Here is a 144179-nt window from a genome sequence, read left to right as displayed (position 1 = left end):
GAGAAACAAGAAAAAAGCGGAGGAGGTAGAAGAACACAAACTCCTTACTCAAGTAAAAGTGCAAAAACTCATCTAAAAATATACTCTGGTAAAAGCTGAAGTACCATTTCAAATCATTTACTCAAGTCAAAGTACAAAAGTACACGGTCTTAAATTTATTTAAAGTCAGGGGCCCCACAAAATACTAGAATACAACTTAAATAAACATATTTCTCATCAGTTTAAAAGAAACAGACACACTACAAAGAACCCCTCTTTTTGTTACAATAAAAATGTTTTAACCTTATTTTGCTTTGCCACTGCACCATTTTCTGCGAGATGCAAAGAACTTAGCAAGTGGTGGAAAAATAGAAGGTATGTAAGACATTAGATACGAAATACAGGATAAGATAAATTAAAAAAAAAGATTAAAGAGATAATACTGTAAAGTGTATAAGAGGAGAGAATAAATTATAAAAAAAAAAGGGTGAATGTTGGGATTCAGGGGGTCCCATGTTTGCCTTTGCCCAGGGCCCCCAAATCTCTAAGTCCGCCCCTGCTTAAAGTATAAAAGTAAAAGTCGTGGTCTATAAAAGCCATTTCTAATGTTCTAAGATGAGAAAGAGTCCCCACCACCTCATATCACTAACGGTAATTCTCTACTCTTTTGTTGCTTCCCTCTTCTTCCTGTTGCTTCTCTCTCTCTCTCCCTTTCCCTCCTTTCTGGTGTCGCTTTGGTGAACAAGCAGCCAATCACATCTGACTCTGGATCAGCTGCTTCCGAGACAGAAGCTGTCTGAAACGAGTCTGTGTTGGAAAATGCAGTGAGTAGAAAGTAAAAAAGTCTTAAGTGAAAGAAAAACTTGATACTGTACTTGAAAATCTTACTGAAGTACCGTTACTTTGTTACTTCCCACCTCTGGTAACAAGTAATATTTTAGCAATGACAATCTAGTAAAGAATAAGGTGCCATTTACTCCAGAGCCAACATGGCCGCCAGTGAAAACTGCAGTATCCATTATTACTTTATTCACTGAACACTGAGTAAAACCTGGGCATTTACTGCTGTCTCCATGATGCAATGGAACAAAACATGTCCTGTATTAAACCCCGCACACACACACACACACACACACACACACACACACACACACACACACACTCACACACACTTCACCCATGTTGTGAAGCATAGTGAATTTAGGACGATGAGAATAAAGAACATCACTCTATAACTCTGTATATCTGTCCAGGGAAGCTGTCAATCAACCCAAACTGTCTTTGTTGAGGGCCTTCAGTGTGTGTGTGTGTGTGTGTGTGTGTGTGTGTGTGTGTGTGTGTGTGTGTGTGTGTGAGAGAGAGAGAGAGACAGAGAGAGAGAGGAGGGGTGTTGCAGTGTTAAATTGGAGGACTGGTTACAGTTGGCAACATAGTAATGCGAGATTCACATACTTATAATAGAGAGAGTGAGAGAGAGAGAGAGTGAGTGTGTGTGTGTGTGTGTGTGTGTGTGTGTGTGTGTGTGTGTGTGTGTGTGTGTGTGTGTACGTGCTTATGAAGGCCAAGGGAATGTTAACATTGGTGGAACTCCAGCGCCTCTACATAACAATCTGTGACTAGGATAAAAACTCACTCACACTCACACACACACACACACACACACACACACACACACACACACACACACACACACCTGTTGACCTGTCCTCCTGCCAGCTGTGAATCAGCCCACCAGTTCCTGCTTATCTGTTGACCTGGGTGGAGGACGAACGAGCTAATAATAAACATGCAAAAACCCCAGAGAGAAAGAGGGAGGGAGGGAGAGAGAGAGAGAGAGAGACAGAGAGAGAGAGAGAGAGAGAGAGGAGAGAGAGGAGATAGAGAGAGTAGAGAGTGAGAGGCAGAGAGAAAGAAGAGAGAGAGAGGAGAGAGAGGGAGAGAGAGAGAGAGAAGAGGGAGGGGGAGAGAGAGAGGAGAGAGAGGAGATAGAGAGAGTAGATAGAGTAGAGAGTGAGAGGCAGAGAGAAAGAAGAGAGGAGAGAGAGAGAAGAGGGAGGGGGAGAGAGAGAGAGGAGAGAGGGAGAGAGAGAGAGAGAAGAGGGAGGGGGAGAGAGAGAGGAGAGAGGGAGAGAGAGAGGGAGGGAGAGAGAGAGAGGAGATAGAGGGCGAGAGAGAGAGAGAGACTAGTTGAATTGCCCAACATCTGGTCCAACATCTCCACTTCTAAACAGTCTCTCTCTGCGTTTCGTCCCGCCTCATCATCTTATTTCACCTGAAAAAAACGTTGAATTACGGAAGCGAGACGCCGTCGAAACGCTGATCCCTCGTGACCTTTGACCCCTTTGCACCCCGATTTCCCCTGAAAGCTCTGTGTAGCTCTGGTAGAGTCTTGGGTTGTGTCTCTTCCTCCATGATAAAACCCCCAAATCAGTGATTCTGTGATCTGTTGCTCCGGTAGAGGAGACTGGAGAATTGTGGGGGGGTTTTTCTCTCTCCATTCACTGCCATTGTCTGGAGGAACAGTCTGACAATCACTTCTAGCACATAAAGGAACGCTGACAAAGCAGATTCTGATGATATATAAAAAACTAGTCAAGCTGCTGAACTGTGTTTAAGTGAATCTCTTTCTTTATGTGTATTAAACCTTTCAGTTTGAACAGGTGGAACACTGAAATCTGGTGGGAGGAAAAAATGAAGAAAATAATATGTTTACCAATAATTGTAAATAGGTGAAAAAAAAGTGGGAGACAGGACTTTGACAAAGCAGATTCTGCCAATATATAAAAAAAACAAGTCTCTCACTTTTTACTATTTACAATTGGTAAACATATTATTTTCTTTGTTCCATTGGTTTCAGTTTGCTCTGACTGGATTTCGGTGTTGCAAATATTCAAACCGAACATGCCGCTCCATCACATCAAATGGAAAAACTCTAGATGGCCTCCTTGGAAATCTTGTGATCTTGACTAGAATTTAAAATAAAGTTCTGTGGGTCACGCTTCTGTAACGATGATCCCACCTGTGGGACCAGCAGGCTGGGAAACGTTAACGAGCTCAGTAGCAGGACAAGTCCCGTCCTGTTATATAAAAAATCCTGTCTATCTGTAGTTGCACAACACAGATAGAAACACACACACACACACACACACACACACACACACACACACACACACACAGTGATCCAAGGGTGATGATGGGTGAGATCACAGTTCAGTCAGCAGAGCCTGGCGCCACAGGATCCTGGGAAAGAGATGTGGACTCGAGTCATTGTGACTTGGACCCGAGTCGACTCGAGTCACTGTTTTGATGACTTGCAACTTGACTTGACAGAAAATAAATGACTTGAGACTCGACTTGGACTTGTTAAGTTAAAGACTCGTGACTTGACTTGACTTGAGACATGATGACTCGAATGACTTGTTTGTGTTCATTTTATGTTTTCAGTTTAAATATTAATTATAAAAAATTTAAAAATGTTCAGCGTTGTCAATGTTCACATTACACAATCTTTTAAATCAGGGCTTAAAACGTTTCTTCTGTTCGCCAGGGCTTTTTAAGAAATCTAGGGAAACACTCATCTGCACTGTAATATTTATTTATTTATGTATTTATTTATTTATTTATTTATATCTTTTTTATTTTCTTTTAAATGTGATTTTAATGCACTTTTCACTTTTCTAATCCAAGCACTTGCAAACCTATCTGACATTCAGGTACTAGCCCTGACCGAAACCTGGATCCGTCCAGAGAACACAGCCACACCTGCTGCGCTTTCAGCTGACTCCACTTTCTCCCACGCACCTCGCTCCGTTGGGTGTGGAGGTGGCACAGGGGCCCTCATTTCCAAAAACTGGAAATTCACTAAGCTTTCTCCTCTAAGCAATAACTCCTCCTTTGAATACCATGCAATCATGGTGACCGCTCCTGTCAAACTATTTGTGGTTATCATATATCTACTGGGGAACTTTGTTGTTGAACTGGACATGCTACTCTCAGCCATTCCTGAAGATGGCACCCCACTGATTGTCATGGGGGACATGAATATCTATCTTGACAAACCCCAAGCGGCTGACTTCCTTTCACTACTGTCCTCATTTGACCTCCAACTGGTCTCCACCGCTCCCACACACAAAGCGGGTAATACACTTGATCTGATTGTGACTCGAAACTGGTCCACGGCAAATCTGACTGTCACCCCCTTACATCTGTCAGACCACTTCTTTGTTCAATTCATGGTTTCCTTGCCGGAACATCCTCACGTTCCGCCGCAAATGGTCTCCTTCAGACGGAACCTCCGGTCCCTCACACCGGCTCGGCTCTCCAATGAGGTCTCGGCTACCATGCCCCCTCATAAAGAGTTCTCCTCACTCCCTGTCAATGAGACTACAGACACACTCTGCTCCTCACTAGCCGTCTCTCTAGACAATCTCTGCCCACTCTCATCCAAACCTGCTCGTAAAACCCCCACTAGCCCATGGCTCACCGGTGTCATCAGAGAGCAACGGGCGGGGCTCAGAGCAGCTGAGAGAAAATGGCGCAAATCCAGTGATCCCACTGACCTCACTGACTATCAAACTCTCTTATCGGCATTCTCCTCCCATCTAAAAAATGCCAAGACCACTTACTATCAGGAGAAAATCAGCAGCGCCAAGGACGCTCGCAAATTATTTTCAGCTTTTAATTCACTCCTCAAACCTCCACCACCTTCACCCTCAAGTTTGCTCACGGCTGACCTCTTCGCATCCTTCTTTACTGATAAGGTTTCTACCACCAGTAATCAGTTCTCTGAGCCTGACCAACTCAGTATGCTGCCACCAGCTAACAGGACCTCACTCCTGTCCTTTTCCCATCTCACTGAGGAGCAAGTCTCCAAACCTCTGCTTGACTCTCGTCCCACTACCTGTCCGTTGGACCCCATACCCTCCAACCTCCTGCAGGCCATCTCGCCCACACTTATCCCTGCAGTCATGCACATCATCAACTCCTCACTTACAACACCAAATCCTCCTCTTCACACTCGCTGAGCTTGGCTTCTCAGGATCTACCCTCTGCTGGTTTGAGTCCTACCTCTCAGGGAGATCCTTTAGAGTGTCTTGGAGAGGGGAAGTGTCTAAATCCCACTACTTGTCCACAGGGGTACCTCAAGGGTCAGTGCTTGGACCCCTTCTCTTTTCAATATACACCACCTCACTGGGTGCAGCGATCCGCTCACATGGCTTCTCATACCATTCATATGCTGACGATACCCAGCTCCTCCTATCGTTCCCGCCAGATGACCCCACAGTCTCGGCACGGATATCGGCATGCCTCGCCGATATCTCGGCTTGGATGAAGGAACGCCACCTTCAGCTTAACTTGTCAAAGACTGAGCTCCTTGTCATCCCAGCCAGTCCCTCTGTACAACAACAGATCAGTATCCAGCTCGAATCAACTCAGCTCATGCTCACAAAGTCTGCCAGAAACTTTGGTGTCATGATTGATGACCAACTAACCTTCAAGGAGCATGTGGCTTCTGTTGCTCGGTCATGCCGATTTGCTCTGTACAATATCAGGAAGATCAGACCCTACCTGTCTGAGCATGCAGCACAGCTCCTAGTACAGGCTCTTATAATATCACGCCTTGACTACTGCAACTCCTTACTGGCAGGGCTCCCAGCAGGTACGCTCAAACCTCTGCAGATGATCCAGAACGCGGCGGTGCGTCTGGTCTTCAACCAGCCCAAAAGAGCACTTGTCACTCCGCTATTCATCTCCCTCCACTGGCTCCCAGTTGCTGCCCGCATCAAGTTCAAGTCCTTGATGCTCGCCTACAAAACAATAACCAAAACGGCTCCGCCCTACCTGAACTCCCTCATTCAGGCTCCCTCCCGCTCACTACGCTCTGCCAAGGAGCGGCGCCTGATGCTGCCACCACAACAAGGCCCTAAGTCTCTAGCCAGACTCTTCTCTTCTGTGGTTCCTCGGTGGTGGAACGAGTTACCAAACTCCATTCGATCCGCAGAGTCCCTCTCAATCCTTAAGAAAAGGCTAAAGACCCAGGTCTTTAGCGAATACCTTCTCACCTAATGGCCCGGGTAACCAAACCAAAAAATAAATAAATAAATAAATAAATTTGCCTCTATGCACTCTATGCATTGCCTCATAGCACTGCCTTGTAGCACTGCCTCGTAGCACCTATGTCCTGTTGGACCAGAGCTTAGCTTTATAGCACTTACTCTCGTTGTTCTCTCCTAACTAGAACCTTGCTTGTGTTGTATGAAAATCTCATGTGTAAGTCGCTTTGGATAAAAGCGTCTGCCAAATGTGAAATTGTAAATTGTAAATTGTAAATTGTAATCCTCTTGCACTGTCTTTTCTTTTATCTTTCTATTTCACTTGATTTGAACTGCACTAGTTTACTCTTTAAGTCTTTTATCTTGTGGATCTCTTGTCTGTACTTTTGCACTTTTTAATTGTACATTTTTTACCTTTACTGTATTTTTTATTACTCTGTAAAGCACTTTGAATTGCCTCAATGCATTAAATGTGCTATACAAATAAAGCTGCCTTGCCTTGCCTCTTCACAATAAGCCGATTATGGTTCATTTCATCTCTATGATGTTGATGCTAGTGTTTAAATATGCCGTTCTCTTCCTCTCTAAAAGCAGATATGCACCGGAAGCGTTGGAGGAGAATGTTTTCATGTGTGGTCATGATGTGTCGGCTCCAAACTCGGTTCCGTTTTGGACCAGAATGCCGTTTTGACCATCGGCCTATTTTGAGGCAAAAGGACATCAGGAATTTTTTTTAATCAAGTTGTTCTTGTTGAGAATCACAGGAAGCCAAACATGGATGAGGAAAAAGCTAATTAACAAAATTCAAAAATACAAAATAATATATGACTGCAAACTATGTCGGTCATTTGGATAGAAACTTAGGAAACGTAGGAAGATGCAGCGAAGAAAATAATACATTTACAAATAAGTGTCAGGCAAAAAAAAGTGAGGGACTTGTTTTTTATATATATTAGCAGAATCTGCTTTGTCAAAGTCCTGTCTCCCACTTTTTTTTTCCACCTATTTACAATTATTGGTAAACGTTTTATTTTCTTCAATTTTTTCCTCCCACCAGGTTTCGGTGTTCCAGTTGTTCAAACTGAAAGGTTTAATAAACATAAAGAAAGAGATCCAGTCTCCTCTACCGGAGCAACAGATCACAGAATCACTGATTTGGGGGTTTTATGATGGAGGAAGAGACACAACCCAAGACACTACCAGAGCTACACAGAGCTTTCAGGGGAAATCAGGGTGCAAAGGGGTCAAAGGTCACGAGGGATCAGCGTTTCGACGGCGTCTCGCTTCCGTAATTCAACTTTTTTTTCAGGTGAAATAAGATGCTGAGACGGGACGAAACGCAGAGAGAGACTGTTTAGAAGTGGAGATGTTGGACCAGATGTTGGGCAATTCAACTAGTCTCTCTCTCTCGCTCTCTATCTCCTCTCTCTCTCTCCCTCCCTCTCTCTCCCCTTTCTCTCCCTCTCTTCTCTCTCTCTCCCTCTTCTCTCTCTCTCTCTCAGGTCAGCTAGGTCAGCATCACTTTACAGTAAGAGCTTGGCATCTGTAGCACCATCAGCTGTGTAAAGACTTGGCTGCTCTGGTGGATTGTGGGTAAAGGCGCGGGCTGCACTGTGTGCTGGTGAGGTTGCGGGTTCAAATCCAAGGTTCAGCGCTCTTCTGCTGATCTGACCGGGTCACACATCGACCCGCTGTCCCGCCATCTGCTGTGCTCAATAAAGCAGAAATTGCACATGAGTTTGTTTATGTGTTGCAATGTTAAATTGGCAATGAGTTCTCGTAACAGCAGTTGGCAACATAGTTTCAAAGTTAGTAGTAACTACTTACATAGTTTGTACTTCTTTCACCTTTTGTTTGTTTGTACTTTCTTTCACTTCCTTTCACTTCACTTACTTGTTTGTACACTTCACGTACTTGTTTGTACTTTCATAGTTTGGTAGAGAGAGAGAGAGAGAGAGTAGAGGTAGGGAGGGAGAGAGAGAGAGAGAGAGAGTAGAGGGAGGGGGAGTGTGAGAGAGAGAGAGAGTGTAGGGGGAGAGAGAGAGGAGAGAGTAGAGGGAGGGAGAGAGCGAGAGTAGAGGGAGGGAGAGAGAGAGTAGGGGGAGGGAGAGTGTGAGAGAGAGAGAGTGTAGGGGGAGAGAGAGAGAGTAGAGGGAGGGAGAGAGTATGAGAGAGAGAGAGAGTGTAGGGGGAGAGAGAGAGTAGAGAGAGAGTAGAGGGAGGGGGACAGAGAGTAGAGGGAGGGAGAGAGCGAGAGAGAAAGAGAGAGAGAAAGAACAGTGAGTGACCAATACACTTTTTATTTTATTTTATTTTATTCATTTATTCATTAAATTTTTCTTTTTTTTATTAACATAACCTTAATCTGTCAATATCTTGAAAGCCCACATATTTGATTGATGATTTGATTTTTCTCTCTGAATGTTATTGTGTACTGTGTATAAAATGTGTAAAAACTCTGCGGTGGAGGCTCTGGGTTCAGGAGCTGAACACACACACACATACACACACACACACACAGGCACACACACACACACACACACACACACGCACACACACACACACACACGCACACCTGCACTGATATTCATCTTGATGCTTTGGCAATATTGTCTGTGAACTTTCACACCAATAAAGCAGATTGAATTGAATTGAAAATAGGGAGAGAGAGAGGGAGTTGTTAAGGACAAGGCAATCTTAACATTGGTGCAACTCCAGAAACTCAACATAGGGGTCCTTGTGGGGGTTCCAGGGGCTCCCTACCAAATCAATTAATTATATAATTATATTATATAATTACAGAATGTAGAAGAATGACTGTTCTGATCAGTGTCTCTGTTATCTCTCTACCTACAATACAGATAGTCATGGGATTCTGGACAAAATCATATCCAACAATAAAAATATTTTCAGATTTGGGTCAAATGGGGGTCTGTGGCTAGATAGATAGATAGATAGATAGACAGATAGATAGATAGATAGATAGATAGATAGATGCAGCGCTTGCCTGAGTTTCAACTGTCCTGTCTTCCCTTCTTTTTTTCACTTTCTCCTCTCTGTCTCTCCCTAAATAATAAAGCAAAAAATGGCAGCAAAATAATCTACTATCTCTTGCTTGATTAATGCTGCAGTGTTTTGATCTGTAACTACTAAACTATGTTTCCACTTGGCTTTCAGTTCACAGTTTTTGTATTTCATCCAGCAGAGTGAACCTTTTTGTTTCCATCTGACATCAGTGGTTGTTTGTATTGATGTTTGTCCAGGTTTCAGATAAGACAAAGGTCACTGACACACAGAGACAGGCTGTTCTCATCCAGGCCTCCTGAAGCACGATGATGATAACGACATCACAAGTACAGACTGAACTAGAAGGGCACTCGGAGAGCGCAGACCTCCGCCAAGGTTTGTGCTATTATTGCTTGTTCCAAAATGTAATGGGTTCTTCCTTGGCCCATGCTATACCCTTCCACCAAGTTTCATGAAAATCGGGCCAGGAGTTTTTCCATAATCCTGCTAACAGACAAACAAACAGACAAACGGCACCGAAAACATAACCTACTTGGCGGATGTTTTTTTTTTTTTTTTGTCTCTGCTGTCTTTGTTTAGTACCAAGGTGAATAAACTGGTCATGAAAATATAAAATGAAACGATAAAGGTAAAATCTGAAATGTAGATTCTATCTGAGACTATGTGATGCAGGAGTGTTGAGTATTTGACAGCTGAACTTGAGCTTTGCAAGAATTTAGAATGGAAAAAGCAGCGACTTATTGACTTGTTATAGAAACTTTTTACTCTGGATGTCCATTATTAATTCCAAATCAACAAGTCCAACAACAAGCCCATACGACCCCACAGGTTTGTTCCTCCCCTCTAATTCAACCCACAGGAGCATTTCCAACACAAAAATACGTGAAATGAACACAAATTTAAAAACGTTCCTCCGCCACAAATTGAATTACGTCCCAAAGGTTGGTTAATGGTTAAATTTAGGTAATTAAAAACACTTTGGTTAAATTTAGGCAAGTAAAACAAGTTTGGTTAAGGTTAAGGTTATGGTAAAGTTTAGGCAAATAAAACAACTTGGGTTGTGGTTATGGTTAGGCAACTAAAACAACTTGGTTAAGGTTAGGAAAATGGTTTGGTCATGGTTAAATAACCCATGTGACTCACGGTGGTTACGGTGGTAACTATAGGTCGTAATAAGCTGCTTGTACAAACGACCTATGGGGTCGTTTTTGGGGGAGGACAGTCTCTTCCAAATTGTATATTTATAACCTAAGAACATTTTCCCCTTTTTCAATTAGGGTTCAGTTCCAATTTTTTTTTAATGCTTTTCTTTTTTTTTTCTATTTCTGTTTTTGCATCGTAAGTTTGCCAATGTGAAAATATTTTTTCTTTACTTTTTTTTATTCAGATAAAAGGTTTTCATCCAACAGCAGAGATTTCCATCCATCCATCCATTTTCCATACCTGCCTATTCCCATTCAGGGTCACAAGGTCTGAAATTAAACTACTGCTCATTTTTCTGGCGACCCCCTGGAATTCTCTCAAGGACCCCTAAGGATCCCCGGACCTCACTTTGGGAACCACTGCATTGGGCGGAAGGCAGGGAAACGCCCCGGACAGGTCGCCCCGTCCGTCACTGGGCGAACACACACACACACACACACACACACACACACACACACACACACACACACACACAGACAAACAGAGACAGGCTGTTCTCATCAGGACTGCAGGCCTCTAACTGATTTACGAGAACAACAAAGTTTCCTAGAAACAAATTTTAACACCAGCGCTGACGGGTTATATGTGTTTTTAGGTCTTTGATGTCCTAGATTTGTACCAAAGAAGAAGAAAGTGGGTCAGCATCGTGACTCGCTCTGTGGCGCCCCCTGTCTAAACAGGCACCCGCACTGGCGCATTTGTTTACAAATGATTTATTGTGTTGAAGATATTTCGCATTTCACTGTAAAATTGCATATTTTCTCAGGCTTCGAAACAAGGACAGAATGTGGCAGCTAAACGTGAATCGAACACTTATGTTGCGGTGGTAAAAGGTTTGTCTACTTTGTAAAATGTATGTAAAACAGGACTATATATTGAGTTACACTGAGATAAAAAGTTCTGAAAAGCATATTTCACAAGTCATACAATAGAGCAGCACTGCTGCGCTGTGGCTGGTTTTGTTTGTTTCTAAACCTGCAATAAGTGATTTCAGACCTTATAAGTTATAAGGTCTGAGGATTGGTTTATAAGTTATAACCAATCCTGAAACTAATGTGTGCCATGTGGAGATTTCATTCAGACATAAGGATATAAACCAATATCCACACAGCAGCAGCCGTGTTGCTGTTTTCACCTCTTTTCTAAAATTGTTGTCAAAATCCAGACCGACTCGAAGCTCCTCCCGACCCGTTCAGCAGCTTTTCATTTTGTTTAAACTAACTCCTCCCTCGCTGTTTAAAAGCGGCGCTCTCCCCTTCCTGTCCCTGAAAGACATTCTCGTAATGGAGGAATCAATGAAGTGAGCGAGTAAACTAGTAAACTTGTTAAACTGGTAAACTCACTACCTGTCTCTTCACTTGTCACTGTGGCACATGTGACCTTCAGCGAGATAAAGACTCTGACAAAGTGAGAGCTTAGCCTTTATAGTCCTTTCCTAGGTTTGTCCTTTGGGGCCTCTGTAGTCCAGCAGCTTTGCTGTGCTTTATTTACAAATGTGTTGCAGTTTCTGTCACCCTCTGGTGAAAATCACTTATTGCAGCTTTAACAGGCATCAAAAGGTGCAAAAAAGTAGAATCTTGAATGATTACAGTTTTATGTTACAATATACCTATTCAGTTCTGTCTGCAACAATTGAGAAAGATTAGGCTGCAGTGGCTGTTGCTACTGGAAGACAGTTGAAGATAGACGCAAGTTGGGGGATTTTGTCGGCTCTACCTGTTTGAATCAGAGGTGACTTCAGTGTCAAAAGCTCAAGTCCTTTCACTTCTCTCTCTCCTGTTTCCTGTCTGTCTTCTGCCTGAGCCTCAGTAAGCGATCTCTAACCTTTTCTAAAACGGGAATCATTCAAAATGTTTTCAAAATGTCCCCAAGTTGGAATATTTCCTGAGCGTTACACGATTCCTGCTCATGTGAAAACCTTCTCCCCGACTCTTTATCCCACTTTGAAAACTTTAAAAGTGTTTTGCTGCTGCCTCATTTGTGTCAGAGTTGTGTGTGTGTGTGTGTGTGTGTGTGTGTGTGTGTATACTCGTCGTAATTTGTGGTTCAGAAATTTTGATCAGCTGAGAGTTGCCATTTCAAAATTCTTCTTCTGTGTTTTCCTCCTTTTAATATAGGTGACCTTTAGTGGAAGTCTGGCTTGTCGCTGTGTTCTCAGCTGATAGCAGGAATGATAAACACTGATAAACAGCATGTCTGTGAGGAACATGGTGTCTGAACACACAAACACAGAGTCTCTGTGTGTCTGCACTCTCCTCTGTTTGATCTGCTGCTGGTTGGCTGGCACACACACACACATACACACACACACACACGACTGATCCTGTGAAGTGACACCAGTTTAGCAGAAGCCTATATACAGCTCTCTCCTGTCTAACAGTATTATTAGTAACAATATGTAATTTATTTCATATCCTCCAGCCTCTGATCTTTTGGTTGGCAGAGAGACAGAGAGAGAGAGCTATTGAGAGTTTTTGTTTATTCATTATCGTTCCTACTTTTATTACTGCTAGCAATTATTATTATGGTTCCTGTTTGATGTTGTCGTGGAAATCTGTCAAAAGCACTGGACTCATACACAAAGTAAAGACACAAGCCACTTACTGATTTTGAAGATTAATGAGATTATTATTGAGTCAATAATAAGGAGACATAAGATCACACCCAAAGCTTACATCAGTATGTCTCAACTAAAAAACAGAATACTTGATCTTATATAGTTTTCTAAGAGACAAAGAAATGATCTGTGGTTGGTCAATACATATTTTCTTAAATACTTTCAACCAATTGGCACAAAGCCATGAGAGAGGGCATCCCCTGATCATGCGTCTACCACATGTGTTTATCATACATGCAGTCATGTTATAGGACACCTTCAAAACAGAGCCTCAACATCTGGTTTCACTTAAATGTCTCTACTAGGGTCTCTTTGTCCATAATATAGGTGAAAGGTAAATCAGAACATAATGAATAAATGATAAAACTAGATATTTGACTTAGTTTACCTTGACATTCCCCCCTTTTTATCATTTATCAACATGACCCCAACACATCAACCTTCACATATGCACAAGCCAGAGACATGAGCAAAACATCCATTATGAACAACCAAATCATTCTATCATTGTTACACATAGAGGTCATCAACCCCTGTGCTTTGTATATCCGGATCCAGGTAGAATTTCAGCTGTTGAAAGTTGTTTTTATCATCAATGTCTCAACATTTATCATCATATTGTATTGCTACAGCAGTTAGTGAGATAGTGTTGAACTTATGAATCATAGCTTTAGCACAACTCAGAAAACACATAGCTATCAAAAGTAACAACAGTATGGTTCCTATAACAGGCAAAATTGTCTCCAGTATACCTGAACCAAAAATATTTGTCAACCAGCTATAGAAAGGATCAGCAGAACTGGGCTGGAAACTAGACCGAAAACGGTTCAAAACAAAAATAACATCCGTCAAATTATCTGTAGAGTACAGGAATCACCAGTAGAATTGAATGTTGCACATAGACCTCCAGTCTTAGCTAATAAAAATCCAAGACTTGCTGGTGTCTTAACAAAGTCAATCTATGGGACTTCAAAGTCTCCTTAATGAATGAAAAACCTTTCACAGTTGCATTTGCAAAACCATACATAGTATAAGACAGGTTATCTAGCTGTAAAGCTAAACGAGATACTCTTATCTGTGGATAGAAAAAATGTACCACCTTCTCATACCAGGGGATATCACGGTCAAAAGTTGTTGTAGCTACAAGATCTATAATAAGAGGTCTAAGCTTCCTAACACGAATGTCATTCAAGCCACTTGTTTCAGTTGAAGAAGTATTTTGCCACTGATTTGTTGTTCAAATTAAATGTACTGGTACTGTTAGATGAGCATAACAACATCCTAACTAATACCTGGGTAAATAATAGTAATTTGATTCATTTTATTTCTTACATTAATTCCTCCCTTTTGTCACAGAGTGACAACTAAGATGAAAATAAAATGAAAGCTAGATACATCCTACCCTATGTATACTTCACTTAAACAGTGAGGAAAACATTACTTCTGAGAATTACAAGCAAGCTTCAAATTAAATTAGGGTAAAAAACAACAACACAATAAAGCATGTTATCTTCAACCCATGAGCTTTACACTCAGTAGAAGGCCACCACACTGGAGAGGTTACTAGCACATCCGATGCAGAGTGGTTTCGTCTTGTTCTTCAAAAGCTGCTTCGTCGTTGTCACTATCAACCTAGAAGACAGATGCATTTTGCAAAGTGGAAGAAACGGGAAAAACGTAGCAGCTTTAGCTACAGCATCAGCAACAGCAGTTCCCAATGAAACTGGATCAACACCACCTGTGTAAGCCTGTCATTTAAAAACAGCATGAAAATGATAACACAAATTGAAAGCATATAGATAGTCTATGTAGAGGATGAGGTCTTTACCAGCACCTAGAATAAAAGCACGAGTTAAGGCAAAGAATTCTGCTGCTTGCGCAGAAAAATGTCCTGGAAGCTTAGCACTTCCAACAACATCATATGCAGTGCAAACAGCATAAGCAACACAAGGAACACCATCTACAAAGAAAACACAGTCAGGGTTAATCAGTGATATATCAAACAAGGCATCACAAGGTTTGGCAGCAATATCAACAACCTGTAAGCAGCAGTGGGGTTCACCATCTTCCACTGTAGGGAGAAGTGTGGAAGGGTTAAAACAATACAGCACTTCAGAATAACACGAGACATAGGCCCTCATTTACGACATGAACGTACGACAGAAAACTGGGCGTACAGTCATTTCCACGCAAAACTCAGCATTTATCAATTTGGACGTAAGCAGAGGCTGCGATCAAATCTCACGTCAAGTCTCAACTCGTGTAGCAAGTTTTCGAGTCAACGTGGACTTGCAGTGCAGCATAGTAAATCTAGCTGAGTCGGAAAATTGTTATTAGACCATATAGTATTCTGACTGGCATCTAAGCATATGCAGCCACATATCCATCACTTAAAATATGTAACCTATGGCAAAATATTCTATTTTGTAAATGCCTACATCGACTATGTATCATATCCCTAACATGAATAAGTATTTTCAAATTGTTAACAGGGTTAACAGTTTTCTGGTGTAAGATTCATTTCTCTTTCATTTTGAGATAGCCTACTTGTTTGAGGTCTGACCATTTTTTCTTCACCTAAATGTAAAGAATTGCGATACAAGCTTTATATTAGGCTATTATTATATATGGTACACATATCACGGATGTATAAATTAAATATTCAAACGTCAGCTGAAGTTCAATTGTCCACGGCAACGCAGTTGATCGCAGCAGTAATTTCTTTCCATACTGCATTTTTCCGACTTCCTTTGATAACTTTTCAGGCTGCAAAATAGAACTAATTGATTCAATTGGACTTTGCGACGTTAGAGTTTCTATATGGAGATCGGAGAAGTTTCTCTTCTTAGACGTATTACACATCTCCATCTCGTAAACTCTAGGGACAAGGCCCCTAAACCAAGAATATCTAAGGGTGTGATATTTAAATGAAGATTGTTTTCAGTCGCGGCATTTATCAATGCCCGATCATTCTTACACTGTAATTGGCGAGTTACGAACGTTTCATGAATCACGCGTGAACCCTGTCGTAAGATAATTTCTGTTCGCCAATCTGCGCTGGTTTCTACGCTAGATTGATAAATGAGGGCCTAGTAAGTAGAACATTCCACCAATGCAGCATCTTTGTAGGAGTTAGGTGAGCAGCCTTAGCCTGAAGAATGAAAAATGGACAGCATGTGAAACATGAACGGTTAAAGAACACATAACAACATTGTCAGCAGTTATAAAGACAGCTTCAGTAGCTGCAGCAACAGACCTAAAGCATAGGACCGTTGCTCTCTCAGTCGTAGACAGGTGTTTAGAGCACTGTTTGTCACCATGAGACATGAGAGTCAAAACAGCTGACATAAACCCATCTTGTTCAGAGACGAACAGATTGAAGGGTTTATTATAGTCAAGGAGTCCTAAATAGGAAGAACTAGAAAGAGCCTATTTCAAGTCAGTAAATACTTTGTCAGTCTCAATAGTCCAAGTCAGGGGGTCAGTCATGGCCAAATGTTTACCACTGTGCGTGATGTCATACAGTGGTAGAGATATCTCTGCATAGTCACGTATCCATGGGCGGCCGTAGCCTACAAGACCCAAAAACGACATCATTTGCTTGCAGGTTTTGGCACCTCCAAAATTGCTATTCCGCGTTCGGGATCGAGTTTACAACCGTCAGGTGTGACGATATGTCCTAGATAGCGTACGGACTGTAAAACCAGCTGGATTTTATCTTTTGAGACCTTGTATCCATTCTCTGCTAAGTAACAGAGAAGGGAGACAATGTCTATTTTGCAGGCCTGCTCAGAAGGGGAACACAACAAAAGATCATCCACATAATGTACTACCACAAGGGGACTCCCAACCTGAGAGGTTCTCAGCTACAGCCAGAACAAACAAAGTAGGGCTGCTTGAGAAACCCTGAGGCATACAAGTCCACATGTAGCGCTTACCATTTAAGGTAAAGGCAAACCAGAACTGGGAATCAGGATGCACAGAAATGCTGAAAAAAGCATTTGCCAGGTCAATCACAGTAAACCAACAAAAATCAGATGAGACCTAAGACATTAGAGTTACCACATTTGGTACTGTGGACGCTGGATGTTGCACAGTGTCATTTACAGCTCTCTAATCCTGAACAGGTCTTCAACCACCGTTTGGCTTTCTAATAGGCAGAAGAGGGGTATTGCAAGGAGAATGTGGGCATTCCACGATGGCACCTTTTTTTTTTCCAGTGACTCAATAACAGGAGCAATTCCCCCTACAGCCTCTAGGCTGAGGGGATATTGTCTCTTACATGGTCTGAAAAAAGATTTTGGTTCTACCACTATAGGTGTTGCTGTTTTCAAACAGCCAAAATCAAATTTGCTAGTAGCCCATAACAGTTGCTAAAGGCATGTGAAAAGAATAGAGAGTGGTGTCTTACTCTTGGTGAGAAAAACAAAACAAAACATCCTCATCTACATACTCTGTGAGATCCCAAAAATAACCATTATGTATTGTCATAATAAAAATACCTAGTGTTTTAGAGGAGAAAATAATACCATCCGGACTGCAGTACATATTTATTCCCGAAGCACACATAAGATCATGTCCCAACAAATTATCTGGACAAAAATCTGTCAACAAAAAAGGATGATTTCCTTTGTAATCACCTTAAGTGACAGAAAGTGGTTCAGAAATCGGTTTTAACACCAGGACTCCTGATGAGCCAATTGTTTTTAAAAAAAATGTTTTGTTGATTGGGTGCATTTGGGAGCAACTTGGACTGCACAACGGAAACATCTACACCAGAATCAACCAAAAAGAACACCACTTCATTTCCTACTCTCAAACTTAATTTAGCTACTTTCTGTCTCTATGGGTAGTGTTTTAATATATTGACCATAAGTTATAAGTTCAGTGTCTTTCTGTTCATCTGAGCTATACTGTTCACCTCTCTGACCTGTTCCCTCTGTCTCCTATGGGTTATCTGACTGGAATCCTGGAGCATTCACAGACAGTCCTAAGAATTGCATGTGGCCAGGATCCATCAGGTGCATTCTCACGTTTTCGTAGGCCAGACCTGTGATTTGATGAACAGTCATGAGCCATATGGCCATACCCTTTACAGTTGCAGCACTCCAAGCATTGCTGGTTAGGAGGCTGTGTGGATGGTTGTCTTCCATAGCCTCTACCTCCACGTCCTCGTCCTCGGTGTACTTCATTGCCTCGATTTCCAGTCTGTTGATGAAACATTAACTATGCAGATTGGAGTTTCTTACTGTGTTTCTACTCAATGTCACTCTGGTTCCTTTCAGTGTGAAGGACATAAGCCCAGACTTCACTTAGGGGTTTTGTTTCCCAGACGATGCACGTAGCCACAGTTTGGCTCTTCAGAGTTGAATGGAGACCTTGTATCAACGCATTCTTCAGCAGGTTGTCGTAGGCATCATCATCCTGGTCAACACCAGAATGGGCAGCAAACACAGATTCCATTCTAGCACGATAATCAATGGCAGACTCACCATCATTCTACTTGGTCCTGTAGATTTCAGGCCAACTGGTACGCAGCAAAGTAGAGCTTATCCATCTAGTCTCTGTATTCCTGGTAATCTGGATCATAGTTTGTGTGCTGGCTGGCTTGATGTTCGGCCATCTTAACAGAAAACACCTACGGTATACTGCTTCTACCTCTGCCAATGTAAGGTGACATATTGTCAACAACTGTTTCATTGCAACCTCCCACTTCTCATCTCCAGTTTTATGGGGGTCTGGCAATTCTTTGGCAACTTCCTTCAGTTCATCAGGTTGTCATGGCCTGTAGACCAATACATGCGGCTGCCAGAAGCCTTGACTTCCATCTGCAGGTTCTGGTTACTAATTCAGAAACATCATCATAGGTATCTGGGTCACCGTGTCTGTTTCCTGCTTAGCTGACATGCTGCGAATCTGTGGGCAGTGAAAAACAAAAGGGAAGGAGGTGGAGTCTGCATAGAAAGGAGGTGGTGAAAGCCCTGATGAGTCTTCCTCCTTCTTGAGATCAGACCCTCCCATTCTCTGTAGAAATGGATAGAATCCAATGGTTGATGGAGGTGGAACCTGAGATGTAGGAGGGACTGAGGCTACTGCCTGCAGGGCCACATCATCATCGTCATCAGTCACATCACACCCATTTCCTGAGGATGGAGCTGTATAGGATAGAGCATACGCAGAAACAGGTCCCTATCTCTGTCCCTATTTTTCTTTTCTTCCTTTTGAAAACATCACAATAGCTTTGCTGCTTTAACCTCTACTTCTCGCTCCCACTTTTGGAACAATTCACTCAATTCACTTTCTTTTTCCATTTTTCTTCTCCTGCTCTTCTCTTTCCTCTAACCATCTTACATCGAACTAAACAGTTTACACTCAAAATACCTTTTATGGGGAAAATACCTTCAGTTACGTAGTGCCAAAGTGGAACATCCTCAACCACACTTTTACCCCATTTATCTGCCATTACTTTTACAGGACCCGCAAGTGGGTCAGAAATTTGGTCTAATTTTCCTAATGTGTTTACCATCTCGCTCTCAGTTGTGGTTGCCCTTTTATTTATTTATTTATTTATTTTTTACCACACTTGATGAGTGGACTATACAATAATATCTCCTATAACAAATTACTATATCAAAGTCTTTTACACTTCATATCACAATAAGTGTATAAATGACGTCTCTTCTATACACTCTATTATAATCATCTATTATTATTATACACACTATAGATTCTGGTACCTTAACAACTACTTCACTCACTCCATTACTCCTCTCACAACCACATATCAGAAGGCACTATAGTTTTAGTCACTCCTCTCATTCGGGAAATGGGAGGTATAGCTCCGCCCACCAAAGTACACTCACTGTTCAAGTCCAGCAAGGTCAGTCCCACTCAAGACATGGAAAGAAACACATCACAAGCAGAATAGTCCCACAGACTATCTTAAAGGAGTAATCACTCTTTTCACAACTGCATTCACACAAAGCCAATGGAATGTACCATGATATCAGCCAGGTAGTTTGTACGACACTTTCGTTCAGAGCAACGTACCCTTTGTGTGGATAAATACCCACAGGACACTGATATCACAGTGGCATCCCCATTCACTCACAGAAGTGGCATCCCCATTCACTCACAGAATATCACAAACAATTTTTCTTTTTTTTTTTTTCTTTTTTCTTGTTACAAGTTTTCTTTTCTTCTCTTAAGGCCTTTCTCTTAGGACCCCCCTGTCCTTTTCTAATAGGTCTGTTCGCTCTTCAAACTCAGTACACACACACACACACACAGAAAAAAAAGGCCTTGATTTGAGTGAGTCTCTCTCACCCAGCGCTTTTATCGGTCACACCGAACGGATCCGGAGGCAAGAAACCATTTCTCCCTCATTGTGCACTTTATCGGTCTCACCGAACGGATCCGGAGGCAAGAAACCATTTCTCCCTCATTTGTGCACTTTAAGGCGAGAGCCAACCGAAGTTCCTCTCCCTTTTTCAGGCAAATTCTCCCTAGGAGAAAATTCCTCCCAGTAGAATTCCCTGTTCTAAGCTTAGAATTAACAATCAAAAATCTTCAAACCCAATCAGTGCGTGTATATAAACAATATTTATACAAATTTAGAATACGAAAAGTGACCAGTTACAATTTCCACAAAAATTAGCATGCCAATCAAGACTCTAAAATCCTCCAAGAATCAAAACCACTTACTGTGTCCCGAATCTATGGAAGAGAGGGATTGCAGGCATCTCTGAAAACAACCCAGTATAATTGGGGTCGAGGTTTCCTCAGTCTGTCTAACAAACCGCCTAGCTAAGGGCAATCCGTCCTCCCACAGACACAGCCAACAGGTTTCAGGATCTCGGTGGAACCTCCAAAATGTCGTGGAAATCTGTCAAAAGCACTGGACTCATACACAAAGTAAAGACACAAACCACTTACTGATTTTGAAGATTAATGAGATTATTATTGAGTCAATAATAAGGAGACATAAGATCACACCCAAAGCTTACATCAGTATGTCTCAACTAAAAAACAAAATACTTGATCTTATATAGTTTTCTAAGAGACAAAGAAATGATCTGTGGTTGGTCAATACATATTTTCTTAAATACTTTCAACCAATTGGCACAAAGCCATGAGAGAGGGCATCCCCTGATCATGCGTCTACCACATGTGTTTGTCAGACATGAAGTCATGTCACAGGACACCTTCAAAACAGAACCTCAACATCTGGTTTCACTTAAATGTCTCTACTAGGGTCTCTTTGTCCATAATATAGGTGAAAGGTAAATCAGAACATAATGAATAAATGATAAAACTAGATAGTTGACTTAGTTTACCTTGACAGTGCATGCATATATGGCTGTGTGCGAGAGAGAAAGAGAATGTGAGAAAGAGTGTGTGTGTAGACAGAGAATCCTTTTGCTAATATTTGTGGTGAGAGAGTGCCTGTCATGCCACAGCAGACAAGAGTTTGATAAGGCAATCATGGGAGTCGGCCCAGCTGACTGCAGATTTAAGACCTGAACCCACCGCGGTAAAAGGAAATTCACAGTCATCCTGCCACAGAACAGCTGCCCCGCAACTGAGTGGACTCTAGGCTCAATATTGCAGTTACATAATATCACTCACAATATAGCTCATTTTGCCGCATCATGTCTCAGCGTACCTACAGTAAAAATAGCATTAACACCTTGTCTAACCAGTCCAGCACAACAATCCTCCCCACTGTGCATTTTATTGGACTGCAACTGCGTATCATTCCTTCCTACTCGAGTTTCATAAGGTAACGCTGATATTAATAAGTGTTTCATAGCTAATAACAGCCCATCAACTCAAAACACTGGAAATCTACTCTGCGCAGACCTCGAGGAGAGATTAGTCCACTTTCCAACGCCATTATCTCATTGGCATGAGCAACACGACTTGAAATCACATCAAAGCCACGCATTTCCATTTCAAAAGGCTGATTGAGCAGACTTCTCTTAGCATGACAGAGGGAGCGTTTGACATCATGCAGGGCAGCTTGTGTGTTACTACGTGTTTGTGAAATTACTATTATAAGTGTGCTTGTCCGGACAAAACCAACAGGCCCACTGCTGCAAGTCCACATGAATAATTAGGGCAATTACCAACCACCTCTACAACCTCATTAATTCTAGTCAGTAATTCTGATCTCTCTCTCTCTCTCGCTCTCTCTCCCTCTCTCATAATGTCTAGCAAGAGCCACTTATCCGTGAGCAAACAGGAGCCGGGGCTGTTCCTGTGAATCACCACTAATTCAGCTGCTTTTCTGCGATTCTCCGGCAGCAGGAGGCGTCTTTGTGAAGAGACAAAGGCGCTCTTTGGTAAGGAAAGCTGGTAGTGGTGGATGGATAGGATGGATCCCCTGTGGGTCAGCACAGCTCTGCCATACAGAAGGCAAATGGGGAGGAGGGGGGATGCTGAGAGCTCATCTTACCCCTCCTGGGTATCACACAAACACACACACACACACACACACACATATGTACGCACACAGGCATAAGCTCACATAAACACAGGCATGCACGCATACACGTACACACAAAGCAGCACACAGGCACAAAGCTTGCAAACACACACCCGCAAAAGCATCCATCCAGGCATGAATGTGCATTCACATAAACAGTACACACACACACATACACACACCCGCAGGCATACACACACACACACTGCCCTAAATGACCTTGCCTCACACTCACCAGTCCACCATGAGTCTTCACCACAGTTTGCCCTTTACTACATGTTCATCTCATCACACCTCATCACACTGAAACAAGGACACAGGTAGCATGAATAAGTCTAAACTCATTTTTATGGACTTGTTTTTTCTTGTTTTTTTGTTTTTTGACCTCCCTTTAATGATTCCTGCCTTGTTTTTATGTTTGTTACATTGTTTTTATTGCTTTTTCTGCTTTTTTTTTAATCCTTTGTAAAGCGCTTTGTAACTGTGATTTAAAAAGTGCTAAGCCTATATAAAATGATGATGATGATTATTATTAGTAGTAGTAGTAGTAGTAGTCAGGCTCTAGAAAGGCTCTAACCCGCTGTCCCTAAATTCTCCCCTTCTTAAACTTCCAGCCCAGCCCTCTCCTCCCTGGGATAAGAGTCCTCTCTTTTGTAACTGTGAGTTATGTAACAAACCAAATCCTCTCCATTCATTCAGATGCATTACGCACGCTAAAAGGGCAGCAGCGGTAGTGCGTAACAGGAAGGAACCCTGCAGTGGAACATACACACATGCGTGTCTGTGCACATACACACACACACACACACACACTCACACACACACACACACACACACCACTCCCCATGGGAAATTTTCCAACTCACAGCTGAGCTCTAAAATGGTCCTGAGGAAAAACACCCAAAAACCAAAATAACTCCTGAACTTGATCTTGATGAATGATTTGAGAAAAAAACTCTTTGAATTTGGAGAAACGATTTCAGTGGGGACTTGGAAAGGAAAATGAATATTAGCTGATAATACATCTGTGATGAAAGAGACGTATTATCAGCTCATGTTCATTTCCCCAAATTGGCATTCAGGCAAGTACAAAGCAATCAGTATAGTCCATAACTCTGTACACAAATTGAAATGGGCCTGTAGTCTTTATCCTGTAATATCTGCAACTTCAACATGACTGCAATATCTATTGATGAATAACACTGAGTCATAAAAAGGGCAACATGCAAGTGGCGATTTGAGGATGAAAAAAATTGATCCCACAAATTATGACATTCATGTCCCTTGATAACTACAGATTATTGGGAAAAAGCAATGGAGATGGCCAGTGTAACGGCCTGGGATCCCCCGTGTTGAATGTGGACAACACATGACCCAGCAGCAAACAGCACACCAGTGACACACTGAGAGAGACATTAAGCCTTCATGGTATGCATGACAGGTTGAAAATATAACATCACAGACCAACCTACATACTCAATAAGGCCCTCGAACAAGATTATTATAATCAAGCCTTTTTTAGAACCTGTGCACAGTGATTTTGTCAGACTGAGAGTCAGCGTGTCTCCAAATATTGTCATCTATGTCTGACATGCAGTACATACAGTGGCCTACTTTAAACTGTCAGCCAGCAGGGTGTGACAGTGTGGCCTGTCATCTACTGTCTCTGAGTATTAGGGCATTACAGGACAAGGTATTGTCACACTGGTACAGCAGCTATCGACCCATGTGGGTTTTTGAAGGCCAATATCGATACTGATACTGTTGCATGAAGCTGCCAATAGCTGATATTTTGTGCTGATATTCAATATCTTCAAATTGGACTATTGCCAAAACATGCCAAAAAAACTCACCAAATTCAACATCAACGAGCACAACATTTTCACAACATATTATGGCTGTTTTGAACTGATATCAGAACGATATTTATGTCCCGATTTCACAAAACGATGCAGTAGCAGCTATGAACGACTACGGATATCGTCTCAACTTTAATTCTAGTGCCATATTTACATGCATTTTCAGTGTTATCAGTGTTATTCAACGTCAAAATGTTTTCTGCAAAGTTTAAGACCCATCACTGCATTTACAACTGAACAATGTGCGTTACTACGTCTATTCATCTGCACAGCAATGACGTCTCTTGCGTTCATTTCTTTCATTTCTTCCACAGTCATTACCACGGATGCCTCTCAGCATCATCTGACTGTCTCACAGTAAGCATGGCTGTCTGGCTGCTGTCCTCATCGCTCTGTCTCTGTGTCAGAGAGCTCTGCTCTGTTGTCCATGCCTATTACATGCTTCCACCCAGCCTTCCTCACAGGCATGATGACCAATGGCTGAAACAGGCAAGATTGCGCACTCAGATACAAGCTGATATAAATAACTCATATGCATGCCGCATGGTGATGGGAGGCAACATGGAGGAAGAGATTCGACTGTTATGCTCTGCTGCCCTCTTCATTTGAACGTTTTAATACACAAAAGCACAGAGAAAAACTGATACCATACACCTACAGGTACAACATTCACACAGACTGGTTTATTTTTATTACATAAACCATAGAGCTACTGTATTTTCTACACAATGAGTCACAGACTGGATGGTGAATACTATTTATCTACTATTTAGTTTAGGTTAGCAAAATCAGCATCATCTTTTAAATCATCTCTTGAACATTATTCTTATAGACTTGTTTATATGTAATGACTTGTATCCTATTATGTTTAATCTATTCTTAACCTTCCTTCATGAAGCATGATGCTTGCTTTTAATTGATTGTTAAAGCACTTCGAAAACTATAAAATGCACAAAATGTACAAATAATGTTTATTATTATTAGTAGTAGTAGTAGTAGTAGCAGCAGCAGTAGTAGTATTAACGGTCAGCACACTAGATATAAAAGCTGTACAAGGATACATGTGAAGAGTTTCATTCTAAAATGAGATAACCATTTGAAAAATTAAATACTCTGTAAAGTAAAACTCACTATTAAATATTACTGAAGTTATGACAGCAGCTTCCTTGAGCCCTTTACTTACAAAATAGAACATGGTAGAGGATATAATCATATATATTTTAAAAACAGAGCAATGAACATCAAATAAAATGTTCTTACGTGGCGAACATCAAGTAAAATGGATACATAGATAGATACATGTTTTGGAATAAAACCCTTCACATGCAGACAAATCATGTGTCTTAAACAGTTTCAGATGAATGGCTTACTTTCATTACAGGCAGCAGCAGTTTCAAAACACTAGAGTTCCCCCTGGCTAACATTGTCAATGACACCCGTAGCTGGTGAGAATTATGTTTATTACTGGTGCGTATGGAGCATGTAAGGTCACAGTGCTAAATCTCCTGAAGTGATGCCTTGTTATGACCTTCGTCCATACAGAGCCTGTCTAATGTGTTAATCCAGTTTATTAACTGCGAAGGTCAGTGATCAGTCTAACCTCATATTCAAGGGGAGTGCCTTGTGCAGCAGGTTAAAGCTTTATTTAAAATAGGATCAGTATTATGAAGCGTGAGTATACTTTCACTATAGCTAATAAACAATTTCCCTATACCGTGTCACTGACAAGCACCTATATGACAGCTTAAATTCCAATAAGTGTATCTCAAAAGAGAGTCCTACCTCTTTGGCACTCTTGATCTTATCCAGGAAAGTGCGTAGCTCCCTGGTTTCTGTATATAGAGCCCGACACACTGCCTGGTAGTGACTGGGGGCATCCGACTGGCTTGGTAGATGAGATGTACAGAGCTGCAAAGGAGAGAGTGAAGTAGAGAGAGAAAGATGCATTCAGTACACAGTTTACAGGATTGCATTTACTATAAACATCACAGAAATCACAGAGAAATACTCACTATGTTGAATGTAATTTACTCACACCCTTGGCCCTGAATACACATGTTTTCACATACTCTAGAGGGCTTACAGGTGACATAACGCTCCCTCTGGCGGCCATATTGGAGGTCCAAAGCTCTTGGCCAACAGTGGTTGTGAACAGCTGGTTGTTTCTGAATGTATGACTTGGTCGTCTCAACAGAATTGAATAGACATGGTTAATTTCTATGCTGTTTTTGACGGGGAACTGATTTCGTTACTGATCAATTTTGTGTTTAGATAAGATCAGCTTGTTAGCTAACCATATGGTCAGCAAACCATCACTGTCTTGTTGTAAACACATCTGATTTGCACACTAGCTAACATATAGTAGAAGCTAGCATTAGTATGGCTATATTTTAACAACATTTACAGTGGTTGTTTTGCTAAATTAGCCTGCTGGCTGGTTAGCCAGCTAACAAAGCTAAAAACTAAATGTTTGTTCAGGTTCACTGAGCTGACTCTTCTCAAGTTAGTTTTGAAGTGTTTTGCAGTAGAGACTGGGGCTTAAAGCAAAGACAGTTTACTGTGTCACAGTAACCTACATTTGGAAACAAATCTGAATGATCTGTTCACTTTTACTTTAATGAAGTGACCTACACCAACATCACAACAATACCTTCCAGGTCTTTATCTTGCCCAACTGTTTTCTATTTAGTCATTAGCCTATTTGTGCCCAGCCAATTCTCCTCTGACGTCATCATCTCCATGATGGCGCCAACTGTGGTTGCTGGGAGACTTAACTGCAAAGCCTTTATAAGAAGCATTGCTTAAAAGTATAACAACCCATTAACATGCACAGACATTTGTAAACAACTGTTATTGACTGTGAAACACAATCCACAGTACAAGGATGCCTGAGGACGGTGACCTGGGGAGCCCAACTGCTGTACACACACACACACACACGCACACACACACATACACACACACACACACACACACACACACACACACCAGCAGTGATGACAGAATATGTCCTTGTGTCTCTCAGATGAACAGAAGGTGCCCCGGGCCACTGCTTGGCATGGTCTTGGCATCCATTTGTCCAGACTATCTGCATTCCAGTTGGAACAAATTTCAGCAAACACAGAAAATAGCAGACCACCCTCTCTCAATAAAGCTTCATCTTGCCCACATCTTACCAATTCCAGGAATAAGGGCATGATTACGTACCAAAATATCATGTGTCAAGGATGAAAGACAAGTCTGTGAGGACTCTGGATATTTTTACACACACAAAATGCATCAGCTACTTTAATTGAATAATACTGACACAAAATTCCTAACAGCAAATCAAATAGAAATGAATTCAGAGCAACAAGAATGGATGAGAGAGAAGGGAGCAGAGAGAAAGGCTAAAGAAGAATAAAGTACAGTGTAATCTATGTCAGCTAGAGATACTACAGTAGGATGAGAGGGAAATCGAGGGAATATGGAGAGTGAATGGATGGAAGGGACGGAGGGAGGAAAAGATACAGAAGGCAATCTGAACAGACAGCTAGCTAGCCATCGGCCGGCTAGACTGCCACGCTGCTCAGATGTGTCTCTTTGGAGAGCTGACTCTGAGCTCCAAGCCTCAACTGTGTATGTGTGTGTGTGTGTGTGTGCGTGTGTGTGTGTGTGTGTGTAAATGGGTATGTGGGCATTATGTAAACAGTACCAGGCCATCTGAGCACTGACATAGTGGCTCTCTGCTCCATTGGACGACAGAGATACACAGCTCCCAGGGAGGATGAGCCCGGCCTGCCAGCCTGTACTGTGGTAGGAATCTGTGCCATATTTCACATTGTGGAATCCTTGGGTACCAATGCATTCAGCCTCATATGGACTGTTGTTAGTGATAAGGCATTTTTTGTTTTTTTGTCAGACGTAATTATTTTATGAAAAGTGACTTTCTGGAGAAGAGAGTATGATGCTCTAGACTAGTATTCACTGCGGATACACAGAGCAGCCACAGTTGGTGGTTGATTGTTCATAACTCAAGGTGATATGGGTGCTAGAAAATTAAAATGTCAAAAGTCTAAATCATGATATTAGCTACTTGTTGTTTACATTCTAGCAAGTCAATGCCATTGCTAGTCAGATTTGTTGTCGTTGAATTTATATTTATTACATCGTATCGTGGTTGTATTGAATCATGAACCCCATATCGTGTATCGAATTGTATCGTGAGATAAGCATATTGTCCAGTCCCTATTACAAAGATATCATTTATTATCTGGTTTATATGGTTCATCATTGATTCAATGTGATAGGATACAGTATTATACCAGATAATGCTTAAGTAGTAATTAGAGTGTGGAAGTATAGGATACAGTATTATACCAGAGAATGCTTAAAATGCTTAGTAAATAGAGTGTGGAAGTATGAAAGTGAAAAAAAAACAACAGAAAACTGAATCTCACTGATTACCACTTTAAATGTCAAATCCCTTGGTGTAACACACCAAGAAACACACCGAAACACACCCAATGTTTCCATCATGAGCCAGACCACACAGTCGCTCCCTCGGCTGCCTACCTGGAGTATGTCCCTGTAGCCGTGAACGCTGCAGAGGTTCGCCGGGTCGTCCTCGGCCTCCTCCTCCTCCTCCTCCTCTTCCTCGGTGGCCTCGTAGCCTTCATCGGGGCAGGCGTCCCTCTCTGCCTCGGCCATGTTGGTCATGAGGTCGATGAGCTGCTCCAGAGGCGGGCTGAGCTCCCTCTCCTCGTTCTCCTTCAGCCCGTAGTCCAGAGCCTTGTAGATCATGATGCCCAGGGACTCAATCACCTGCAGAGAAAATATAGACTGTGAAACTAGAAAAATATAGACTGTGAAACGAGAAAAATATATCCTGATCTGAATGCGTATAAATGTATTATTGTTATTTAATTCATCATCAATAACATTAATAGTGTGTTAAGGATTTTAAGGATGATCCTCCAAAGACATTTTCTGTGTTAAGATTATACATGTAGTTTTTCTTAAATTAAGAAATCTATAAGTCTTAAGTCACTTAACTCAAGAAATGCTTGGGACTATCATGAAAAAAATGATAAATGCCATTGACTTTTCCCTAAAAAGCATTTTCCAATAACAAGGTTATTGGATTTGTGAAGAGTCGACCTTCAATCAATAACTGATGTCTGAGGATGGAAACATCCATAATAGATCATTCATAAAAACAATACATGTATGCTTTGTGGAAGATTTCTAGATCATCTGTCTTGCTTTCTATATTGTTCAAATGTTAATCTGCTGGTCAATAAAAACAAATATGGATTTATCTTATGTCTTTATTATGTAATATGACCCACTTTCATGTATGAAGCCTGGGCTGAACAGCTGTAATACGGCGATCACATGACACAACCATTGAGAAATACACACACACACACACACACACACAATTGGTCTTTGACAGACAAAGCAGCCTGACCCTAGGAGCAGATTACTGTGGGTAGATCATGTGAGTAGCTGACGAAAGAAAAAGCCATCATCATCATCATCATCATCATCATCATAAGATATCATACATATCCTAGTGCAGGTGACGCCCATTGTTTGAGGATGAAAGAATCTAGAATATTCAGAAGCAGGAAGTAACGGAGGCAACACAATGAATCTGCCATTTGTTCACTGTTCAGCTATATTCTGATGCTCTCTGAAAGCATAAGTGCTGGAACTGTGTCAGTCAGGTACCTAATCATCTTAATCATTAGTGCATTTAACCCATCTTTTGAAGATAAAAGAAAGGAAAACTATTCATTTGCTGGCATGCTGCAACTGTATAAATAATGCATGTAATATATGTATACATATATACATAGTAATCAATATTTTGCTCAGTTGTATCTACCTTCTGGTTTTGTATCTATATAACTACAATTACCATAACACAATTATAACGAACCCTAACCAATTAACACAATTCAACCAATTATCATAACATAATGACATATTAATAAAGATTCAGCACAACTTTTGAAGATGAAAGAAGTAGTCAATTTGTTAAGAAGTCAACTCTACAGCGATGCTTTCTGAAAGCCAATCTGCTGTGACTGAGACTATCAGTACGACTTCTAATCCTCATAATATAATGATGCACGCATTAATGCGGATTCAGCCCATCTTTTGAAGATGCAAAAGCCAAAAGATCTTCAATAGCAGAATATAACTCTATACTTTATACAATTCGTGGGAATTTTGTTTGCTGTACAGTGTAACTATCTGAGTGTAACTGCCATAAACAGGTCAGAAAGATATCTATCCTTGAACCATAATAATGAGTTATGATGACCCACAGTCATACACAGTGCAGATTCAGTCCAGCTTTTGAAGATATAAAGTTATTCAGTGGCTGTACAAAACAATTTATGTGTAATTTGCTTAATGGTAAACTGTAAAGGGAAGCTTTCTGAAAGCTTAAATGCTCTAAATGTGTCTGGAAGATTAATATCTGTAATACTGGTTTCTACTGTAGTACAGAGGTTGATGCTTGCAGGTCAGGGGATTCTGCACTTGGTTATAGCGCTCAAACTGCCCTGGAAATGGAGAGTCACGCTGTATAAAGCCGGCAATGCTGAGGCCAAGACAAAAAACAAGACTGGGAAATCACACGGGGGATTATTCTGCAGCCCTGAACACCAAGAAAAGAGAGAGTGGGGGTGCGAGAGAGCATGAAAAACAAACTGAGGCAAAAGAAACTGTGAGAGAGAGAGAGGACGACTGAATGATGAGGATGAGAAACAAAGAAAGAAATGGATCAGAGAGAGAAATGTATCGGCAGAGAGAGGGCAAAAGAGATGCCATGAATGAGAAGGGAGAGTCATTAAATGGAAGAGAGGTCAAGGAGCGCGGAGCAGGGTGAGAGATGAAGAGAAAGAGAGTGATTAAAGGAGAGGAGGGGGGTTCTTGGAGACATGAAGATCAAGAGCAGATCAATAGGCGTCCATGGAGGGAGGAGTCATATGAGAGATCTGTCCTCCTCTCTTTCCTCCGGGGGGGAAATCGCTGCGGCCGGGCTGAATGAGACCTCTTTGTCTGAGCTCCACCCAGATCCACACCCACTGATATACAACACCATGCAGGCAGCCAGGCACACACACACACACACACACACACACACACACACACACACAAAAAAGCGCCTGTACATGCAAACACACTCCCCCTGGGACCTGCTATAACCTCAGGCTAAGACGGAGCAATACTCTTCTAGTGGCAGCCGACCACAGCACACTGTAGAGAATATGAGGACATCATGAAAGATACTGTATTATCACCCCACCCAGTACATAATGGTTTTACATGGTGAAGTATGTGGATTTTCAGGCTTCTGTTTCCATATCTGATTGCCAGCTTTACTGCTGGTCACGCCTTTCAAAATTTACTCAAGGGCTTAAACAGCAAAGGAGATAAATCTGTCAAAGGAGATAAAGTCAAATAGAAAGGGAGGCTCCAGCAGATAGCTATAATCTATGTAATAACCAGTTTGTTACATTTCAAGTGATGATGATGGATGGGACATTTTCCCTCACCCTTCTTTTAAACTCTGTCATTGAAAACATGGAAGCATTCAATAATTTTCATAATCTCCCTTCATCACATACTTCAATTTACCCCCTAGTTATAACAAATGTTATAATGGAAACCATATATAACTATATATGTTGTAATGGAAATTATACAGTATATTTTAGTTTTTTGTATAAGAATTAACATGTTTCCAGTCTATTCCCACACCACCAAAACATACATGAAACAGAATCCTTTCTATGTTACTGTTGTCATTCCAGTCTAGCCTAAGCATAACTAAAAGAGCTTAATAGAGTCATTTTTGACACATGTAACTACAAACTACGACTGATCTTAGGCAATAAGAGTCCCCGTGACTCCATGAAGGCTCTGAAGTCTGACACTCGCAAACATGAAGGCTGCCTAACGCAAACATGTCTCCATTCCAGTTCAAAATCCCAATCCCCCCGAACTGGTTCCCAGGCTTCCAGGCAACAGTGCAGAATGATGGGGATGGAGGGGAGAGAAGGGATGGGGATGAAAGGAGAAGAAGAAGAAAACGAGAGGGGAGGAGGAGGAGGAAGATGTCAGCTAAGGGAGTTTTGCCTGTGCAGCGAAGTGCAGCAGCGGCCATCATCACAGACTAGAGCAACATCAAACAGCCTGGCTAGGATTTCAGCATTCCTATCACGGAGAGGGAGGCAGCTGACCACAGAATACAAAAAAAAAAAATCACTCTGACGCACAGAAAAGCGTTCTTCACTTCTGTGTAAAAATCAAAGATGTAAACGCCTTTCTTAGCGTATGACACTTTCTTGAGGTGTGACATTTTTTATGACAGTGAATACGGAGGTCAAGCTTCATATTTTCACTGTCTGCACTTCCTTCACATTAAATTTTCACATAATTTTCACATAATGAAATTTTCACATAATGAAATTTTCACATAATCACATAATAATCATTAAAAAAAATATGGCTATGGCTTCATCAAAAACAACCATGTTTTGTAGACAGACTGGGTTCAGAATCATATATTGTTAAAAAAAAAACACATCAGCATGTACAAATTTGACCTTTATTTCTCATGCCAACATATAGGATTCTTATTGCCTATATGCAGTCAGTAAACACTGGGAATGTGACAGCAGCAGATAGAAATGCCATGATGCTGCTGCCTCCTTTGTGCTTTCACAAACGCAGTTCTAATTTTCCTCGGTTATACGCCTGCTGGCAGTGACTTCTCATTCAATTACACACAAAGACAGCACTATAGCTGCATTCACAGGGCCTCTCTCTCCTGTAGGCAAAATCCCATCCCTTCGTTTTGTTTACCATCAACACCTACTTACAGTACATATCTACTATCCACCTACTGTCTACTATCATTTCAATGTTGATTTTTACATATCCAATTCAAATTAGGGCTCACCTTATTTATAAAGGGACACTTGAATGTTATGTCAAGGTGTCAGTTTCTGAAGCATTTAAGGTTTGATTTCACTACTGCTGTCAACTGTAATTGTAGTACATGACCTCAGGTAAAAGGACAGGACACGGCAGGATATGATATAACAGAGCCACAGGTTGACAAGAGTACATGTAACATCTAGCCTATATTCCAGTACAGTACATTACAACATGATGTAATGAGGCCCTCTAGGTTAAATGGCCAGGTGCTACCACACATTCACAGCTTATAAGTTACTGTTTGCCATAGTGTGAAACTTTCCAGACATTTGGAAACTGCCATTGTGTATTCCTAATTTACCATACTATTTACCATACTAATTTTTCATACTACAAGCAGAGCTCCCCAGAAATAGGCTTGTTTAAAGCTGCACTTTAAACACGTTAGCAGCTCCAAATGGCAGCAAGAGGAAACTGCTTGAAAACTTCAATACCCACAAATCATGGAATGTGATTATGTGACATCATTAAACCGCACACAGCACGCTCTTTACCAACCTGTCCAGTCTGTGATGCTTTATACCAAAGGATACCAAAGGGATGAGAGAGGCAAAAGTTCTAATGTCCAGCTTTCTCTGGGTGCAGCTCTTTTTCTCTCTTTTGTTCTCAAGTTTCCATTCGTCACTTCCCATGGGTGGAGAAGTGTCCATAGACTCCATACCCAACACCAGAATTTCATTTGGGCCAATAGGGTGAATCTACAGGGTCTCAATTAGGGGGGATGGAATGTTCTTTTCTACTGCATCTCCACCTTGTGATTTAGGCTGATGACGCGGGTGTATTTTTCCATAACGGTCTTGCCTGTGTAGCTTTAAGTCAGTAGCGAACCCCCCTGTATGAATCACATGGCAGGCCGTCTGGATCTCACAGGACATGAGAGAAAAAACAGGCTTCTGACGGTCTTGTACTCAGCTTGGCCTCGCTCCACTGCTCTTCCAGAGAAGACTGAGGGAGGCCAGTGAGGATCTCACATGGCTCAGAGGCTCAGGGGGTAAAGAGGACTATGGATTTGGCCGTTAAATTTTATGACCGTCCACACTCGGACAGTTGTTAAAGATGGAGAATCCCGCTGGTTTTAGTTTGGGTTGTGTCTGAGTCATTAATGAGTAGATGGGATGCTAACTGAAATCTATAAGAGCTAGGCTACTGTATGCAAGCCCTCCATCCATCAGTATTTGCCAACACCTTGGAAACGAATTAGCAAAATCAGCACAAACTGGCTAGAATTAAAGGATTGCAGGAAATAATGTGGGGATTTTAACCATACTTCCTTATTAGTTCACAGGAATTAGGTCATGGCAGTGCAAGTAAACAGGAATTCACCTAAATGCAATTTTACAAGAAGGAAAAGGACAACAAATGGATTACCTCTGTATATTAGGATCCTTTTAACTGTTCTATCATTGTATCCAATAGGCATCCTGGGCTTGTATTTGTCACTCCTCTCTGACTAGAAGAGTCTAGGATTCTGCCAGGCCATTTGGCCCCATATCATTTTCATTCTTTATGACAAATCCAGTGTTTCTAAACTTCTTCAGCCTAGGACTCTGAGTAATCTAGCCTCTCGTAGTCTTAGTCTCTCATTCATAAAGCCAATGTTGTCATGCATGACCCATTTTGAATCATCCAGCCCCATAGATTTAGAAACCTTACAACAAAAAAATCTAAAAGGGGAAACTGATCCTAGGTCATTGCATTCATGGTCTATTGTTTAAAGGAATAAAAGTCACATCAAATGCAGGAATTAATAATAAATAAATAGATAAATGAATCAGAACTGACTCAACAAAGACTCCTGTTGTGAACTGCTGCCTTAACTGGATTCGGACTTGTCTTCTGTGTGGATTGCATAATCTAGTCAGCCCCCCTCTCATCTCACGTACATACTGTACATCTCTGAAGGGGATGCAGATGGCTTGTATGGGTGATATATACAGTACAGCACAGGCTAGTACATCATAATCATTATGAGTATGTTGTGAGCAATGAGCATCTTGGAAATTCTGTCCTTTTCTGCACAAATTTAATAGCTTTCTAATGCTATAGTAGGTAGTTAATGTAATGAGAATTTCTGTCTTTTTTCACATCATTTATTAAATCACTTGCACTGTCTGAAAGATTTGAGCTCTGTAAAATCATCATCACTCTAAGTGTCACATCTCATCATAGCAAGATTGCACTGATATGGCGGGACTAATGACTATTTCTTTCAAAGACACCTAACAGTTAAAGCAAGTGTTTATAGGGGGCTTTTTAATTATCTAGGTCTGGGAAATGAAGCCAAAGGCATATTTTATGTTTGGGTTAAACAAGAACATACTCTATTATACCTGTCCAAATATCTGGAAGGGCCATCTTTGACTTTGACCAAATTAGAAGATTCACAGTCCACAATCCACATCTAACTATCATCAATGCCATCGTCTCAGAAGGTTGACATTGAAGCGAGATTGTAGAGAATCGATCTATTCAATTCATAATTGATGACTTCAGTGCTAAGTGGTAGACAGGGACTGACTGACGGCTTTCGAAGACAGACAGTATTCTCACCGAACCCGTTTAGAACATTCCAATGACGATAAGGTATAGGTGTCATAACCTGACCATTTCATGATGCATAAACAAGTGTCGGTTATTTCCTCTCAGGCACAAGCACATGTTGTAAGAGAGCAGATTCCGCTTAGAAATTCTTACGCCTGACTATGCTCTGACCTCTGACTGTCATATGACTGAGCGAGGCTGCTTTGGTTCACTGTTCAGTAGACATGCAACTCACATAACTTCACTGAAAACACAGAGAGAGAGAGAAGAAAAATGCACATACACATCGCCCTTTCGTTCTCCCTTTGTAGTTTGCTTTTATCTCTCTTCCTTTCCATCCCTCCCTCTTTTGTATACTCTCTCTCTCTTTCGCTCACTCTTTCATGCACACACACACATTTACAGCCAAATATACACGTATAAAAGCAAACAATCATCAAATCATCCAAGAAAAACGGCAGATATTCCTATGGAATAGTACAAAATACCTGACATAACTCCTACTTGAATTTTCTGTTTACATTAAACAACGAATGTGATCATTAAACTCTGATCCCTTTCCAGACTTCAAAAGCTCAGAGAGTATACATTAACAGAGCGCTTAAACTTTGACATGGAGGAATGTGATGAAGCATAATCCAGAATCTCTGAAGTTACACCGCATCACGGGACCTGGAGGGTCTAACATGGCTGCAGGGGTCGCCAGCAAAGACCTCAGCGGACCATGAGGAACTAGGTGACGAAGACAGAAACGTGAGAGAATATTCAAGACCTTTTAATAAAGTTAGAAAGGGATAGAGGGGAAGTAGAATAGAGTGTCAGTTATACATCAAAAACTAAATGTACCTATAGTCATTACTGTACAAAGAGCCCTATTCTGCAGCATGCTGTGATCCAGCCAGCAGCTGAGCTCATTGGCTATGAAGAAGAGCGCATCATCTGACATTCACAACTGCATTTGGCAGAGTTCACGCTGTCTGAAGCCATGTGTGGATAATGTGTGTGTCAGCGTGTACACGCGTTTGCTGGGCTAATTCCACATGCTACAGTAAGTTATGATGTGCAGAACGTCTCTGCGCTGTAGGATTTTACACTGTCAAGCATCAAGCACCTTGAACGACTTGCCTGTAGTTTTGTCAGCCAGTCTCTAACACACTGTATTGTAAGAACTCATTTCTGGTGCAAAGCTGCTTAGCAGGGATTTGTCTATACAGTTTCACATTCTCCACTTCTGCAGTGAGCAGTGTGTGTGTGTGTGTGTGAGCTATTCACTGTCCATCTGTTATCGCAGCCCTATTACCAGGCAATCCAACAATCCACGTCCAGAACTCCCACACAATTACACTGTCTCCAGCAAACTGGGAATCAATGTGCAACGACAAACCAAACACAAAATACTTGCACATCAATTTCTCACCTTTAAATACATCATACACTCTGAGACCATCTGCTCACTGGAGTGACATCAATGAGATCCCTGCAGGCTAAAATTATTATGCATAGAACATCCAGCGAAATGTTGCTGAAAAGTAAAAATAAGTAGAAAAGCTCCTCCCATACTGTAAGACCTTTTCTTTTACAGCTGTGATCACAACCATTAACCGGCAGCTGACGTTAGCACAGAGAGAGTCAGCGGAGGTGGTGGGCGGGTGAGACGATTTTACTCTGCCCTTTAATTAGATCTTAAACGTCACCCAGAACTAGCTTCAAAGAGGAGGCCTTGCTGGGTGACATTTCCACCCAGTCAGTCAGGGAGACCAGCTGGGAGCTCTGGGGCTGAAGGAGTCAACGTCTGGGCAAAAGATACAGGCTGAGGGGGACACAGATGGGACACATGCAATGAAATGGTAGACGCTATGAAATGCCAGAGACAAGGGCAGTAAAAGGCAGTAAAAACGCTAGGAAACAAGGAAAAGCAGTCAACAAAAACTATTAACAGACACCCTGACTGCGCTGCATACAGGCGGTTCAGTTGTTAAATTATCTCCTACTGTGGCAATCCCTAACATCCTGGGTTTACGGTACTCCCTTGTGGCCAGTGCCTCAGTCTCGCTACAGCTGAGAAAACCAGGTATGAGGACTGTTGATAGAGGGAGATGAAGGCCAATGACAATGATATTGATGATGATGATGATGATGATTTCTCTTACGCTGCATGCTTGAAACTGCATCGAACCCAACTGAATGTCTGTTTCTTTGTTCTGCCTGTTAGTCTCATGTTTTTTATGTTTTTTTATTATGTAAACTTGCTGCAAAACCAACTCCCCACAGGAGACAAAGTTGAAACTTAAACTTGAGCTGTTTCATTTTTGTGTGATTGTTGGCAGCACTGCAGTTGCATGACAGGCATGTCATCTATCAGGATTAACACATCACAACACACCCTTGGCTACTGATAGTTTTCAGAGAAGTGACGTTTCGGAGACGGACAACAGATGTGCGTGCCACCACCTTTCTTGTTTACTGATAGTTTCAACCACAGTGCTATCTGTCACCGGTTGCACTTGAAATAATCCCTCAAATATTAATGTTTTCCTACCCACATTATATGTGGTAAATGAGGTAATCATCGAAAACATTGCTAACGATGTTACAATACTAGTTACACCCAACATAATCCCTCTGTGTGACCATCCTCGTCTTTTAAAATGTCTTTGTTGTTTTCTCTCTCCCACCCAGCAGCTACAAGTAGGTAGCATTTTTTTTTTTTAACATTTGAACTTTATTGTAGGATAAACCCCTTGAGATGAATCTTCTCGTTTTCAAGGGGGTCCTTGAAACACAAATACATCTACAATACATACAGTATATCAATAACATGAGGTAAATACTGTCCAAAGTACTGTAAGCAAAATGGTGATAAAAAGTAGTATGTATTGTACCAATCATATAAAGTGTACTGTGAGCAAGATGGTGATAAAACGCTGGTTGTTCCTGATATAATGTTTCCAAGTGACATTTTCCTCCTGCAGTGAATCACAATCTGTTATTACTCCCTCACTCCCAGCCATTACTTTGGTAGTGTACTGCTCAGGAGTAAATAATGTCTCAGCTATATAGTCCAAACCTCTGTAGGCGTGTGATGATGAAATACAGTACAACAGTATTACAGTAGAGTTACTCACCTCTGTTGATGTGCACGGGCTGTATTTATCTGCAGGGAGACAAGGAAGCAATGTTATGATAAACAGCTGAGTGTAAAGCAGCTTACATACAGATATGCTTGGCTACATACAGTACATTGCTCGGTTACAGTACATAAATATGTGATTGAAAGAGCTTAAGCGCACATGATGATGTTCAAAGCTATTAATGTCAAAGGTCATGCATGTCCTTTGCTTCAACTAACAATGTCTTTGTGTTTATGAAATCAATGAGGTGTACATTGTCTCAGGTTCCATGGCAATCACTGTAGCGGTAGCTGCAGGTGCAGAAGCCACTCTACCTGTCATCTCAAAAGGTCAAAAGGCACCCATAGAAACATTTAAGACACACTCACATGGAGAACAAACTAAGCAGAAAGTGCCTATCAGACGTACTTTCATTCATCATTTCCTTTTAAAGCTGCACTAAGCAAGATTTTTAAGTAAAAAATCACAAATTGGGGCTGCAACAGATAAGAATGTCCCATGCCATCTATTCGCTCTATTAGCCTAAATTAATTTCAGGTGTGATGATCATTGGCGGGAAATCTGCTCAGAGCACAAGAAGCGACAAATCGAAACTTAAGAGCGAGGCACAAACTGGAAACTAGAGCGCAAACTCAAAAGAAGAAATGTTATTGAAGATACTGTGCACTCCTCACTGTGTGTTACATGGTTTCTGTGTGATGAAGTCCTTCAACCTTTCATCTGTCATTTATCTCTCGATGACACTTTGGGCCGCCCAAGTGCAGCTTTAAAGAAAATATGGCATTGTAGGATCAGTATGATCTTTTCCTGCAGTTTGCTCTGATTTGGACACAGGTCTTTTATCACACACAGGCAGGGAAGCCTTTAGTCTAGCATCCCTTGCAGCTTACTTATCAGTGATTACATTTTCCCTTCTTCTTTCCTTATCTTACACCCGGGGTCTGAAATTAACTTCAAGGAAAGTGTTCCGTCCTCTAGATGCCGTCATGCAAACTAGGCCAGTGTTAATAAAAGCTCCACTTCATTTTTACCACTTGATTAGTTAGGATAGCATGTGACCAGTAATGACAAAACTCTGCCTGCGTCTGCCAGCAGGGAATCCGTGATGCATGAATGTGCTTCATTCAAATCTAAAATCCATTTCAATGTTTCCCAAGACCACATCATCGTCATAAACAGCTTTTACTTCAGTATGAGGAACAAACAGCCTGCAAACAGATGACCCTCTCAACAAACGGCTGCATTGTATTGTAACAGACAGTAATGCAATATCGCAACAAGTCCGCCATTACCTTGTGACCCTAACTTGCATAAGCAAATTTTTATGTGATGTTGCAGAATGAGGAGCAACAAGTAACAGTGTTATGGACACATCTGGTAATCTGCACACAGGCCTTGTGTGTTTAAACACCAAACAGGATGTATGAATAACCAAATGTGGCTTCTTATAGATACTAAAACACTTCAGGGTTTCAGAAGCATGAAATTATATCTATTCATCAATGTCTAGCCATGATACCAAAACATTCACAATCGCCTGCCAGGTTGTTAAAATCATCCTGCTTTCCTATGATGGATTCTCACATAAAGCAATGTCACAGATGACCCAGATACACTGCTGAATAAATAATAATGGGAGGACATGTGGGTTTGAGTGATGGACCCTGAAAACTAGCCAGGCCTTGGGTGTGACTTGAAAAGTCAAGTCAGCAGAACCTAAATCCTAAATCCTTTACACTTCTGCCTCATATTTATCTCACTATTTATTTGGTTGGGTTTGCCTGCCTAAGCTTGTGCCTCAGGGAGAGAGAGCCTCTGCTGAGCAGCACAGATAAGTGGAAATTAGACCAGTAAATTACCCAGAAAACTGAAACAGTTTGTGTGTATACACTGATCAAAACGCATTCCCAAACCTACTTAGGGCAGCCTTAAGATATACTGTACACGGAATGTACAAAATATTAGGAACACTTTACTGATATTGAGTTGCAGCCCCTTTTGCACAATCCACATCTCCATTGTCTCAAAGCTTAAAAATCATTATCTAACTCATCTGCTTCTCTCTATCCTTTGTGACTGATATAGATTTAATAAGGGAAATCAATAAGGGATAATGGATTTTACCTGGATTCACCTCATCAGTGTGCTTTATGAAAAGAGGAAGTGTCCCTAATATTTTGTACATTCAGTGTAGGATGCAAAATAAACAGCATGACACTGACAGTATGTTCACCTGTGAAATAAAGATGTGATTACTGTAGCAATACTAACAAAATGAAACTATGACATTCTGGAGGCAAATAGCTAACGACACCAAAGATCTTGGTGAGCTACAGCAACTGAACAAAATACTGTAACTTTTTCATTATGTGACCATTACATGAGCAACAGAGGAATAAGAGCTGCCAAAACAGCAGCAGCGTACCACAGGAGCTTGCTGTGCTCCAAGCAGCACTGCACACAAAGTCCCCCCTTCCTTATGGTCGCTTCCATGCTACTAAAAATAGCCCATTCATTCTCAGCATATAGACATACAGGCCACAAACGGCATCATCGTCATAGCTTTGCTTTTCATATTCGCTTTCAAAAGTTGATTAGACAAAGCATGCAGTGCATTATTGAATCAAAAGGCATAACATGGACATAACATTGACTCAGCAGTGTATACTGTAGCTGAGTAAAGAGCATATCCCCGAGGCCCTTATAGGCCATTACAGAATGAAACAGAGAGACGTGTTTATCAGTCATCCAGTCAGTCTGCTCTGTGTTCAGCGTGTGAGGAAATGTGATTACAGCACACAAGATGCAGACCATGACAAGACACCTTAACGTGTTCGGTGTCAATGTACACTCTCCATCACAGACACACCCAGCTATCAACACACAGGATAGCTGAGTGGACTGGTGTGCTTGGCTTGGAGCTGCACTGGTTTGAATCCTGGCTGATCCCTTATGGAGAAAAACTACAGTAATCCTATGATAAATTTCAAATTTCAGAAGGATACTAGACAAATACCACAGAGATTCTATAAATCCCCATAATAATATTATAGAAATGTTATAGTGGTACCATAGGACACACAAAAGACAATAAAGAAAATTAATGTTACTATAAACTCACAATTGAGTACCACAGACACACTATAGGTCCTTAAAGGAATATTCCAGGAGTATTGCAGTGATTTTTCATTCGGCATGCTTTCCTGTCACACTGCCTCCTCTCACTTTTCTCTCTATTTGTGGCAACTGAAAAACTGTCAAAACAGAAGGATTCCAAATGTTCATTTGGCACTTCATTAATAATAGAATTAATAGTGCCTATCATACCACAGGAGGGGGGGCATGAACCCTTGTTCCACACACATACACCTCTCTCTCTGCCGCACACACACACACACACACACACACACACACACACACACACACACAGCAATCCAGACCTTGATCTGATCTGTGTCCACATTTCAGCATCTAATCACATGCTTTAATCAGATTAAGCCGAGTGCGCGCACTGATCTGATATGAAGTGGGCAACGAGCTGCGAGGCTCTCAATAAAAGATGACTATTTAGAAGACTAAGCCTTCAGTTTACGGTGCAAACACTGTGAGCATCACTGGTCCCCGTGAGTGTGAGACCAGCGTGGGGTCTGTGGCATTCCTTTGTTTATCAGCCACGGGAGCTGAGGGACGGTCAACGCATGTCTATGGAGCCTTAAACATCACAGCTGATGCCCTGCTGCAGATTATGGAGTAATCCTTTAAGAATTAGCCTATTTACCCATGTTTTAAAAACAAGATGAAATGTGTGCTGACATCTTCCCCGTCAAATATCTTAAATAAACACCTCACCCTAACGAAAAATCACTGTAATGTTCCTATAATGGTCACTTGTGTGTATGTGGTGCTCAATAGTGAGTTTGTACTGACCTTATTATACTTTATGGTATTATTTATCTCTTATGTTATCACAACAATGTTCCTATAGAGGCTTATGGTGTTGCTGTGATATTTGTACTGCATCCTTCTGGAATTAATTATAGGATTATTATAGGCTCGGAAGGACCATCCCAAAATCTCAATAGGCTACCATTATTTTTAAATTCAAGAGAAGGCCTGGCCTACATCCCAGTAGCAATAGGCACAGTTAGTCTTAATAGTTTTACCTGCATAGCCCTGGTGTTGCACCCTAACAGACCCGTCTTTCTGGATCCTCACATCCCCCGCTCCGTCTATCCTTCTCGGATCCGCCGCTGCCGATGCTCCGGCGGCGGTGGTGGAGCTCCTCCTGCTCCGGTGTCCCTTAGCCAGCGTCCTGCAGCACTGGTAACACACCGCCCATGCCTGCTCCTCGTTGATGGGCTGGTTGTAAAGCCTCAGTATCTGCTCCAAAGACAGATCCTCCGGTCCGGCTCCTTCCCCCGTTAAATCCATGGTCGCGTGATGCCGCTCATCCCGGTGCGCCGCCGCAGCATCCATCAGCTCTCCGTGGTCCGCGCATCGCTGCTCGGCCATCCTTTCATTATCTCAACAGAGGAGGCCCGATGTCGAGGAAAGGTCCAGGCCGATATGTGAGAGGCGACCTGGAGACATTGATGCGCTCTCCTCCTGCTCTTCCTCCTCCTCCTCCTCTTCTTCTTCCTCCTCCTCCTCTGGCAGCAGCCGGCAGCAGTGATGGCTGTTTCCCCGCCCGACGCCTTGCGCTGTTGTCGTCTAGGTACCAGCGGTCATAAGACGGTGTGTTTGCATCCCGACTCAGTCAGCCAGGCTCACTCCCACATCACATGATCTCTCTCTCTCTCTCTCTCTCTCTCTCTCTCTCTCTCTCTCTCTCTCTCTCTCTCTCTCTCTCTCTCTCTCTCTCTCTCTCTCTCTCTCTCTCTCTCTCTGTCTCTCTCTCGCTCTCTCCCGCTCTCTCCCTCTCTCCAGTAGGCCTACTTTAATGGAAATGTTAGTCTCTTTCCTGGCCTTGCCCTTTGCTTTTGATCATAGAAAGACTTTCTTTCTTTCTTTCTTTCTTTCTTTCTCTTACAGGATGGGGTGTGACAGATTATTACAGTAACAGGAACATGTATCCACCTTTATCCATTTTCCTTTTTGCCTATCTCTTTATTGACATTTCTGTTTTTCCTATTTCCATCTCCTTATTTTCTCTGTATTTATTAGTATACTGGTATCTCTTTCCTGACAGAGTTACAGAGACCCCCCAGCAGGAATTTTCCTATTACTTTACTGAGATAGACATGAAAAGGTTTGGGAACCCCTCTTTTGGATCTCAAGTTAGATGTTTTTGTGTGTTAATTCAATTCTCCATTCAGGTAACAGAGGATGCAATTTTCTAGAGTTTTCCAAACTTTTAAGAATGTTGGGTAGTCTGGCCAGGAGATCATATGGAGGATCTTTACTGAAGTTAAGACAGGGTCAAAAAGAGCAAAGGCTCTCATCATTCCTTTGAATCTACATTTCAACATTTCCCCCTACAAACCCAGCACTTGTGATCAGAAAGGATGCACCAACCATTTGCAGTAGTGTGCATTAATGTAAATTTACTATAGGTCCAGTCTCCTTGCACTTGAATGTCCAGGCAGCTGGTTGTTTGGTGCCCCCTGCTGCTGTATCTTCAGTATGTTGAAATTCAAGTATTTTCCTGGCAGCATTGTGGATTCCAAATGATTTCTGCTTAAACAGGAACTTTCCTTGAAATTGCCCGTGGCTCTGCAGATGACCATGACTCATCACGGGGCTTCACTGTGGATCTGTCTCTTTCTCTCGTTATTACGCACACACACACACACACACACACAGAAACACACAGACGCACACACACGCACACTGTCCACCACCCCATCTTCATTCCTCTCTCATGCACATCACCATATCACATACACACATGAAGCTAACACTTTAATACTGAGACATTTTGTCCAAGCTAAATCAAAATAAACTTGAAGTTACAGTTATATTCATATTTATTCATGTCCATCAATCAATGGCTTACACAATATTCATACATATAGATCTCTTTTGACATCAAATATACACAACATGAGACAACAAAACACACACACACACACTGCATCTTTATTACAGGATGTCTGCTAAGGTGAACCACTATCTGAGAAACACCTACCAGATCTCGTCGGCGTGGGTACGACGATGAAACCGCCCACATGTAAATATAAATCTCTGAACACCAAAATGGAAGATGTAGCTATCAATATGCACAAACACACATGTGGAATGACTGTAAATATACAACTCTTCAGCTTTAAATAAATCCAATCCATAAAGATTTCATTGTTCATTTCATGTCATGATAGAAATTATTACATTGAATGTGTGTTGCTTAGAAAAAAAACAACTGTAAACAAAAACAAATACTTCAAAGTCATTTTTGTCGCTTGGTTGTCAAAGTGGCAGAAGCTTGTTCATGAGCCTTTAAACCACAAGGAATGAGCATGCAGTTTTGTTAGCCAATCAAGTGAGGAGTAGTGGTGGTGGGGGGGGGGGGGGGGGGCACAGTGAGCAGACAGACAGCAGGGATAGGGGAAGGAGGGGATGTTTTACCAGGAAAAACATAATTTAATCAACACTCAACATAATGACAAACTGGGGAAAGTGTTACACTTTGAAGTCCAGCAAGTTGCAGTCGATCTTGTAGTAGACGTAAGGATAATACTCCTGCTGACTCAGGTTTAAGCCTGGGATGTCCATCGCCGACTGGAACAGAGAGACAAGATAAACCACAATGCAGTCCATTAGTGTACATAAGTACTATTTTAAGACTGGGATAATAGTTTAAACTTTGAAATGTGATGATGATTACTTTTTTTTATCTGACCAAAACTGCATTTAACTATCATTTTCTCATTTTTTTCCAGCATTACTGCTGCACAGTCTTGCAGTATTATATGTAAAGATATTTGGACAGAAACAACACTGTTTTAATGTTATGGCTGTGTAATAAGAATACTGAACTGATACACATCATTATGTGTGCACTCACGTCGATGATGGCTGCTGCACTGCTGTCCAGATGTTTGTACAGATCGTTGAGCACCTCCCTCAGCTTCTTCATGGTCTTCTTGTTGGGCTGCAGGAGCATCGCCTGGAAGTTCACTGGCAGGCCATATCTGGAGGAACACCACATGACATGAATACACTCACCACAACTGTAGGGGCAGCACACAGCTTCAACACATAGCAACATCAAGACAGACTATAACTGTTGTAAATGAATGCAAGCAAGCGGTGTCAAATAATGACCCTTCTTTTTTCTTTTTGCTATACGCATTGTATGATGACAGTACCTTAAAACAGATTCCACAAAGACCCTCAGTGCTTTGATGTGGATCCATGCTATGAAGGCTTCACTGAAGTTCACTTTCAGCCATCGGACAAGCGGGCCCTACAGATGGGAAATACATCTTAGAAAGGCTATTCCTTAATCCTGCCCATCTGGTTTGGATGTAACAGTGCTATAATAGTTATAAAAGAGCGAAGAAATAATACATTTGCATTAGATATTAAATTACAGAACAGAACAGAAGAGGATGGTGTTGTTTTCCCAACTTTGTCCCCAACCAGTCTTCCACTCCTCCATTGTTGGCTTTTTTTTTTTTTTTTTTTACAAAACTGGTTGTTTGATTTTTTGCTGAGGCAATGGTTTGTGTGAGGTTGGCATTTTCTTCTACTGCTGGCTGTGTGGTGCCAATATTTTCTACTGCTTCAGGCTCTGTAATTGTTTGTTTTTTGATTAAAAAAAAACGACAATTTTTTTCTTGCCCAGAGCGCACTGGAAAGAATTCTCCAGTCATACATTTTCATGAATCACCTATGGTAGCCCACGGGGGTCAGTAGTTGTATTCACGCATGAATATTTAACAACTCAACAACAACAATAAAAAGTCAACCGGGTGAAATGCAAAAACATAATACTCCTAATTATGAGGGGCTTTTGTGCCCCATTTTTTATTTCATGGGCATTTTATGAACAATCAAGGTCATTATTGTCCACGTTAATTTCTGACCCTGGTTCTTATGACCTGGGAATGACTATACAAAAGACAGACATTAACACTGCAGCCCTCACACTCCTCTACTCTATCCCATCACTTACAAACTGCTTCTTCTTATCAGTGGAGAGGCGAGTCATCTCCTCTTTGTCTGCCTTCATCTCCTCTTCATTGTACTGGAAGTCTCTCACTGTGAACCTAGAAATAAGATGGAGGGGGCAGAAATCAGTTAGTCAGTTAGTAGACTGGCTTCTTTTGAAATTAAGCAGATCTCCTCTCATAGAAACTGCTCTGATATCTTTTTTTTCTGTGATCAGTGTGTGATATAAGTGTGTCATTAGCTACATAATGCCTCTTACTTGTTCTCTCTGGCCTTGTGTCTGAAGTCATCAATGGCCTTCCTGAACAAGGTGACGCTGAACAGTCCACTATCATTGTCTTCAAACAGCAGACTGGAAGAAAAGAAAGGTACTTTGTCATATTGTTGTAATGCCATTGGTAAAACATGCAGCACATTAACTCCTGAGCATAGTGGGCATACAAACATTTAACACAAAAAATTACTTTCAAGTAAACGTAAAATCAAAATGATCTGAGAAAAACAGCCCACTAGAAAATGTAAACAATTCATAATAAGTACAATACTAAATCTTCCATGAAAACATTCTTACTGCCAATTTTATCATTTTGTTTACCTGCTGCATATATGAAGAAAACAAATGTTGATGTAGGAAATGGTGTCAGACAGATTGCAGTGTTTATTTCATCTATCATTTTTTAATACGGCAGTCTTAATGACACAACTTACTTTGTGGATCGAGGCACCACCATCTCAGCCAGCGTTTCATATGTTTTCTGCCAGTCAGCGTATGCTGTCCTGAAAAGACAAAGGAGAAGCAGATACCAAGTTAGGATCCATCTCATTTATTTTTATTCTAAATTATGCTATATTCTCTCTTCTGAAATGGTTTGCATCTAGGGAAACCTTGTCATTGACAGGACAGTAATACTCACTTTGGCACAACTACCAGCATAGTGATGAGGTACTCTGAGTCAAGTACGAAGTCTTCCTTCTTGACAATGTCTGCCAGGCTCCTGGTCAGCAGGCTCCCCCTGATGGCACACAACGGCGTTGCAATAACACAACCCTAACATCTCCACAGTGGCCAGTGTCGACAAAGCATTTCAGCCTAACTTTTCAGACCATGATGACACGGTCATGGCAACCTAGTGATCCTTGACCCTTGGTGTGCTAGATAAACACAGACCATGGAGAAACAAAATCGCACACACTCTTAATGCACTGCAAATTTCTTCCCAGCTGAGGTGCACATATAAACCTAGAAAATATGGACTTAAAAACTGACACTGCAAGAAGTCACATTTATTAACCCTTACTTAACCAAGCAAGTTGACTATGCACACAGTCTTTTTTACAGCAAAAGTCTGAGAGACTAGCTTCAGGGGAAGGGAGTTTTGCACATACACACACATGTTGGAGCTGCCCGATACAACCAGAGTGCTGTGCTGCTGGCCATTTGGAGAGATTAAGGGTTATATACCTTGATAATAGACGCTTTGATGGTAGTTGTTGAGCGTGGGGAGGATGCATTTTATTCACTTTGATAACTACAAAAATGTAGACTGTACAATGTAGTTTACTCACGCATTCTTCCTTTCAAGGTTCTGCAGGTTTCCCTTCAGGTTGTTGTAAGCTGATGCTCTGGCCTTCAGGTCATTGTCAATCTGGGTTACTTGCTGTAAACAATGAAAAGAGATTTTATGACAGTGATACAGAAAATACAGTATAAATGCCATTTAGTTGACACTTTACAGTACCATGAGTACATATATGCTTAGCATGGGTGGCCTCAATGGGAATTGAAACCTTGCTCTGGTGATGTTGGTGCCACACTACCATTAAGCTATACAAGACCACAATACAGAGAATATTATCTATATATCTATATAAATATCTACACATGTTAACGCTGATTTGAAAATTAACTATATTTTTCCTATCAGTTGAGAGACATACCTTTGAGATGATTTCAGATATGTTTTTAAGCGATTGTTTGATGGGATATTTTGCCATGTCCCATTGAAACCTTGTGATGTAGGTGACAAGATCAACTGAAAAAGGAAACAAAAGGCACATCATGCTGTTGTTATCAGCTTCAGGTAAAGCTAATAGTTTGGTAAAGCTAACCTTTCATTACAGTGTTCTCAGGCACAATTAAAACATTATTATATGCCACTGATCCATCAATTAAATTGTTAGCTGGCTTTTTCAGTCAGTATTGACAGAATAATATTTAGCATCACATTAATGAAATTAGTGTGTGCAAATATTGTTTAAATAATGGTCTACACATTCTCAAATTTATAATTTTACCTGCACAAACTTGCATTTCACCAGGATTATTATCATAAGTATTACATAAATATTATTATTGCCCAATAAAACTTGCTTTGGACCATCCTATTTTTTTGTACCAAATAAAGTACAGGCATTGTGTGGCAACAGTCATTGTACCTCCGTTGGCCAGCAGGTTCTCCTGTACTTTGTCTCGGCTGTCCTCCAGCACGTCGGCCATGTACTGAGCCACCTTCTTCACCACACTGTGAACAGCCAGGAGATATCAAAACACACCGTGCCAACACAAACTGTGTCCACACACACACACGTGTAAACAGACACACACACACACACTGAACAGCCAGGGAGGCAGGCAGTTATAGCTGGCCAGGGCCAGTACTGAACAGCCAGAGACACAGTCATTCATAGCCGGTGCCAACCACACACACACATCCTACGCGCGCATGCATGGACGCGACATGCATGCCTCACATGAACCCCCTCCCCTCCCCTCCCCTCCACTCATCACACACATTCACATCAAAAGGATTCACACATTACTGTTAAAGCAATTTATGATATAGCATACTTTCATAGTTCCACACTTTCACCACACTGTTCAGCACATCAAAGCAGAACTGTGTCTACAGTAGCCAAGCAAAGGAGAGACTGAGAGCCATATTTGATGTTTTGTCCAAGCCACATTTCATGCCAAAAGAGGTTAGTTCTTAAAGAGCCATATCTGCCGCTTGTACTACAAAAGTGCAGCTTATATATTAGCTTATATATTATCTTATATTATATAGTTTACTTTATATCTAAAAGATCTCTTCAGTGGTCACAGAATGGACAACAAGCTAAACCAATTAAAAAGCATTACTCAAAATAATCAATACAGATATTAGTGGATCCAATTTTCAAGCATTCAGTGATTTAGAGTATTCTCCTTATTCAGATATTTTGGACAGAAGGTTTCAAAAAGGAACTTGACTGAAGACGAGCTGTGGTCTAACAAGTGAAACCATGTTGTAATGTTGGCCTTTCTCACAGTCTCTGAAATGTCCACAGAGGAAGCGAAGCGGGGCTCAATCAGTCAATGACTGTGTGCGAGTTTTGGATGTCTTTTCCAAAAGACTATAAATAACTTTGTCAAACACTAGCAGCACATAAGTCATCAGGCGTAAATATGACTAAAGAAAGAGCTGCTTCTGTGTCACCCAACTGCAAATTGCTAACTTTAGTCTGCGAGCCAGCTAGCCTCAAGCCTGTGTGAAATTCCTCATTGTAACAAGGTAATGGGGAAGGGATTAGGGAATGGTCAACTCTCTACATCAGGGAATCAAGAGGACTGTACAGGTTAGAGGAGATACAGCATCTTTTATAGTTGCCCTTTAAAACATTTAACATAGGCTGCATTCAACACTAACACTATGGGATAGGAAAGAGACTACATACAATGATTATGGAAGCCCTTTAAAATGACAATTCAATCACCCGAACAATAATCCTTCAGGCAGGAGGCCTAATAGTGTGGTAATAACAATGGTCAGTCCTAGTTTGAATACTGCAGGGTAGCATACCTTTCAACAAAGGAGTCTAGTTTGGCCAGTTCATCAGACAGTCCCACCAAGACATCTAGTGTCCCCACCTGTTTATGGACACAAAAGCAAAACGAGACATCAGCACATCATCACTTTTGAGTCATAAATCCTGAGATTTGGGTCTTTTTGAACTCAGTGTGGTTGTGTTTACACAGCGACATCTGGGGTTCAATCAGCCTTCAGTGACATCCAGGGGCCCTATGTGCTTAGGATGGCGCCTCTTTTGTCCAGAGCCCTTCATGCATTGCTAACAGTTCCAGGAGAGCATGACAGCCCCACGTGGCAACAAGGTCAGTGGGGTTGCTTCACCTTGCAGCACAGAGAGATACCGAACCAGCCTGGCTGTGCTACTCTATGGATGAAAGCTTCACCAAACCTACATATCACCATGCAGGCAACGGATTTGTTTAGAGACTGCTTCCCATTCACACAATCAGCTTATTCTTGACAGTGGATAAATCAAGGTGAGTCTTCTTGGTCATGATCTGATTTTGTTTTTTAAAATTAGATGGAAAAATAATTGCTCATTGCACAGGCTGTAGAAAATCATTAGAGTGCAATGTCCATGTTCAGAATCCCAAAGTAACGTCTGAATACCTTGTCACAGGAGAGAAAGAATGGAAACATGACAAGCTGAGAACCCCATAAATTCATGCTAACCTTGAGGTCTGGGACGTTGAACTTGTGGTTGGTGGAGAGGTTGTTGGTACGCGTGGTGGCCACCATCATTTTGTCCCATGTTTGCTGGCAAGTCTTCTCTCCGGGCGCAGAGATCAACCAAAACTCTGTCATGGTTACAGCAGGCCTCTGACAACTGGTTTAACTGGAGAAAACTGAGAGGAGAACAGTGTGCACCGTTTTGTTATTCTTCTGAATGTTAGGATATCAAGAATTAAAAAGACAAATAAGGTTCTGTTAATGTTATCCCATCTTCCCATTAAGTCGGTCCCTTCATCAGTAATACTGCTATGGCTAAAATAAATGAGATGAAAGTGCACTGTTTTTACCTGTGGTGTGACTTCAAAATAGTGTAGCTAAAAGTAATGCTGCCAATACTGCTGCCATGAAGAGTCCTGCCTCCTGACACTGTGTGTTAATCATGAAGCAAGCTCACTGATGAGATGATGCTAGCAACAGTAGCAGTAACAGTAGCTCATTTAGTGCTAAAGTCCATTACGTGGCTCGTGTTTTGTGGACTAATGTTTTGTCAGTATCGTTACTGTGGGAAATCCATAGATGAAGATTAAACGACACTGTATGCAAATTGAACCTGGAAAAAAACAGATGGTTAACGTAAAGTGGCTAACAACCAGCAGGGATTAGCGGACGTTAGCTTTGCTAACAACAACAACATAGGGTGGTTTTTGTGGTTATTTGACAATTTTACTCACCTGAGTAGGAAAAATGTGACTGTTACCCGCAAAATGATATTGTATAGCGTTTCTACGGCTTGATAATTCTCATAGTTGCCATTCAGTTCAGTTCGTGAGGTCTCCTGACAGCAGCATCAGAGTCAGCTGACCTGCTGGGGGAACCGGAAGGCCTCACACTCCGCTCACTGACAAAACTCTTCAGCGGCCACAGCTGGTGGGCCGGGGGTACTGCAGAGAAAATAACCTGTACAATACTGAGAATGGGATTCTGTATTGATCCCCATAGGACAATTCCGTTAACTTATTCGAGAGGGAGGTCAGAGTGCAGGGTCAGCTACAGAACAACAGGAATTCAGACTCAATTAGACTTTAGCAGGGCAACTGCTTGCCAACATGGAGACATGAAATTGGGTCCTTCGGTTGAAGGAGGGAGCAACACTAGCTGGTTACATGGCAAAACACGTGTATTAGGCTACTACATAGCTTAGTGATTGTCATGAAGAATAGGGACTTCATTTTCAGCATTAGGCAGGTCCAGTGTACAATCCATTTCTGGGAAAACATTTTTCCATTCTTGATATGGACTTTCAGTTCACTTCCTGAATTAAGAGATATGATAAGACCTCCACCCTGGACCTGAGTGTCAGTCTGTTGTTTTATGAACAGCCCAAATGCATTATTGCCTCATTAATGAAGGAGACAAACAATCTTGGATGCCCAGTCAGCAGCATTTGAGGCATTTGAGTTGCTAAATTTGGAAAAGCCGGGTCGAGGTTTCCTGACTCTGGGTGTCTCCTGCACAGAATTCTAGGAAAACGCCCCCAAAGGGATATGTTTATAGTTCAGTGGGTCTGGGGTTCATTGTTTGGGACACAATGCTTGGTCTGCCTGGAGCCAACCCTAGACATCAAACGGCAGGGTGAGTTTGCCCATTGCTGGCCATGGGCCAGTCTGCCGGGACGTTATCAGGACACGCGCACAGTCCATAATCAGTCACTTTGCAGGGCGCAGACTACTGCTGAGGGTCTACTTTGTTTAAATTCAAAAGGACAGCAAATTGTTGTTTTCACTCATATTTTCAGTAGAATAGAGCAATAAATAGCGAGCAGCGGAATTTAATATTGTGTGTACGGATGCCATCCCCTCTCATCCACCCCATTCAAAACTACCCCACTGGACTCCCTTATAGCACTCTGGAAGCAGGCTTTTAGACTCCCTTGCAAAAATGACAGCTTCACAATGTACATGTCCAGATTTCAAGAGTTGATGGTTACTGCCTGAAATTGTTGAAGTATAAAAGTAGAAAGTAGAAAACCTCGTAGCTCATAAATCTGTAGGAACGGGCATGCTGCAGTCACCTTTCCTCTTCCTCTGTTTCTTTAGAAAACTGTGACTGCACCCTCTCCTTCACATACCAAACAATGAAGCACTCAGTTTGTTGTTAAATCCCTCATGTGCATTCCAAGGATCGAGGTCTCTCAAAACACTTTGTATACACTGTCTCGCCGCACATATCGCATGTTTGAACTTTAAACTAGCACTGCTTAGTTCACCAGGGTTCAGGTGACCTACTGGCTCCAAATATGCAAGCACGCACACGTGCACACACATATACATAGCCTATATACATGTATGTGCACACACTAGTGCATGTCTGAATACACTCACACTCAAGGTGTTGTTTGGCACAATTTACTCTTAGAATGGCTTGCACAAAATGCAGTATTCATTTAATTTAATTTATGTGATCGTCCAGATGGTCAGATTCTCTAACAATGTGTTCTTATAGCCCATTTATAATGAACTCAGCTACTGACCTAGAGTAATGTTATCAGCCTATCATCATTAATTTCACTGTAATCAGTCTTGACAGAAAGGAAATGAAAGGCTAAAGGTGGAACATTTTTGAGATTGTGTTATTGTTTGAGTCTCATATTGGATCTCGCTGTATCTCTTGACCACTTTGATACTATTGTTACCATGACATATCCTGGGAAAGCCCAGAGAGAAAGATCATTCATTTTAGGTGGCATATTTTAGAGCCAAAGTGGAGCCATTTCATCTACTTGAATTAATTCTGAATTGTGTTGAGGAAGATTATATATATTTTTGATAACTTGGTATGTAACAAATGATTGGAAAAGAAATTCAGCAGTGCTTTTGAAAAGTCATTTTCACACCACCTGCAGTGTGGGTCTTTTAAAGAGTTTGCTTTTGCGTATTTGTTGTACTCCTGGAGCCAATTGCTTTATTTGAGCCTGCTTAACATTCAGCTCAGCCTGAGGAAAAGTTTGTTTGGAGATCCTTTTACTTAGCAACATTCTTTGGCAAATGCAAAAGAGCTGAAACACCAGGGCACAACTACTCAGCGCATTAACAACAAGTACAACAAGAACTAAGACCCATTGCATAATACAGAGTCTAATTCATGGTGGGCCTCTAGTCACACCTCTCCATACCAACACAACTGAAGTGACATCAAATACGGGTCAATGACTCATGATAGACCTATGGATGTTCTCTTACGGGTTGTGTGTGTGTTTGTATGCATGTATTTATATGTGCATAAACACACATATATTTTGTGTGTGTATGAATTTATAAAGAGAAGGTGAGGGTGATCCTAGATGTTGTTTGAGGTGTAAAGAGTTGTAATGTTTTTCTGTTTTTATTGTTTTACCTTTTCATTGTTGCGGTGTGCTGGTTGATCCCTCTTGACTGGAGACTTTTGGTCGGTCAGGGTTTATCACACCACATCTCAAGGCCTTACTGAGGCTGTGTGTTGATGTAATCTGTTTGCAATGTTTGCAAATGAGAATTCCTGCTGCACAATGCGGCCACTGGAGTATTTGCCCTCACAGTGGGCGGTACACACGTCTGGCCGTCGCATACCCAGTGGCTGTGGTGGCTTATGATCCGAACAATGGAAATCAAACATTGTGCTTTACTGGAAGCCTCTTTAGATGCTATGTGTGATTAGACTCACATATACATACTCTCATTTTACAGTAGGAGAGCACAGGCACAAAACTCGGAACAGCTTTTGTGTTGCGGTCCAGGGGAAAGACGTTGCCTCTGCAGCCTTTACAATGGGCCATAAGAAATGGCTTTATGAGTAAAACAAACGTCTCTATTGTGTATTTCTTCCCTTACGAGAGCCATAGCTCATCTAATATTGTGAGAGATTTTACAGTTATCTTCATGCACAGTCTCATATAAACAGTCTCATACTATTATGCAGTTATGGACTGTGCACTATTATGCACAGGTAACATTTTCAGACAATCTTCTTGGTTCTCCTCAAGACCATTTGGCAGATGATCACTATGGCAAACACTGAGCCTCTGGATGTTCTTGATGTTATAAAAATGTTGTGCAAAAACAATGTTCAGAATCCTACAGATCTTCTCATTATGCATGGCATTTGGCACATCTTTACCACTGAATTACCTAAAGAACTTGACTGATTTCTTATAACTTCTTTTTAATAACATTTTATAAATGTACAAACATTTTAGTTTCACAAATACAAAGAAATGAATGAACCCATCAGAAATAGTTGTGGAGGTTACTGTGTAAGGTGGTAGTGGTATGTGTGGAGGCACTGTAAGGAGTAATCATACAAATTTTGGAGAATTGATCGCCACAGATTTTGAATCATTGGAATGTGTGGACTTACTCTCAACCATGTCTCTGATTTTTTATTTTTTTAATCTTTTAATAACAGACTGTGTGTTCCTATCTCTTAGCTCTAGCTCTATCACCTTAGGAACAATTGCTTGAAAACACTTTTTCCTCTGAACAGTGGGAACATCCAGTACAGACACTGCTGACAATGGACTTTGACCCCAAGCAGCTTGAACAGCTGATAAGTGCTTCTGTGGACAAAATAGAGTGGATAATTAAAATGAAAGCAAACCAGAACATTTTAATAGACATTTTCCAATATTTGTAAAAATGCAAGCACACAGAAATGTATGTTTTAACCAGTGACACTGATAGAAAAAAACCTGTAATGGTGTGCAATCAGGTATGGGGGCTTTTTTGGGCTCACCATTGAGGCCAGATGATGTCACTACTGATATGGAGTCAAAACAAGCCTAAAGAAAACACTTCCCCTCTGTAGCTGTAGCTAACAGAAGCTGAGCTTTCCTTGGCGCCCTCCTCCTCCAGTGTCTAGGAGGGAGACATGCAAATTTATCTCAGTAAAAAACTCTTCCCCAGACCCTGCGTCTTCAGAGGCAGACACAACTTCACAAACTCACAACAACAAGGGCAAAGGACAGGACAATCCAGTTTGAGCTTGAACTTGAGGACAGATACATGCAATCCACTCTCTTCTGAAGGGATTGATGCTTTGCTGTAGAAGAAAAGAGCAAATTCTGTGAACGTTATTGGACAATATTTTGTCCTTATTACAGAGCCATGGGAAATGCAATGAAGACATAACCCAGGTAATTAATTTAAAATTGTATACTGGCCTATTGAATACATGTACAGGTTATTTTAGATACAATTTTAATTAACCAAGGTGTGATTCTGTTATTCAGCCTGGAATATAACTTGCAGTGGTTCTGGAACATACAGTTGTGAAAATTTGTGGGACAGAAATATTTTTAAAGAATATGATAACATACTCAGATAGCCGTTCCTTCACAACTAATTACATGTGTAGCCTATAATTTATACAGAAATTGTTGAAAATTACTATTATTATTATTATTAGTAGTAGTAGTAGCAGTAGTAGTAGTAGTAGTAGCAGTACTAGTAGTACTAGTAGCATTATTATGATTTATTTGTTTGTTTAATTATTTATTATTATTGTTATTTATTATATTTTGTCTGTAATTTTATTAGTATAATTTTAACATTTTATTATCGTGCAAGAGCCCCTTAATAGTTGAATAAATACTGAACATTGTCAGAAGGGCGGATAATCCCCACAGAGCCAAACCGAGCTCGCTGTTTGGCTTTGACAGCTCTAAACCCCGCCCACCTCAACTGTGTCAAGATCGCCACATACCGACAGAGTAACACCGGAAGTTAGGTGGATAAATATTCGCAATGCTAAATTCATATTTGCTGGGGAAAAAACAACAATTGATTATTTAATTTACTGTATATTATTCTCTCAATATATTTAGATTATTTTCACTTTTATACTTTGCATTACTCAGAAACGTTTCAATATGTTCGTTAATCAAGGTTTTGTTTTCATATTTTAACCGGAAACTTACTGTTAATTTTGGCGAGCTTGACACTAGGTCCATCTGTCTGTCCGTCTTTTCCTCACCGCGCTCGACCTCCACAGTTTGTTCGGCCGTATGAAATGCAGTATAGCCCGTACCGACAAAAACTCCAGCAATAAATCGACCGAATCCACCACGTCCATGGCAGATATTCTTTCCTCTTTTAGTAACCCCACTACTCTTTAAAAATTCCGCCCAAAAAGAAAAAACGATCTATCCCCACCTTTGGGCTTCCAGCACACGTAAGTAACGACGTTGTTAGCATGTTGCTAAATTAACCGGCTAGTTTGCGGACAAGTCTAAATGATAGCTATAAGAAATATAGTCGCATCATTATTGATTTGCCAAATGACTAACGACATTGTTGAATATCTATCTTGTACGTAGTTACTACGTTTTGCTTACGTTACAAATGTAAGCATCGCTACCTAATAACATGGCAAGCTAGGTTAGCCTAACGTTAGCCAGAACTGTTAACGTTATGTTTTGAAATGGCGAGTCAGCTGGGTATTTTAGCAAGCCTCACTCTGATTGGCAACACTTTGAAAGTATTGATTGCTGACTAAATGTTCGCGTTGTTAGCTTTGTCTTCATGTTTGAACAGGTGTGAATTGACATTTTAAATCAATTCACCCATTACCACATTAAAATGCTTGTCATCAGTGTATCCTTTTTCTATGCTAGTGTGTAACCTGTCGCAGTTTCCCTCCCTTGCCCTATGATAACACCCTCAGTCATTTATCTACTTCTCTAATTGCGCTTGCCACACATGGCAAAGGAAGAGTTGATGTGTGAATTTGGAAAACATTGGTCCCCCTCATCAGAGTGTTTTCTCTGTCAGTGTCTGATTTCTGTGTGTCCTGTTCCCATCTGTGTCTCTACAGGTGTACAACAACTATCCAGAGGGGCTAGGGGCGGCTCTCTACCGAGAGCCGTTTGACTTCAACGCCGAGCCACCTTGGGATCCTAGCTGATAGTGGAGGAGTTCCATCCCAGGACTCGTCCATGTGAGTAGCTGAGATGAGGGGTGAAATGAAGATTGAATGTGTCCTCTTTCATTTCAGGACTCTGGGTATGCCAAAAGAAGAAAAATGTACAAGCAGAACCCTGTTTTCTCTTGCATTTGTGTATGTGAGTGTGTTTGCATGTGTAAGTCTGCTCGTTTGTATATGCTTTGTGACAAATAGTTTCACAGAAATAGGTGACAGGATGAATACATGGGTGGATTAATAAGCAGCATGTCCCAGATAAATCACAGTCAGTCTGTAGTTATTTCAGATCTAGCATTGCAGATCTATTTTCAGCACTTCTATTTCAATAACAGGACGTGGTGTTCTGGGCTACTTCTATCTGAAATATTTTGTCACTTGCTCTGATTTTGTTGCAGTAACAGAAGGCACAATTCTGTTAGAGGTATTTATCCTGCTAATGTGTGAAATATGAAGTACATTTCCACCCTAGTTCTTGTTGTAGTGTTATGTTTTGTGGATATCATTTATTAATTACAGGTATATCCCCCCAAAGTCATTGCCCCTTTCAAGAATGCAAGCAGCATAGTTAAGCATTTTCTAGGTTGCATAAAGTCTTGGTTGATTATAAAAGAGATGGCAGGGTTTGAACCTTGTCCTGGTGTTTGAAAAACCCATGTTTTGTCAGTGTACTTAATGTAAGCTTGCAGATTTCAGTATCACTGCTGATGGTAATTTGGAGTTGGTTGTACTTGTGGCCCAGAGTTGTTTCTGGACCTTGATTAACCCGCAATTTGACTGCTAAAAACTGAGCCCTTGTACACATGACTGTCAATGACTCCACCCCTTTTAGGCAAGGCAAGGCAAACTTAATTTATATAGCACATTTCATACACAAGGCAAATACAATGTGCTTCACATAAAACAGAAAAAATACATAAAATCACATTAAAAACGAAAGAAAGAAAGATATTGAGCAGTCACTCTCACACTGGTGACACCTCTGGTCAGCCAGTATAAATTTTTTTTCCAGCAGTAACCCCTGCCATGTCACAGTAGTCTACCACGCAACAGGCTTTCTAGGCAGTCTGTCTACGCACATTGTTAGTCTCCCCATTGAGCCTCCCAAAACTACAGAGTCATTTCACATCTGGTCCGGGCCAGACCACTGTGCCCCTCTGACGCATTGTGTAACATTATCAAAAGTGGAGTTGTGACACCGATGCCGCCAGTATTGTACCCTGGTTAATGCCATCAAAAGGACCCTTTACGGGTCACCACCTCAGGGATTTATGGTGATTGTTGGGAGTAATTGATGGTAAAGTAAACGAACCCTGTGCCCCAGAGTCAGTGTTTTCACAGCGGCTGTTCAGATGAATAGGCCTCTTCCACGAAGCTACCCCGTAACGTGGCATCCATTCTGTGCTGTGATTGGCTGCTCGCCGAAAATGGTTTGTTTCACTGGGGATCTGATCAGAAAGGTTCAACATTTAGGTTACAGCTAATGAATAATCTAGAAAAGAGTTGGAGAAAGACAGTAAATATGCATCATCCTAATTGGGTTGAATTGTTTTGCCTCTTGAACTTCATGTCTGATGTTGACTTTTCTCTTGTTCTTGTACAGTTTGTTGCATAAGCCTAGGACCCCAGGGGCTCGAGAGGTGCGAGCAGGACCACTTCGGACTAGCCATATTCTTTATGCCTGTCGGATTAGCAGAAAACGGTTGAGAGGATGAAGGGAATTGCTGATGAACCACAGTATTCCATTGGCCTGCTGGAGGGAGGCACGGCCCTCAGCGACGTGATTGACAATCACATTTATGAACAAACCCTGGTAATGAACCTCACTGTAAAAACATGTACATTTAGCACTTGTAAATCTGGATTTCTTGCTGTCTTAGAATTGTCTCAAACATGCAGTTGTAGCGTGTGATACAAGTCATTGCATGTGGTAACTTTTGTGTGATGTTTTAAGTGAAACCACAGTAACTTTTTTCATGCCCATGTCTCTAAAACACAGGCCCTGGCTCAAACACACTTCTGCTAAAGTTTGTCATGTAATGACTGTATATATAGCATTTATGTTGTTTTTGCTCTAAGTGAATTTTCTCTAACTCGCCTGTATACCATGTATGTTTTCTTCTTCCTCAGGCTGAGAAGAATGCATTCTTTGTGGCAGACCTGGGAGTGATAATGAGGCAGCATGTTCGCTGGCGAACCCACATGGGCCAGATTCGGCCCTACTACGCTGTCAGATGCAACAGCAGCCCGGCTGTTATCGAAGTTCTTGCTGCCCTTGGCACTGGATTCATATGTACCAACAAGGTACTGCACTGCAAGGCTTCCCCCCACCAAGACCACCTTGTGTGATCACTGTTCTAACTTCAGGCTTCTCCACAGTTTAAGCAAGCCATATGTCTCATGAAAATGGAATTAGACATACAATTCTGATTTTGACTCTAGTAATTAAGCTTATTTGGTGTGTTTGGTGTTATAGTGTACTAGTAATGTATACTGTAGCACTGTTACACTGCTCTGAATACTAGGGCTTGTACAGTAACTGTTGATAACATTATTAGGTTAGGAGCACTTCTATAAGAGCTGAGCTCTATGTGTTTATTGATTGGTTCATTTGTTCTTTCAGTTTTTGAAATGTGCAGTGCATAGGGGAATTATAGTATGCACTGCTTAGTTCAGAGGCCAAAGAGCCCTGCATAAGGGAAATGCAGTGTGCACTCATACACAAGGGCAGTACAGTAGAAGTCGCGCAAGTATGAGCCAGCTCTAGTTTGGTGCACCGTACATCCACATACCAGGAAGTAGCTCAGTGATTTTCTAACTGTAGTGGCTAAGTCAACAGTTCTCTTAGTTACAATAACACTGTGCTACCACATCACTTTGGTGTTAACGGGTGAAGTTTTTACAGCCAACGTAGTTTCATTCACTCCAATCATGTATACCCCCCACCTCACCCCTCCACCTGAGCACCTAGAAAGCGCTAGGGCACTTGTTTGGATTAGTATTACAAAAACTCTTTGGCCACAACCTCTAGAATAGGTTTAGTAGCACCACCTAGTGGTCAGTATACCTCAGCATCAATACCTGCCTCTTTAATCATATACTGTATATTTTGTCCATAGGGAACCATGTGTGATGGACATGGTATGATGAAATGCCTGTTCACTACTCCCTCATACCTTAATTGCGTATTGCTCTGTCTTTGTCTCTTTTTGTTTCAGTCTGAACTAGAGCTGGTGCAGAGCCATGGTATTCCATCTGAAGACATCATCTACAGCGGTGTTTGCAAACAGCTCTCCCAGATTAAGTATGCTGCTAAAAATGGCATTGACCTCCTGGTGTGTGATAACGAAGCAGAGCTACGCAAGATTGCTCGCTGCCACCCCACTGCCAAGTAGGTGCTCCTTAAAGTCACAACGAAATGAAAAATAACTTCTTTACCTTTTTAGCTCATTCTAACTATGTAACTACCATACACCTATTTGACAATTTATGCCAAAAATTTATTTTACTGTATTTTTATATCAAAATCTCATTACTTTGATTTCCTTGAAAATCTGTAGTGATGACTTCATAGTGTACCAGGAGGAGTACATAAAAGCTCCAACCAATAAAACCATCACAGATTTTTGAACAAACCCCTCTAAACCCCAGACACATTAAGTAAAACTGCCTTGCTCTCCCTAACTGACATCCCATTGGTTTACACTCTTGAATGATTCATCCCCGTGTTATGTCCTGCCCCAATATCCTGTTTCAACAGGAAATACATCACATTAAGGAAGCAAGATTCTCTCAAAATGCTGATTCGTTTTGACTTAAAAGTTGGAAAAAGTCTTAGTCCCAGTGATCATGTAACTTTTAAGTTACCAGTTTAGCTTTAAGTAATTAGCTATGCAAATATAGCCACTTGTTATTATTATTATTATTATCAGTTAGTCATTAGTTACTATCTCTCTATTATAGCATCTCACCTCTAAAATATCATGTCCCACCCTTTGTCACAATAGAACAAGAATAAAAGGCAAATTAAATCTGTGATTTAATGTGCTGGTGTTTCTTAGAGCTACATTCTAATTTGATCATGTAACTTTTAAGTTACCAGTTTAGCTTTAAGTAATTAGCTATGCAAATATAGCCACTTGTTATTATTATTATTATTATCAGTTAGTCATTAGTTACTATCTCTCTATTATAGCATCTCACCTCTAAAATATCATGTCCCACCCTTTGTCACAATAGAACAAGAATAAAAGGCAAATTAAATCTGTGATTTAATGTGCTGGTGTTTCTTAGAGCTACATTCTAATTTTGTATCCTTCAATTTCACCTTTAACTCATCTGGTTTCATTCTTCTCAACAGACCAGTAACCAGAGTCCTTTCCCTCCTATCTATTGATCCAGGCTGCTGATACAGGTGTCGACAGAAGCGTCCAGCCAGGAAGAGATGAGCATGACGTTCGGCTGTTCCCTCAAGGACTGCAGGCATCTGCTGGAGAATGCTAAGGAGTTGGGTGTACAGGTGGTGGGGGTCAGGTGAGGAACTAAAGAAATGCACCATGGCTGGTTATAAAAAGATTTGAGGTAGAGCAAGTACAGATTGTGTACAGTCCCACGGTGAAGACCTGATTAATTAGAAGAAGTTTAACTGTTATTGTGCCTCTGTTTTTCCCCCACAGGTTCCACATCTCCAGCTCCTGTGAGGATGACCAGGCTTACATTCATGCCGTCTCTGATGCCCGTTGTGTCTTTGATATGGGAGTGAGTAATGTTAATGAAATGTTATGTATGTAGTTATACAGTTCACTGAACACCATTTGTCTTTACTCATGTCATGCCCTAGTGTTTTAGACACTGGTGACAGGTCCAGAAACATTAACCACTCAGGTAATCACTCCTATTTGGGTTACACATTTACAAACTTTTTTCTACCTCAGGAGGATATTGGCTTCAATATGCAAATACTGGACATTGGAGGCGGGTTTAGCGGGTCTGAGACTCAGCTGGAACAGGTTAGTGTGTTTCCATCTGCTCTTTACATAATACTCTGTCAGGACCCACCTTGACCAGTGGTGTGTAGCGGGTGAGAGGTCACAGCTAAACCCCCCTGCTCAGCTTGACAATGTGATTAAACTAAGTAATGTATTAGGGGTGAGTGTGAAAGGCATAGATATTTTGGATCCTACTTATTACCACCATTATCTCTGTGGCAGATTAACAGTGCGGTCATGTCTGTGGTGGACCTATACTTCCCTCCTTCTACTGGGGTCTCCATCATTGCTGAGCCTGGCTGCTACTTTGTGTCCTCTGCTTTCACTCTGGCGGTCAACATCATCTCCAAGGAAGTGGTGGCACGGGATCGCCAGGACCAGGCACACGGTCAGTGGCATGATATTCATTTTCAAAGATATTAAGCCATATTTACTGACAATATACAGCGAGGAATATTATGTCTGAGAATTTCTAGTCCCAGAAGCAATCAAACTCTATCAGTCGAGCCAAAGAGAACCACACTGATGTGTCAGAAATGAAAATATGACTTCATAAAACGATGTTTCTAAATCAATTTCTTCCTCTCATACCTGTCTGCCATCTCTGTGCACAGATGAGCCATCTCCCAATGATGAGCCAGAGTTCCAGTACTACATGAACGAGGGTGTGTACGGATCATTTGCCAGCAAACTCACTGAAACACTGATTCCTGCACCATCTGTGCACAAGGTGAGTTGGTCTCACATCTTCTCTATGGGTCAAGGTGTAACCATGGTGCAACCATATTTATAGCATCTTTGGTAACCAAACCCCAAATCCTAATCAAGTCAGTGGCTACATTTATGTGCTCCAGCTATTGGCCATACTCGTGTCAAGTTCTTAAGCTGTTTATGACAGATGATACCCTGTGATCCAGTATCCCAGTTGTCATGAATACACCAATTAACAGAATATTACTGTCACCCGCCAGCTACCCGCTCCCTCTTTGAGTGAACAGTAGTAGGTTACTTCTAATACATTGAAAAGCAATGATGATCACGAACTCCTGCTAAACATAGACACAACAGTATTACTTCCAATCAAAAAATGGGAAAAAGACCTATCGATCCGTCCCAATGCCGAGTTCTGGACACAAATATGTCATAACACTTTCAGAATGACCTAAAATATTAACATACAACTGATACAATACAAGGTAATCCATAGAGCTCACCTCACCCAACACAAAATATACAAAATGGGACTCATAGACTCAGACACATGTTCATTTTGCATACTCAATACAGCAGACAACTACTTCCATGCCATGTGGCTTTGCCCACCTATACATAGCTTCTGGGAAAGGGTCACCAACAAAATGTCCAACCTCTTGGGATGCAGCCTTCCATTATACCCCTCCCTCTGTTTACTTGGGGACCTGTCAGTAATTAATCCAGCACTCAACAATACCGGACCCATACTTATTGCTTTAGCCACTGCCAAGAAGACCATACTTATGAACTGGAAAACTAGACATAAACTCAACACAACACATTGGCTAAACCTGCTTACAGAACACATCTCAATGGAAAAGCTCTCAGCCTCTCTCCAAGACCAAATTCCACTCTTTGAAGCAACCTGGGCCCCTCTTCTTCTTAAAGCATTAAACTTACAAACAGCTTTGCCTGTGAACTAGTGCCCTCAACTCTACTCAACTAACCAATTTACCAACACATACTTTAAAAATACTCATACTTATTTTTATTTTTATTGTATGCATTTATTTATTTTATTTATTTTTGTATTATTACTCTTTGCTTTATTATTGGGTTTTTTTTGTTTTGTTTTTTGTTTTCTTTCCCTTGCTTTAAATTATATCTGCCTAATATTTGATGTTTGATCTTCATTACTTACTTACTGACTGGCCAGTGCTTATTGTAATCATTAATTTTGTATTGTCATTTTCCCTTTGCCAACCCAGACCACCTAGCTGACGAACATCTGAATCTCAAGCACATGAACCAATGCACAGCTGCCATCACACTCATTAATAATCTTACCTGACATCTTACACACAGACACATACAAACACTACCCCCCCCCCCCTTTTTTTAATGTATATATATATTTTATAGTTCTTTTTTCCTTCCCCTCATTATTTATTTATTTATTTATTCATTCACTCATTTACTTATTTCGTTACAACTAGCTAGTATTATTTAGCTATTACTTTCCTTTTTTTTATTTATTTTTTTTTATTTATTTTGTTTTTATTACTTATTTTCTCTCGCCTCTTTCCCCTCCTTCACGGCCAGGGATGCTGGCGGGGGCTCACTGGGTGTGGGGTACGGTGGACATCTCTGGCCCGGTCCCCGCCCTGCATGGAGGGGGGGCACGGAGTATGAGTGTTGTAAGATGATACGAGGGGAACTGGGGTCTCTCTGGGAAATATCCCCACATCATAGAAAAGGGGAAAATAAATAAATGTGTAAAATAATAACGACGATGACGATAATAATAATTATAATAATAAATAAATACAAAATATATACAAAAACAAAAATACAGAAGGAAAAAAATAAATAAATACAAACGTATTTTTTATTTAGTCTTTTACAAAAGACTTATTTGTACAGTTAACTGTTTGCACAATAAAAAAAAAAGAAAAGCAATGATGATCCCAGGTCATCTTTTTGATCTTCTTGATACTCCTGACACATAACCTGATGTTACTTGTCACTATAAAGAATCACGGACATCAAGAACACCAGGCTATAGTTGCTGCTGGAAATGTATGCGTCAGGACTTGTGGAAGTGGGTAGTTATGCTTGAGTTTACAGTTGTAGAATGGAATGAAACACAGGAATCATTTGTCAAGTCACTATCCCCCTGTGTGCACCTATAGTACATGCAATGAGTCAAACTTGTCTTGTCTGTTGTGTTGCATAAGTAAGGGTGATGTGTGACTATGATTTTCAGACAGTGAAAACCAAGAATGAAAGGAGGATGATGTTTAAATGCCACAGTAGCCTATTTAATATTGGAATAAGCTGGGGATGTTAACTGGGTTTCTCATAATTCGAGTATGAGTTTACTCGGGTTATTTTAAACCAGTTGTGACATTTATATGTGTCGACCAGGCTTGTTGAGTAACGGTGTTAAGAAGGGAATTCTCTGTGCATGTAAATGTAGCCACTATGTCCAGGCAGTTGTCAAATCATTTCTGAAGAGGATTATTGATTTGCTTGTATACATGAGTATTTTCTGTTTGGTGTGCTAACAGAACGCAGCCCTGGACGATCCAGTGTTCAGCAGCAGCTTGTGGGGTCCGTCTGGGGACGACATGGACCAGGTAGTGGAGCACTGTCTGTTGCCCGAGCTCAGCATTGGAGACTGGCTCATGTTTACCCAGGCTGGGGCCTACAGTCTGGGTCAGCCCATCTCCACCTCCACTGACACACCCACACCACCCGTCTACTACGTCATCTCCTCTGGAGACTGGTGAGGAAATCAGTAACTGGGAGGGTAAAATCTGTTTGTGAGTGAATAGTATGACAGCTTGCTAGATTACTGATATAATGGACCACTTTATTTGTGTTTTAGAGTGCACAATTTCAAAGAAACTTGTGAAGGAAAGGCAAAACTTTTCAGTCCACGAAGCCACAGCATTCAGTCCTTGCCTCATATTGTTTATTTCCCTCCAACAGGTTTGAGATGCAAGACACTGGTGTCACCCAGGAGATCACCCTGAAGAACTTCTCATTGGTCCCTTATTTCTTCAATTCCTGCCAATCAGAGGCTGCCCTCTCTGTCCCAGCTTAGCTATAGTCAGACCAGAAAGGCTTTTAACTTCCCCTTCTGGTTTCTGCTGCCAGCCTCCTCTGGTCTACATTCCACTGGGATGAACTGGACAGACAGTGCAGATAGTGCTTGAAATTGCTGGGACCAGATTGAATTGATCTAGCAAACCCCAATGTACAGTATAGTATGTGGCTGGACCTGAATAAGCAGAGTAGATGTTAAGTAATTAGTATGCAACAAAATGGACGACTCAAAAGAGAAAGATGGAATCTTCCCTTCGCTTTGGGCATCCCATGGCATTACAGTTTACACACACATTTACAGTAGGCATAATTGATTTTAATTGATTATATTTGAAACTTGTATTATCTATATCTCCATTGCTGTTTGCCAGTCTTGTAAAGTGAGATGTCTATCCCTGAGTGAAGCAGCGTATTTAAACAGAAACCCGGTTTTGAGACGTTTTTGGAGGCTTCGCTACAAGAAAAACTATTTATGTATATTTATGATTTTATTTGGTTGTATAGTTTTTGTTGTGTGATAAAAGCTTGATTCCGTTATTGCATCTATAATCAATTAGCCTACTCAGTATTTTGAAATGGAGGCTTGCAGCACTACTCTGCTGCACAGATGAAGGTGCATTTACTCATCCACTTGATGCAGTAAATGGAGCGAAAGTGATTAATGGGCAGTATCACCATGAAAATCCCTCCTAAGGGAATTCATTACTATACTGCTGTCTGGTCTGGTCTAGTTGGGAAGCAGTGGAAAGCTCATGGTTCAGTGTTCACCAGTTTACTGGTGTTTCAGTGTGTTTTCTCTCCTAAGTGCTGAGTGCTGCCTTAGCTAGCTCCCAGACTAGAGGCAGGTAAGGACCGGCAGGTAATTGTTATTCCTCGGCATAGCAAAACAGATTTATTGGACAGAATGTGCTGGAGATGGCACAAGGGAAGTGTTAAGGGATAAGGAAGCAACCGATGAGGAAGGGACGCTTTTTGAAAAGCATCCTTCATATTGCTAGAACCCTTACTTTTTGCCATGTCGATTGATATTTATATTGTACTTTGTTTAAAAATGTTTGATTTTTCAAAATTTATGATTGTGTTGGAAGAATGTTATTCCTGACTGTACAAGTATACCTGGAAAGTGTGTACCACATCTGTGAATTTGTCTCCCAACCTTTGTCCAAGGCATGACTAGAAACGGGCAGTGGCTTGTTATTAACTTGTAGCTGTGTTTGTCAAAGTTATGAGCAGTAATAAACACCTCATTGACTGGATTGTGAATTACTATGTGTTGGTGTTTTATTATTCTAGATATTTATGGTATTCCTGTGATGTCACATGCTTTTCCTACCAAGATGGCCATGTGGTGATGTAACAGAATACTATGAATACCATAAATGTGGTTCTAAGTCCTGCTGCTATTGCACAGACATACCAAAATAATTGATACCCCTCTTTTTCATTATCTCCCTCTCTGACAAACGGTTTCATAACATGGTGACTTTATCCCGTTCTCATCCTGGATAATGTGATCATAGAGGCTAAAGGGGATTTGGTTCAGGGAACTAAATCTCTCACAGGGTGGTCAAGATCCATGTACGCACCATTGAACAAAGTGAGTTGATGTTGAAGTCAATAATTGCATGTAAAAAAAACAGGAGGTGAATGCAGAGTTCTCTGTCACAGTCCTATGGAATAAAGTAGTCTACCACACCATGAACTGGCTGAGCTGCAGCAAAAACAAGCAGTGATCCCTGAGGTGGCCTTTCCCTGACTTTCAATAAAGGAGGATTGGACAAATGTGCCTGAATGTAGACCTTCATGCTGCTGTGTTTACTTCTGCAGGCAGATTTAATTTATTGCATGAAACACAAAAGTTGGCTAGGTCAAGGAGTGTCTATACCAACTATTAACCTTCCACTCTGTCTCAGCATAACCTTCAAGTCAGACAATCATACTAATGATAACTGATTATACAGCTGACTACTGACCAAGAGATAAGAAATCAATACAATGCTTTTATGTTTCATAAAGAATTCTATTTTCCCTGGAAGAAAACAGCTTTGTGCAAAATTGTTTCATTACAAAAAGAATCTGTGATATGGCACAAAAACAAATTTTTTCAACATTCTTTGGTCAAATATCACTAAAACGTAAACAAACAGTTAATGAGCACATTTGGCAAGTAGCATGTAAAAAATGACATCACAGAATGCTATCTACAGTTGTTCAACGTAACTGCCCTACCTTTCACAATCATATTTTCATGGTAATTGCTTAGTTGACTCCAGCTTTCTGAAGTTTAAGGTGATACAGTAGTTTGAGGTACAAATGTAAACATTAGCCATAGTCTCAAAGCCCCATTCATGTTCAACTAGAACAACTAATCAAGTAGGGAACATTAGGAAACAGTGAATCAACAAAAGCTGAACATGTAGCTTGATTTCAGCAGTGCTCTGCAATTGCAATCAACTGGATGGTAACATGTAAAAAAAGTTCTGAAGTTTCAAACAGCCCATCACAACAGCGCTGTGCGAGGCCCGACCAAACAAAGCCACACTCACACTCATCCAAGGTGCGATTTCACAGTTTCACAATTTTTCCACTGGTCTCTGTTTTAAGATCCCTCAGGTCAGAGAGAGCTCGAGCCTCGAGGACAAAGTGAGTGCTGCGGAGGCGGTGGGGCCAGCAGAGTGGGTGACCCCCAGCGTCCAGCAGGGCGTCCTCTTGGCCGCCAGGTGTCGCCGGGCGTGCTTGGCCAGGTGGTCGCTACGCATGAAGCGGCTGAGGCACATGGGACAGGCGAACCTTTTCTCTCCTGTGTGGGTGCGGCGGTGGCGAGACAGCTCGTCAGAGCGAGCGAACCGCCTCTCGCAGCCCTCCCACTTGCATTTGAAGGGTTTCTCACCTGTTGGGACAGTCGTGGGTGAGATAGGGGTGGATAGAGTGGGAATAAATGCAGCAGGAATTTATGGGGTATCATCTCTTTTCATGATTTGCTTTCATATGATGTCTTTTATCCTATTATTTTTACTGTTACATTGTTTTTACTCTTATTTTCTGTGTATGATGTTGACTTTTAAAGCGCTTTGTCTGTTTTTAAGAAGTGCTATACAAATAAAGTTTATTATGAGGTGAACAATTGCACTTGGAGCACAACAGGATTTCAAACCAGCTTAACAGGTGCTCATGGGTTTGTGTGGAACTGAGTAAAAATAAAATATATATCTTAACCCTCCAAATAAAGTTGTTTTATATTTAACTCACAGTTGGACCTAGACTTATATACGTTTACTTATGTAACCTTTATTGTAATTAGTAGTAGCAGTACTAATAGTAGTAGTGCTAGGAGTAGTAGTATGAGTCATTGAAGATGAATATTCATTGACAAGCGCATTAGTCAAATCCTCCCTCCCTCTCTCACCTGTGTGTGTCCTCATGTGGGCCTTGAGGTGGGAGCTCTTGAAGTAGGTCTTGCTGCAGTCTTCGTGGGGACAAACGTGACTGCGAACACGCGACGCCTCCGGCTGCGGGGGGATGATTCTCTGAACCGGAGGGGTAAAACCGGGCGCGGGGGCGATGGCCGGCAGCTTGGTGCCACCAGGGGTCACCAGTGCCGACTGAATGTAGAGAGTGGGGACAGCCGGCTGAGGGACCAGGAGCATTACAGACCCCTTGGCCACCTGACCCCCCAGGAGGAAGACCTGAGGAGGAGAAGCTGTCGGGGTTGGTGGTAGTGGTGGCGGTGCCTGTTGTTGTTTGTCCACAGTGACTGCCGAAAGAACAGGTAGCAACTGTTGCTGCAGTTGCTGACAGGCAGCAGTGGCTGTACCAGGTGTGTGTACAACAGCAGTGGGGACCATTGTGCTGGTAGAAGTAGGAGAAACAGGAAGAATCTGGCAGTAGACAGGCACAGGAGAGACCCCGGCAGCGCCAGCTGGGACAGAGGAGACAGGCTGAGGTGCGTTTGATTTATCACCCAGGCCCGAGAGCCTCAACTGGGTCTGGCTGGCTTCAGCTGAGGTTGGCAGAGTTACAGTAGCAGGTCTTTGTGGCGTGGCAGCTGGAGAGACGGACCGCATTATAATATTCTCCTCAGAGTCTCTACGATTCAGCCCATCTCGGGAGTTCAAGGTCTTATTTGAGTCTGTTGCGTGAAGCCGGGGGTGGCGGTGTTCTCTGGAGATGGGGTAGATGTGACAGGAGCAGCGCTGGCCGTCTGCAGTGTGGCGGATCACGCTGGTGGACTGGGACCTCCGCTGTGGCTGCAGAAGACTCTCCTCTGCTGGCAGCGAGCTCCGCTGGCATGTGTTTGTAGCTGGAGCGGGTTGATGCTGTGATGCTCCTGAGGTTGGGTGGGCAGCCTCAAAGTTGGGCGGGCTGTATGGCGGTGTCATACACTGAAACGACAAGAGGGTTATCAATACTTTATGTAATAAAGGTGGTCAAAACTACTACAAAATATGGTCAAATCTATTTAAGATTTGATCATTTACACAGATTCTACCACTGACTTTAGACTGAATGCCTACAGTTGCATGCATTATTCAGACAAAATTTGAAGACAATATATGGGTCGCTCAAAACCCTAGTGATGCTGTGCTAAATGACACAGTGTATTATTTGGAGATGACTAATGAGACTAGTCTAAACCCAAGCAGGGTTCACCATAGACAATTAACAATCCACAAAATCTGGCCCCTAATGCCATATTCTAGGCCAAGCAGTTATGCCAAAACCTTGATCGCTCAGCCTCGGACTAAAAGAGCAAAACAACTCTCAGCCTGTATGGGTGATTTACCAGGAGAGAGTCCTGTGGCCCTGCAGCGCCAGGGGAGGGAGAGTCGTCCTCTGAGAGGTCTGAGGAGGGGGTCAGGGGTCTGAAGTGGCCGAGCCTGAAGCTCCGGCTCTTCCAGTGGTTGGTCATGGACATCAGAGCCTCCACAGCCTCCATATCTCCCGTACCCAGAGGGCCAGACTGGAATTCAGCCTGGATGCTCGAGTGTAGCTCCTCAACTTCCATGGTACAACTCTGTTAGAAGAGGGACGATGAGCATGAGACAAACATAAACCTATACAGGTCATCTTTTCCATTTTCTAATCACTTTCATTTTATTTTGCTTATTCTTACATTGGGACTGTCAATACATCTCTCATTATAGTCTTGTAATAACCTTTTCTGTGCTGGACTTCATCTCTTACCAGATTTACAAAATGTTAAATAACAACAGAACTTACATTGTGTACATTATATAAGCGGACATAGACACAGTTCTCTCCACATGCCACAGCCTGTTCAATCAATGTTTAAAAACATATTGATTTTACCAATCATCAACCCATACAGAACATGTAATATGGCATGTGAACTAAGCATGATCAGCTGCTGCTCTTGAGCTCTGGGCCCTTTCACCTACTTCCCCTGGGGCCAAAAGCAACAACTGTGCTGCTTACACAAACAACCCCTCCCTACTGGCCCACCACACAGTCCCTCAATATCAACTCACAATTTACAGCCATCCCACTCCTCAATCACCCATCACCAGTGATGGTGGTGCTGGATCAAAAGGTTTGTAATCTATAGTATGACCTCTAGAAACTGATTATCATAAGGCATCACATCCACCAATAAAAACAGAAATAAATTATACTTCCAGAAAAGTGTTCATTTATACTTTTTTCCCATAAAAGACCGTATCCTCATATAACTTACACCAGTTTGATACTACCTAAACTATGGATTTATGTCATAACAATTTATGTCAGGGTAAACAAGTGTATAAACTCGATTTCTTTACAAAACAGGTGGGCCAACAGAGGTTTAGGTGGGTTTACCCTCCAATAGGCTTTATCCCTGCCCGTCACATAATCAAAGCACTTCCCATTATTAAAGACATGACATTTAAATTTCAGAATAGTTTAAAAACAGTTTTAAGGAAATAAAACGGTTTACTTACATCCATGTGTGAACTGGTTTCAGATACTTCCACGGGTCGGGGGAACTGGGGTGACTGGGTTTACCGGTGAGAGCTCGAGCTCGCGTCCTGTGGGAAGCCTTTAAACCAATATTGCATGTTTCCCCGTTTTCTTCCTCCGGCTCCATTCGCGTTCATCGTTTCAAATGCGGTGGGAAAAGATGGGCGTGGCTCCGCCGCGCGGCCAATAGCACGTAAAGGTGTGTTAGGCGCCGGCCAATGGGAGGGGACTTGGTGCGTGATCGGGGGCTGATGGGATCGTGGAAGCGGCGTGGTACACAACAGCATCGGCGTGTGAAAACATCCCTGTCTCACCCCCCCTCCGCCCCGGATGAGTCACCTAAAACCCCCTTCACTTCCCCGGAGCAGACACACACCTTCAATGACTAATCACATTCTGAGGTAGGGAAAAAAAAAGAAGAGTAGCCTACTGATGATCATCAATTTGGGTGGAGCGTATTGGCACATTACATTTACTTACCTTAGCCTAAGTGAGCACACATTACGTCTTGTAGTAGGCTATTTAGCATTATAGCAGAGAGCAAAGTTCAAGCAAGTTTGGTGACTTGTCTAATAATTTATCACATTCACCAAATAATATCATCTGTCATTGCTTCACTTATCTGTGGGCGTCAATTGAGTTTGACAACACATGAGCACTTGTCATATCTTAGCCTAAAAAGTACTACAGATCTATTTTGGGGAAAAGAGTGCAGATCATGACCAATGTTCCCTCTAAGCTGATAGTTTGATGACCTCTACATCTACTAATTTATTACAGTGACCAAATCATAATATCCTGTCAGTCGCCAGTCATTGCTCCTTTTTGACCCCAGGAATTGTATCTATGGAATTTGGAAGATTTGGAAGTTTTGGTTGTTAATTATGTTAGACTTAGGGTTTAGTGAATTAACGCCCATGGGTGTACTATAGGTTCCTATATGCCTCATACTGCATCACATCTGCTTTTGTAACAGCTTTTGTGTGCAGCAGTTCCTCTGGAAAGATGAAACTGCTTTGAGAGTAACTTTTAATAATAACATGATAATACACTTTATTTATGTGGCACTTTAACAGAATTCACAAATAAAAACAAGCATCATACTCATACAATAAATTAAAACAAGTCTGATTATTGCATTTTATTTTCAGCTGTGACTTTGAATGTGAATAAATGCAAAAGTTGAAATTGTTGAGTTAGTCTAACAGTGTTTTGAATGGTGTCAAGGAGGTTGGGTCAACCCAATTTCTCTTAAAATGATCTTCTTAATTAAAAAACAAATTAAAACACTGCTTCTCATGAATTTGACAATGACCTGAATATAAGAATAATTTTACGTGAAAGAGATTGTATTTTGTTCTTTTAGGATTTTCACTGAAAATCCATTTCCCTGTTTTAGTAAACTGGACAGGCCTCAACTGGCTACAAATGGCATTATTCCTGAAGTTTCTGACTTGACCTCACTTTGTCACCTGAGCAAATTGAGATATTTTCGCATTATGACTGCTCTTTTCAAGGTCTAGTGGTTAGATGAGCACGAGATTTCAGGCCTGTTGTCCTTTGTGGGAGAAAGAGGTCAGCCAACAGGAGATGGGAGGCCTCAGGCAGCCTGTGGATTAGGTAAGTGTCAGCTGTCTAGACCCTCCTGCACAGCACACAGAGTCAGAACAAAAGGGAGGCTGTACGCAGACAATAGAGAAATACACACACAGACGACTGGCACTTTCAGTGTGTCTGGCACTGGCTGATGTTCCTCAAAAGCATATCCAGGAATGTAACTCCACAGAAAAGGTTTGAGTTTTCTGGAAGCGAAATTAACCTCAGTGCAAGTGACAAAAAGTAATAATTCTAGGCAGACCTACTGAAAAAACAAAATCCATATATTCTTTTATTGGTTTATTTAACATGACTTTATCCATTATTTTCTTTATTTAATATCATTAACGTCTTGAAATCATGATTTCCAGCAATCCAGTAACACAGTTCTATAATGGTTTCTTGAAGAATGTGTCCCTTATTACAGCAGATGGGCAACATATCCACTGTTTATTTAAAAAAGGTGTGACCTTTGTGTATTTTATAATTTGTATTTGGTGGGTCTGTAAATTCATCAATTAATTTTATTTAGTACTACGTACTAAAGTACTAGTACTACGTTGTGGCAGAAAGATGACTTTTTTAAATGGAAAGTGGTTCTCTAAAACTTTATTTCACTCCAGGGCATAAGCAAATTAATACAACAACAACATCAACAATAATACTTTGACAATACAAAGTAAATGTATTGTTTTTAAATACATTGCTTGCCAGCTCTGTGCTTTGCACATTGTCACATTGTCAGTTTTTCTAGATATGGTGCCCCAGTTCTGTACATACTGCATACTGCATATATTTCATATTTTGGTATATTTTATACGTTGTACATATTCTGTATTCATTTTTTCTTCATGTATTTATGCTTTGCTGCTTTTTGCGCTCATAATGCTTTAATCCATTTTTCTACTTTCATGCATTCTACATTCTACTTAACATGTTTGAGAGTTGAAATCGACAGTTGCATATGTTTATATAACCTTAATTTGCTCTGTTGTTATATACAGTATATTAAATGTTTTGTTGTTACCATTTGCTGCTGGAACGTCCCAGTTTCCCCTTGGGGATCATTAAACTTTCAACTTATCTTACTTTATTTTTAATCATTTGTTGAAGGGTTATTTGTAATAATATGCATTTTATTTTATTTTTCATATGTCTATTGAATATCAAATGTTCCCACTAAATACCAGTCCCCTTCAATGAGACTCAGCTCCTATGATATCAGATTGTTGACCCTGTGATCTTTCTCCCCTTTTGAGGTTGAAACCCAAGACTAAAAGCTCAACTGAAACATGCATCACATTACAGAGCTATCTTTAAATAAACTGTGTGTTGTGCACCACCACATTGTGAAATGACCAATACATTAATGTCTGCACTCTATCATGGCTGACTCTTATTTATTTATAAATAAAAGTTACGGCAGTTTAAATTGCAGAGTAAACAGTCATGACATAAACATTTTTCACTGGTCCAATGCCATGTTGCTGGTCCTCAACCAAGCAGGGTGCCCTAGTTTTCTAGCATGATGCAATGGAGACCTAGATTTTGGGCCAATGTTAATTAGTTACATCAGAAAGCCCGGATTAACACAGTGTGGTGCCCTAGGATGACGAAGAAGTGCCCCCCTGCTTCCACTTTACATGCAAAAAGTGAAATTTACTATTGCAATAAAGATCATAAATTTACATTAACTTAAACGACAGGCTCAACACACATACTGCATACAAATGTAGGACAATGTACTAACCAACAAATTACTTTACACCATAGATTGACTTGAGCTTACAAATGTCATTTTAGGCTTTACACACAGAGCTATACTGTATCAAATTTGAATGCAACTCACATCAAAGACATCATGCTAAAAATCATTGTTTCCACCATGAATTTCCAAAGGCCTGAATGAAGACTAAACCATTACAGAGCATGACTAAAAGAAATCATTAAACAAAAAAGAAAAAAAATCATTACACAGACATGTAATGCAACTTCAGCCGAGTACCACGGACAAGGCCCCACATACCACCAAATAAGGCAAGCTCAATAACTAGCAAGCAGGCACTTCAACAGTTGAAGCGCCAGGAGAGGTGATGTGACAGTGGGAACTGCAGAAGGTGAAAGCAGCAGCACATTGAGACGATGTATTCAGGCATGGACTGGTATGGAGGACCACAAGTGTCACGGAAATAGTAATAAAGCATTTAATTAATGAATAACTAATTGTACAATGAAAATATTGATAAATTTGTTTACAAATTAATTGATTAATCTATGAATAAATAGACTAAATTACAATGTAATTCATTATTTGATATTTTAATGGGCAATAAAAAGAGGAATTATAAAAAGAATTTACAAATGAAATATTAATCCATCAATAAATAGTTCAAATTAAAAAGGGATTTACAAAAACAACCATAAAACAGTCAATAAGTACATCATTTAAAATACATAAATGAATTCATAAATAAATAATGGAATTTAAAAATCTATTTGAAAATGCAGTTTAAAAAGAGAAATAAATAACTGGATTCACAAATTGAATTAAGAATACAAATTTTACTCAGGCATTTAAAAGGGCAATTTCCTTTCCCATTTGCATTTCCATTTCCCCGCTGCTTTTCCTTTTCCTATTAGCTATTCGATTTGCTTAGTCATTTAGCTTCTCCTTTTAGCCTCTCCATTTAGCCTTTCCGTGACACTTTGGGTCTTCTTGGCGCCTAAACAGTGTTGGAAAAGATAGCTAGGGTATGAGGCGGGTGCGGCTCTCTAACCAATCAGAGAGCTTGTTACATCCCATGGCTAATTTGCATCGTTTTACGCAATTGTTTTTCGCAAGGCCCAAAGTGTCACGGAAAGGCTAAATGGAGAGGCTAAAAGGAGAAGCTAAATAACTAAGCAAATCGAATAGCTAATAGGAAAAGGAAAAGCAGCAGGGAAATGTAAATGCAAATCAGCCCACCGCCATCGGCCGGACACCAACCATCCTTGCTGGTGATTTCACAACACAACCTGTCAGCTCCGCGGCTCAGATTAAACTCTGCCTGTCATTTGATGTACCGGGAAGTCTCCTGGTAGTCCGATGGCCAGTCCATCCCTGAATGTATTGCAATGCGTAGGCTATTAGAAATTATGGTTGTTATAAGCATCACAAACCGCGCATCCAGTTCAAAGAGAAAACGTTTCCACAAGCATCAACTCGACCAGTTCGTTCTTCACTCTTTGAAGTTGGGAAAAAGATCTCTCACCCTTACAGTTAGTAAAGGCAGGTTAAGAAAAGCCTGACGTAAGCTCTCCCCTTCTTTTCACATTATATACAAATGATTGCAGAAACCAGTACACAAACAACTACATTATCAAGTTTTCTTATGATACAGCCATACTCAGCTTACTGACAAAAGATTCAGACATTGCTATGTATAAGTCAGCGATAGAAGAGGTTGTGAAGTGGTGTGAGGGGCACAACCTGATGTTAAACGTTAGAAAAACTAAAGAAATGGTCTTCGATCTCAGGTCTGTTGGTGATCATAGCCCAGTTCTAATCAACGGGGAGAGAGTTGAGCAGGTAACAACATACAAGTACTTAGGTATTCACTTTGATTCTCAGTTACAATGGGCTCATCAAGTGGAGTATGTTTGTTCACGAATCAGTCAGCGTCTGCATTTTCTGCGAAGGCCCAGGGTCCATGGAGTGGATAAAAGCATTATGTTATTGTTCTACAGGGCAGCCATTGAATCGATTATTCGTTATGGCATCACAACATGGTTTGGGGGGGGTGAAACGTTGTGGCTTTTATTGGAGGAATGTGCAATATCTTGGTTTAGGGCATCTGTGCAATATCTAATGTTATGGCCTTTAGTGGGGGGAATGTGCAATATCTTGGTGTAGGGCATCTGTGCAATATTTTGGTGTAGGGCATCAGGCAATATTCTTAGTGTGTATGTTCTGGTGTATATGGATCTGTGTGTGTTACTGAATGTTAACTGTAGTTTGATTGTACATGTATACGGATATATTGTGTGTATATGGAGAGGCTGTGTGCTGCTACGTCACCTGTGTTCTCTTGAATGCCCAAGACAAATTTCTCCTATGGGAGACTAATGTAATCTAATGTAATCTAATCTAATCTGACTGCGATGAACACACTTGGGAAAGTAATTTTCAGCCTACTTTTTTGCAGCAGCTCCTCCGGTGAACGTTTTTTCTCTTCCCACACAACTTGCTTGAACTGGACAAATTCAAATGTGATGGGGAGGCGGGGGGGGGGGGGGGGGCATGTACTTTTGATCAGGACATTACAACATCTGAATCACTGTTGCGCAATGGACAGATAGATTTTTATAAGAATCTACTAACTATTAACTTAGAGAGTAGTTCATAGAAGTAGCTAGTTTAGTAAGGACAATGTTGGCTGGCAAGTGAGACTATAGGTCAATGTGGGCTTGCTCTGCTCTTGTGCTGTGATACGGGAATGGGTGGTTGGCTCTCCCCAAAAAGTAATAGGCTCTTAGAAGACACCCAGCCAGGAACAGCTCATTCTACCTCTCTACTCCTCATGTGCATGCCAGGAGAGCCATAATGCCCTTTAAGCTGCGCAGCATCTGTGAGTGGGTGTGTGGAGCAGTGTGTCGGTGCCCCAGGCCTCGCCTGACCCAGTGTTAATAGGCAGAGTTGCAGTCAGTTTACCGCTCACTGGTCAGTCCTGCCCTCGGCCTGTTAAGATATGTCACAGCCAGCACTAAGAGGAGTTATTTTAAAGCCCCACTCTTCAGTTAGTGATCGTGTTACCTCACTAGAGATAACTTGTACTTCTGGTTCAGGCCTGAGTGACAAGAGCTGGTGCTGGTCCACTGGTGTCTGCATGGATGTGGAAGAAGGTGTGGAAGAATATCAGTGGTGTTGGTTTTGCTTTGGGCAGTACATTCGATCCACTGTTGACAATTCAGAGACTTTCCCCCAAAAGAGAATCAAATTGAATGTATTCCTAGTGTCTTATCATCCATGTTGAAGGCCTCTTTTGATCATATTACTAATTTGGTCTGGAACATGCTCTGTTCCTTAAGCTGCAAACCCACTAACCTTGCTATGATGATATTGCAGTTCCCTGGCTGCAAGTCTTTTGTACCCATATTTAACAACACCAAAGGTCATTTGATAACCCACTGGCCAACTACCTAAAAATAGCTCTGGAGATTTCTGGGGTTTTGTTTGACTTCACTCTGGTAAAAGGTTATAAGGTTTTTTTCACAGAGCAATGGAACTGGTTTCATTAACCTCAGTGTTGTTCTCAGTCAACATAGGGAAAGGTACCTAGAAACAGCTTTGTGAGGACAATTTGTGTCTCTGCAAGGTACATGACATGTGGCACTGAACAAGAAGGCAAGATCAAACGAAAATATGCGGCTTCATTCCAAAATGCGGTATCCACAGTGTTATTACTGATGTTATTAGCTATCCAAACACCATTTCTTACTTTGTAGTAACGTTGGTGGATGCATTCATCTGTGTTTTTGAACTGTTGTGTAACTATTTTCAGATAATTATTTTCAAAATCGTTATACCAGTCTTCTGGAATAAAACCTTTCATAACATGCAATTATTTAGCATTTGTCTTGTTCTATTCTAGGCTAAAACTTTTACAAAACATCTGTTCGGCTAAAGTCTTATCAATGTTAACTGAACACCATGCAGCATAATGAAATACTATCACAGCAGGATGAAACACAATAAAAAATAATCAAATCACCAGTAGTTAATACAGGCTTCGGGCACTTTAATATGCTAGTGGCACGAGTGACCTCATGTTTTATTTCAAGAAATCATTATCCAATACATGGCATAATTAGCTTTTTTTCATTCCACCGCAAAACAGTTTTTGGTGATGTCAGTATGAAGTCAGCGAAGCAGATCAGAGAATTAGGCTCAGTGGGAATTTATGCTGCATTCAAGACAGCTTGGAACTTGGGATGTTCCCGACCTCCAAGCGTGACAGATGAACAAGGAACCTGACCCAGGACAGTGAAAATTTCAGTAATTTCAGTGTCATATTCCACTTCAGATTCTCATGATGTCTCCTCAGCAGGAAACCTCTCAGTTCCAGTTGTCCAGTACATTTCTTTAACAGCTGATTTTGACTCAATGAGAATGACAACATTTGACAAAAGGTCATCCTGGCCAGTCATTGAGCTCTGGAGCTACATACCTAGGTCTCTCTGTTTCTCTCTCTCTCTCTCTCTCTCTCTCTCATACTTTCTGTCTGTCTATATGCACGTGTCCATTCTAATCTGTCACAAATATTTCAGGTAGCAGTGCAGGAAAGGGACAATTATTACCTCAGGTTCAGAGTGGCTTCCTGGGTCTAATACTCATCTCATTATGAAAGGTAAACCCTGCCATCTGCTGGTGCAAAAAGACAATCGCCTTTATTGGATTAGTCCAAGTGTAAGGCTGGTCAACCCAGATCAGAATGATGACCGCAGGATTCACCAAGTCTTGTTTTGATTCACATCAAAAGATTCAATGTTATTTTTCATGAGACTGCTCTTCATTTTCTCTACAAACTGCCTAAAAGTGAGATCAGCTTTAAACAGTATTTTTGTCTAAGTACATTGAGTCTGACTATTGTTGTCAACATGAGGAATACAAAACTCAGTCTGGATTATCAGTATATTGGAGCTGTTGAATGTCAGCCCACTCGTTTGATCCATGCTGTGTGATGAGGTCCTCATCCCCCTCCCTTCCCTAATAGCTGCCATATCTAGGCCAGCTCTCACTCTCATATCCAGGGCAACAGCCAAGAATCAAGCACCGCTCAAAGTGGACTTCTTTTTTGTTAGATTTACCCAAGGTTAACCTTGAGCTTCCCTTGCCCTGTCTGCTGCATTTTCTTTATTTCATATCAGAGAAGCATGCATGCTCAACTGCAATATGTTTAACGCATTATCCGAGCTTAATAGGCTTCAAATGATGTAGTTCCCAACTTCCTTTCCCTTTATACTGGGTAGATTTGAGTTGGTTTAGTTTTAGATATAATTCAAATGTGAAAATTGTAGCATTAAATTGAGGGTCCCACATGTTCCCACATGTTTCCATACCTCAGTGATACTGACAGTATGCCAAATATAACCGGATCTTTCCTTCGAGATATGGTGACATCACCTTGACGAATGCTTGGTCACAGTATGGTTACAATATCCTCAAGTCCTCAGCTAAGTCTACTGCTATGCACATGCAACAAGATAAGAAGATTTTTTTGTGATGTTTTGTTTTCCACACTCCCTGATAGAGCATGCTTAAGAAATGTACAATCCATCTAATTGTTTGTATGATCCCATAAGTACATGACTGGAATCCGTTCTCATTAACTGACTTATTTTGTTGGACCCTGATATATACAGTATATTGTCATGAGTGGAACCTGAATGTGATTTGTAAAGGCCAATACAATCATATCATGGATTTATCCTGCATGATTCCTTTGATTGCACCTAGAGGCAGTGCTGTTAGCCATACAGAGACACAGAATTGTGTTTCATTCTTGCCTCAACAAGAATAATAATATAGTAATAATAATCATGAGCAAATGTATGATTAGTGGTGAATTACACTTATAAAGAGCAGATATTCCCAATGGTTAAGCACATGCAGTACTACCAGATTATTTTCAGGCTTTGGCTAGCACAATAGTATGTGGAGTACTGTAACTGTGGTTTGGAAATACACTGACACACTTTTTTCTCTGTTTTTCTTGAATGCTGGCTCCTGGCAATTATAACAGCAGACATTATCCTTAGTTACATTATAAGGATCAAGCTTGATTCCTGATATCCTACATGCTCAGCCTCCAAACAATAGCCTCCTAGAGTTGGTCTGCATAACCTGGTGTCATAACCTAACCTTACTTAACCCTTTCTTTGATACTGGAATGGATGTACCTGGAAATTACTGCAGGTGCCTGAAAAATATAGACAAACAAAGATGCATTTGATCTATTGGATAAGAACAAAGAGTTTGCTGTGTGAAAGTACAGTATTTTTTTATTACAGTAGCATTGCCTTTCTTCTCCAAGCCAATCCCGTCCAATTTAACACATTTCCTGTTTGTGCTCAGGGTCCAACCAGCAGAGCGTTTGCATGTGCGCTAATCAACACAGAGAGAAGAAGCTTGGTAGAGTTAAGATGGCGGCATGTGGGTGAGGAGGCTGTGGATCTAAACTCGGGATTTTTTCGCCATTATAAGATTCCTATGAACCCTCGTATATACAGTAATCGAGAAAATAACAATTTCCACATATTTCACACGTCTGCGTGTGATTTTGGATTGACCCCATGACATCTATACACTTCGTGGTTCACCCGTTGCCCGGGACCGAGGATCAGCTCAATGACAGGTATTTTGTTGCGGGCGGTGGAAAAGAAGAATTGAAATCAATATTTATGTGCGGGGTGTGGTACACGGTGTTCAACGTTATGTTTGTGAACGATGGCGACATTGTCATACGTGTGAATACGAGTTGAAATGATTTTTATGACCCCCCGGGTTAAAACAAGGCCCGGAATCTTGAACAATCCTCGTTAGCTTGCTGCTAGCTAAACAGTCGGTGTAGTGCTGTAGTGCTGCTAACGTTAGCTAACGTTAGCAGGCTGTTTCCTTGGTTCTGTGGAATGATTGGCTCACAGTCAAAGTTGAGATGGACAATGCGGGTTGGGGGATGGGGGGAAAAGAGAGGGAATATAGGTCATAAAACACAATGTTGTGTAAGTTTATCATGTTTTCGTGCCGAATTTTGTTGTATACTCTTCTTGTATGTCTCAATGTTTGTTTTGTGGGCGTCTCATTGATTATCAAGATCAATGAAGTAGCTAACGTCAGCTAACTGATAGCTAGCTGCTAATGCTAGCAAGCTAACAGCAAGCTAATGCTATACCACGCTCTTGCCAAAGTCAAACGTTTGTATCTGTGTGTTTTGCGTCAAGTTTTTTTTAAGTAAATGATGGTGCTATATGTTGACATCAATGGAAATATCACCTTTCTCTATCTCTAACGTTTCTAATGCACCGTGTGCGCAGTGCGATAAATATCTCTGGAAAAATGCAATGATGCACAGCTAGCAACACATTGCATTCACATCACTCTTGTAATCGTTTTTGATTAGTTGACATGCTGAGGCATATGAAGTGCGAGTAAGCAGAGTGGGATACTAGAATAAGGGAAGGCTGTTTCAATGATCACATGACATAAGTTGAATTCATTGTTCGCTACAAAATGTGGCTGCAATTTAGACACTGAATATTGTTAGTAGTAGTAACTGGCATCAGTGTCATTACACTACCATGGGTTTTGTATTTATAGTTTTATTTAGAAATTGTAGAGATAGTAGTAGTACTAAGCAATGTCCAGAAAATCATATGCGACCTGTATTTTGGCACTGCATGTGATTTATGGTAAACCTATTTATATCATCCATTGAGATTGAACTGATTAATGAGCTGTTCTACTTTAAGACAAAGAGGTTGAGAAGTCGTAAAGTGTATTTTAGAATGACCTTGAGATAAAGAACTGGATATAGGCTGCTAGTATTTGAAAGCTTTGTGCAGATTGGTATACTCTTCCACTATGTGGCACCAACTTTGGCCTGACTGACAAGAAAGCACAGCTCACTGTGGTGGATCAGATTCTCGTTGAAAAGGCCAGTCAAACATCTTGGTATAGACCATCACTTCCCTAAGGAGGTCATGGCTGTTTCATCCCCAGGCATGCATGCCATTGCACACATGCAGAGCTATAGTCACCATGTGCTGCTGGGCCCCCTCCTCTCTTTTACCCGAGAAGGAACTTGCAGTTGTCAAAGCAGATAAGTACTTTTATCTGAAATAGAAGAGGCTTGCTCCACTTTGGCAGATTTGAAGCGCTTGCCTGGCATGAATATCCGGTCACATTTACTCAACCAAATTACAATTTACAATTTCCCATTTGGCAGACGCTTTTATCCAAAGCGATGTACATATGAGATTTTAATACAACACAAGCAAGGATCTAGTCTTGAGAGAACAACGGGAGTAAGTGCCATAAAGCTAAGTTCTGGTCCGACAGGACATAGGTGCTACGAGGCAATGCATAGCGTGCAAATGCCAATGGTTTTCTTGACCTAACTAAGGTCAACTCTGACACATTAGGTAGAATAGAATTGTAAATAGTATTCCTGTGCAGTTAGATGGACTTTTAATAATCTATTTTTGCTAAATGGGCTAGTTAAAGTCTGTTTTATATGGCATGAGATGACTTGTCAAGCTTTGTCTCTGTGCTATGGTGGTGCCATTTATTTGCCTGGTAGGTTAGTGGATGACTGACCTGGATGCTTTGTGAGTCATTTGCTCTTACCTCCCTGCAGTGTTTGGACTGATGCATGAGCTTTTAAATGTGCTTCTGTAGTATGGGGGTATTTCTAGCTTCACTGTGTCACTTGCGTCTCAGACGTGGTGAGCCAGAGGAAAGTGGCTGGGTCAGTGTTTATAATTTAGGAATATGTGTTTTCCTTTTAACCTGCACCTGGTTAGTTTCTAAGGGGCCTCCTGTGCAATGTTGAAAAGGAGATTTCAGATTGTTTTACATTTGTCTGTGTTAAACCTGTCATTTAATCAAACAGTGGAACAACATGGAATATAGACAATATACAGATAGGCACATACATACATACATATACATACATTCATTTACATTTCATATGTGGATAGTTTAATATGCCATTTGCTTTTTTTGCAAATTTGTTCTCATAATTCCATTGTCTTTGAGTTAGCCATTATGAGGCAAGATGTATAACAGTATCACATGCTGAACCAGTGGTTGATTACGATAAAGGAGATTGACAACCTGTATTGAACATGAGGGTGTGGAAGGTCGTCCTTCAGAAAGTGAATGTCTAATTGCCTCCTCCATTGTTTGGTCAGGAGAATTTCAATGAACTCTGTCTGTCAGCCAGGCCATTTAATTAGTCTGACTGCTGTGGAAGTCAATAGGACAGACTATCTTAAACTTTACAGAAATCTGTTGATGGATCATTTTCAGTACATCACTCATTGCCTTCATGCTTTGACTATAGATAGATGACAGACATTCTTGCCTTGGAGTGGCAGGCTTGAGACTAGCATTGCACTATTGAGTTTCTTAGAGGTTGCTCTGCTGTCATCGTCAGATGGGTCTCAGCACTCGCCCCTTATGTCCCTATGACCAGGGGTATGACCTATCCTGTGCTATCTTAGGATGAGTGAAGCCAACAGTGGACGACAGCTTATGACACCTATGTTCACATTTTTGGCAGCGGCAAAATAGGACACAACGATATAAACGGATGTCGTCACAATTAAATGGTATACTTTTGTCCTAGCCTCATCATTCATGCCCAGTATGGATTGGTTAATGGGTTAATGCTGTAATGTGCGGACAGATACAATGCTGCTTGTTTGTTTCTCATGACACAATTTTAAGACATTTATACTCAATAATATGAGCTGGAATTTATGTATACTGCATCAGGTACATTGAATAGATCGACATGATGATTTGAAGCCATGAAGTTTTTATGTGGGGAAAAATTCCACTTCACAATGTTTAACTTTTTGTGAAATTTAGCAGGTTTGATGTGTAGTTAACGGTTCATCTTTTGATGTTTACCTTTCAGCACTTCATATTTGCATCACACTGAAATGGGTCTTACTTGCATTAATTTGGTTTTTGTCTTCTTATCAGGCTCCGTGAAGTCTCAGAGAAACTCAACAAATACAACTACAACAGGTGAGTCTGTGTTGACATGGTGACTGTCGGCTACTTTGATCCAGATTGATGTGTGTGTGAACACTATCCCATTTATTATCTCATATTTCCTGCTATTTATCTCCATTTGTTTTTTCCCCAATGCAGTCATCCACACCTCAGTCTGCTGGAGCAGGCCACCCTGAAACAATGTGTGGTCGGTCCAAACCATGCTGGATTTCTCCTTGAGGTAATGCTATAAAACATTAGCACTATTCCAACTGGATTACTTTTACTGGGGGATGTCCTGTAATGTAATTTTTCCATGCTTTGTGGATAATTCCAGCAGACCATTTGCATGGAATAAAAGATCTCTGTGATTTCCCTCAAATTACTGCTCATAGCCTACATGCAGAACATCATGATCTACACTTCTTTTTATCTGCCATCCATCAAAAATGTAACACCATATTATATTACCGAGATGACAGTTCAAATCGGATTACTATTATCAGATGACCTCTGCGTTTTGCTGAAAAACAGTAGGCAATTTGCTTCAGGGTTTTTACTTTCTGGACTTCGTGTTGATTATAGTCACAATTACAGGACCTCCCCCGATGAAGCTAATCCAGTTTGAACAGGGTTATGGACACATTGAAGAGACATGCAGTAATTCACCTCTGTATGTTTATCTAATCTTTCACTGAAACATCAGCAAACAGGTGAAACATGCAGAGGTGAAAGTGTGTGCAGAATGAGTATGGATTTTAATATTAAGATTTTATTCCTTGGACCGCAACTTAGGAAAGCAGTGGTGTGTGTTATTGCTTAGTGTAATGTTGCATGGTTATAACGTAAATAATCTGCTAGTGTAATCCAGTGCTTGTAAGGGCACTCCTGTGGTATATGAAGTGGTCTGCACAGCAGTATTTTACTATGTGATTATCATACAGACTCAGATGTGGAGGACAAAAGGTTTTTGGTTTTATGATGTGCTTAATGTAATAAATGATTTTATGAGGTTTATTCAGCACCAGCGGGTGCTTTTCAGATGGCATTTCAATCCCATTTTTGGTACATTGCGCTCAACATTACAAGATCTTTTTCCCCCCCTTGTGGTAACACTATTAGTCAAACCATAACTGTAAAGCTGGTGGAATTTGACAGATTTAGAATAATCTTTTATTTGTCAAATGTGTGACGTTGATAACCATGAATGATGTGTCTCTTTCAGGATGGACGTGTGTGTAGAATCAGCTTTGCTGTCCAGCCCGATCGCCTGGAGCTCAGCAAACCGGATGGCAGTGATGGGTGAGAGTCTTCTTTATGTTGGGATCCTTCCTGGAAACTGTTTTACCTTTGGCACAGAGTTAGAAAACCTATTGCTTTTGTCGATGGCTGGTACAAGATGCATTGAACATGCTCAGGCCTACTGATGGTGGTTGCTGTGATTTGAATTCCATTCGGCACTTGTGCCCTTTCTGGCCGAGTATAAAACATTTGGGCATGGTTTCACTTCCAGAGTAATGCTCTGAATCTTTACCGCAAAGCTTTCCTTCTATCAGGTGTGAAATTTATATCTGAATACATCACAGTTTGTCCTTACCCTGAAAACTGCACTAACAGGCTGCTGTTGGACTGAAGGAATGCTTTGGTGTTATGATTGTTGAGATTATGATATCTATCCTGTGATTCTCACGATAGGCTGCTTTTCAGAAAGATTCTTCCCCATTGTTACATGCATTGTAGGGGCATATGATTCGGTTTTCCAATATAAAAATAAATTTCCCTTGGTCTGTACTGATCTTCAGGCCAAACAAAAGCTAGACAAGCCTGAAATTGTATCCCCAGAGTATCTAGAAAACATAGCTTTCTGAAAGCCAGTTGCATTTATGACTGTGTGAGTGTGTGCTGCTTGCTGTGTTTCATTTTCTATAAAAAAAAAAAGAAAAAAGAATGCCTTTTTACTAGTTGCTATGGTTGTGTTGGCTGTGAGCATGTATTTTTGGTGAATGTCTCATTGATAGTCGTTTACATCTTGCCAGCAGAGCAGCATCCAACAGTGATTTCAGAGTTTTCAAGGCCCCTCTAGCTGCTAAGTATGCATGTGAATCAGGCTGTAAAAGACTGAGGAGCAGCCTGGTCCAAGCTTTTCTGCAGAACACATGTTTTGTTGCCTGGCACAAACTTGCAAAAGAAAATGAGACGGTTTCAAATGGTAATAGCTTTGCAGTCAGCATCATTGTGGGTTGCCGGGAAGCCTATGGAAAAGAGGACTGCAGATTGTCTGTTGGGCAAGTTGGTCAGCTTTCTGAACAAGACCTATTATCATCTTTGATACTTTTTGAATGGCAACAAAAAAAACATTTAATGCCCCAGCTTGTTCATTGTTTGTTTGAATTTGCTCTTTCTCTGTTTTATATCTGAATAATTCAAATCTCTGTTTCTATTTTCCACTGTCCTGCAAAATTATAGTACTAAACATGAATGTATTGTTTTGGTGGGAAGTAGCTTAATTCAGTATCATCCTAGTCTTAAGCAAGTTGTCATACTCTTTTGTACCCTTGTGGCACTTTGCTACGGCTTACAACAATTTATACCAACAGCCTAGTTAAAGTACATCAATTCAGAATAATGAATTAGCCTAGTTATTGTTAAACTCAGAAGACTTCCCATTGTAAGAAATCCTGATATAGGAGAAAGCAATCGCAGCCCCAAAACCCCAAGAACTTTTAAAAAAGCAAAAAGTCTTGAAGGAGGAACGAGTTGCAGCCAATTCTGATTCCCAAGGGTGTTGCCATGCTAGTCTCCACCATACCCCCTCCTGTTTCACAGTATAAGATCATAAGAAAGTAAAGCCCTAACCAAGGGGCCTAATTTACCAAAAACCTGGGTTAATTTTAGTTTCTGTTTACCCAGGTAAAAAACAACTATTTCTTTTGGTCCTGTGTGGGACTTATATAGGCTTGTAACTGATCTCCCATCTTTTGTTTCCAGTTCAAAGTTGAGCAGTGGTTCAGGGACAGGAAGGAGCTCCAGGCCAGGCAGGACTAGTGATCCGCCCTGGTTCCTGTCTGGTTCTGACACACTGGGCAGACTGGCAGGCAACACCCTTGGGTAAGTTCTGGCAGGGTTGGCAGAGACTAATGGTCCTGTGAAAGCTCAATGTGTAGAGCATAACCATGACGCTGCAAAGGTTAGGGGTTTATTCCCACTATGTCCAATGCCTCCCACTCCAAAGAGAAAACATGCAGGGTTCTGTAAATGGTTTGGAAAAATGTGTCCACCCCAGTTAAATTGGCAGTCTCTTTGGTCGCATTTTTAGTGCTTTTATATGGACACTGGTGACCACAGGAGAATCCATTCCCCCTTCAAGATAATATCTGTAATGGGTTTTCGTTTTGAAGTGGTGCAGAGCTAATGCAAGCTACAGAATAACCCTCTAAACCTGAACCTATAACCCTGACAGTTTTGAATTTTGAAATGGAGTTTTGAATATCAAAATATGTACATAAGACATTTAATCATAAACTCTCAGTGCATTTTCTCTCTAATTACCTGGTTAAATTAGGAAACGGGCCACCAGATAATTTCTGCCTTCCTTTGATTGTTGCTAATGCAAAACCTCCTGAGTCTCGACTGCTTTGTCTCAGCTGTCACAAGGCTGAATCTCAGCGTACCCAGATGTGTGTGTGTGTGTGTGTGTGTTTGAGTTTGTCCTGTTAGTCAGATGGTTTCTTTGGCAGTTTCCTCTGACTCTGGCCTTGTGCTGTATGTAACAGGAGTCGCTGGAGCTCTGGCGTAAACGGAGGCAGTGGAGGAGGTGGGAGTGGAGGAGGAGCAGGGGGAGGTGGAGCAGGAGGTGGCAGCAGTGGAGGAGGAGGGGGCGGAGGAGGAGGCGGTGGCGGAGGAGGCGGCACCTCGGGCAGGTCGTCGACCGCAGCCCGGGACTCGCGTCGACAGACAAGGGTGATCCGCACAGGGAGGGACCGTGGCTCGGGCCTGCTGGGTAGCCAGCCTCAGCCAGTCATCCCAGCCTCTGTCATCCCTGAAGAACTTATTTCTCAGGTACAGAATTCCCCACATGTATACACCTTTTCTTTGTTCAGACAATTGTTTTGTTTAGCACTTTCCTACTGTATCATTACAGAAACAAATCATACAGTTAACAGTTGGTCAATAATAGATTTTCAGTGCAGAGAAAGATGAACTTCAATCTATATTTATGTCACACATCTCTCCCTTTTGCTCTCATTAATTCTCCCATGAGAATTCCCTAATGCTCTTTGCAAAAACTAGTATACCGTTTTCTGATGTTTTCATTGGCCATAATTGCATTCTATTATCTTTACAGATTTTCTGACCCACATTCCCTTACGCACACTGATGTTGCACTCATGACATACATACTCCCCTGGTAGAAAATCTCTTGAATCTCTTTTCAGACCCCAGATGCCGTTTTCTTGATGCTTCTGTAGATCTGAGTGGATAGAATAGATGAAAGCAAGAGAGGTGATGATAAAATTTCACCTAGCCCGCCAGGATAGTGAGGGATACAACATCTTTGCTATGGAGGTTATTGGCATTGATCTGAATTTTGGAAGCTAACTAGGCTATGTTAAGGCTTCTGAGAAATGTGCTGCTGCCGTTGATGCTGATGTCATTCGACTCTTTCCATCTGCGATTTTACCCAGCGTCAGTAAACTGACATTTTCTGCTGTCACAAATGGATGAGTCAAATAATGTCTTCTCTTCCCATACTGTGGGTGCAGAAAAAGTTTGATGCTGTTTTTCTTCCCCTCACCAATTTGAGTTGGCAGACTAACCAATTTCTTCACGAAAGGATCAGTAACATGCATCATCTACTTTGTCCTCCTTGTCCTTGTTCCCCAGGCCCAGGTGGTCTTGCAGGGGAAGTCTAGGAGCGTCATCATCAGGGAGCTCCAGAGGACCAACCTGGATGTCAACCTGGCCGTCAACAACCTGCTGAGCCGGGATGACGAGGACGGGGATGATGGAGACGACACCGCTAGCGAGTCCTACCTGCCTGGAGGTTTGTCATGAAAACTAGAAATGGTGACAAAATGCTCAAGACCTACATAAGATAATGTTTATTACATGTTTTTTTTTTTCAGTGAGAGGTAATTTTTATACACTACATCACTATTTAGTATTGAAGCTTGCTAACAGTTCAACATACATGCACATTCATTATGAGAATAGGCATTGTTTCAAGGAGCAAAGCAGTATACAAATTAGTTATTTGACTGAAGGGGCAATGGTGGACAACATTTGACATACAAAGTACCAGTTAATTAGAAAATTATGATAAGTACATTGTAATAGTCTAGACAAATACAGACAGTATTTGCTATATTTATATGAAGAATAAATGCAGTCTTAACTGAACAATTTTCTTAAACCTTATGTCCTTTTGTATCTTTGTCCCTTGTAGAGGACCTGATGTCCTTGTTGGATGCAGACATCCACTCAGCCCATCCCAGTGTGATTATCGATGCTGACGCCATGTTCTCTGAGGACATCAGCTACTTTGGCTACCCCTCTTTCAGGCGCTCCTCACTGTCCCGCTTGGGATCCTCCAGAGGTAACTCACCAACTCACCTCTAACTAGTGAAGCGAAGGCAGGATCTTAGAGAGGCTTAGGTGGCAACACTGGTGATGGGTTTTATTTGTGGGGATGCAGGTTTGATGACTTTCAAAGACCACACAATGAACTTGAATGGTCTCAAGTAAGGAAAAAATGAAATGTTTTCAATATTTGAAGTTTTCCTTTAGACTTTAACTTAAGAGTGGTTGAAGAGTTAGACATAGGGAACCCAGGAAAGGTATTGTCTTATATGAGGAAATTAGTTTTCTGACACTAACTGGCAACTGTCAGACTAGAATAATGTCCTTTCCTATGATCAGGGATGTGTGTATTTTTTTCCTCTTTGTGACATAGGTATTTAACTGAGGTGTAGTTTTCCACATGATTTGTCATTATAGTTTGATGTGTTTGTATTGGATCTATTTAATCGAAAAGTTGAATTGTTTGAGCTTACTTGCTGGGATAATAAATCTAGTTTTCTTTTCTCTTCAATCTGTTCAGCTGGTTTTGTAGTATGAATGTTTGGTGTTGCAGTCTGTAAATGTTTGGTGTTGTATACTGCATGGCTGTAGTACGTACTGTGAGCCCTCTGAGAAAGGCCCGCTAGGCCCACCTGTCTTAACAGGGACCCACTACAGCAGTCTGTTCTAAAAACCTACCTAGCCCACTCTTAGCCCATATGCATGCTTTCTTTCTGTCTATCCACTTCCTCTTCTACCTCGCATTTTAACATGTGAGCGTGCAAACGGACTCACCCACCAGTATAATTTAGACTCCCACTCAATCTCAGTGCTGCAATTTTGATTTGCATTACAGTGATTCTAAAAAATATATCTCTCTCTCTATTCTTAAAAATATGTTGACGGGTCTTTCCCAGAGAGTGGCTTACTTTTATCCCACTGGTGTGACCTTATTGCATACCAGTTCTCCTTCTTCCCTTAGAGCGCGACTCAGAGCTGTTGCGTGAGCGTGAGTCTGTGTTGAGGTTACGCGAGCGCCGGTGGCTGGACGGGGCCTCGTTCGACACGGAGCGAGGCTCCACCAGCCGCGAGGGCGAGCCCAGCCTGGACAAGAAGAGCATCCCAGTACAGAGCCCTGTCTCCCTGGGAGAAGAGCTCCAGTGGTGGCCTGACAAGGTAGGAGGAGGACAACCAGAGCTGGGGTTCTGTGTCTGGGGATTCAGAGACTTTGCCCAAAAATGATGATGAGGCATGTTGTGTGTCGTCGTTAGGTTATGACCTCAAACTGTATTTGAAAATATGTCTCCTGCAAGCAAGTTGCTCCTCAAGATTACCAGTGATTTATTATAGGCAACTCATGTCCTGTCCATATCCACCAAGATATGGATGAGATAATTTTCCTTTAGCAGCACATTTCACTGAGAGCTCTAATTTCCTCTCCAGGATGGTGTGAAGTTTGTGAGCATTGGGGCCTTGTTCTCAGAGCTGGTGGCTGTCAGCTCTAAAGGAGAGCTCTACCAGTGGAAGTGGAGCGAACCTGAACCCTACAGAAATGCACAGGTGGAGATTTATATATTCTTTTGGATGGAATAACATGTTTGTCACTCAATTGAGCAAGCACTAAATATCATTTAGGCAACATCAAGGTAGGTAGTGAAGTATCAACTAAGAAAATTAAAGGGAATAATTGTTTTTCCTAGCTACTTGAACGGCGGTACCAGTTAATCAGTAGGCCAAAACTCCTCAGATAAGCAGACTGACTGTAGCCCTTAATGAGTAGCAGTTCCTCTTAAGTGATTATGGGGTTTTTATTAGCCTGCACTCCACTGTAGCCTACGGTGTCCCTTTTGCCAGATGTTAGGCAGTCAGGGAGTCAGATAGTTGGTAAGCTCTGGTGGTTTATTGCCTATAGGAGCGCTGCTAACTCTCCTCTCCCTGTCATTTTTCCAAACAGAACCCTTCCATTCATCACCCCCGTGTATCCTTCCTGGGCCTGGCCAATGAGAAGATCACCCTGTTGTCCGCCAACAGCATCAGAGCCACTGTAGCCACAGAGACCAACAAGGTAGCCCGCGCTCGCTTTTCTTCTTGACATTAAAATTTGTGTGTCCTGCTCTGCTAATAGTAACACTGTTTGATCATAAGGTAATTTGTGTAGTTATAAGATTGTGATTAAGTAAATGCATGTCTCTGCAGTTGCTAATCAGCCATCCCTACTCTAACACTTATACATGATCTTTATTTAATTAAGGCATATTTACTCATGTTTGTTTGGTACAGGTGGCCACCTGGGTGGACGACACGCTGAGCACAGTAGCCTCCAAGCTGGAGCACAGCGCCCAGACCTTCCCTGAGCTGCAGGGGGAACGCATGGTGTCGCTGCACTGCTGCGCTCTCTACACCTGTGCACAGCTGGAGAGTAGCCTCTACTGGTGGTGAGTAGAGAGAGGGCTTCACCATGAAACTAGATGGAATAGAATTGTAATTTTTGGGAAGATGACTAAAAAAAACAGAACCATACCAAACTGTCTTAGCTAGGGAGGAATTGGCTTTATACAGTCATCTAGTGTTGGCATATTATTAGACTATGAATTTATTTTCTGCTGAGTTCAGTAACAAATTTTGGCTCAACTTTCCCCTTCAGATATCTAAGCTTCAAGATAGTCGTGGCCTTTAATGGGTCCATGTGGTTCACATCTGATAATGAGTAAGATTTCTCGTAATGAAGTATTCATCAATCACGACTCACAGATGGATAAAGATGTTGTCATTGCTTTCATTAAGCGCTGCAACAGAGGCCCTCAGATAATTTTGTCCAGATTTAGACCTCAAACATTGAAGAACAGTCAGAGCAAGATAAGTGTTAACCCAATATGTGCCATTCTTTCTCTTTGTATAGGAGAAAACTCCATTGCAAATTATAGCAGTTTAATGTTGCCTTTCCTAACGGCAAACAACACACACCGTGCAGAACATGATTTAAGATCTTTTCTTAATTGTTTGGGTCCATGGGTAAATTTCACATACACATGATCCACCAAGCAGGACTTATTTCAATTAAATTCAACTTTTATAACTGGTTATTTCTACAATCTTCTGCCAAAATACACAGCAGGGGTCTGTAGCAACCAGTGTGAATCCACCTTAAAAGCTGACATTCAGCAAGGCAACATTAAACTGCCTGAATGCACAGTGACGTTCTCTCTTAAACAAAGCCAGAATGCCACATATCAGGGCAAGGTGTGAGTGTCAGTGGTGTTTTGACATTTCACTGCTCTATCCATCCACAGGGGTGTTGTGCCTTTTAGTCAACGAAAAAAGATGCTTGAAAAGGCCAGAGCCAAGAATAAGAAGCCAAAGTCTAGTGCTGGCATCTCCTCAATACCCAACATCACCGTGGGAACACAGGTAAGAACACCTAAATAAAAATATATTTGTTTGTTCTTTATACTTGTGCCTGTTTGAGAAGGCTCAGTTCCCTTATAGAGAAGTGGTGCCTCTTCCTATGGGAGGGTCTTCCACCTTCCTCTTTTGACATTCTACTCAAAACTCAGGTTAGGTCCTCAGTGTAAGCCTTGCAGTTGATATAACCTTGATACAACATGTATTTATTGGCTCCTTCCTTAGGTGTGCTTGAGGAATAACCCCCTCTACCATGCCGGTGCGGTGGCCTTTTCTGTCAACGCTGGAATTCCCAAGGTGGGAGTCCTGTTGGAGTCTGTTTGGAACATGAACGACAGCTGCAGGTTCCAGCTGCGCTCGCCGGAGAGCCTCAAGAACATGGAGAAGACCACTAAGACCCAGGAAATAAAGTCAGTGCCATTATACCTAGCAAAACTTGATTTGAATTGTCTCCATCTGTTTCTGTGTAGTAGTTATAGACCTACTAAAGGTTTGCGCCACCGCAAATCGCATTGCAGGTACTAAAACCTTGTTTTCTGATCTACTAAGATGGTGCACAGGGCATTTGCGCCTGAAATCATGGGTTGATCTGTGTGTGCCGTTGTTTGCGGTTTGGTCTAATTGCATATGCATTTGTGGGTGTTCCAAGGCTGGGGCGCAAAATAAAGGGAGGGATTTATGGAAATTGGCAGTGGATGTGATTTATCAAGACGGTTAACACTTGCTGATTGCGCATGGAATTTAAGACCTAGAAAACCCATGTCTTATCATTTTGCGCATAGGATAGCTCTGCTGAAACTGTCTCTGGAACTGGATCTAAGATCAAAATGACACAGTCATCTACACGGCATAATAGCAGTCATTAGATCGCAGGGTTTAAACTAGTATGCTGACTTAAAAATTTACAATTTCAGCCTCATTGACAGACAACATGCAGACTATTACCTAAATATACAAAAAAAAAGTTGCACGCTCTTCTCTGGATTTGCTGACACTTATTATGAGCCAATATCTCCGCGACATTGCCTTGATGAAAACAATGCAGCTAAAACGTGTGCGTAATAATTGTCACGACAGTGGACAGGTGTGCGCGTGGCTTCTCCAGCTATATGTAACCATACCTTCACCCTCTCCATCTCTCCCACACCTGGCACCTGCGTCTCAGTCTCACTCTCTTGCACTTGCTCCTCCAAGGGAGTTAAGGCTCCTCTTCGGCTTTATTTATGGTCAGCATTTTGTTTCACCTCCTCATATCATACCAGCGCTTTTTACCTCCACTAAATCGCACTTGTGGTGCCCAGCTGCATTCACTTTGTCGTTCCAGAGTGACTTTTTACGTGCAGGTAAAGCATCTCTTCTCTGCAGCTCTTTCTGGTTTTCTCTGCCACCAACACTTCCAGCTCCACTGGAGAGACATTTGCACTTCTTTTCCCCATCATTACGTTGCTGCTAATGGGCTATTGTGCGCATTGCTTGGCCCTTGTATTAGTGCGGTCGCAATTCTAATTAATTTTCTGCGCCTCTGCTCATTTGCATGCGCTACTTTAGCAAATACCATGCACTGGTGGTACCAATTGCACCCGCAATTGCTTTGGCGCTGCGCCGGTAATTGCGACATGTTAGTAGATCCGGGCCTTAATACATAGGTTCTTTGTGATTTTGCTCCCTTTAACAACCTAATATGTGTAGAAGATCAGGTTTATGTATTCTTCGTGACTAGCATAGGCCAAAGAAGGCAGCTGTGCTGGATCTCTGAGAATTTAACCACTGTGAAGAAACAGAAATCAGAACAGTTGAGCCCCAAGGACTTTGTCTGACTTGGATTGATGTTCTCCTCTTAAAGAAATTTAAAACGGATCTATTTTACGTGACAGTCATTAGTCCCTGCTCACTCACTCATCCACCCCACCCGCCCATACATGGTCCTTCTCACTCTGGAATTAAATTGAATCCAGTTGAAAATAAGTGCTGTGTAATGCCTTCATGTGCTTAACACCAAAATTAAAAATCAGTCAATGAATCTTCTTCTTATCCTCTAGAACGGAGAGCAAGCCAGAGCTGGTGAAGACTGAGATGGGTCCCCCTCCCTCCCCAGCGTCTACTTGCAGTGATACCTCTTCCATCGCTAGCAGTGCCTCACTGCCTTACAGTATGTCAGCCTCTCTCTTGCTATCTCTCCCTCTTAAGCTCTAGCTCTCTCGCAGCACTCTATCTTGCCTTTTCTCTCTATCTCACAGGCACAGAACCTATTTCTTCCTCTGTCTGTGCTCTCATGACTCCTTTGACTTTGAAACAGATGGTGCACAGTCTTTTATCAACTAGTTTTTTTTCCCTGCCTTTTTCTCCTGTGAGGGAATTATGGCCAGCTCACTGTACATCTGTTTGTGCTGTTGGTTGCCCTTTTACCACCTCTTATCATGACAACCATATGGCAAGGTGTGGGTGTTTAATAATTAGTTTTCCTTTGTACAAACTAATCTTTTATGACCTGGTTAGCATTATAGCTGTATCATGGCCAGATCAGGAGTATTAAGCTATACCGTTGTATATTTTGCATTGGTCTGCCTGCTTTTGCTGCAAATGATAATGAAGTGTCTTGTTTCAATATGCTGTGATCAAAGGACTAGCAGTTATTATTCTGTACTCTTTGCAGAGCGAAGGCGCTCTACCCCGGCTCCCAAAGAGGAAGAGAAGGTCAATGAGGAGCAGTGGCCTCTCAGGGAGGTGGTGTTTGTGGAAGATGTTAAAAATGTCCCCGTAGGAAAGGTGGGTGCTGACGGGTAGTGGGTGAATCTGACCTATATTATGTGTAGCATTGTCATTAGACCTAAGCTACCAAATGCAGATTGCAATGTTGTTGCTTGAGTCTCTGTTACCTTCAGATTGCGTTTTGGCCCTCGGTCTTCCTATTATGCGTTTCTTCCCAGTTTTCCAAACATTTTTTCCCTATTTTACTTCCAATCAAAGGTGCTTAAAGTGGACGGTGCATATGTTGCTGTGAAGTTTCCAGGGACATCGAGCAGCATGAGCAGCCAAAGCACTGCTGCTCCCACCGACTCCGACCCGTCGTCACTGCTGCAGGACTGTAGGCTCCTCAGAATAGATGAATTGCAGGTATTGAAAGAAATGAAATTAGTATTGCTTATTATGAAGAGTTTTTTTATGCTTCATCTCTGTAGTGAAAGAATTTGAATTTAAAAAAAAATTCAAATGTGTAATCTGTGTGGCTGGGAGAGTCTATTTTTCTGATGTTCATGCACTTTCTTTTGTCCTTCCCTTGCTCTGTTTCCGACAGGTGGTCAAAACAGGTGGAACTCCCAAAGTTCCCGATTGCTTTCAGCGCACACCTAAAAAGCTCTGCATCCCAGAGAAGGCTGAGATTCTGGCTGTGAATGTTGACTCCAAAGGTACGTCATTTCAATTTGTTACCAATATATTTCTGTAGTTTGAAGAGGGTGTTTCTAGTCCTCTAACCTCTCCCCCTCTTCCAGGAGTTCACGCAGTGCTGAAAACTGGTAACTGGGTAAGGTACTGTATCTTTGACCTGGCCACAGGCAAAGCTGAGCAGGAGAACAACTTCCCCACCAGTAACCTGGCCTTCCTGGGGCAGAGTGAGCGCAATGTGGCCATATTCACGGCAGGACAGGTGAGCTGACCACCTGTATAAGTGTCATATTTTGCAGAAATAGAGTGTTAACGCACATGTTATAGAGAGCTTCACTATCTATTTTAAATGTTGAAATAGATATATATATTTCCCCAGCACCTTTTCTGTATGCCTCTTGGCTGCAGCTCTTAAGTCAGTAGCTTTCATACATGGTGTAAGCTCTTGACATTTGAATAATCTTTCTTCCAGGAGTCTCCCATCATCCTCCGGGATGGAAATGGCACAATCTACCCTATGGCCAAAGACTGCATGGGTGGAATCCGAGATCCGGATTGGCTGGACTTGCCACCCATTAACAGCCTTGGCATGGGGGTGCACTCTCTGGCCAATCTCCCCTCTAACTCCACCATTAAAAAGAAAGCTGCTATTATTATCATGGCTGTTGAGGTAAATATCACATTATAGACACAATGAAGTCTGTCTTATGTGTAATTTACTTTCATAGGGAGGATCAATGAAGAGTGGTCACTTAGATGTTCATAGGATTACTATTGAGCTTCTATAGAAACCGGTGAGAAAAAATAAATAGCCCTAAATGGACAAACAAAGGCTAAACAAACCAAAGAAATATAAAAAAAAATGTTTACCTTGCAAACCCCACCCCACTGAAAATTCCTACCCATACCCTCTCTAAAAAACTGAAAAAACAGTCATCCAAGTCACAATTAAACCAATAATATTACTATTGCACACATCAAGCACATCCAAAGGAGTTGTCACACTCATTACTTGATCATCCTTCTTCTTTGTGCATTTCAGAAGCAGACATTGATGCAGCACGTGTTGCGTTGCGACTACGAGGCGTGTCGGCAGTACCTGGTGAACCTAGAGCAGGCCTTCCTGTTGGACCAGAGCGGCCAGGCCCTCGGAGCCCTTCTGGGCCACCGCTGTGACGGCAACCGCAACATCCTCCATGCCGCCGTCTCCGTCTGCTTCCCTGTTAGCAACAAGGAGACCAAGGAGGAGGAAGGTAAGCTGGAGCGATAGACAGCATATTAGGATCTCTGTGAGAGATGGTGGGTCTGTAACGCTTATCAGTTTAATATTCAAATTTAAAATTAATTAAAAAGGAGAAGTTGAGTGCAGTATTTATAATTTCACTTTGTTTCCCCCTGTACAATTGGAGTATTAAGATTTTAGACTTTCCAATTTTCTAATTTGGTCTTTTGTTTGATAAAATGAAAATTGTGATATTAGTCTCAATCAGAAAACTGGGATGTCTTTATTTCAACTGGATGCCATGGATTGATTGGCATTGGCGGGACCATTTATTCCCCATTTTTCTATTTTTGTTTTTAAATTAGAATAACTAAACTGTTGAGTGTTACACAGGTCTATGGTTCCACACGGTCATTTTTATACTTTTCTTCCCAGTCTTTCTCAGCCATGAACTTTGTCATCATAATTGGAAAATTTGGACAATCATGGAAGAATATCACATTTTCACTCAACACTTAATTCCAGATTGGGCTCTGCTCATCTGAATCTGTTTAATTGCCTGCTGCTCCCTGACTCTTGTCTCCATGGTAAGTGTTGGTGCTGTTTCATTTCAGAAGCTGAACGGTCGGAGAGGAACACATTTGCAGAGCGTTTGTCTGCTGTGGAGGCCATTGCCAATGCCATCTCTGTGGTCTCCAGCAACAGCTCCGGAAATAGGACTGGCTCTTCCAGTAGCAGAGGGTAAATAACTTGTTGTAGGGCTGGGTGATAATTCAATATTATCGTTTATCGTCTTTCAGTGGAATCATATCGTGATGATATGAAGATATTTTGATATCGTGACACACATTTCTGCTGTCTTGATTGATGATGACAAGCAAATTTTACTTAAAAACTGAAAAAATGAGGTATGGTAGGAATATTATTTGAACATTTCAGTTTTGTTTGACACCACACCTAACATTACCATTCGGTTCAATGAGATGAACATTCATTTGATTATTTAACATGATTTTGCATACATAAACCATATCGTGATATATATTGATATTGAGAAAAATCCTTATGATTGTCATGATATTGATTTCAACCATATTGCCCAGCCCTAACTTGTTGTACATAGAAAGAGTGATATTATTGTTGTGCTACACAGAATATATAAAGAGCAATTGTCCGTACAGAAAGCCATATATAAAAGTGTCTCAGTGCAATAAACAGGTTTTCTTGCAAGAAAGGCATCTTGTTGGGTGTCCCAATTCAGTAAATCAGTTCATACCAAAACATAGAAACTCTATACAAGGGTGAGATGGGATTCATCATGCCGTTTTTGCAGGCACAAGCCTGCTTCTTTAATGTTCAGGCAACCACTGCCCCATGTCTTCTGATTGCAACAACCTCAGCTTTGAATGTGTAAAACCAACATGGAATCTTTAAAAATGTTTTAATCTTAATTCTAATCCCCTCTTTTGTTTTGTGTGTTGTATCCAGACTGCGTCTGAGGGAAATGATGCGGCGGTCTCTAAGAGCAGCAGGTCTCGGCCGCCATGAGTCTGGCCCTTCCTCCAGTGACCACCAGGACCCTGTGTCTCCACCCATTGCCCCTCCCAGCTGGGTGCCTGACCCCCCACCCATGGACCCCGGTCAGTGCAGCAAATGGCTGCCAACTAGCTAGCACGATTGTAGATTGTCTTTTCCAGTTGTCCATAATGGTTTTGATTTAAGTGAGAGGTCTGGTGTCTATGTGCTCTGACACAACTGTGTTGGAAAGTTATTTTTTTTATCATCTAAGGTAACTCTCTCCTTCCTTGCCAGTAGGAGGGAAGAGGTCTAAAACGTTTAGTTCAAGAATCAAAGAGTCTCAGGATGTTGCAGTCATATGTCTCTTAAAAGGAAGAGACATTTACAATCCTAATATTGGTAATATTGGCTACTTTTATCAGACTAATATGTTTTTTTCCACAACAGACGGTGACATTGACTTCATCCTAGCCCCAGGTGTGGGTTCGCTCACCACTGCCTCAACAGGGACCAGCCAGGGACCCAGCACCTCCACCATACCAGGTCAGATAGCACCTTCACTATAGAAGAAAGAACGAGGAGGAGACATTATTTTCACTGTCAGTCAGGATTGGATTTAAGTGGCCACATGTGCAGTGAGATCAGGAGTCCATTTGTGCTGTCTTTTCTGAGTGTTACATGATAAACTTGCACTGCTCATGTGTTGTACCCTAAAATTATGACACCCATGATGATGTTGTCTCCTTCTCATCGGCTCCTTTAATTAATGCTTTATTAGTTGTACATCTTAGGTATTCTGAATGCAAAAATGTATATGGTGTCTCTAAGATCTAACAGATTGTCTTCTCCCTCTGAGCAGGGCCGTCCACTGAGCCATCTGTGGTTGAATCTAAAGACCGGAAGGCCAATGCCCACCTTATCCTCAAGCTGATGTGTGACAGCGTTGTTTTGAGGCCACACCTACGAGAGCTGCTCTCTGCCAAGTACAACTCTTCTTTTATATATGAGAACATCTCTGAATTTGTAGAGAACCAATTTTGCAGCCTTTAAATAAAACGGGATGGACCAAAGCTTTTTCTTGTGCAGCAGATGGCCCTGGTTTTTGTCTATTGTTCTTTTTTTATTCACTCTTCTGTCCCTCTAATGTGTTTGAGTGTATTGTTGTTCTGTTTGACAGGGATGCCCGTGGAATGACCCCATTCATGCTGGCAGTCAGTGGGAGAGCCTACCCCGCAGCCATCACTGTTCTGGAGGCTGCTCAGAAAATGGCCAAGGGTAGGTCACTCAATCAGCTCACTGCTGTTTGTTGTGAACTGGGTTGGCATTTAAGGGGAAGCTGTTGTTCTTGCAAACCTGTACTTAATACCAGCTCTGCCTTGGTAGTTACTGCTCTTACATCTATTCTGATGTGGTTCTAATACCCAGGGAAATGGGAAGGAAAGAGAACAGTGCTGTGGAAAGAAGGAAATTCTGTTTTTGATGGCAGCCAAAACACTACCATCTTCATGAATAAATTCAGATAAAACAGCGCAAATATTTTCATGTCAAACTGATGGAATTTGAACTGGTTAGGTAAAAGATTAAGAATTGGAGGTTATCCATTATTTATGTGCATGATGACCTATTTTGACTGGCCTCCTTACAACAGTCATCATGTTATAACTGGTGTCCCCCTGTTCTCATATTTTCCTTTTTGTCCCTCAATTGTCTTGAACACAGTGGGTGACCCTGGCATAGCAGAGAAGGAGGATGCAGATTCTGTGTTTATGGAAATGATTTGCCCCTTGGGGACCAACCCGGACGACTCTCCCCTCTATGTCCTCTGCTGCAACGACACCTGCAGCTTCACTTGGACCGGAGCCGAGCACATCAACCAGGTCAGTCCTACAGGACAGGAGGGCCAGAGGAAAAGCTCTCGGTTGCTATAAAAGAGACAGTGTTGTAAGCCACACTCAAGCCAAATTCAATTCTTAATAAAGCGTTTTTGGTAAGAGTGGGCAAAATGGAGGTCTCGCTCTGCACTCAGTTTGAACTGATGATTACATTAAAGAAAATCTCAAAGTTCTCACACACTGAAATTTATCACCACATTTAATTTGTATTTAGGATATCTTTGAGTGTCGGACCTGTGGTTTGCTTGAGTCTCTCTGCTGCTGCACTGAGTGTGCCAGGGTGTGCCACAAGGGACACGACTGCAAGTAAGTGCCAGTCTTTATTGTTTTTAGCCATGTTCAAGCTTTGTGAAGGTTTGTATCTTTCTTATCATTGCTCTTCATCTCCACTGTTTCAAACTAGGTCATGTGCATAGTCATAATCTTATTGTGTTGCTTCTCTTCTTTCCCAGGCTGAAGAGGACCTCTCCCACAGCATACTGTGACTGCTGGGAGAAATGCAAGTGTAAAACACTGATCGCAGGCCAGAAGGCTGCTCGCCTAGACCTGCTATACAGGTTACTCACCACCACCAACCTGGTCACCACACCAAACAGCAGGTAAGACCCCACTCAGATTCCTTTATGGTACTCTTCTGTACTGCCCTTACTATCTACAATATAGTTGGATTAGTGTTCTTTCTAGGTGGTGTACTTGTATAACAAAGTGATTTATAATGGGCAGGTGGCTGTGGGCCTTTCTGGCGAAATCTGTATTATTTTGACACGCTGTATGGCGGACACCTGGTATTGTATTACTGGCCAAAAAGTGATATTTCTCCAATTGGTTTTTGTTTCTGTCCATAGGGGGGAGCATATATTACTGTTCCTGGTGCAGACTGTTGCCAGGCAGAGTGTTGAGCACTGTCAGTACCGACCGCCACGCATCAGAGAAGACAGGAACCGCAAAGCTGCCAATGCAGAAGGTGGGTACAGGATCATTTTCAAGTTTTCTCCACCTTTCACCATCAGTGCAGAGTAATGGTTTATAAATTTGTCTTTTCCTAATAAGTAAAAAGCATCTCTGAAATTAAGCTTGACACAAGCATGCATATGAGGTTTGTTTTGTGCTCTCTTCTGCCAGTTCAGACTGTGGAGTGGGTTTCAGTTTTTTAAAATTATATTCCTCCCCTTTCCTCTCTCTCAGACTCTGACATGCCAGATCATGACCTGGAGCCTCCCCGCTTTGCTCAGCTGGCTCTGGAGAGGGTGCTGCAGGACTGGAACGCCCTCAAATCCATGATCATGTTTGGCTCCCAGGAGAATAAAGACCCGTGAGTAGCACAATATAACAGCACTGCCAATATTAGGGACATTAAAGGAATACAGAGTTTTCGCAAGATTGCCGTGTTGGTCAACTTATTTCGTTTAAGTGATGAGAACATAGAAACCAAAATAATCCATGTGTCCGTGGTAGATCATTGGCTCTGGTACTCCATGCTAATGCTTTAGCATACATTATGTTTCGTGAATGTGTGCTACTGGCGGCATTGGCAGCATGATAAAGATGTGCTGGGAAATTAGCATCATCACTTGAATCAGTTTTGTGTGAAAATGAGTGTTTTAGGTGTGTCAGCTTAGTTTATAATTCCGTATTTATTGTAAAAGCAAAGGAATTGTCTGCACTATCATGTACTCAGACCAGATATATTTAAGTCATAGATTATGAAGACCTCTTGATAATGAGCTGCAAAGTGACTCATACCACTGTGTTGTCTCTGTTTGCTAGACTGAGTGCCAGCAGCAGGATTGCCCACCTCCTGCCTGAGGAGCAGGTCTACCTGAACCAGCAGAGCGGCACCATCCGCCTCGACTGTTTCACCCACTGCCTCATTGTCAAGTGTGCTCCTGACATTACCGTAAGTCGGGTTAGTCTTTCTCCTCATTCCCTGACCGCATCCAGCAGGAACCATCTGCTTTTTTCCCCACAGCTTTTGTATTCATTATAACCATTTGAGTGGGCACATACAATATTAAACAATATGCATTTTCCACAGTTTCTGTGTTGGTCTTTTCACACTCTTGCACTTAAAGTATTTGAATTAACCCCAAAAATGGTCAGTCGGTGAGTGCTTCAACATTACCCTTACCCTCTCCTTTCTCTCGTATCAGTTCATAGACACCCTACTGGGCACACTGGTGAAGGAGCTGCAGAACAAATACACTCCTGGCCGGAGAGAGGAAGCAATCAATGTCACCAGGAGGTTCCTTCGCTCTGTTGCCCGGGTCTTTGTCATCCTCAGTGTGGAGATGGCCTCATCCAAGAAGAAAAAGTAAGAATGCAATTATTTGATGCATGAATGGTATGCTCCCTTCTAAAACTTTTCCAGATGTCAACCATTTTATATTCATTAAGTTCTCATGTGTTCTGCGTATTGTTTGCTGTCTTGTTTCTTGTGTGAGCTTGATTCTGTCTTTTATTTGTCTTGATTATGAAGAACTTATTAAGTTCTTCATAATCAAGACAAATCAGTTTGTAGGACAAAGTCGATTAAGTTACTTAATCGACTTTGTCCTACAAACATTAAATGCAAATGGTTATTATTACAGTTGTTTTACAATATTTATTTGTTGGTATAATCTTTTTTTTGTCTTGCTTGTTAAGCACTTTGTTATTTTAGAAAAATGCTACAAGGTTATTAAGTTATATTATTAACTTAAGTTATTAATGACTCACATTGACTCAAACACAGCAAGCATCAACTGTGATATGATCTTTTGAAATATACACAAACAAATGCTGATTTTTTTGTTTTGTCTCAATTTCCTCCACACAGCAACTTCATTCCACAGCCCATTGGGAAGTGCCGGCGTGTTTTCCAGGCCCTGCTGCCATACGCTGTGGAGGAGCTATGTAACGTTGCAGAGTCGCTGATCGTCCCGGTGCGAATGGGCATCGCAAGGCCCACTGCCCCGTTCACCTTGGCCAGCACCAGCATTGATGCTGTTCAGGGCAGCGAGGAGCTCTTCTCTGTGGAGCCGCTGCCCCCGAGACCCTCGCCTGACCAGTCCAGCAGGTCGGTTGATTTTCCCTGTGGTTCCCTGTCAGGTTGGGTATTTATTTAACATCCTGGGTACCTGTTTTCAAAATGTGTGTGTTTGTACATTTATACAATATATGGAAATATTTAAGCAATAAGTATTGAGAGGCTGTGGTTTACAGTGATTTGAGTTGATCTAACACAGACTTAGTTGCTTTAAAACCACCATAAATCACAGGCTCTGTTGACTTATTGCTTAAATATATACATATATTTTAGAAATTGCTTTTATAAAACAGCAGTAATGTGCCACTGCAATAAATTTTTTTGAATCAGTGATAATAAAATTGTATATTTCTGTCAAGCAACATAGTTCTTAAACCATAGCTTAATAAAGTAGTTGCTAAGCAACACATAAGTATTGATAATCTGTGGTGTTTTTTGGTTAATATTTAAATCAACTTTGATGCGGTCACAAGTGTGCATTTATTGTGTATTTTACAAACTCTTTGAAAGTGACTCAGCCAATCATAACTGAAGACCAAAACAATCATTTTCATTAATCATATTTTTTAGGGATGGGCATTTCAAGCAAAAATACTATTCGATATTCACTTGGAACTATTCGACCATTCTTCGAAGATCACCTCCCTTTGTTAGTCTCATTTTATAGACTGTTGGGCTACTTTCCCTTTATGGGTTAATAAGCCCTAATCAGTGGAGCTCTAGCTCTATCATTGGTGAAAATTGTTGGAAATTTATATGGGGATCTTCAACCTTTTAACCGTGCCAATCCATGATGACAAACACAGAAAACTGTTCTTATCTCTGACATGTGTGTTCCATGTCAGATATTCAACATTTGAGTACCTTTTTGAAAAGGAAAGCCTTTTTAACTTTCATTTTTATTAGATAATGAACTTCAGGTTGTTCAGTTGCAGTAAGTGCCACTTATTAAAAGAGTTAGTCAGATGTAATATGCCTACATTCATAGTCACTGTTATGCTTCACATTTATATTTGGTATTGTTTTAAAACACGAGTTGTCAGTCTCTCTGTTAAGGGCTACATATGTTTTGTATTTGTCCCAATACCGGTCTCATTTTTCTTTCTGTAGTCCCAAGTTGAATGTCATAAATTCCATATAATGTATACTGTTCAGAATATCTATCCACTGGCTCAGTGGAAATTTCTCATAATCTTATGATTGCCTTATTATTTGCTGCCATGAGAATTTTAGACAACTATTTGTCACCATTATCCAATTCAATAGATACTTTAACTAGACAGAAAGAGAAACAAATGAACTCGACATTAACTTGAACATCAGCCCAAAAAGAAGACGAGAGGCTCTTGCATTTTCTTTTTCATTGGATATAATGATTCTGTTTAATCTCCTCCAGTTCCAGCCAGACAGCCTCGTCCTACATCATCAGGAACCCCCAGCCTCGGCGCAGCAGCCAGTCTCAGCCCGTCAGGGGGAGAGATGAGGAGCAGGACGACATCGTCTCAGCAGATGTGGAAGAGGTGGGGTGTCTCATTATAAAATCATTAAGTCGATAATGAACTTTGTATGCCAGTGATTCAGTGCACGTTAGTAACTGAATTTCCAAGAATGTGCGATGCCACCTAGAATTATGTAAAACCCACACTCTAACAAGAACTAATCAGTTCCATCCATGTTTGGAAAGTAGTGTTGACAGTTCATTGTTTCTTGGAGGTTTTCTGGCAGTACACAAGTCCAGAAAATGTGGCGGGTTTACAGTGTCTTTTAATGTCCATCCATGCTAGTACAGAAGTAAGTCGCCTGGATCAAATGGTCATGTTTGGTTTTAGTTGGGTGTAACACTATAATATGTTCCCATTGTCTTTCAACTAAGACCAACCAACTAACTTCTTAGCATATACTCTTTGCTACCATGGCACCAAAACAATAGATGTGCATTTTTTTTTACTCCTGGAATTGATTAATTTCAGGTTGGATGAGCTATATATCCTCTGTTTTGCCTCAGAATCATCATTCTTCTCTCTTAGGGTCTGACTGTGTTGTGTTTCTCTCTCAGGTTGAAGTTGTTGAGGGAGTTGCAGGGGAGGAAGATCACCATGACGACCAGGAGGAACAGGGAGAGGAAAATGCTGAGGCAGAGGGGCAGCATGATGAACATGATGAGGATGGTGAGAAACCCCCTACTTTGCATAGGAATGCGAAGGACTATGGTGACAGTGTATTTGGTCAACTAGTTTGTTTGATTACTTGATCCTTAAATCCCAACCAACAGTGACTGGAGCCTCCCCTTGTCTTTGTTCCCTGCTTCTAGGAAGTGACATGGAACTGGATCTGCTGGCAGCAGCCGAGACGGAGAGCGACAGTGAAAGTAACCACAGCAATCAGGATAATGCCAGTGGCCGCAGGAGTGTCGTCACTGCAGCCACTGCTGGCTCTGAAGCAGGTTGGACAACAACTGTTTTTAATCTTGCAATTTAGATTTCATTTTAGATTTTCATTTAAATCCCCTGACTTCATGAAAAATTGTCCTCAATCTCTATAAGCTGTTCCCTGGACTTTTTTTTTGTGGAAATGTGGTCACCTGTCTTATTGACCTCATTTAACTGAAATCCTTCCAAATTTTTCTAAGGCTCCAACCATTTACAAAATAGAAATTTAATTTCTGTCTTGCCATAATGTGATATATATTTTTTCCTTCAGTCGCAGACTAATTCAGTCCTCACATAATCACTAGTGCTTAACAGTCAGCCTGGAAGAGGCCCTTCTTTTTTTTTTACTTATTTAGAGTTTATTTTAGTCTGTGGGCATTTGTGTTTGGAGAGCTAATGACATAGCAGACAAAATGGTCCCTGGCTCAATACTCAATGTATTTCATTTGCAGGCAGTAGGGTGTCCTTGGCATTTCCTATTTTTGGTATGGGCTCCTCTTTACTTCAATGCATATACAGAATGTCAGGGCAAGAGTGAATTTGCAAAGTGCACACACAATTTCCCTCAGAGTTCCCTCAGTTTAGCCTTCCATCCTCACATTTCACTTTTATTGTACCCGTCACTATTAACTAATACTATCATTTATCAGAAGTCTAGCAACCTTGATGTTCTTTCTTCCCAAATAACAAACTAATCAAAATATCTGTAGTTTTTCCAACTGGTGTGGTGTTTTGCTCCTGGGCTATCTATAATTTGCATTTCCTACTAATGATGGTATTGTCTCATTTCCACTCTGCATACCCCTTACAATTGAGATGTTCCTGTTGACCCTCCCTCTAATGCAACTTCCAATAGGTTTTAAAGTCAAATGCAGAAAATTAAGCCATGTATTTACTCAGCACAAGCTGACTGACAAATGGAGCTGTTGTTTGACTTGAAGCCTCAGTGTTTTCAGTGACATTAGTGTTGTTTGGCCTTGTGGTGGTGTGGTTCACTAACCCGCACTCCTGCCTGGAGAAAGTTGATGTGAAAGGTGCAAGAGGAGGAGGTAGAGATGAATAAACAAGCCATTAAACTTGTCTCCATTCTTCACCCCCCCCTCCTCTTCTCAAGGTGCCAGCAGTGTCCCTGCCTTCTTTTCAGAGGACGACTCCCAGTCCAACGACTCCAGTGACTCGGACAGTAGCAGCAGTCAGAGCGACGACGTCGACCAGGAGACGTTCCTATTGGACGAGCCCCTGGAGAGGACGACCAGCTCCTCCCACGCCAACAGTGCAGCCCAGGCACCTCGCTCCATGCAGTGGGCGGTTCGCAACACCCCCAGTCAGAGGGCCACAGGCAGTGCTCCCTCCAGCTCCTCCACACCAGCTGGTCAGTGGAGCTTTGTCTGTTTGATGGGATTTATTCGTAATGTCTTATATCAGTCAGAAATGCTGAGCCCACAAGAGCCTAAAACACACAGCAGACTTATTGCAGTGACTTTTTTGCTGTAATAAAATAAAGTGACACCCGACAATTTCAGTCATGGGTGCTGGCAGAAAAAAAGAGCAACATAAATTTGTGAGGCTCCCGCATATCTACTTGCAAATCTCAATTTATTGCGACATTTCGGTCATAGACCTTTTTCAAAGCAGCGTACATGGAAATTATATCACCAGTAGGCTACATACAGGCTAGGTCATGTGCTTGACAATTAACAAACAACATAATATATTAACCTATCAACATTACATATTACATCAATAAATAGATGAGGTTGTCGGCAACGCATCACATGAAACCCATCACTTCCATGAATGCTGAAGACTGGATTAGATCTCACTGCCCAGAGAGATCTGATTAATTATGATCTGTGCTGTCTTTTTTACAGCAAGCTCCACAGGACTGATATACATTGACCCCTCTAACCTGCGTCGCTCCAGCGCTATCAGCTCCAGTGCCGCCGCTGCCGCAGCAGCTCTGGAGGCCAGTAACTCCAGCAGCTACCTGACATCCGCCAGCAGCCTGGCCCGCGCCTATAGCATCGTCATCAGGCAGATCTCAGACCTCATGAGCTTGATTCCCAAGTACAACCACCTGGTCTACTCCCAGTACCCTGCTGCTGTTAAGCTCACCTACCAGGATGCTGTCAACCTGCAGGTGAGATAGAGTGCCATCATGTGGTGATCAAAATGTACTGCGCTGCCCAGCCAGGGCATGAAAATGGTGATCACTAGGGTTTGACCAATATTGGATTTTGATATTTTTGGATCAAAGCTGCTGATATTTTGTGCTATCTTTTATCTACTTGTGCTATCTTTATTTTGTTTGGTTTGTTTTATTTTGTAAAAAAATTAAAAGCATTCAGTGTTTCCCTTGGAGTTTTATTTATGTCAGAGTGGAGAATCCTCTGAAACAGCATTTAGACTATGGGAAATTAAAACTCAATGATACCCAGGATGATGTTAATTATTTATTATATATATATTAATTATTATAATAATAATAAACATGTTAATACATACTTGTATGGAATCAATTCAGGCTAAGGGCTTCCCATAGACAACCAGTGTAATATTGATCTATTACACAATAAATATGTTATCAAACTGCATCATATGCAGCATACAGTTGGTGGTCAACAGTGACAAGCCAATATCAGTCCAATATGTTGATTTTGAGTAAAGAGTTTTGTGATTGCAGCAATACTGATAGACTTGGCAAGTCATCTTCGAAACACTGCCATGAAGACACAAGCCCTAGAATTTTGGATCATTGTCCCCCACCAAAGGGGGGACTATGTATCGGTCTCCGTCCGTTGTTTCGTGCGTTCGTTAGTTAGTCACACTGTAATGTTGACTTTGTGCCGCTAGTGGGCGGCATTGATAATGAATGGGGACTCAGTGGTAAAGCAGGTCATACAGTTAAAGTTATCATACAATGTGGGGGACAATGAATGGGGACTCAGCGGTAAAGCAATCCAGTTAAAGTTATCATAGGTAACATAATAGTCTACTCATGCTACACACTTGGAGAGATCAGACTGGGTTGATGTATTGAAGTGAGAGTCAATGGAGAATTTTTGGGCAAACCTCTAACCACAAGACACTAGTTATTGTACAGTTGTTGGACTGTTGTACTGTTATTGCATCATCACTGCACTACCACTGTGCCTCAGTGTTGACTACTTATATCATATTACCACTTACCTACTGTGCAATACCATATATCACTTATCATTTAGCATGTATATTATTCATAACACTCACGCTCCTGGTGTTGTATGTTATATTGTATTATAAATTGTATTGTAGTGTACATTGTGTAATGTACGGATTGTATTTATTGCGTATTGTAGTTCTTATATTTTGTACTGTATTGAGTAAAAACTACATTTCAAGATATAACTTGTAAGCCTTATTCTGAGGAGAGTAGGCAACAGAAATATATGGTCAATCTCTCCTGTCATTGTCCCATACGAAAATGCTTATATAATTTCACTCATACACATTACACTCAGCAATCACTGACTGACCCAAGGGTGGAACTACATCACTGGTGGGGGACAACATGTTTACATGTTTGCTTGTGTTAGATGGAAAGGTTTATAAGGGTTAGCATTATCATCATGTCGTCATCCTTGAATAAAATATGTGTTATTTGTGTTCAACCAGAACTATGTTGAAGAAAAGCTGATCCCCACCTGGAACTGGATGGTGTCCATCATGGATTCCACCGAGGCTCAGCTGCGTTACGGCTCGGCCCTGTCATCTGCCGGAGACCCCGGTCATCCCAGCCACCCGCTCCACGCCTCCCAGCACTCGGCTCGCAGGGAACGCATGACAGCTCGGGAGGAGGCCAGCCTCCGCACCCTGGAAGGACGCAGGTATTATTATTTTTTTCTTTCCATCAGACAAATTTCATGTCACCACTCTGTTCATTGGAAGAGTAGACTAGAAGAGCAGATGGGCAAACGTAGGAGGGTACAAGATCCATTTGTCTGCACTGTGGCGGTAGAGGGAAAAGTTGGGAAAATTTAACTTTTGTCACCAGCTTTCATCTGCAAGTGTGGTAGGCGGCAGCGTAGTTTACGGTTGTTCACCTATTGAAAACAGTGATCATCTGGTTTGCCATCCATGGAATACCCCCACGTTGTTAATGCAGCAGTAGTCTTGGGAGATTAACTGTAGAACTTTGACAAAGTTAATGTAGACTCTATCTACAATAATCTAGCGAACATCCTTTAGGAGGCTGGGAACCTTTTACAGTTCCAAAGCAATGCTTTTGAATCTACATGTGTGAATGTATAAAATGGCCTAATAAATATCAAGCTCCATGTTCCTGGTCTCACTTGTTTCGTATGTGTTTCAGGAGAGCGGCCACCCTGCTGACGGCTCGCCAGGGCATGATGTCGGCACGAGGAGACTTCCTCAACTACGCCCTGTCGCTGATGCGCTCCCACAACGATGAGCACTCAGATGTGCTTCCTGTGCTGGACGTGTGCTCACTGAAACATGTGGCCTACGTCTTCCAGGCTCTCATCTACTGGATCAAGGCCATGAACCAGCAGACCACGCTGGACACCCCACAGATGGATAGGAAGAGGTAAATGGAATTATTGGTTAGCCGTTGCTTGAGACACTCTGTGACTGACTGATCAGAACTAAGAACCATCAGATTTAGCCCATATTGTAAACATAGTTTTTCTAATCCATTTAAACTTCTATTTGCAGGAATCGTGAGATTTTGGAACTGGGTTTGGACAATGAGGATTCTGAACATGAGAATGACGAGGACACCAATCAGAGTAAGTCAGATAATTTTTATTTATTTATTTATTTATTCCAGTGAGAGTCAAGTTTGTTCCCCTGATGTTTTGCTAGTGATGTTAAGGTGTAAGTTAATCGGTATATGATGATATTCAAAGAACCGTTAGGTGTTGAGGCATCTGAAGGCAGCCACAGAAGAAGGGCAAATAGACAGAAACGAGACAAAAAGAAGATGGCAGCTCGCAAAGGTACAGGTCAGAATAGGCAAAGACAGACGCAGCATGTTAACTCCCTTTTTTATAACATATTGATTATCTGCTTTGCCTCTATCAGTTGATGATGATTGACAATCCTTATACTAACAGTTGCCATTTCTATGTCTCGCCTCAGGTTCAACTCTGCAGGACAAGGATGAAGACCCGGTTCCTGCTGAAACAGGTCAAAACCATCCCTTCTTCCGCCGCTCTGACTCCATGACCTTTCTGGGCTGCATCCCACCCAACCCCTTTGAGGTTCCCTTGGCTGAGGCCATTCCTCTAGCAGACCAGCCCCACCTCCTGCAGGTCAGACTTTGCTGCTAAACACCTGTTTAGAGTGGAAGCACACAACAGCATTTCTTGAACTAGTTAAGTACCGAAGTTGGCATCCTAATCAGATGTTTGAGATGTCTGAGATTTTTCACCCTAGTCTTGAAAATTTGTGTTGAAATCCTGTGGGTGAACTCTGTCAAAAGAAGAGTTCAATCACTGAAATGATAGAATTAGATTTCAATAAGGTTTCTGACAAGCTAATTAAAACTTTTAAAACATACCTGTAGACAAGATGGACATAACTGACAGCATGATGTCATCCCATTGCCAAAGAGCCTCTGTAGCTTCACTCTGAGCTTTATTTTGCTCTTTCTCTTGCAGCCTAATGCCAGGAAGGAGGATCTGTTTGGTCGTCCCTCTCAGGGCTTGTACTCCTCCTCTTACATGGCAACCAAAGGCCTGGCCGAGGCGAGCATGGACAGGAACTGCCTGGAGGTAAACATGGGCTCCTCTCTACCCTCCTCCTCTCAGGTATACCACCCCTCTTCACCGGACAAACACACTGGCAGCTGTGTTCTAATATCCACAGAAAACTAACACAGCTTGCTAATTTGACAATGAAATGACACAAGTTTTAAGGAATCTGTAAAAGCTATCCAGGATTCATGATTTCCTCTCATCTCTTCTCAAAGAGCATTGGAAAGGGTCTGTGGTCCCACCCCCCTCTTACCTTGACCCTCCCACATGCTGGAGTGAGCTGAAGACAGAAGGATGTGAGGAAATAATGGATACTTTGGAGAGTTAGAGTCAGGGTGTTGTTTTTTGCATACACAGAGTCATGCAAGTGTGGATATTGGAACACAGCCAGTCTTCTGGCCCATTTCCATATTTCCATTCTTTCATCATCAAACTGTCATCATCTCGACAAATGCGCCTGTTCACATCACTAAAGAAAATGCCCTGAATCCCACTAATACAGATCCTGCCCACTAAGATGTCTTACTCGGCCAACCTGAAGAATGTGATGAGCATGGAGACTGGCCAGCGGAGCACTGAGGACCAGTCGCTGGCGGAGCAGGAGCTGGAGGCTTCAAAGCCAGGCCCCTCGCCACACGACCTCGCTGCCCAGCTGAAGAGCAGCCTGCTCGCCGAGATCGGCCTGACCGAGAGCGATGGACCTCCTCTTCCATCATTCAGGTACCGACCACCAGTCTGTGCTTTACACTCGCTTAGCTGTGGTGGACGCTGAGTGTAAATACAATGAAATTTCGTCATCTGGGCTTAGCCTGCCCCCAAAGAATAACAATAACAGTTACAGTGCAGCAGTTATCCAGATATCATGATATAAAAATCCAAATAAAAACAATTCTCAAACTGTAACACCTACTAGAACTGGTCCTGGAATGAGCTCAGGTATGAACATCTTCAAAAAATTATACACGAAATACTGGACAGAAAAGACTACTACTAAGACAGTAGTCAGGGTAGTGGATTGTGTGTGTGTGTGTGTGTCCAGAAAGGCTGAATTCAGCCAAGCAGTAGAACTTTTTTTATGTGTTTTTATGTATTTATTTTTATACCAGTGGTTGTTTTTACAGGCATTCAGTATGGTGTTCTCCCTGATGGTAGTCTAAAAACCTAATAAGCTATTTCTGTAACATGTTGATAAAAATGACTCTGGAAGTATCAGAAAGAGCTATCTCTCTAACTGTCCTCTTTCTGTCTAGACCCCACTGTAGTTTCATGGGGATGGTGATCTCACACGACATGCTGCTTGGCCGCTGGCGTCTGTCACTGGAACTCTTCGGTCGTGTCTTCATGGAGGATGTGGGAGCCGAGCCTGGATCGGTATGTTAATATCTCAACCTTCATGTACATCTTAAAAAAGAGTAGCTATAGTCACTATACCGCTCTCCCTTAACACCTGTAAAATGTGTTTTAATTGCCCAGACTGAATCTGTCCTCAGAGAATAAATGAATAAATATTTAAATAACAAGATTTTGGAGTTGGTGGGAGCCAGGAGGTTAGAGAAGCGGTGACTGGTGACTGGAATTGACTGAATAATGCTCTTTCCTCCCTCAATAACTACTGCCAAACAAGACACTGACACACCTGGGGGTTGCTGAAGATTGTTAGATTAAAATAAGTTTTTTTTTGTCCCAGATCCTCACAGAGCTGGGCGGCTTCGAGGTGAAGGAGTCCAAGTTCCGCCGGGAGATGGAGAAGCTGAGGAACCTGCAGTCCCGCGACCTGGCCCTCGAGGTGGACCGCGACCGCGACCAGCTCATACAGCAGACCATGCGGCAGCTAAACACACACTTCGGCCGGCGCTGCACCACCACACCTATGGCCGTGCACCGGGTGAAGGTCACATTCAAAGACGAGCCGGGCGAGGGCAGCGGCGTGGCGCGCAGTTTCTACACCGCCATAGCCTTGGCCCTCCTCTCCAACGATAAGCTTCCCAACCTGGACTGCGTTCAGAGTGTCAGCAAGGGCATGCAGGCCAGCAGTACGTGTCATCACGATTACAACTCAAGTATGACGATATATAGAAACTATATCATGGAACTTGATTTCATTGATATATGCGATGGCATTTTTGTGATACTGAAATCAGTTATCACTTGGGTGAAACGCAGATATGTCAACAACAAATTCACAGATACACCTGCTCAAATATGTGACTGTGGTTCTGTTTGTGTGTGTGTGTGTGTGTGTGTGTGTGTGCACGTGTGTGTGCACGTGTGTGTGTAGATCTAATGCAGCGTTTGAGGAACAGAGACCGGGAAAGAGAGAGGAGAAGTGGAGGGCTTCGTGCTGGCTCTCGGAGAGACCGAGACAGGTGAACTCAAGCTTAAATGTTCCCCTTTAAAAATACAATTTTAAAAAGCCTCTCCTGTCTCATTACTAGACTGAGACTGTTGCTAACTCGTCTGTGTGTGTCTGTGCATGACAGGGACTCGAGGAGGCAGCTGTCCATCGACACCCGGCCTTTCAGGCCTGCATCAGAGGGGAACCCCAGCGACGAGCCTGACCCCCTGCCTGCACACAGACAAGCCCTGGGGGAGAGGCTGTACCCACGCGTTCATGCAATGCAACCGGTAACAAACCTTCATCTGGTAGAAAAATCTTCCATAAACTCAGGCAGCTTCAGCTCATATTGAGAAGATATTTGACTTTAATGGGGTTGAGAGCCATGGTTCTCTCCCTACAGTGGAAAAATCTTAACAACCAGAATTGGGTTTTATACACAACTAGTTCTCTCTGGTTGTCAGGCCAGTACAGGACATCAGAGTTCAGTTCCAAACTGAGATAAGCACTATTTTGAAAGTGACTTTCACTCTTACAAACTGATTGTTTGTGTCAGTATAATTTATTATGGACTATTATTATTATTGGCCAAAGATCTTTTCTTACAGAAAGGGTATAATCCATAGTATTTTTAAATATTGAACTGTAAACATCAGGCAACATGCCATGCTGATGACATTTTCTATGATTGAAATCCATAGAATGTAAACATCAATGCGTTTGTCTCCTCAGGCGTTTGCCAGTAAAATCACAGGCATGCTGCTGGAGCTGTCCCCAGCCCAGCTGCTGCTGCTGCTGGCCAGCGAGGACTCTCTCAGGGCCAGGGTCGAGGAGGCCATGGAGCTTCTCATCGCACATGGAAGGTATGATAACATATTCCGTCACACAGACACATGGGCACAAACAAAGCCACAAACCACATCCATTGTTCTGCTCTCCATGCCTGTGACACTTCAGTACTGTCCCAAAAGATGGCAAACAAAATCAAAATGAACTTGTCACCAAATTTCCTCGCGTCATGAATGGTATTACGTTTACAGTTAACACCATGGTACTGATTTTGTTGCAACTCTGCATTCAGTTTGACAAATTGTAACTATAACTCTCCTGTCTCTTGTCTCTCTCAGGGAAAATGGTGCTGACAGCATATTGGACCTGGGTCTCCTGGAGGCTCCAGAGAAAGCACAAGTAAAACCAATATCTTTGTTTCCAGTTTATACTGTCTCAATACGTTCACATTCACTTTTAAACAGTAACATACCAATACAGCCCTGGATATCAGTCAATCTTGCAACACTTACACAATTCTCCCCTTCCTGCTGTTTTGTGGTTCTAGCAGCAGGAGAACCGTAAGCGTCATGGCTCAACCCGCAGCGTGGTGGACATGGAGCTGGACGACCCAGACGACGGGGACGACAACGCTCCTCTCTTCTACCAGCCCGGCAAGCGAGGCTTCTACTCCCCCCGGCCCGGCAAGAACACAGAGGCCAGGCTGAACTGTTTCCGCAATATTGGCAGGTAATGGATTGTCTGCTTAATGATTGTTTAGTCATATTTAGTTTGGTGCATTAGAACCTTCTTCAGAAGAGGAGGATGTTAGGGTGAGTGTTTTCAAACTTCAGACCTACATCTTTGTCAAAATAGGAAACGTGCATGTTTTCTACTCATTACAGCCTTATTTTCCATTAAAGTAATAAACCGCAACATTTTCCTTAAATGTCCATCTTGCTTCCCTCTATTTTCTATTGCTATAACACAATAGTGATTCAACTGATACCCAGTTCATGAAAGGTTTTACATTTGCTTTTATGATTTTTAACAGTACAGAATCAGTAGAATATACTTTTGCCGACCAATGTTTTTGTTCCTGCCCATTTGATAGACCATTAGATTTAGAAGTTGAACCTCAAACAAAGCGCTAATAATGGAAAAAGCATGGAGAGACTGTTTGGGCTGACCCAGTATCTTACTTGATCAATATATAATTAAATGACACTGTAATTATTTCACCTTGGATTATATTGAGGACTTGATTACTTTGTTGAGGACAAGTGTATATATGAAATATTTTCTTTTGTCTCCAGAATACTTGGGCTATGTCTGCTGCAGAATGAACTCTGCCCAATCACATTGAACAGACATGTCATCAAGGTGCTGCTTGGCAGGAAGGTAAGAGGAAGTGCCTTATTTCCTGCACCTAAAATAGACCCTACTACATGATATTGTTTTTGTTTTTTTAATGGAGTTGCTAATGTATTGAGAGGAATTGTATGTGTCTGTTATTGCAGGTGAACTGGCATGACTTTGCCTTCTTTGACCCGGTGATGTACGAGAGCCTGCGGCAGCTTATCCGCCATTCACAGGCTGGCGAGGCAGATGCAGTGTTCGCTGCCATGGACCTGGCCTTCGCCATCGACCTCTGCAAAGAGGAAGGGGCTGGACAGGTAATGGACTAGAAATAGTATCCATCTCCAAATGTAATTTTCAATAGTAATTGTCGGCAATTGATTTCAGACCAACAACTGCTGTGTAAAAGAGCTCTGAAAGATGACCTCTGGCACTGTTTTTGTAGCACTGACCAAACGCCATGATCCCAGGCTCATTTAACATTACAGGAGACCCATTTTACAGCCGAAAACATTTGATCAAAATATTAAATAATACATAATTCAGACACATATTCAGATTTATCACTCCTTATTATGTAGTGTAATATTTAAAAGTCTGAATGCAAAGATCAGTAATCTGTGAGGAAAATGCTATCTCTTCCATTGGGCCTGTTTTTCCCATGTTGGGTCACATATTTTCCGTGCAGAGCATTCATACAGTCAAAAGTACGACTCATGGTTGTACATACAATACAAAATATAACCACTTTTGAAAGCAGATTCTGAATATTCTAAAAACCGTAGTGAAAGATTTGTCACATAGAAATAATTCTGTGGACTGAAATAATAGATTGATTTCATAGACAGCGTGATGGTTCTTGATGCCCTGTTGTCCCTGGTTCCTCCAGGTGGAGCTGCTGTCTGGCGGGGTCAACATGCCAGTGACGCCCCTCAACGTCTACGAGTACGTGAGGAAGTACGCAGAGCACAGGATGCTGGTGGTGGCCGAGCAGCCTCTCCATGTGAGTCAAACACCCTCACGAGAGTTATGATGTACTTATTACACAGCTCCAAAGACATGGACATGAAAAATATTCATACCAATTGAGTACTGTTCGTTTTCCATGCTCACACCAAGTGTTGTTGTAGTATTCATACCGGTTATATGTTGCTCTCGTGTCTCCAAGGCGATGAGGAAGGGTCTGTTGGACGTGCTTCCTAAGAACTCCCTAGAGGACCTGACAGCCGAGGACTTCAGGCTGCTGGTCAACGGCTGTGGAGAGGTCAACGTCCAGATGCTCATCAGCTTCACCTCCTTCAATGATGAGTCTGGTACGCTGCTCTGTCTGGATCCTCTGTTTCCGATATCTGCATCTGTCTATCTTTCTATCTTGTCTCTGTGATTTGCAGTTGTACATTTTTTGCTGTTAGTATAGTGGGAAAAGATTTCTATTTGCTTCATCCAACAGGGGAAAATGCAGACAAGCTGCTGCAGTTTAAGCGCTGGTTTTGGTCCATAGTCGAGAAGATGAGCATGACTGAGAGGCAAGATCTGGTAAGTCTCTCTAATTAATTTTATGTAATCTCTTGTTTGTATGTATTTTATGTAATTTTAAAAAAAAATCTTTTTCTTCTTGCTCATTATGCTCATTAAAACACTGTAAATAGATAAGTATTTTTGCCAAATGCTTTTTATTTGTTTTCATTGGCAGACAGCATGAAATATGGCCAAAATTAGGGAACGCCAAAAAACAAGAACCACTTTTCCAATATTAATCAGTTGTTGTAATCAGTTTTTTGGCTGATGTTTTCATGCGTTCAGGTAGCCTATTTTTTCTCTTCAACCAAGCTGATGGAAAAACTTAATTTTCCATTCTGACATTTCACAAGTTTGCTTAAAATTCAGTTGCCGGTTGAATGGATACATGGTGATCGTGACTGTACTTGAATCTTTTTCCTCTCCTCCTCCACCTCAGGTGTACTTCTGGACCTCCAGCCCATCTCTGCCAGCCAGTGAGGAGGGTTTCCAGCCGATGCCCTCCATCACTATCCGGCCTCCGGACGACCAGCACCTCCCCACAGCCAACACCTGCATCTCGCGTCTCTACGTGCCACTCTATTCTTCCAAACAGATTCTCAAACAGAAACTCCTGCTAGCCATTAAAACCAAGAATTTTGGTTTTGTGTAGAGGTTCGACAGAAGAGTTAAAAAAAAAAAAAAACATACAGAAAAATATGTTTACCGTTGTGTAATACTTACCTAGCTCCATTTTTGTAGATTTATTTTTTGTCTATACAATTTTATGAAATTCGACATACTGTCGCTATCTCCCCTGGCGGTAATATTTGTTTGTGTTGTGAACACAAACGGCTTGTTCTTTTTATTTTAATTTTTTATTTTTTTCTTTTGTGTTTATGAAGAGGTATACAGTCCAGAACATTCCTGCATTGGCATTGTAAAGATGTAAAGCCCACAGCTCTGCTCTATTGGCTTGACCTTTACTTCCCAGGAATTTGGCTTGACAGCAAACTGTCCGCCGAAACCCAGCCAAAGATGACAGCAGTAGAAGTATTTAAAATAAAAGAAGAAAAGAATACACACTGTGATTATAATTTTTTTTTTCCTGCCCTGAAAAAAAATACTATCACTGACAGTTCACTGCTGCCTTTGTGGAAAGTCATTTTTTCTTGTATAGGGGGAGTAGGGAATTTCAAAATAAACTTGGATGCAAATTAGTCATCTGGTCTTTATTTTTCATTGCTTAAATCTCATGTTCATCTCAGCTTGAACAGTGTACAGTCCTGACTTTGGACTAAAGGTTTATTCACAGTGCTACCTGTATGTTGGTGTTAGAATGGCCTACCACAGGCTTTGGTAGGGAATGAATGTTACATTTGTGTGAGACAAGTTGGCGTAGTTTTTTGATAAATGTTGCAACAAGTAATGGAAATCCTGCGCTCTACGCTTCTCTTTGAAGATTTGATTAGACGGAACATCTTATGAATCTCACCCTACAGTCACGTTCTATTATCTATCAAAGTCATGCTTTGACCTTTTCCATCAAAATATACTGAACTGTAAATACTCCCTTAAGAGCCAAAGAAGCCCTTCTTTGGCAGGCCATCAAGATTGCACTGGACAGAAATGAAATGCAAATGGATCAATATTGCCATACTGTATCCACAGGGACTTGGGAAATATATCCCATGTAAAATGTAGACATTTCTATTTCTAGGGGAAAGAAACATAATGCAATGTAAAAGATCCTGCAAGGTCTCCATTGGCATTCTCATTGTTCAAATCTGTTTCAAGAAGAGTCATAATGCAGGAGTTGAGACAGACTCGACTTCCTCTGGAGGTCAGAGAAGAATGATTGTAACTGGAAGGTTGATGTCGGGGAAAGTGAATGAACCCTACCCCCCTCCAGCATCAACTACCATCAAGCTGCCCTAGAGCAAGACACTTAACCCCCTGCTGTTCCAGTGCAGCTGTCCAGCGGCCTACAGGAGAAGACTGGCAGCACCCTAGTGTGAATGTGTCAAACTGAATGAGAAGTGCACATGCTCAGTGAATCTTCCCTGATTGTCTTGTAGTCTTGTACTCAGGGGACCTGCAGAACATAAAACGCATTAAATGTAGGTATTTGTTCTTATCAAGACAAAATATCCAGGAAAAAGATATTTGATGAAATTATTGAAAAACTTATGGCATATTGATGATTGAGAATTCAGATGTGACTTACTTGCTATTATTACTCTATATACTCTATATTACTCTATATTACTCTGTTAGGCAGTATGCAGTACATTTTAATGGTAAGTGAACAAGGCTCTGAGTTATACTCTGTAACTTAGATTGTCTACATAGATTCTGTATGGATGGATGGACATAGCCAGTGCCAGAGTAAATATTATACTGTTTTAGCGTATCTGACAAATTATACCATAACTATCAATGTCCGAATATTTTAAAATAGAAATTTTTCCATCTTTGACTAGGACACAAATCTTTTTTGAATCGAGACATTTGGCCAATCAGGAGTGGGGACGCCATAGCCCCGCCCTTTTCATTGGAGCTGTCATTGTCCGTACTGTCATTGCTACCTTCAGGCGGTGTAAGAAATATTGCAATTATGAGTAGAGTGCACATGAACGACCCAGAAGAGTTGGTATATGAGACTGGGAAAGTTGGAATCTTTATGATATACGAGCCCGAAATGTGACATTTAGGGGACGTAGAGCATGGAAGTCCTGTCAACAATTGATAGCAAAAGTGACACAACAGCTGTTGGTAAATTGAAACATTTGTGCCTGGTGCACATTTTCTCTTCTTTATTTTACCGCTACAACACAAAATAACAATGGGCCGTTTTATTTCTAAAATGAAACAATAATCACTAAAAACGACTTTTGTCACAGGGGCCACGTTTTATTATTTTCGACGAAAAGCACTTGAATGCTACAAGCATAGGCTACAACTTTAAATGTGGGAGGGCGCAGTTTACGACGGACATGAAGGCAGCGTTTCTCCTCCAGTCACAACGGAGCCATATGAGGTGAACCTGCTTTGCCCGCGGTCAAGCTTCACACTGGATGCATTCATTGTAGTGGTCAGCCCTAACGGTGGCCTGGTATCCTTACGATGATACTAGCTCGTTAGCGTGTCAACGCAACGTGTAGAAGTTTTGGATTTGGGTAATGTTAGCTAGCTGCTTGGCTAGGCGGATGTTGCTGGCAAAGCAGGTGATGACTTTATTGTTTTCCATCATGTCGAAGTCGTCCCGTTATTTTTAGCTAGCATTGCAGGCTAGCCTAGCTAATAGTGACAAGCAAGCGTGACTAATCGGTCTGTTGTTAGAAAAACAATACAAATGGAGCAGTGGCAGGACGCGGCCTCTCGGCAGGTCAAGCTGCTTACAAATCGACTGAATGAACTGTTGTCAAACGGCCTGGAGCTGCTGCACTCCGAGCTCGGCGTGGATTTGGGACTGAAGCCTGAGCTTATTCCGCCATGGGTGATCCTCTTAGCAGCATGTATCGGGCTGGTGCTAATGGTCGCTCTGTGGGCCTCAGCCTGTCGGGGTCTCTTCAAGAAACGACCCACTGTAAACACTGTGGACGACGGCATTCTCATCAAGCCGGGTGTCACCAAGCCTGTGATTAAATCCGAGGAGCAGAAGAAAAAGAAGAAAAAGGCAGACAAGGCATGTAAAGAAAACCACTCGCATCATGTCCTAGCTTGATACCGTTAGCAAGGCTAGCTATCTGGCTAACATCTCACTGACAGGAACAGTTGAATCATGGCTAATAAGCTAGCTAGCTTGCTTCCTGCTAACTTAAGCAGCTAGTGGCCTTGCTAGGCTAGACTTTGGTGACGTTAGACATGATACTTGCTAAAAATGAGAATAGCTCGACAGATACTTGATCTTTACTTTATTATAGCCTTCAACCTATTGTCCTCACTTGTGCACTTCCAGAAAGCCCAGGCAGCCCAGCCAAATGGGAGAGCTGTCGCTGAACCACAGGAAGAAGCCATGCTGTCAGAGGAGATAGTGCCACATCACCAGCCGCCTCCACCAGAAGTCAAGGCTGAGAAGGCTGCAGAGGTAACTAGCTGTGGACAGAAGTGAAGGCAATGCAAAGAGAAACGTAAACTAAAGTAAGATTGCAAGACATGTACCAAAATATGGTGACCTGAACATCTGGGCACAATTGACAATGTTTGTGTAAATGGCTGTATTTAACTGCTATTGCTTGTGAATCTTATCGACACGTTTTGTGGGTCCTCCCCTCTCTTCATTGAGAAGCAGATGAGAGTCCACCATGCTTTTCTCTCTGTCGTCGTGTGATGATGTGGCCGGACCAGCTGGCAGTGTTAGGTTACCGTCTTAACTTGCAGATGCAGCATAATCCTGTAGGATGGCTCCTGACTTAGGGCAGTGTCAGGTGTGGTCCGTTCATCAAATGCCACCTTCTAGAAACCACAAAAACAACGCAGACATAGCTGTTGGAGACATTTATTTACTCATCAGAGTTGCAGATGTATTTATAGAGGAAATAATGCAGACAGCAGCAGATCAATGGTGCCTTACAAAAAGGCCATGTTACAGATTTAGGAAGTCTTGGACAGTGTCTGTAATTTCACTTATATATAGACGTGGCTTCAGCTTGCTGATTTGATTGACTGTCTATGGCTCAGCATGAGGTCACTTGTCCAGTCGCTGCTCTTAGAGGTGAAATCCTGAATGTTGTATAGTATCTCCTCTGTAGTCTTAAACTGCCCTCTGTTTCTTTAAAAGCCCAGCCTCACCATACCACATGCTCTTTCAGGTACAATGGCTTTCTTTTATACCTTTTCCCCCTCTGTTTCTGTTCTTCCAGATAAAGAAGTCCAAGAAGAAGGCCAAGCAGGCCGTGAAGGAGACCAAGACCGTGACTGCAGATGGAAAAGAACCAGAGGAAGGTGAAATGTTATGAATCATATAGTCATTTTTGAAAGTGTTTTGTTCTACACAGTCTCTGGATATTATTCATTGCTCTCTCCGTTCTCAGTCATTAAGCAGAGCTCCATTGATTTTTGATATGTCACTATTTTCAGCAACCAGGTCATTGCACTACTTAGGAAACAGCCAATTTTTGTATTAACATTGTAATGCATTCAAATGTGGCTTTGGTTAAAGACTGGTTTATCATGGTAGAATCAGGCTATGCTTAGCTTGCATTTTCCCCACAGAAACATATTGATAGTGGAGTTGAACAGGCTCTGTGTCAATTCCTTTAAACCCCCTAATCCATACCATATTTCCCCACTAATCCCATACTATATCCTTGTGGTATTTTGCAACTAATTCTGCACTGCCCTCGTGTTTTTTCTCAGGCACGTGGGAGACCAAGGTCAGCAACAAGGAGAAGCGTGAGCAACGCAAGAAGGACAAGACTTCCAGTGATGGCTCAGCCAGTCCTGGAGGAGGGGACACTCCTGTCAGTGCTCCCCCAGAGCAACCCAAGGCTGCTGCAGCCCCCGCACCTGCTGGCCAGAAGAAGAAGAAAGGTAGCTAGGAGCTCTTTGAAAATTTGTATTTTCATTTAGGTCCTGTTTTGTTTCTCTCAAGAGTTCTTCTTAGTTGCAAAGAGGGAATGAGCTTACAAGGTTTTGTGTTTGTGTGTACACACACACACGTGCACACACACACTCACACACCACAAACCCTCCAGACCATCTTGGATAAACAGCCTAATTTGGCATCTAGAGAGAGACAGTTCCATCTCTTGCTTCTGTAGAGTCTGTTGTTGAGTTCGGCTGGTCTCTTGTTGACAAGATTGACTATAAATACTGGCATTGGGGGAATTGGTTAGAGTCTCGAGTGAGTTTTGTCTCGCTAGCTGAGGTGTGTGTGCGCATGTGCTTGCATGTGTGCGTGCTCCCTTCACAAACAGGCTAACATGGAAACTGTACTCGGCTTGTAATGACTCTACCTTTCACCCTTTATTCTCAGGGGAAACCACTAAAGTGAAAGCAGAGAAAGTTGAGGCTGTTGTATCTCAAGGTAATACTCTGCACCAGAGAAACACTTCACACAGTCACTGATTACCAATCAAGAAAGATGCATGAAGCATCATATCTCATTTATGACTCATTTTAGTTAATCATGAGTTAATATGCTTCTCAGGGAACTCTCTATTTTAAGTGTGTTACCAATCTGATCTGTGTGTATTCTGGCTGAGTATCAGGTGTTTCTCTCTTGGTATTAGTTAACAGCAGCGAAGCGGCCGTGGTGGCTGCTGGTTTGACTGACAAGGCCGTCAAGGTCCCCGCTCGCACAGTTGGTCCAGACCCGGGCCACTGGTCAGCCACCCGGGAAACAAAACCACTGTGGGGAACGGAGCTTGATGGTAAAACTCAGAAGCTATGCTGCCATGTTAGTGCTTGGTTGTTGAGCCTGTGATGGCTTCATGTGTTCAGTGTAATGCTTTGAAGCCTTGTGGCATTTCATGAAGCAGTTTCATACCTGCTAACCACTACTATACATTTAAGTATTAGAGGCTGTCTGATTATTTTTTTTGAAGGCCAAGTCTTAGAAGAGATTAATGATTATAATTGGCCTTTTTAAAAAAAAAAAAAATGCAGGCTAACTGAAAACACAATAAGATGTAGCTGCAGGCCTCTGCTGTCATCCACCACCACCTTAGACCTGCTCATTTGTAATAGGCTAAAATTTGTGTTACATTTTTCAACAAATTAAATGAAGTAGCATTTTAAAAAACATTGACACATCAATTTTGTATGTGAATGTTTGCTAAATGTGGCATATGGAAAAATGTATTTTAATTAATCTAGCACTCAAAATTTTAAAATATTTTTTCCAAAATATTCTCTAGGCCCTTAAAATGTCAGGTCAGCATTTTATTTCCAACTTGGTGAATTGACACGCCCAGAGCGAGGACCTGTGTCCTCCTATGTAACCGTGGTTGTCATGACTGTTAAGAGGACAACATGAAACAAACAGGCCAACTAAGGTTTTATACACACCTGATCTAAGAATAATTGTTATTTTGAAATAAACTCTGAGCCATAGTTTGGACCTGCAGTCATGCAAGTGAACTTACTAATAGAATTACCAGAATCATGATAGAATTCTTACATTTCTGTGTAATTAATTAATGAATCGCAGAAATGTCATGTCACTTAATGTACATGTAGCGCGAAAGATTCAATTAGTGCTTGTGGCCACTTGATTTCTCCCAGTCAGACTTTGTATTGGAGAGCAGTGCTCTGCAAGCTGAGAGGTACGTAGAATTGATCAACACTGCAGTCTCTAGTCAAATGTTGAGACAACTGTGAACAATGTCAGGAATCGCTGTTATTTATTTTCAATGTTACAGAGCATAACCAATCCTCATCGCATCCACTGATTGCCAATTGTTTACAAATGATTTTTTTGGAGCTAATTGATCAACCAAACTGAATTGGTTGACCTCTAGTTGATATTCTTGAACAGAGAAGTTTTAATGTCAACTCTGAAATGTGTTTCAGGGTCATGGACTGTGATTGAAAGTGGGGTGAAGACATCAGACCTAAATCTAGTGTCTTTCACTGGACTGGGAGTTGGTGCCGCTGGTAAGTGGCACAAGCTGATGATGGGATGAGTCGAGATTTAACTCTGTTCATACCACTAGATGGTGTAGTTCCCCAGACCAATCGCTGCCTAGCAGGTTGAATTAGTGTGTTGTCTGTCCTTGTAGAGCCGAAGCCTAGGACCGAAATGCCGTGGCTCAGCCAGCCCCAAGTGGAGGATGAGTGGTCCGGACTGAGTAAGTCCAAGCCTAAGATTTATTTGTTGTCTAATGTAACTTCATAGCCATGATAATCCCTCACCGTTTCAACTATTTTCTAACTTTGATGGTTTGTGTTTTTCAGATGGCAGTTCAGTCGACCCCAGCTCTGACTGGAACGCCCCCTCTGAAGTCTGGGGCAACTATGAGGAGCCCACTCCTGAGCCCCCTGCCCCGCAGGAGCAGCCCCTCCCTGAGCCTGCCAAGGTTAATCTGCTGAGCAGAGCAGCTGTAAGTATTCCCAGGCTTGGGACAAAACTTGGCATTATGGGAGTTACCTAGAACTTGTAAAAATAACAGCCTGGTAATTGATGATTCCTCAGGGCTCAGGCCCCAGGACAGCTGTCCCGGTTCTTCCCCTCAAGAGTGGCCCTGCTGCTGACAATAATGAGTTGATTAAAATAGGTTAAATATACACACAGTCTTTGTTTTACTTTTGCTCTTTGTTTGTTAAACTAAGGTGAAATTCGGCCTCTTGGTGGCCAATCTACCAGTTATCATTTGCCTTTAACCACACTCTGCAAAACAGACTGGTTTGCTCGGTGTGTAGCTCAGACTCCAGTGCAGTAGAGGCTTGTAAAGAGATACTGCCACATCCTGTTCATGTTCGACACCAAGCCACGACGGTGAAATGTTCCAAACTATAGCTTCTGCTGTACTGGACTGCATATCTCTGTTTAGTAGTGTTGCATGTTGCGGTGAAAATTTTATACCTTTTCGATACTACTATGTAGAACACTGTTAAATGTAACATTTTTAACAATGTTCAATACTTTAAATGAATGCATCATGCTGTGGTAAAGCCTTGGTGAATCATGTTGCGTAGTATAATTTGATCCAGGATGGACAGAGACAAACAACTAATGCTACAAACCAAACCATTTGTGAAGCAGTGTGTGACACAGAGTTGGCAAGAGAAAGTGCCATAAGTGACCAGAAGAAGTGAAAGTGTAATCCCTTCACGCCCACGGCTCCTCTACTAAACGGTTTCAAGGAATGAAGTTTGGGTGTTTGCCTACCTTGCAGACCAAAATGTCAAGGAAAAAGAAACAACAAAACCTGTGTGAGCGGCGTTAAAGTCCATTCAGTGTAACAGAGGAAAAACTACAAACTGAGCCAAACGTTTGACTGACTAGCTGCTTGACCTTTACAGGCATAATTTAACAGATTAGCAAACTAGGTTAACTGCATGTTTGAAAGAATTGCTTTGCTTAGAAAAGCAGCCTCATTAGCTAGATGATTTTTTCTGTGCTTTAAAGGTTAATTAGTATTCATAGGAACCTATGTATGTTTGCTATCAAAATACCTTTTTAAATAATTCAATAATTAACTCTTGCCCAAAGTCCGTGTCCAACACGCAGCTTCAGTAGCTATAAATCCTTTTTTAATCTTTTAAATTATGGTAAAATGTTATTGATCTGATTGATCTTAACATATTGACCCTTTTTAAAATCTCAAATTCGGGCTAAATCAAAGTCATATTAAAATGATGCCATCAGATGTAATACATTGACTCCGTTTTAGTTGGTATTAAATAGTGTGATGCTAAACTTGTGTGACAGCACTGCTCTCTAGGGGAGGATTTTGCTGTTTAAATATTTAGCATAAATCCACTCCACCCTTCATACCAGTTGAAGATGTTTTTCTGTAGTTTTAATTCAAAATGAATATTGATGTTCGTGGAAGTGATGAGATTAGAAATGCTCAGAGGAATTTTAATGCTTTGATAGGTGTTTGCTGCTCTGCTCTGCACTCTGCATTCTAGTGTATTCTGTTGTATTTTGTCTATCATCTGTTTCTATTGTCTTTTGAGTCATGTTGTATGTGCATGTTTTCCTCAGGATGAGGATGAGGAAGAGAAGGACAAGGTAGAGACTGCTGGTGATGGAGCAGCTAAAACTAAAAAGAAGAAAAAGAAGAAGAAGAAGGCAGCTGAGGAGGGAGGAGCTGCTGGCCAGGTAAAACTTCTGTAGTAGTGATAGACACACACACACACACACACACACACACACACACACACACACACACACACACACACACACACACACACACACACACACTGTGCAGGGATGGATGTGTTGAGACTTAAGCACATGACCACCTGAAATAAACAAAGTTGTCACACTGCAGTCTGCAGTTGAATGGAAACTTAGCTTGTGTCCTGATTTTCTCAGGAGGGAGAGGAGGCGGAGAAGGAGGCGGCCCCCGAGGCTCCGGTGAAGAAGCAGCAGCCCGTTCAGGAGAACGCTGCCGCCGTCCAGCCTGTCAAAGCAGCTGCCGTCGAGGTCAGTGTGGTTAATGTTTGAGGCAAGGAGCGCATCATGTAAAATTCATTTCCCTGCAGTAACCAAACAATAATTCAGGTTCTGTGATATTAACATTTATACTGGACATGACTGAGGCAGCACAACTGTTGCAAAAATGATCATCCTGATTTTTTTGCTAAATTATGTCAATAGTGTGATCATGATTATGGTGTGGTCAAAAATCTCCCCGTTCTCACTCCCTTTTTAGGTGAGAGCAGAGCGACCAGTGAAGGACAACATATCCCAGAAACCCCCTGTCACACAAGTGCCACAGAAGCCAAGTGACGGAGAGCCCACTGCCAAGCAGAACAACCTTCCTGCTCCAACACAAAGTAAGCTTGAGACTCACACGTTCACATGTTAGCCTGCCAAATATATAAAATACCAATGGCTTCCTGAGGGCATCACATCAACTGGCTGACCCCCAATTCCAAGTCAACCAATATTTTGAATAGATACGATAAAATTGATTGTCTCTTTCACGTAATGCTTCAAATGGATAGAATAAATTTCACCATAATGTGTGAATATTGTGTATTTCTATAAATTGGAGACTTTAAAGTAGTAATCTGCAATATCCTTCCTGGGGAAAATCCTCTGCTGCAAGGGAAATTATGTGTTTTACATTTCTAGCAACAGCAGTTTGTTAGGAAACAATAGAAGAAGAACTGGGTAGTTAGAATGAGCAGCGATAGCCACCATGGCTGAACAGACAAAGAACAGAGCGCCACCTACAGAAACTCGGATTTTCTGTTGATGGAGTCCAAGGAACAAGACGTCACAGTACTGGACACACTGTTTGATTGACAGGTGATCTGTGGGAAGTGCAGTGCAGAAACACCACAGCAATGAGTGATTGAATCACCAAAGATGATAATAATGTTAATTGCTGGTGTCTTTAAGCAGCAGGACAATCTGTTTACAGGTAAATGGAAGTTTATCAGCTGCTCGTCTCCCTCCTCTCGCTAGATGTCTCGGTCCAGACAGGTTGTGTTGAAGCTGGCAGCTTTACTTTGTGATTTACGGAGGTGGAAGAAGTGACTGAGGCCTGAGAATTATTATTGCCAGATGTCAGCTCTGTTCAGTTTGAAAGGCCTTTCCCAGCACCTTGAGCCCCAACCAGTTTTCTTAATGTAAACAACATAAGGCGCTGTAGTGCTGTCCCTTACTCACCCCAAACAGGATTCACCTCGCTGTAACTCGCCTCCTCTCTTGCCTACAATAAGTAAATCTACACCTGAGGACTCAAACTTGCCGTTACCCAACTCAGGAAACTTTGAATACATGTTTATTGTTGTATGACTAATCTGATTGTTTTTTTTTTTTTTACCACAGAAAAACCTGAGGAGAGCCAAGCCCCCAAGCCAGCGAAGAAGAAGAAGGCGAGGAGAGAGACATGAGACAGAGTCTGCAGACTTCTGTATGCAAAAAGACTCCATATCCTGTTTATGCAACAACACCTTTTATGAAGAGAACTTTGAACTAAACTCTACATGATGGACTTGTCTTAAAAACCTGTCTGGAAAAATCAAAAGACTTCTGAACCTTGACACACGTTGAGCGTCAGTGGGCGGATCACTCAAAACTGAACCTAGGCGCAGTGCGAGCTAATGTAACGCGGTGTTAACGACGATTTTTCAATTATGCATTCGATTCACTCAGATTCTGTCTTCTAATTCCACTGAATCAAGTAACTGACTGATCTATGAAGGAGCTGTACTGTAATTATTAGAAATGTAGAAAATACTGATCATGTTTAGAAAAATTTTTGATGTTGTGGTGGCTAACGGCTGTGAGATTTACTGTGTAGAAAACGAAACGGTCCACAACACGCTTCAGGTCACATCAGACTTTAGCCCATAATGTCCAACTGGCTTTTTGCTTTGCAGTCTTTTTACTTCGCTCTCTTATATAGTCGCGAGCCACACTGGTACAGTGAGCGCTGCTTGGGAAATACAGATGTCCTGCAGAAGCACTACCGGTACATCAGATGTTTTAACAGCGATCGGAGGCCAACGATGACTTCGGCTCAACAGGGTGTAAACATTACAGAAAGTACACATAGAAACGTATGCGGTTTTAAAAACAAGGCATGAGCGCTGTTAGATGCAGAAAAGGGAACCGTGTCCGTTCTCTATACTTTTTGCATTTCTATCTGTAACTGCGATGGAAGTTTCACTCGACTGAATCCATCCGGTTTGTCCCTCGTCTGATTTTGTGCTGCTGTACGTACTGAGAGAATCGTTTCCTTGCTGTTACTTTTTTTTCTATGTGCGACTACTTTGTGGCCAGAGCCATCTAGGTGCTTCAGATCTTAGATGTACCATTGCAGTGTCATCATCATCATCATCATCATCATCATCATCTTCATAATTGTCCACCTGTGGTTGATTCAAAAGTCTTCAAAACCTTTTGTAAAACCTCTTTGTAATAAAAGAAAAGCTAAAGCCATATGTAAAAAGACTAAATAAAGGCCCGTTTTTCTATATTTGTGATTTTTTTTTTTTTTTTTTATGTAGATGTAGCACACTCAGTTTTTGGGTCAGCAACCCACTACTGTCTGATGATTAATGGGACAGGATGGGTATGGATGAAGCAGGTCATTTGTGCTATTGTCACTCACAGGGGCAGAGTTCATTATCTTAATCTGCAAGATATTTTAACCATCAGCATACAAGACGAACAGCATTTCATCACAGTTTGGCAGGAGCTTCTGATTTTGAGGCATTGGCCCTGCAGGCGCTTGAGAAAAGGAATGACAGTAGCCATATAATAATCTTAGAGTAGCATACAGAAATCACAGGAAACTGTCACAGTAGGAATATAGAAAAAATATAGGGGCCATGAGGTCACTATAAACTCACTATTATGAGCACCACACTAGAAGGCCCTGTGAAATATTGTAGGAATATTACAGGAATTTTCTGGTTATAGCATAGGAGATCAAAAAGTACTGTATATCATCATACTATAAAGCAAGGGATCTCTGTCTGTATGCGTATCCTTCGCATATCTCAAGAACCGTTCGTCAGATCTACTTCACACTTGGCGGCTGTATTGCTGAGTACCCAAGGACGTGCAGTGTCCCATTGGACACGCGACACGTTCAATATTAATAAACTTTGAATAAACAAGCGAATAGCCCTCTGTGCAGCAGCGGGGCTCAAAGCGAACGGGCACTGCACTAGTATATATCAAGTATGATAAGGTCACTGGAAACTCACTGTTGACCACCACAGACACAGTCTGAGTGCTGTAATAATATTTTAGAGTTCTAATGTGTCTGTAATTAGCAGGTAAAATGTATTTGCATAATGGATTTACATTTCCTGTCCGTAACATTCTGGAAAGTACGGGTTACATCACCGAGCTGATCCTCTCTAGCGGGTCACATGCTCCGGTGTTTGTCACTTGGACAGAGTTAACGGTGCCGTTAACGAGCTCCGTCAAGTTGCCAGAGTTAGCTGGAATACGGCCGGAAGCAGGACGATTTTGCCTTCAAAATAAAACTAGCTAAACTTTGTCACGGGTAAAACGTGGGTAAAACAAACATATGTATCGGAATGTAGAGAACATTAAAAAAAAAAAAAAAAAAAGCTATACAATACTTTGATAGGCTAAAGAAGACAGCACCAACCCGAGTTTAAGCACTCTGTTAGTTTCAGAATTATTTTGAAGAGTTTACTCATCACTTTTAAAGCATGAACTTGTGTAGTTACAGAAGGCAAGTTAGTGTTTTCCCCAGAATTGTATTTATGTCAGGATGGAAAAAACATGTCTCATTCAGTTCAAGGTAATGGCTTCCCATACATACACAATCAGGGTAGCCTAATATGATGATACATTATACAATAAACATGCAGTCAAACAAGCAGCATTATATCCTTCACATTGGAGATGGACACTGACTAGTTGATATCCAAACTGTAACAAAAGGACAACATCAAACCAATATGTTGATAACATATATTGGTCTAACCATAATGCTATAGGCTATCCTGTAAAAAGAGCATTTTTTCAATTGTGTAGTTTGCAATACAAAAAAACAATAACAAAAAACAAAAATTCAGTACGCATTAATCATGGTTTTATTTTGAAACGTCTCACCGGAAGTGTCATGTTATTACACTGGCCAGTTTGACGCAGCACCGTTAATCCGTTCACGGTGATCTCGGACAGGTCGGAGGCAGACGGATCTCTGTCGTCATTCCTCAGTTTGGACCGACGCTCGGCGCTGCTCTGCTCTGCTGTGCTCTGCCCGGACAGCGGATCCTTCATCACACAGAGCGACAGATCTGTAAATGAAAGCGCAGCTGTGAAAAGCAGACAGGTTTCCAAGATGATGCTCTCCCCGTGGGACCGCTGGTACTCCACGAGCTGCTGTCTGTGCTGCCATGTCCGCACAGGAACCATCATCCTGGGGGTCTGGTACATGGTGAGCACCGCCGATCTGCCACTCACAGCATCCATGTAAATAGATCCATCACAGGATGGTCAAACATGACCATCAGCTTAAAGGATTTCATAATGTATTGATGTCAGTGATGTAGTGGTAAATAAAAAGGTGGGTAAGCTGTGACCTCCAGGCATCACACCCACCAATGTAAACAAGTCAATTCTAAAAAAAACCCAAAGCATTGTTTTTTCCTCATCCTTATATTACTTAGATCAGTTTGATACTAGTTACTGTGATGTATACTTTGAATTTGATATCATAAAGATTTATGTCAGCCTATAAAAGTGGGTAACCTCTATTCTGCAAGTAAAAAGCTGGGTAAACTGTGTTTTAGGTGGTCTTACCCTCCACTACACCCTCATTAATGTTATAAATCAAGTGATTATTGTCAAGGTGACAAATGGATGAAATTAATTTAAATTGGTTTTTGTGCTGACATGGTTGTAGCCTTTATTATTTGCTGTTCATTACTGCAAATGTGGAATCTAAATGAAACAGCAATGTTATTGAATGCATATTTTTTTTGCTGAACTGAACATCCAGGAGAGGGTTAACTTAACCAAACACCACCTGTGGAAAAAAGCTTCTGTCCAATTCCTATGAATAAATTAGCACTCGGCCTCTTCAGGTATCAGGTTTTGTGTCAGCCTGCCTATTGACTGCAGAGAATTTTCCATTACATTCACCTGATCAATGGGGCTGAATGAGTCATCTGCATAATGAGCCGTGCCTGCCAGTCCAAAACAAAGGCTGATGTGTCTGGACTAAAAAAGCCTCATTCAGATATGTAATTTGGCACAGTTTTATATCTCCAAGATAATGTTTAATGGGTTTGTTCAGCTCAATCACTGTCTTACCTACCATAAAATACATAAGGGGTGTGTATAAAGAGTAGAGTATGAATTATTTCATTTTTCTCTGCAACACTTGAAGATAAATCCATTACCTCTAAGGTGACACAGAATACTTTACATCACAGGATGGCTTCAGCATCTGCTCTCACTAATTCCAACTGCTCCACATTGCCTCCACCTGTCTCCCTGCCCATATTGCCCTTTTACTGTCTGTCCATATTGCTCACTTTATCTGCCCATATGCCTTCTGTCCTTAAGCTCATCAATGCCGTGGTGTTACTCATCCTGCTCACAGCGCTCAGTGATCCTGAGCAGTACCACCTGACCAGCGCCGAGTTGGCTAATGACCTGGACGTCATGGATGACGCCAGTAAGTAGCACAGAAGGCCGATAGTTTACAGTAAACGTCACATCATCAGTAGCCTGGCAGGGCTTTAGGCCTATACTGGACAGCACACTTCACATTAATAGTCTAGTAGCTCCTGTACGCACTAACCCAAAGGTAACAGTAACAGCTTTAGACAGGCTGGTTGAGGTTTTTATGTCATTAGTAGTGGCCTTAATACAAAGTTTGTCCCAGGGAATAGAGAGGACAGAGCAAGCCCTACTTCAAGCTCTTTATACACAAGCCTATAATATACAGCAGTGGCCTGGAAGAACTACACACACAGTAAACATCAGTAGAGTAGACCAGTTCCCTACTGGGCCGCTACACACAGAGAGTACGAGTAATAGACATGTAAGATTATGTAGAAAGGCAAAGCCACTGTCAGTTGACAGCTGTTTTGAATTTCAGCATTCATTCAGCTTTCAAAATGTCCCTTCTTGATGTTTCCTAGACCCACTTTCTGTACAAACCATTGATTTTCCAAATCACGCAAGGAAAATAGTTAGTTAGCTCAAATCCACTGGCCTTTCTAGTGTTAATACTCTACCTCAGGCTAAATCTCCCACAATTAACCATGACAGAGGGGTTAATCTCTAAGCTTGTAGGGTTGTAGGTCCAACTGGTTTGTCCACTGACTTATGGAATGATTTATGACATTATCCAAGGCACCTCACAGGTTTGTCTAGACCTTCTGGATATCTAAATATAGCCTGCGTATTCCATCAACGGACAAGAGTCAGTGTTCCTTTTAACCTCCGTGTGAAGAAAATCAAACATGCAAAGCCACAGACATGCATGTCTAATGTCCATCTGTGTAGCGCATTGGAAAGCCCGTCTTAATCAGCCAGGTGTACAGCGGGATGGTCAGATCGGAGCATATGCTTGCTGGGAGTCTCTGATTGGAAGTGACTGTATTGTCCCAGTTCCAGGAGATTAGGTAGCCCCGTTATCCCCCAGCTCAGGTCCGGCCAGCTGCTGCCACCCCTGCATCACACACACACACTCAGCCTGCAATGACTAAAGTAGAATACTGCAATGTGCTTTATTTATTGCAGCGTTGTGTTGAATGCAGAATCTGAACAAACAACAGACTGAAGTGACAGTTGTTGTGCTGTTTTTTTGACTGTTTCGACTCCTGCCGCTCCATATGGGCTGATATGAGTAATGAATCTGATCATCAACTGAAGGCGATTTTAGACCATCTTTTATTGCCAAATAACTCAGCATGTGTTGTGAATGAAGACATATGATACTGTGCCTGTGTTAATGAAGGCACATTGGCTCAAAAGCATAATTCAAAACACCTTCAGAAGGGAAAAGGAGCTTGCACACCACACAGTTCCTCCCAACAAAAAGGATCTCACATTTTATGTTTTTTGCACCATATCAAACTAAAATAACTTTTTCTCAGCTTCTTTGGCTGGTGTCAGGCTCTATTTCCCTTCTGATAGTGTTTTGGTTTACTGAAATTACACTAATTTTGTTGGTGTCTCACCATCTCTCTCACTCAGCACAGTTGGTGTCTGACTTTCAAAAGGCCTGATTCAACCTGCCTATATGACATTCAGCTGAATTTGACCCTAGGAAAGAGTTGGCATACCTGCAGCCTGGCTATACAGTTCAGACCCTTTTATGTGAACAAATAGATTGAGAAAGCTACAGAATGTTCAGCATCAATTCAGAATATACTGTACATGTGATTTATTGGTATTTTAATGCACCATAGAACTGAGAGATGTTTGTCCATTGAATTCACAGTTTTTTCCAGTCGTGCCACAAGCATTTGAGTCCTACATGGGACCGATCCTTATGTAACAGAATGATTAGTTCTGTCATGTGGAGCTGATATGAGGTTAGGCTGACATAAAGCGGATCACAGACTGGAGGTTAATTCCATGTCTGGTCGACAGATGCAGTGTGTCATTTATCATGTACAAGTTCCCAGATCGGCTTGACATGCTGTTGGAAATGTTTTGGGAAATGTGTTTTGAACTTGTGACCTTACAGTAACTAACACTGGAGGATTAATCAATGTTACCATAGAATAAATCACTGTAGCTGCTGTTTATATCGACACCACTCACATCAACTTAATGTTTCCTCTGCTGTAGATATGTGCATTGCCTCAGCAATCTCCCTGCTGATGATACTTATTTGTGGGATGGCAGCCTATGGCGCGTACAAGGTAAACTAACAATGCATTTTATTATACTGTTTATTCTTGTACTGTACTGCTGATGATTGTACTTGCATTAAAACTGAACTGCATGTACTGCATACTTATACACTAGGTTGGCTTAGTTAGACAGCATTTCATAATGGGAAATTAGTGCAATTTCTTACAAATGATGTTTTCCTGTATATCCATCAGTGGCTTTTAAACTTTCTCAATGTGGATGTTTGTCGTGACCTAAAGCTAATGTTGCCAGGTATGGTGCACAGGTTGCCCTGTTTTACGGCTACCAACCTACTGCTCCACAGCATTTAATTGAGCCAAATTTACACTGCAGCTATTTGTAAAGTCTTTGACAACATAACAAAGCCGGATCCCATTCCTCCTGTGTGATTATTTCAGACACACCTTAATCTTGTGATGACCCACTTTGAGGTCTGATTTATGTCCGCGGTGCTGGTTAAAGAGCTCAGCTTGATTCTCTGCTCTCAGATAAATATATCAGCCTCTCCCCAGTGCTTTAAATAGCTTTCCCTCATCTCTAACACAAATATCACTGTTTCAGCTTCATGCCGCCTGGATCATCCCATTTTTCTGCTACCAAATATTTGACTTTGCACTCAACACCCTGGTTGCTGTCAGCATCGTGGTTTATCCCAACACTATACAGGATTACCTGCAGCAGCTGGTAAGAAGCCTGTTGTGTTTTCCCCATTAAGAGTGAAGACCATGACATTTAACAGTAGGATACTATTGATTAGTGCTTCGCAAAGGCTTTGTAAGCATCTGACTGTGGTCATTCAACATTTCATTAATCAGTACTAAAGTACATCTTCTGTTGCTCATTGGCTGTTGTTCCGCTGATCCCCATCCAGCCTGATAACTTCCCCTACAAAGAGGAGATTGCTGCTCTCAGCAGTGTGTGCTTGGTCCTCATCGTGCTGCTCTTCATCAGCTGTATCCTCGGCTTCAAGGTAAACTCCACTTCCCATATTGTATGTATTTTCTCCTGTACAGTAGCACTTATTGTTCTTTGCAGGGCAACTAGGCTCATAAGTGCAGCACGCTTTATTTTCTTACAGTGGAAAATATGTTTTATGCACTTTGTGACGTGCTAGTGTGTTTTCATGTCACTTACTGTCCAGATGTGTCTTTGCTGTGACTTACGTCGTATCAAAGATGAAAAATTGTAGTTGTCTGAAAAGATGGGGTTGTTATTCTTCTGGTTTTTATGGCAGCTACTGGGACATCCCTTTAGAAGTTCTTGGCAGGAGTCGTGCGTCTCACAGCAGTTGCTTTCCAATAAAAATGATTTCTGATAGCTGATAAAAGAATGGGAGCTATTGATACTCTGTTGGCTCTGTTGCTCTTGGCGATCCCACTTTGCTGGAAAGACTTCATATCACTGTGACAAATAGCCTGTCAGCTATTCCTCTCTGCAGTCCTTAGCCCTGTTTTTGCTACTGTAAAAGGTCCTTTGGCTAACCCGTCTGTTTGGACTTTGCCATAAGAAAACCATTAGAGAATAAGATCAGACAGACTGAGGGAAGCATTGAGAGGAATGGATGTTGTTTGCATTCAAAAGCTGTGGGTTATTGCTCTATAGATATATAGATATACTGTATATATAGAAGGTACAATTCAGTGAGCCTGTCAATTATGTTGATGATGCAATGTTGCTGCCAATCACACATTTCTATGTCTGAGATTATAAGACAAACTGCTGCTTCAATAGCAGTCGTTGATAATAATGTTTTTTAATTGTTGTAAATAGTTTTCAAATAGGTAAAAATGAAACCTCTCTAGTTGTGTGGACTAGATTCTAATTCTGATGGAGTAATGCAGTTTGCACACAGAGTATCATTATCACAGCATCAGTAGGAGACTGTTAAAATAACTGAGGTGTCAAAGCGTCGCAGTGGCTCCTGAATCAGGTTTATATAGATCTAGAGCGCTCAGTTCAGGTTTGTCTCCTGCTAGTGGATGGCTGTAGCAGATGGTGTTGTATTTGGCCGGGCAGCTCCAGTAGCAGGCTGCCTGCTGAGAGCCAGATGAGTCCTGCATGACAGAAAACAACAGGAACTTGTGTTTTCGCCTGCTAGATTGAGGTATAACCCCAGATAGTACCTGGAAATGGAGTCTCCTTTGAACTAATAGGTGTGGGTAGGTTCTTCCTTTCAAGTCTGCTGCCACCATTATCTGCAAATTACATGTGATGTGAGTTCACCTTCTGTTAGTGGGAGTTTCTTTGAATAACATGCTGTATTGTTCACAGTTATTTTTGGTTTCCCACAGGCTGTAAATGCATCACTTCAGTAAATATGACAGGTTTTCAGTCTTCTAATATCTGTTTTGTCTGTCTATCTGGTATCAGGCCTACCTGATAGCTTGTGTGTGGAACTGCTACAGATATGTGAGTGGAAGAGGCACCGCTGAAATCCTGCTCTACGTGACGACCAATGACACCACAGTAAGTCACCTCTATGGATCTATACTCAATAAAGGCCCATATTGCCATAATGATCATCTGTAAGACCGGGGTTTAAACAGAACAAAGCTGATGTTAGGCTGAGTCTGTTCTCCGTTTAGCTGTTCACAGTTTTCTGGAATGTCACACTACAATTCAACAAAAACAGTATAAAAAAGTGAGTTTTCTGCTGACATTTCCCCCCCGCCAGGCCACCTGTGTGAATGCTAATCACATTTTCCAGTGAGCTGTTACAAACGTGTCTCTACAAAACTCTTTCACTTCAACAGTAATAATTCACACATTTCTCAAGGGCAAGAAGCAGCTGAATAAATACTTTTTCACTGTTAACTGTGAGCGAAGTGTTACCAGAGCAAATTAAAATGTTTAGAAAGTGTGAAATCTAAATCAAGTGATATACAGTCCAATAGATATTAATTAAATGTAGAGGTTAACCATATAAATCAAATCAGAACAGGGAACAGATAAGACTGTGTTTGAAATGCACCACTATGTTTACACACTTACAATATGGTTATTGAATTTGTAAACTATCCTGTATGTTCATGTCGTCATCTAAATAGAGATCTACCATAAAACAATATCTAATCTTGATATGCTGCTTTAGCCCACTTCCAAAGACAACAAATCAAATCCTGCCGAGTCCAATGGAAAAATGATTTCCTTATTCATTCCAGGCCACAGTTTTTATTGTATGCGTAGGTTTCCTGCTCTCAGGCCAGCCTTGCCACTGTAAAGTCATCATGCGGGGGGAGGAAGGAAGTATAAAGTGGGGCTGTCGTAGCTCGTAGTTTTACACAAGCTAGAAAGGACGGATGGACTTGGAAGGATAGATGAGGCTCCATGCTGGCAAAGCCATTATAATCATGGTGTACAGTAAGTAAGCACTCTCTTGGTTTGTCTGGGTCTCCTGTTGGTGTCCTGTTGCCCCCAAACTGCTACCCTGCTGCCCACACACACTTATTACAACACACTCACTCTGACAGACATGGACAAGAAGAATGAGGCTGCAGAAACACAAGAGACCAATTTTCCACTATTGGGAAACACAGAGCAGTTGAGCTGTGAGAAAACTAAAATGTTAATAAGATGTTTGGGGTTTTAGTGTTGTGCTATATGAACATTTGAGGAGTTTTTAATAGCAGATTTCCCTGAAGGCCAGTAATTGGCCCTGCAGTACGTTGGGTTTCACAGGTATTTAGAGAAACCTGCACTCCTCTGTCTGCAGATTAAGATTCCTCTGAGTGTAACATTCCACACTATTTGAAGCAGTTAACTAGACTCAACAGCTTCATACACCCTATGTTCAGAGGCACGGTGTGATGTTTTGGGGTTTGAGAAAGTGAGTGCGACTTCCATGGCTTCATGATGTGTAAAACACCTGAGCTGTAAAGAGAGAAACAGGAGGCCGCTCTCCAAACTGCTGACATCATTAGTGAAAAGTGCCAGAAAAACAGCAGCCTGACCCTGTCTGTGCTAAGCTTAGCTTCACCACCACAGGTATGCTTCCTCAATCAACGTCTGGGCATATTCAATTAGGCCTCCCCACAGGCCCAGAGAAAACACTGAGGCAGGTTTGTGGTTTTTGACCACCAGTTTGCATGGCTATACATCAGTTATGCTGTGGCTAGGTCAGTTGTGCACGTTTATAATGTGTTCCATATGATAGGAATTCCTAATGACTAGACATACACTCACTCACTCACACCCACATGGAGGTTCAAGTCAGTCCAGCACACTATTTGGCATTAAAGGGGCAATAGGTAACGCACAAAATTACCATAATATATCTGCAGGGGGTTTGATGTTGGTGATTAATATCGCGATGACTTGGCCAATTGCTGGGATTTCTGGCTTTCAAATCTCACTTTCTGTCCAGTTTTCTGTTTTGGAACAAGACATCAAGACCCTTCCAAACTCCTCCACCACTTGTTAGCATTTGCAACTGTTCAGTGATGGAGGATGGTGCTACGAGTGAGCGAAGCAAGAAGGCCAAAAAGCCTCGTTCTCAAGCCAGAAAAGCAAAGACATAGCAGTATTGTTATTGCAGCATTTTGCACGGTGATATATTACCTCTTCACTAGACATTTCAATTACAGGCCACCACAATTCAAGGGGACAGGGGGTGGGGAGTTTTGCCAGAGATTCCTTAGGAGGAGATCAGTTCTATCGATGTTGTTGCAATTCCTACTGGTGGCCAATATAGGTCCATAAAGGTCACAGATTACTTAATGCCTCTTTAGGTCAATGCCTCTTTAGATCCTTTTCTGAAGATCAGAAAGGTGGACTGCCGTGACACAGCCTGTCTGGTACGGAGTGAGACCTTCAATGGCTCATTGTTTTAAATGCTGTTGATGCAGGTGGGACACATGTTGTTGGTGTAGTCCAAATGAAGTCAACTGAACCACGGAGAGGACCTACAAGAGAGACAGCTGCTTACTTGACCTAGTTACTGCTGAGTCATTTGTTGAAAGAAAAAGGTCTCTTCAACTTTCCATACTATTTACTCCTATGAGATGTGTTAACTGGGGTATCACACATTTGTCTGATCACTGGAAAACTTAGCTGTAATTCAAGAATAGAATGACCCTTCCTAAAACAGTGGGTGTTTGTTATTGTTGCAAGACAGTATGATGAACAAACTCCTGAATGCCCATTTTCTGCAGAAAAACTGCTCCTTTTGCGAGGATGAACCTCCCTGAAGAGCTGGCAGGGAAACATCAGAGATCCTGGAAAATATCCTTCTGGTTTACCGTTTTGTTTCCTCGTGTACAGCAAATATGTGTATAGCTTGAATACTAAAACTGGAGGCCAACACCTGCTTTGTTTTTTCAACTGGCATAGTGTCATACATCTTATTCATCACCCACATTATATTCAGGGCGTTCTCTCCGTGTGCTGCTTCTGTTACATAATCACAACATATCTAGGTGAAATCCTGCAGTTTAGCCTTTTTATTAGGAA

The 144179-nt window shown here is 41.7% G+C and overlaps 7 protein-coding genes across 14 annotated transcripts in view; 4 read left to right on the top strand and 3 right to left on the bottom strand.

Annotated features, from left to right (window-relative positions):
• Nucleotides 1-24609: 24609 nt before the first annotated feature.
• On the bottom strand, nt 24610-43550 carry LOC139656737 (protein spire homolog 1-like). Its single transcript, XM_071534346.1, has 5 exons — nt 43061-43550; nt 38892-38920; nt 28780-29028; nt 26008-26133; nt 24610-24705 (listed from the first exon to the last, which is right to left on the bottom strand). The coding sequence occupies exons 1-5, from the start codon at nt 43407-43409 to the stop codon at nt 24610-24612; spliced, it is 849 nt and encodes a 282-aa protein (XP_071390447.1). The 5' UTR covers nt 43410-43550.
• Nucleotides 43551-44845: 1295 nt separating this feature from the next.
• LOC139656745 (V-type proton ATPase subunit C 1-A-like) lies at nt 44846-52392 on the bottom strand. Its single transcript, XM_071534362.1, has 13 exons — nt 52261-52392; nt 51530-51702; nt 50849-50916; nt 49446-49531; nt 48948-49042; nt 48576-48667; nt 47924-48022; nt 47718-47786; nt 47269-47361; nt 47014-47107; nt 46205-46302; nt 45901-46027; nt 44846-45614 (listed from the first exon to the last, which is right to left on the bottom strand). Exons 2-13 carry the CDS (start codon nt 51659-51661, stop codon nt 45516-45518), a joined length of 1152 nt encoding a protein of 383 aa, XP_071390463.1. The 5' UTR covers nt 51662-51702; nt 52261-52392; the 3' UTR covers nt 44846-45515.
• Nucleotides 52393-57512: 5120 nt separating this feature from the next.
• Nucleotides 57513-68529, top strand: LOC139656741 (antizyme inhibitor 1-like). The gene is made up of 12 exons (XM_071534357.1): nt 57513-57733; nt 58376-58498; nt 60084-60293; nt 60611-60784; nt 61699-61871; nt 62882-63013; nt 63157-63238; nt 63415-63489; nt 63691-63856; nt 64083-64198; nt 66732-66949; nt 67156-68529. The coding sequence occupies exons 3-12, from the start codon at nt 60192-60194 to the stop codon at nt 67268-67270; spliced, it is 1353 nt and encodes a 450-aa protein (XP_071390458.1). The 5' UTR covers nt 57513-57733; nt 58376-58498; nt 60084-60191; the 3' UTR covers nt 67271-68529.
• Nucleotides 68530-69121: 592 nt separating this feature from the next.
• Nucleotides 69122-73347, bottom strand: LOC139656740 (Krueppel-like factor 10). Its single transcript, XM_071534356.1, has 4 exons — nt 73212-73347; nt 72056-72286; nt 70679-71654; nt 69122-70162 (listed from the first exon to the last, which is right to left on the bottom strand). The coding sequence occupies exons 1-4, from the start codon at nt 73215-73217 to the stop codon at nt 69882-69884; spliced, it is 1494 nt and encodes a 497-aa protein (XP_071390457.1). The 5' UTR covers nt 73218-73347; the 3' UTR covers nt 69122-69881.
• Nucleotides 73348-82997: 9650 nt separating this feature from the next.
• On the top strand, nt 82998-121953 carry ubr5 (ubiquitin protein ligase E3 component n-recognin 5). 7 transcript variants are annotated; one of them, XM_071534354.1, is made up of 60 exons: nt 82998-83219; nt 86576-86620; nt 86747-86828; nt 87813-87889; nt 89576-89695; nt 90361-90377; nt 90474-90646; nt 91472-91631; nt 92034-92183; nt 93111-93322; nt 93590-93706; nt 94101-94211; nt 94427-94581; nt 95437-95554; nt 95774-95958; nt 97588-97697; nt 98202-98314; nt 98516-98662; nt 98844-98955; nt 99040-99194; nt 99405-99602; nt 99975-100185; nt 100769-100895; nt 101643-101794; nt 102120-102215; nt 102532-102655; nt 102850-102947; nt 103201-103215; nt 103410-103549; nt 103779-103870; nt 104017-104163; nt 104410-104528; nt 104750-104876; nt 105332-105461; nt 105715-105875; nt 106380-106619; nt 107986-108109; nt 108646-108757; nt 108901-109032; nt 110133-110390; nt 110890-111158; nt 112673-112884; nt 113373-113603; nt 113732-113805; nt 114158-114330; nt 114679-114792; nt 115277-115494; nt 116025-116145; nt 116462-116804; nt 117053-117140; nt 117255-117399; nt 117842-117972; nt 118237-118297; nt 118452-118627; nt 119194-119278; nt 119398-119553; nt 120126-120239; nt 120405-120549; nt 120687-120772; nt 121194-121953. In XM_071534354.1, the coding sequence occupies exons 1-60, from the start codon at nt 83158-83160 to the stop codon at nt 121404-121406; spliced, it is 8379 nt and encodes a 2792-aa protein (XP_071390455.1). In that variant the 5' UTR covers nt 82998-83157; the 3' UTR covers nt 121407-121953. The 7 variants fall into 7 exon arrangements, with proteins under 7 accessions (XP_071390455.1, XP_071390454.1, XP_071390453.1 ...); XM_071534353.1 differs by having other exon boundaries at nt 118449-118627; XM_071534352.1 differs by lacking the exon at nt 103201-103215 and having other exon boundaries at nt 90361-90646; nt 93129-93322; nt 103392-103549; ... (1 more) ...; nt 116462-116807; nt 118449-118627.
• A 1823-nt stretch (nt 121954-123776) lies between these two features.
• On the top strand, nt 123777-133328 carry LOC139656744 (protein LYRIC-like). Of its 2 annotated transcripts, XM_071534359.1 has the most exons (13): nt 123777-124421; nt 124695-124823; nt 125599-125680; nt 126095-126268; nt 126714-126764; nt 126970-127110; nt 128252-128335; nt 128461-128529; nt 128636-128781; nt 130392-130508; nt 130725-130835; nt 131065-131188; nt 132192-133328. In XM_071534359.1, the coding sequence occupies exons 1-13, from the start codon at nt 124089-124091 to the stop codon at nt 132254-132256; spliced, it is 1626 nt and encodes a 541-aa protein (XP_071390460.1). In that variant the 5' UTR covers nt 123777-124088; the 3' UTR covers nt 132257-133328. The 2 variants fall into 2 exon arrangements, with proteins under 2 accessions (XP_071390460.1, XP_071390461.1); XM_071534360.1 differs by lacking the exons at nt 126714-126764; nt 126970-127110.
• Nucleotides 133329-135198: 1870 nt separating this feature from the next.
• Nucleotides 135199-144179, top strand: part of LOC139656736 (lysosomal-associated transmembrane protein 4B-like) — a 9314-nt gene continuing 333 nt past the window's right edge. Inside the window, exons 1-6 of the mRNA XM_071534345.1 lie at nt 135199-135291; nt 136425-136536; nt 138666-138739; nt 139293-139415; nt 139603-139701; nt 141102-141197. Coding sequence (XP_071390446.1) covers nt 135199-135291; nt 136425-136536; nt 138666-138739; nt 139293-139415; nt 139603-139701; nt 141102-141197 — 597 coding nt within the window. The remainder of the gene's footprint in view (nt 135292-136424; nt 136537-138665; nt 138740-139292; nt 139416-139602; nt 139702-141101; nt 141198-144179) is intronic.

This window comes from Centroberyx affinis, unplaced genomic scaffold (genome assembly GCF_046629955.1).
Source record: "Centroberyx affinis isolate AG114_WGS23_722 - 3 ecotype Tasmania unplaced genomic scaffold, CSIRO-AGI_Caff_v1 ptg002522l_1, whole genome shotgun sequence".
Classification (NCBI taxonomy): Eukaryota; Metazoa; Chordata; class Actinopteri; order Beryciformes; family Berycidae; genus Centroberyx; species Centroberyx affinis.
This window is presented reverse-complemented; position numbering and strand designations above follow the sequence as displayed.

Excerpts from the sequence above, each read along its gene's own strand:
- LOC139656737 (XM_071534346.1), bottom strand. The coding sequence starts at position 43,409 with ATGGCCGAGCAGCGATGCGCGGACCACGGAGAGCTGATGGATGCTGCG. Across the intron at positions 29,029-38,891 it reads GCCCGTGCACATCAACAGAG|GTGATTGAGTCCCTGGGCAT; the intron begins GTGAGTAACTCT and ends TTTTCTCTGCAG. Across the intron at positions 24,706-26,007 it reads AGATCAAGAGTGCCAAAGAG|CCATTGGTCATCATGCCTGT; the intron begins GTAGGACTCTCT and ends TGCCTGTTTCAG.
- ubr5 (XM_071534347.1), top strand. The coding sequence starts at position 83,158 with ATGACATCTATACACTTCGTGGTTCACCCGTTGCCCGGGACCGAGGAT. Across the intron at positions 102,948-103,391 it reads TGCTCAGAAAATGGCCAAGG|TGGGTGACCCTGGCATAGCA; the intron begins GTAGGTCACTCA and ends TCTTGAACACAG. Across the intron at positions 106,620-107,985 it reads TCGCCTGACCAGTCCAGCAG|TTCCAGCCAGACAGCCTCGT; the intron begins GTCGGTTGATTT and ends AATCTCCTCCAG.
- LOC139656740 (XM_071534356.1), bottom strand. Across the intron at positions 71,655-72,055 it reads GGCCACAGGACTCTCTCCTG|TGTATGACACCGCCATACAG; the intron begins GTAAATCACCCA and ends TTGTCGTTTCAG. Across the intron at positions 70,163-70,678 it reads CCACATGAGGACACACACAG|GTGAGAAACCCTTCAAATGC; the intron begins GTGAGAGAGGGA and ends CTGTCCCAACAG.
- LOC139656745 (XM_071534362.1), bottom strand. The coding sequence starts at position 51,661 with ATGACAGAGTTTTGGTTGATCTCTGCGCCCGGAGAGAAGACTTGCCAG. Across the intron at positions 48,023-48,575 it reads AACCTTGAAAGGAAGAATGC|GGGGAGCCTGCTGACCAGGA; the intron begins GTGAGTAAACTA and ends GTGTGCCATCAG. Across the intron at positions 46,303-47,013 it reads CTGATAAGAAGAAGCAGTTT|GGCCCGCTTGTCCGATGGCT; the intron begins GTAAGTGATGGG and ends TCCCATCTGTAG.
- LOC139656741 (XM_071534357.1), top strand. The coding sequence starts at position 60,192 with ATGAAGGGAATTGCTGATGAACCACAGTATTCCATTGGCCTGCTGGAG. Across the intron at positions 61,872-62,881 it reads CGCTGCCACCCCACTGCCAA|GCTGCTGATACAGGTGTCGA; the intron begins GTAGGTGCTCCT and ends CTATTGATCCAG. Across the intron at positions 63,014-63,156 it reads GTACAGGTGGTGGGGGTCAG|GTTCCACATCTCCAGCTCCT; the intron begins GTGAGGAACTAA and ends TTTCCCCCACAG.
- LOC139656744 (XM_071534359.1), top strand. The coding sequence starts at position 124,089 with ATGGAGCAGTGGCAGGACGCGGCCTCTCGGCAGGTCAAGCTGCTTACA. Across the intron at positions 128,336-128,460 it reads ACTGGGAGTTGGTGCCGCTG|AGCCGAAGCCTAGGACCGAA; the intron begins GTAAGTGGCACA and ends CTGTCCTTGTAG. Across the intron at positions 131,189-132,191 it reads CCTTCCTGCTCCAACACAAA|AAAAACCTGAGGAGAGCCAA; the intron begins GTAAGCTTGAGA and ends TTTTTACCACAG.